This window comes from Caenorhabditis remanei, chromosome III (assembly GCF_010183535.1).
Source record: "Caenorhabditis remanei strain PX506 chromosome III, whole genome shotgun sequence".
In the NCBI taxonomy this organism is placed as follows: Eukaryota; Metazoa; Nematoda; class Chromadorea; order Rhabditida; family Rhabditidae; genus Caenorhabditis; species Caenorhabditis remanei.
The window spans coordinates 12915776-13033727 of NC_071330.1; the positions used below are offsets into that span (position 1 = coordinate 12915776).

At 38.6% G+C, this 117952-nt stretch overlaps 17 protein-coding genes across 17 annotated transcripts; 10 read left to right on the forward strand and 7 right to left on the reverse strand.

The window, feature by feature from the left end:
• Window positions 1-9543: 9543 nt before the first annotated feature.
• GCK72_011109 (uncharacterized protein) lies at window positions 9544-12043 on the forward strand (the record flags this gene model as incomplete). The annotated part of the gene is made up of 5 exons (XM_053728224.1): window positions 9544-9650; window positions 9698-10263; window positions 10791-10865; window positions 11238-11380; window positions 11708-12043. The coding sequence occupies 5 exons, from the start codon at window positions 9544-9546 to the stop codon at window positions 12041-12043; spliced, it is 1227 nt and encodes a 408-aa protein (XP_053587801.1).
• A 13422-nt stretch (window positions 12044-25465) lies between these two features.
• Window positions 25466-33077, forward strand: GCK72_011110 (uncharacterized protein; the record flags this gene model as incomplete). The annotated part of the gene is made up of 5 exons (XM_053728225.1): window positions 25466-26090; window positions 29225-29447; window positions 30334-30589; window positions 31544-31930; window positions 32784-33077. The coding sequence occupies 5 exons, from the start codon at window positions 25466-25468 to the stop codon at window positions 33075-33077; spliced, it is 1785 nt and encodes a 594-aa protein (XP_053587802.1).
• On the reverse strand, window positions 32915-35679 carry GCK72_011111 (uncharacterized protein; the record flags this gene model as incomplete). Its single annotated transcript, XM_053728226.1, has 4 exons — window positions 32915-33073; window positions 34764-34954; window positions 35004-35336; window positions 35661-35679. 4 exons carry the CDS (start codon window positions 35677-35679, stop codon window positions 32915-32917), a joined length of 702 nt encoding a protein of 233 aa, XP_053587803.1.
• Window positions 35680-37922: 2243 nt separating this feature from the next.
• On the reverse strand, window positions 37923-42297 carry GCK72_011112 (uncharacterized protein; the record flags this gene model as incomplete). The annotated part of the gene is made up of 5 exons (XM_053728227.1): window positions 37923-38188; window positions 38347-38653; window positions 39450-39597; window positions 41985-42205; window positions 42253-42297. The coding sequence occupies 5 exons, from the start codon at window positions 42295-42297 to the stop codon at window positions 37923-37925; spliced, it is 987 nt and encodes a 328-aa protein (XP_053587804.1).
• A 6232-nt stretch (window positions 42298-48529) lies between these two features.
• GCK72_011113 (uncharacterized protein) lies at window positions 48530-48736 on the forward strand (the record flags this gene model as incomplete). Its single annotated transcript, XM_053728228.1, has 1 exon — window positions 48530-48736. The coding sequence occupies one exon, from the start codon at window positions 48530-48532 to the stop codon at window positions 48734-48736; it is 207 nt and encodes a 68-aa protein (XP_053587805.1).
• Window positions 48737-50499: 1763 nt separating this feature from the next.
• Window positions 50500-53263, forward strand: GCK72_011114 (uncharacterized protein; the record flags this gene model as incomplete). The annotated part of the gene is made up of 5 exons (XM_003097156.2): window positions 50500-50574; window positions 51080-51223; window positions 51328-51527; window positions 51700-52090; window positions 52859-53263. The coding sequence occupies 5 exons, from the start codon at window positions 50500-50502 to the stop codon at window positions 53261-53263; spliced, it is 1215 nt and encodes a 404-aa protein (XP_003097204.2).
• Window positions 53264-53600: 337 nt separating this feature from the next.
• GCK72_011115 (uncharacterized protein) lies at window positions 53601-54269 on the forward strand (the record flags this gene model as incomplete). The annotated part of the gene is made up of 2 exons (XM_003097184.1): window positions 53601-53749; window positions 54146-54269. The coding sequence occupies 2 exons, from the start codon at window positions 53601-53603 to the stop codon at window positions 54267-54269; spliced, it is 273 nt and encodes a 90-aa protein (XP_003097232.1).
• Window positions 54270-54618: 349 nt separating this feature from the next.
• Window positions 54619-57992, forward strand: GCK72_011116 (uncharacterized protein; the record flags this gene model as incomplete). The annotated part of the gene is made up of 7 exons (XM_053728229.1): window positions 54619-54741; window positions 54826-54938; window positions 55008-55278; window positions 56047-57111; window positions 57206-57386; window positions 57453-57893; window positions 57949-57992. The coding sequence occupies 7 exons, from the start codon at window positions 54619-54621 to the stop codon at window positions 57990-57992; spliced, it is 2238 nt and encodes a 745-aa protein (XP_053587806.1).
• A 1390-nt stretch (window positions 57993-59382) lies between these two features.
• GCK72_011117 (uncharacterized protein) lies at window positions 59383-76614 on the forward strand (the record flags this gene model as incomplete). The annotated part of the gene is made up of 19 exons (XM_053728230.1): window positions 59383-59508; window positions 60670-60858; window positions 62478-62780; window positions 63863-64128; window positions 65278-65745; window positions 66786-67203; window positions 68307-68708; window positions 69536-69698; window positions 69902-70071; window positions 70621-70731; window positions 70783-70971; window positions 71469-71636; window positions 72433-72793; window positions 73741-73982; window positions 74255-74378; window positions 75008-75195; window positions 75605-75723; window positions 76386-76490; window positions 76542-76614. The coding sequence occupies 19 exons, from the start codon at window positions 59383-59385 to the stop codon at window positions 76612-76614; spliced, it is 4185 nt and encodes a 1394-aa protein (XP_053587807.1).
• Window positions 76615-77218: 604 nt separating this feature from the next.
• GCK72_011118 (uncharacterized protein) lies at window positions 77219-80139 on the forward strand (the record flags this gene model as incomplete). The annotated part of the gene is made up of 4 exons (XM_003097199.2): window positions 77219-77314; window positions 77611-77871; window positions 78646-79368; window positions 79891-80139. The coding sequence occupies 4 exons, from the start codon at window positions 77219-77221 to the stop codon at window positions 80137-80139; spliced, it is 1329 nt and encodes a 442-aa protein (XP_003097247.2).
• Window positions 80140-81425: 1286 nt separating this feature from the next.
• GCK72_011119 (uncharacterized protein) lies at window positions 81426-81809 on the reverse strand (the record flags this gene model as incomplete). The annotated part of the gene is made up of 2 exons (XM_053728231.1): window positions 81426-81608; window positions 81756-81809. The coding sequence occupies 2 exons, from the start codon at window positions 81807-81809 to the stop codon at window positions 81426-81428; spliced, it is 237 nt and encodes a 78-aa protein (XP_053587808.1).
• Window positions 81810-87010: 5201 nt separating this feature from the next.
• GCK72_011120 (uncharacterized protein) lies at window positions 87011-88751 on the forward strand (the record flags this gene model as incomplete). Its single annotated transcript, XM_053728232.1, has 2 exons — window positions 87011-87810; window positions 88580-88751. 2 exons carry the CDS (start codon window positions 87011-87013, stop codon window positions 88749-88751), a joined length of 972 nt encoding a protein of 323 aa, XP_053587809.1.
• A 4405-nt stretch (window positions 88752-93156) lies between these two features.
• GCK72_011121 (uncharacterized protein) lies at window positions 93157-94171 on the reverse strand (the record flags this gene model as incomplete). The annotated part of the gene is made up of 2 exons (XM_053728233.1): window positions 93157-93319; window positions 93372-94171. The coding sequence occupies 2 exons, from the start codon at window positions 94169-94171 to the stop codon at window positions 93157-93159; spliced, it is 963 nt and encodes a 320-aa protein (XP_053587810.1).
• A 5078-nt stretch (window positions 94172-99249) lies between these two features.
• On the reverse strand, window positions 99250-105886 carry GCK72_011122 (uncharacterized protein; the record flags this gene model as incomplete). The annotated part of the gene is made up of 6 exons (XM_053728234.1): window positions 99250-99355; window positions 103354-103733; window positions 104122-104208; window positions 104298-104408; window positions 105657-105737; window positions 105851-105886. The coding sequence occupies 6 exons, from the start codon at window positions 105884-105886 to the stop codon at window positions 99250-99252; spliced, it is 801 nt and encodes a 266-aa protein (XP_053587811.1).
• Window positions 105887-109646: 3760 nt separating this feature from the next.
• On the forward strand, window positions 109647-109971 carry GCK72_011123 (uncharacterized protein; the record flags this gene model as incomplete). The annotated part of the gene is made up of 2 exons (XM_053728235.1): window positions 109647-109718; window positions 109834-109971. The coding sequence occupies 2 exons, from the start codon at window positions 109647-109649 to the stop codon at window positions 109969-109971; spliced, it is 210 nt and encodes a 69-aa protein (XP_053587812.1).
• Window positions 109972-110845: 874 nt separating this feature from the next.
• Window positions 110846-111122, reverse strand: GCK72_011124 (uncharacterized protein; the record flags this gene model as incomplete). The annotated part of the gene is made up of 2 exons (XM_003095036.2): window positions 110846-110904; window positions 110963-111122. The coding sequence occupies 2 exons, from the start codon at window positions 111120-111122 to the stop codon at window positions 110846-110848; spliced, it is 219 nt and encodes a 72-aa protein (XP_003095084.2).
• Window positions 111123-112173: 1051 nt separating this feature from the next.
• GCK72_011125 (uncharacterized protein) lies at window positions 112174-115999 on the reverse strand (the record flags this gene model as incomplete). The annotated part of the gene is made up of 5 exons (XM_053728236.1): window positions 112174-112339; window positions 113268-113402; window positions 113929-114005; window positions 114606-114686; window positions 115802-115999. 5 exons carry the CDS (start codon window positions 115997-115999, stop codon window positions 112174-112176), a joined length of 657 nt encoding a protein of 218 aa, XP_053587813.1.
• Window positions 116000-117952: the final 1953 nt, after the last annotated feature.

Here is a 117952-nt window from a genome sequence, read left to right on the forward strand (position 1 = left end):
GAATTTATATGAAAACTGTAAGTATTTCATGGAAAGACCCACAGAAACCTTGTTTTTGAGTACAAAATTGGAAAAAAATTTCAGAAAAAAAAAATCGAAAATCACTATTTTTGTTACTTAATTTTTAGAAAATTCGGTAGAAATTTCCAAAATTTTTCGAACGGTTTTTTGAAAACAATCTGAAATTTTGCGAAAAGTCTGGATTGAAAAACTTTTCCTCGTAAAATTTTTCCGAAAACGACCGAACATTTTTATCGCACAGCCCCCTGGTCCCGACTTGAGAATAGCTGTAATGGCAGATCCATATCCAGGATCCCTACTAGTTGTGAACTTATTTTATGCATTCCCCCACCTTCTTTGCATCAGACTTTGACGGAATGTGGCTGAAGGCTTACCGATCTGTGGTAACTGTGGCTCCAATAAATTTGGTCTAAGCATTGGTCACAGAAGTCTTCGAGGTGTGTTGATATGATGCATATCTCAAATCTCACAGGAAATATCTGGAATCGAATCTCAATCGTTCGATCTGTGGAGTTTTTTGTATAGTTTTTACTGTCATGGCTACAGTAATCTCTTGAAAAGCTTGATGAAAAACGTCATTGATTCTCGAAACTATTCGAGTTCTCACTGCTAAAAACTTATTTGTTCATAGTTTTCTGAAGAAATATGGATTCTACCTACTCGATGGCCCTGAAAACCTCGAAAAGAGTTGTGTCCCAAAATCTGCTGATTCATCACAGAATTCCACTCTCTCTCTCTTCACTTAATGTTTCTTCTTCTTCTCATTCGAGAGGACTCTCGTTTCGAATCGTTGATTGCTCTCTCTTGGAGCAGTCTTCTTCTTCTTCTTCCAACCCACTCATCGTCTTGTCTTCTGTTCTTTTTCTTCTTCGCTTCATTTTGGATTCGAAATGAAATCGAAATGGAAGAAGTAGAAGAAAGACTTGAAGTTGTTCCCCCTCCTCTGGAGATGAGCAATGAGCACATGCACTCATGGAAACTCTCTTTTCTGAAAAAGAAGGAACATTTCGGAGGACGACGAATGAAATTGGAGATTTTCACATTTCTCTCTCATCAGAATGACTGAGAAATGAGAGCAATTCTTCTTTCGAGACATTTCCCCCTCTTTTTTGAGAGATTTGGTTTAAATTGGGTTTTTAGGTGCCCAATTGGTCATATTTGGCCGCATAGTCACGTTTTTTGAAACGCTGGCGTGCCGATTGGCGCGTGTTTCAGCCCTCTGAGCATTTCTAGAAGTCAAAATCGACCCCCAGACGCGCCCTTGTCACGCCAGAATTCTTAGGAACGACTCTGACTCAGTCTTTAGCTTCCAGATCCCGAAAACGCGTTTCCGACGCCCCAGGTTACTGTAGCTAAATCGGTTTAACATTCAAATTTTGAAAAACGCGCCAATGGCGCCCCAGTATCCACCTCTCTCAATAATTTTTTCTCGAGAACTTGAGCTTATACATGAAAACTGTAAGCATTCCGGAAATTTCGATGTTCGTGAGTCATGATTTACCAATTTTCGGACATCTGGTCATCCGGACATTCATGAGGCACAGACAGGCATATTTTAATCCGAAAAACTGCAATTTTGGCGGATTTTGACGGATTTTGGTCCGATTTCGTCCAGATTTTCCACTGAAAACGTATCTTTTTCACTCGGAATTACCTGTGGCCGTGTTTTTTACCAGTTTCCACTTATTTTATCATCTGATTCGGAAAATTCGCTCAGGTTATCAGTCAGCAATGGAAACTTCTCATCTTTCACAGTTTTCTAGCTATTCCGAGACAGTAATTCGGAATATATCCAAGTTTTGAAATTTCCCTGACGGTGACCTCATTCCATACGATTTCCAGACGAATTTAATCAAATTTGAACGGATACATCTCATTTCGTCTTGTTTTGATTAAAAATGTCTGAGAGCTGATGTCCTCTTTTGCTTTTGCTCTTTTTGTGTATTCTCTTGTTATGTCTCTCTCTCTATCTCCAACTCTCTCTCTGCCCTCCCTAGATGGGTGGTTTGAAAGTGGTATGTTGGTGATGGAGACAGCACATTGAGGGTAAACAATCAGAAATGACTTTTGTGCTCTAGAGAGAGAGAGTCTCTACTTCCCTATTTTCTACACAAAGTTGACTTTTTTGGGAGTTTTTAGGCCTGGAAACTGAGTTTTTTGGTCATTTTTCAGCCAATTGGGTCTCTTGAAGGTTCTGAAACATGCTGACAGTTTAGAGACTGAAAATGCTGAAATTCCCTAGTCTCGTTTTTAGAAAATTAGGGGAAGGAGGATTGCGTGATCTGAGTGAATAAATTCTATTCGAAGAGTCGCTTCGAAAATTCCAAAGTCAGAATAATTGAGGAATGAGAGTTCAGAGAGAAATCAAAACACAAACATATTATGTGTTTTTTTCTGTTATACTCTGGAGGATTCTGGAGGATTCTGACGGTTCTCTCACTATTTTCATAACGAAATTTGGAGTTTCAGCATTTTCTTGCTGATTTTTTGAAGTTTTCTCACCGATTTTCCTTTCTCCAAGAATCGGATTACGGTAGCTAGAGAATCTGTGCAGTTTATCGTCGGATGTGATGAATACACACCATGTGCTATTGTGTAGACATCTGGACACACAGATCTAGAGATTCTGTCCATGCCAAATCTGGATTACGGTACTTGTGCAATTTGACGTAAAATGTGATATTCACCTGAATTTACGACAAAATGCACAAACCTACTGTAATCCAGTCTTCCTGGATATCCGGATATACAGATCTCTGCACTCGGTAGCTACTGAATTACGGTAATTGTACCGTATTCCAGCTAGAAACGGAGAGAAAACTCGAAAAGTTTATTTTTTGACAGTTTCCATATGCAATCGTCGAATTTTCGGTATTTTTCTGAACTCGGACATCCGGATACACAGACAAATGCTTTGCATATAGCTTGCAAGGTACGGTACCATCAGTACTAGTTTTCAACAAAATCCGCTTGGATATCCAAAATCCGTTCGAAATTCAGTTGAATTCTCGAAAAATTGGATTTTCTGAGCATTTTTAAGGCTGAAATCAACAATTTTCGAACTTTTCCGATCTGATTGGCTTCAATTTTGGCTCACTGACGAGCTCCAGAGCAGAGTTGCATGGAGTTCCGAATTCCGCCTTCCGACTTCCGTCATTCCATCACTGTGGAATTTAGGAATCGCAGAAATACATCGAAAACTGGTCTAAACGGACAGAAAATAGGCGTTTCTTCAGCCAAAATCTAATTTTTCACTGATTTTCGCGAATTTTATGATCTTTTCTCTTGGATTTTATGAAGTAAAGACTTGCGATTTCCGGATGAGAAATTTTCACTTCCAAGCAATTCTGCTCCATAATTTTTCTCAAAATTGGGTGTTTGAGTCTGAAAATAGCCCTTGGGAAATGCCAGAGACCTCCTCCTCCAATTTCAGAAGAAATGTTTGCAACCATCAAAATGTGTTGCAACCTCTCCACAATTAATTCATGATCCAAGTGACCTTAGGTCTCTTCGTTTTTTTTTCTTCTCTTCATCCATCGTGTCTCCACACACATACCCACTGTGCCACCATCAACACAACCATCGCTCTTCTTCACCGACTTCTCCTCTATCGTTTCTTCTTTCTGCCCCGTCTTCTCCTGCTGACCACGTGACGACTGGCCGCCGTCCCCCTTCTCTTCTCTCAACTACTCACTTAGATTGTGCTTACTTGATAAAAAGAGAAAAAGAAGAAGAAAAAGTTATTGGGGCGACAACACACACAAACATATGGAGGGATATCATCACTGATTAGAGATAGCATCGCCGACGACGTCTTCTTCTCTAGGCTCCGCCCACTTTACTTCTTTTTTTTTGAAGAGAATGCACTCATGTTCGTCCCCTATGTTGCCACCAACTTGGTTTTCGGTCGTGTCGCGCATTGCATTTTGTTATCAGTGTGTCAAAAAGCAGCAGCTGATAACTCTCTGAAGGGAAAGAGTGAGAGAGACCACTCCTCCCAATGGACACCTTTATTTATGTTCTGCTAGTGATTATTTGCACTTTTAGATTTTGGGGAAAAAATAAGATTGGGGGGAGGAGTTTGTTGGCAATTCCACTGAGCAATTCGGATACAAATGCTCCAAAAAATGATTGAAAAATGCCATTTTTATAGCGGTTTTTGACAATTTTTAGAGATTTCTGTGCTTTTTCGAGGTCTCTTGTCAATTTACGAAGCTTAGTGTCGATTTACGAGGTTTGCTTGTTGATTTATCGGCTTCCGTGTCGATTTACGAAAGTTTGTGTCGATTTTTACTTTAGACACGAAAATCACTGAAAATGACTTTTTTTTTTGAAAATTTCAGAAATCCGATTTTTTTTTCAATTTTCTAGGTTTTCCGAGCCGAGAAACTCGATTTTTGGTGATTTTAAAGGATTTAAACCGATTTTGAGCATAATTTTGTGCTCAAAATCCAATAATTTCCTGCCAACACACACTCTGCTTGCTCTATGCATTCATTGTTGACAGAGTTGAGAGTCTCACTGAAAATAGAAAAACGAACGAAAAGAAAAGAGAGTCTCTACTCTGGAATTACTGGAAAAAACAACACACTTTTGAGAGGAGGCTCCGCCCCCTTCCATCTCAAGTACACTTTTTTTGTCGTTTTTCCTCTCTTTTCTGACTCCTCGTTGTTTATCATTCTGAAGTCGTCGTTTATTTTGTGTTTCTGAGAACGAGTAGAGAGCATTTAAATGCAGTCAGTGTGACATTTTCTGTCTGTGTGTTCGGATGTCCATTGGACTCACAGGCACACAGATGGACATTGGAAGGATCTTCCGAAAAGATGTCTCGTTTAACGACTAGACACTCGATAGCTTGTCTGGCGACCTACAGTAACCTTGGTTACTGTAGCCAATCGTCATTTTCTGTCTGTTGTGAACTTTCGGACTCACGTACACACAGATAGACGTCGCAAGAATTTTTGGTCAGGAGCCGATTTCCGAAGTCCTTTGTCGATTTACGGATTTACGAGACTTTGTGTCGATTTACGAGAGGTTCTGTGCCGATTTACGAGAGGTTCTGTGTCGTTTTACGGAGCTTACTGTCGGTTTACGAACTCTCATGTAAATCTACGCGCTTCTGTGTCGGTTTCCGATGATTTCTGTGAATGTACGGAATCTTGCGTAGATTTACGAGGTTTACTGCTGATTTACCAAGCTTTGTCTCGTTTCACGAGTTCTCATGTCGATTTACGGTTTTCGTGTCGATTTACGAGGTCCCTTGTTGATTCACGATCTTCCCGAGGATACGGTCAGGTTTTGGACAGTTCAGAAAATACAAATTGGCACAGTAACCCGGGTTACTGTAGTCCATGTGACAACCGGACTCACTGTCTCTTTTATAGCTATCGGTTGTGTCCCGTGACCTACAGGGTTACTGTACCAAGTTGTACTTTTTGAACTATCCAAAACCGTACCCTCTTCAATCATATTTCTTGTACCCAAAAACATTTTTCGTAACTATCATCATATCATCAACATCACTCTATTCTCTTTTTTGCCTTCGCCTTCTTCGTCCTGATCAAAAATCAAACGGTCATTCACTTATAAAGTCACTTCTTCTTCCCATCATCTCTTTATGGTTTCCCGTTGGTTTCGGAACGTCCACTCCGATTAAATGTAGATCAAAAATGGAATGAACGGGAGAGGAGGGTCTGAAAGAGTAAATCGACACCCCCCGTTCTGTTTTCGCCTTTTTCCTCATTTCCTTCTTCACCCCCTCTTCCAGAATAAGGGGGTCTGGTGGTAACTGGAGATCCTGTTTTTGTTCCTTTTTGGTTTCCAGTGGTCCCTGAAATACTGAAAACATTCGGATATTGTTTGTGGATTTACGAGGTGAAAAGTCTATTTACGGAAATCTGGGAAGATTTACGGAAGTCTTTAGTCGATTTACGGAGTTCTTGGGTTGGTCTACGGAGGATTTGTGTTGATTTACGGCGGTTAGGGTTGATTTACGAAAACCTCGTGTAGATTTACGAGGTCTACTATCTCTTCACTGAAGAACTTGTCGATTTACGAAGTTGGTGTCAATTTACGGAGCTTGATGTCGATTTACGGGGCTTGCTGTGAATTTAGGGATCTTGTGTCGATTTACGGAGATTGGTGTAGATATACACGTATTGGGTCGATTTACGACGCTTTCTGTGAATGTACAGAAGTCTTGTGTAGATTTACGGTGCTTACCGTCGATATACGAAGTCCCTTGCCGATTTACGGGGTTTTGTGTCGATTTACGAAATGCGTTATGTCGATTTACGAGAGCCTGGTGTGAGTTTACGAGGGCTTGTGTCGATTTACGGAGTCCTTCGTCCCGATTGATTATTTTGTAGTATTCTGAATGTTTTTCTCTCTGCTCTCCCTCTCCGTCCTTCTCGATGCGCGAACATTTGTTCGAAAAAAAAACCATTTCCAACACGTCATCATATCGAAACATGTGACCTCTCTTCCCATGAAGCACATATGTTCCCCATATGACCCTTCCTCTCGCTCTTTTTGTGATGGTCACTCTCTCCATACATCACGAGCAAATCGGAATGGTCAACGGTCTGCTTATGACATGACTGTATGCTTTGGTCCGTCCGTCGTCCGGTTGTATGGTCTAGACCGTCCGTCTCGAATGACTCATGGCCTTTTATATAAATGAAACCGAATAACACGAGGTTTTGGCCACGCCCTCTTTTTGGCACATTTGTCGATTGGAGAAAGGTCGCTTATTCCGTTCTTTTTGATTTTTGAAAATGATTTGTTCTCGAAAGAGAGAGAAATAGTGTACATTTTGTGTCCTTCTCTCTCTTCTCTTCACTGACACCCCCTATCATCATTTAGTTCTTCATTTGACATGGTGTCTTCGACACGAACCCATTCCGATGGCACGTTTTGATTGATAAACTAGATGTGTTTCTCATTGATTAATTGAGATTTACGAGGTAGTAGGGTATTACTGTGGATTTACAATGTCTAGTGTCGATTTACGGAGCTAACTGTTGATTTACAAATTTTTTGTTGATTAACGACGCTTACTGTAAATGTACGAAATTTTGTGTAGATTTACTCGGTCTATTGTCGATTTACGGAACCCTTGTGTAGATTTACGAACTACGATGCCGATTTATGAAGTTTCGTGTCGATATACGCTTTTGTGTCGATTTACGACACTTATTGTGAATGTAGGGAATCTTATGTGGATTTACAAGGGTTACTGTCGGATTTACGGGTTTCCGTGTCGATTTACGAGGTACTCTGTTGATTTACGAGCTTCGGTGTCGATTTACGAAATTTCGTGCCGATTCACAATTTCTCATGTCGATTTACCAAGCTTCCGTGTCGTTTTACGAAACTTCGTGTCAATTTACGAAGCTTGATCTCGTTTTACGATTTTTCATGTCGATTTACGGTTTACCGTGTCGATTTACGAGCTTCCGTATCGGTTTACGATCAGTTCAGCTATAATTTCAGCGAAGTTTGCACTCTCGCTATCTCTCTTCCGCAAATCCGGATGTATACATATATATCTGAAAGTGTATAAACACATTTATATCAGTCTTCTCTCTTTCAGAGAAAGAGAGAAACCAGGTGCAAGTAGTTTGATGTGATCACTTCACTGGTTTTTGGATATTAGTTCCGCTTTATCCCATCGACCGACTCTTGCTCTCTTTTAACAAGATTAGATCTCCTCGACATTCTAACAGAAGAAATATGTATAGAAAATTGACATTTTCTGAATATAAATATTCTGAAAAAGAAGATAAATCCATCCTCTGGTTTCAGAGAGTGTTTTTAATCTTTCGCGTCTTCTTCGATTCCCCTCTTCCTTCCAGCATCATCCCCCCGTTTTGGACGGTGTGTGTGTGTCACTATTGTTATTGGATTATATGTACGTATAGATAATAGCAGAGAGAGAAAGAGAAAAAAGAGTGAAAAATGAGGAAACCAAGAAGAGGCTCCGCTTCTCTACCTCAGAGCATGTTTTGCTCTGTTTCTCTGTGTGTCTGAAATATTCATATTAAGTTTCAGAACTTATTGAGCGTTTTTGTCTTTGGAGGTGTTTTGGTGTAGATTTACGAGAGGTTAGTGTGAGTTTACCGACTGTTTGTAGATTTACGATGAGTAAATGTCGATTTACGAGGTTTCCCAGTTGTTTCATAGAAAACTAGTGTAGATTTACGGAAGTTTGTGTTGATTTACGACAAGTCGGGCTGAGTTTCACAGTATGGTTAGGGATGGATTTACGAAGTTTAGGGTAGATTTACGAGATGTCATTGTGAGATTACGGCCTTTGGTAAATTTGAAAGGTTTCGTGTAGATTTACAAAATCGTGTGAATGTCGATTTTCGAGGATTTAGAGCGGATTTACGAGGCGTGAATTCACAGGATTTTAACAATGGATTTACTGTATTTGGTGTAGATTTACGCAACCTAGTTTTGGCTTATCGTAGTCTTGTGTCGATTTACGACACTTTCAGGATTTACGAACTCAGATTTTCATCAGAATTTTGTAGGATTAAGAAGTATGTGTATATATTTTAAGCCGATGAGTTTTGTTCCGGATTATTACTATATATTGAGATAGAGGTAGAGAAATATTCCAATCAAAGTAATTGATAGGGCGAGTATACTTGAGAGGTTTCGGATTTATCTGGAATTATATGACAGATTGTTGGACGTTTTTGGCTTTTGGTTTATGAGATGTTTGAGCACAATTTTGGAGCACAGATACCTCTTATAGACCGGCACCCCTAGAATAACTAGACTATATATATATATATCATTGCTACTCGCCCTTTTGATGGACGTTTTGTTTCCGCTGACTCTGAACATTTTCCGTATTGATAAGAAACGTTCCTGGAAAGCGAGAAGCGTCTTATATGTTTTTAGACAGGTTTATGATTCATTTCATATTGTTTTATTTAAACACTTTTATTTGATATATTGTGGCATTGTATGCCGTTTTTTGGAATGAAAAACGGTCGAATTTCTGCTGAAACAACCCTAAATAGCCCGAGTGCTCTTCTAATAGAGGTTCTGACCACATTCCTTATCAAAAGACCGCTTTAGGAAAAAGTGAAATTCCAGAATTTTCAGCACGTGTCTCACGAATTTTCATTTGGTTAGCACATACCATGTGACCACTGATTACTACTCTCAAAGTATTCTTTTTTCGCAATTTCCGCCTGAAAACCACTTCTTCTTTTCCGTGTCACCAGGTTTCATATTCCTTGAAATTTCACCATTTTTGATGTTTTTTGGCTGAAAATTTAGTTTTTCAAAAAAAAATTCTGATTTTTTTCTAAATATTCAAATCTCAGCCAGAACAAGTCCCTGAATACGGTAGATTTGATTTCTGTGCATTTTGTCGTGAGATATGATGCATTACTCTGAAACTACCGTATCCTGGATGTTTAGACTTACAGACACTCTCCTCCCCTGGGATATGGTATCTGTGCATTTTGTCGTAGGATACAGTACACCAGATCTTACGACAAAATGCACAGATACCGTATTCTCCAGAATGCAAATTGTCGTGAGATAAAGTTTACACCATCCTACAGTAACCTCTTCAACTTGTACTACCGTATCTTCCTTATTCTACCGTAACCTCTTTTCTCTTTCTTTCTCTCACCACTCTCTCTAATTTTAGTGTCTCAATTCTACTCCGATCAACTGACATCATTGAAAGAACGGGTCGTTCACCATCACCATCACCACCACCACGGTCGCCGCTATCGATGGCTACAGTATCCACGTCCACCTCATCCACAGCCAATCTGATATTCCCTCCAATCCCGGCACCCGACCCGTTCTCTCAATATCAGAGATCTCCGACACCGTCGGCTCTTCTCGTATTCCTTGCGGCCACGCCCACATCTGAAGATGATGCTCCGGGAGGAGCAATAAGTCCCCGTCGGAAATGGTCGAGTCAAAAAGAGGATCGCGGGACGAGAAGTGCTCCGTGTAGTGCTCGTCGCGTCGAGAAATCGATCTCTTTAGACGGAGACCAAGCGATCGATCGATTCTTTTTAAGTCATCGAACGAGTCTGTCGACTATCGAACAGGAACCAGAGTGTTGCTCAGGCTCTGCAGTGGAGCAAGACCATCCATCACCACTTCCGTCGAAAGGATTGATTCGAAAGTTTCGGAAACGAATTCTGAGTATTGATAAGGCGTATTCGGCGCCCGCGTGCTCATCGTCGTGTAATGGATCATGTACGGTTGAGGCTGAAATAAACTGAAAATTTATTTAAAAAATGCTAACTAGGAACGGCCATGGAGTCAGTGAGGAGTTATGTGCCGTGGCCTATATCATTGGAAAGCTGAGAAACCGCTGATTCCGAATATATATTCAGTTTTTGCCCTCGAAGTCTGATATGCGAGAAAAATGAAGTCAAAGTTCGGAAAAATTCTCTACTTTTCAAAACTTTGACCCCATTTTTCTTGAATACCGGATATCGAGGGCAAAAACTAAATATATATTTGGAATCAGCGTTTTCGCAGCTTTCCAATGATATAGGGCACGTGTCATAACTACAAAGTGACTCCATGGCCTTAGTTAAAAGCAAAAAAAGAGAATTTTGTGTTAAAAAAATACTTTAAAATCGAGATTTTTGGGTTAAAAATCGTGTTTCCAATCGGAATATTTGGTTTTTCAAGTCGAAAATTGAGCTTTTTAGCTTTAAAAATTGCGCTAACGTCACGCCAGACTCAATATTTCCACTCAAAAATTGATTTTGCAGGCTCAAACAATTCGGGTTCATCATCATCATCAAGTGCAAATACTGGTTCACATAATGCTCATAGTCTTGTTCAGGGTGAGTTTGAGCGGTTTTCTTTGAAAATAATCGACGATTTAGAAAAAAACCGTTCTCCTTGTGATAAGCTAAGCTTTTAGGTCAATAGAGTGAATTTTTTGAGCTTTTTTTGAGCATTTTGACCTTTTTTGAGCACTTTTCAGGCATTTTTTGAGGATTTTTTAGGCATTTTGAGCGTTTTTTGAGCACTTTTTAAGGAATTTTTTGAGTTTTTTTGAGCATTTTTTGAGCATCTTTTGAATATTTTGAGCACTTTTTTGAGCATTTTTGAGCATTTTAAGCATTTGTTTCAAAGGATTTTGAACATTTTGAGCATTTTTAAAACGAGTTTGAGCATTTTGAGAAATTTTGAACCACCGCTGTTTCTTTCAGCATCGAACTCGTACTCGCCACGTGCTCGTCCGCTATTCGTCGACACACAAATGGCGAATCATCTACAGGATTCAAATATGAAACGACGTAGTCCAGTGTCACAGGTCGTCGATTTTGTCAGAGGACGGAATCGCACTTATTCGGTGAGCATTTTGTGTTACAAAGGGGGCGGAGCTTCAGGACATCGGGATGGAGGGAGCGGCGAACAGATAGATAGGGAAGGAGAACATTTGGACATCGGGACAGACGACAGTCTGAATGTCCAGCGGTCCACAAAAGCCGAATAGGACTTAAGAACGCGGCGCCAAAGACGCGCCAGACTAGCAGCCTTCGAATCATTCGGGTTTAAAATCAAAAAACTCATTTATCAGGAAGTTTTCTTGAAATGTTTTTCAAAATTTTGGATTTTTTCGAACATTTTTCTGAAAAAACCTAATATCCACACAATTTCATCTCCAAACATTTTGCAGCTCCAACTCTCGTCGAGCCCCCTGTGCTCTCCGCAATCAGTGGCCGCCCGTGCGAGTGCCTCATGTGATTCCCAACAGTCGGGACTTCCGAGTCCGGGACGTCGTCAAACGATGAGTGGGCGTGTCCATCGTGCATCGTTCACTGCCGGCGGAACACTCAAATCATTCGATTCGGGTCTCGATTTGTCATCGCCGACTATCAATCATACGGCACTTCTCATCAAGGAGGTTAGTTTAGAGTTTTTCGTTGAATTTCAGCCAAGAAATACGTGTAAAAATCAAAGACCGGATATCAGAGAGTACTCGTCAAGAGAGTTAAGAAGCGGAAGAGCTTAATGAAGAAATATTCAAGAAAATGGATCAAAATGGGCAAAAAGGAGCTATTTTCACTCTCGAAACTGCATTTTTTGCCTTTTTTTGCTACAGTATGCTCTATCCCTTCATCCGATTTCTTTTGTCGATTTACGGAATCTTTCATGTCGATTTACGAGCTCTTTTGTCGATTTACGAAGTCTTGTGTCGATTCACGAGGTCTTGTGTCGATTTACGAGGTCTTGTGTAGATTTACGAGATATTGTGTCGATTTACGAGATATTGTGTTGATTTACGAAGTCTTGTGTCGATTTACGAAGTCTTGTGTCGATTTACCAGGTCTTTTGTTGATTTACGAGGCTCTGTGCCGAATTACGAGGTCTTGTGTCGATTTACGGAACCTTTCGAAAATTGCGATTTTCTGTCAAAAGTTTCAGTTTTGCAACTGATTATTTATCATTTTCGGTGGTTTTTCGAAACTTTTTTTGGCGGTAGGTTACTGTAGCTTCTGTGCAAACTACATGCTATCCTCTAGGAGTTTCACTTTTTTAAGCCGATTTTGTCACCACCCTCTGATCGTATTACTGTTACAATGAAGTGGTCAAGGACACCGTTTTGACCACTAACCGATTGACTTCAGAAAATACTGAAATCCTGACATATTCTATTTGAAAATAGCTGGGAAATGCATTCTTCTTCGATATATTTCCATCCCTCTTCCTGTCAGAAACAGCCGGATTTTTCTAATTTCCTTTCCCCTTTTTTGTCTGCAATTTCAGATTTCTTCTGTATACTTTAACTTTTCACCCCGACAACACGAACAGAAGGAATCGCGCGACTAAAGAATCGGAAATCCTATTTCGAAGTGTGTGTTGTTTTAGTCTTTTTAGTGATTGGCCATGTCACCAAATTGGACGGAATTCGATTTCTGACTATAGGCACACAGAGGGAAGACGAGAAATTGATTTGTTATGTCAAAACAAGGCATTTTTAGGCGAAATATTGAGTTTTTTCGAGATTTTTAGTGAAAAATTGGCGAAAAAACATGATATTTTGGTAGTAGGCGAGCGTTTTGAACATTCTGGACATCCGGAGAGACAGATATACAGATAGAAAGATAAACGAATAAAACAATATGGTAAAACCTTGTTTTTGACTAAAATTTGACGTTTTCCTGTGAAAAAGGCGTTTGACACTGTGCTAAGAATTGGATTCGCTACTCTGTGAAATTTGTCTGAAATTGCTCGAAAATCGACAGAAATGACCACTAGACCGACTCCGTATCACCTTAACCATATGTATGCCTGAGTCGCTACTCACTCAATATGACATCAGACTAAAAGAATGTCAAAACCTTGTTTTTGACTGAAATTCTGCACTTTTTCTGCTAAAATTTGATTTGGCACAATGCCAATAATTGGATTTTTTTGAATTGTTGGCCAAAAATGAGGATAGAAGAGCTCTATTTGGCTCTATTTGGCTGAAAATCTGAAATTCTAGCTGAAAATGACAAAAATTGCGTCAAGACCCGTCAAAACCGGTTAGAATGTGTACCTCGAGTCGCTACTCTGTGAAATTTGTCTGAAATTGCTCAAAAATCGACAGAAATGACCACTAGACCGACTCCGTATCACCTTAACCATATGTATTCCTGAGTCGCTACTCATTCAATATGACATCAGTCCAAAAAATATGGCAGAACCTTGTTTTTGACTGAAATTCTGCACTTTTTCTGCTAAAATTTGATTTGGCACAGTGCCAAGAATCGGATTTTTTCGAAATTTTCACCGAAAATGAGTCTGAAAATCTGAAATTCCAGCTGAAAATCGAAGGACTTTCTCCGTATCACCGTAACCATACCTGAGTCGCTACTCACTCAGTATGACATCACTTTTCTCCCGGGAGAAGCTTAACTCGCCTTTCATCTTCTTCTTTCCACGACGGCGGCTCGGCGGTCACGTTCTCTCTCTCGTTGTGTCTGCGTCTCTCTCTCTCTCTGTCGCTTTCTTTCATTTCCAACTTGTTTTTCTGACGACCAAGTTTTCGAAAGAGAAGAGTGACCGCCTCTCTCTTTCTCTGCGTCTCTCTCTCTCATCCGGCGGCCGGTGGTCAGAAGAGGATGAGAAGAAGCAGAAGCACGACGTCTTCTTCTTTTTCCACTCCTTCTGCTGCAACATTTCGACGGCTACAACTACTTTGGGATTAATTCGCTTCCTCTCTCTCTTTTTTCCATTTTTTGATGATGTCCTTTTCCTTTTTTCTGCGTCCTCTTGTTTATATTCAGAGAGATTTCTTTTGCAAAAAATAGGGATATGTCTGCGTCTCTCTTGTTATCCATCTCCCAATTTGGAGAAGAGATTTAGACTAGAATAGAGTTTGATATGTGGATTTACGAGGTCTTCTGTAGATTTACGAAGACTTGCGAAGATTTACGAATTTTTACTGTTGATTTACGAAGGCTTGTGTTAATTTACGAAACCGTTTGTGTCGATTTACGAGGTCGTGTGTCGATTTACGAGGTCGTGTGCAGATTTACGAAAGTTCACTGTAGATTTACGAGGTTTTATGTTGATTTACGGAACTTTTTGTGTCGATTCCAGAAGATTTACTGTAGATTTACGAGGTCTTCTGTAGATTTACGAATCCTTGTGTCGATTTACGAAGACTTGCGAAGATTTACGAAGTTTTGTATCGATTTACGAAACTTTACGAGTCGATTTACATAAAATTTAGTGTACATTTACGAGTTCTTGTGTTGATTTACGAAGTATTGTGTTGATTTACAAAACCCTTCGTGTCGATTTACGAAGTCTATTGTAGATTTACGAAGTTTTTTGTTAATTTGCAAAACCTTTCGAGTCGATTTGCGAAAAATTACGGTAGATTCATGAAGTCTTGGAACTTACCCCATTTTCATGAAAATCTGATTTCTCCAGACCATTTTTCCACTGAAATTTCTAGAAATGATGCTTTTTGACCTTTTTTTTTTCGAAAATCGCGATTTTATCGCTGAAATGTCACTTTTTAGAAGTTCTCATAAAGTTGGACCCCCGAAATTGTCTGAAAATGGTTTTTTAAACTTTTTTGGAAATATCCGTTTCCTCTCCAAAGCAAAATACAAAAAGTGATATCTGATGTATCTTCTTCTTTTAAACGATTGATAATTTCCAATGAGAAGAGAGAAAGTGTTATTTTGATCAAATCGAACAACTTTCTCCCCACTTTTCCTGTATAGAACTGTATGAAGATGAAGAAGAAAAAGGATGAAGTTTTTCGTTTTCTCTCCTAATGATCGAAACTGTTTCAATCGTTTTTATTCAGTTTAGACTTAAGGGGTCAAGTAGTAAAAGCAGACTCGGCCGTTTCGAAACATTTTTTGAAAAAAATTGAATTTTTTTTTGACTTTTTTTCGGAAAAAGTATAGTTTTTGACTAAAACTTTAAAATTGAATCAAAATGTGAATATTTATGATAATTTTAGCATTTTCACTCTATTTTTCAAAAAATTTCAAAAATTTTTAGTAAAAATGGGTACCCACTTTTGAATCCAGGCCGACCGGGCCGGGCCGGCCTCGAGAAATTTCGGCCCGGCCCGATTTTTGAAAAGTCTGAGTGAAAGTCTTTTGATGAGAGATGATGACGTGGCATCACTCTTTTCAAACACACACAAACAACATTTCTAAATGGATGAGAAGACTAGGAGAGAGGGGACCATGATGACTTATTCATGTCTAGCAGCCTAAGAGCGACAAAGTTGTCGAGAGGAGGTGTTGGCAGGGAAATGAGTCAGGAGAAGGAAGGTGTCCAGACTGTCTGGAAGTGTCCAAATTCCGTTTTTCTTTGAGGATTTCAGGCGACGAATCCCCGAAAATGAGATATCTGGCGTGTCTTTGACGCGTTTTTTGATAGCTTCTTACCAAAAAATACTACTGAAATCGCGAACATTTTCAGCATTACCTTCTCTGTCTGGCGTGCCTTTGACGCGTTTTTAATAGCTTTCTACCAAAAAATACTGAAATTCTGAACATTTTCAGCATTACCTTCTCTGACTGGCGTGCTTTTGACGCGTTTCGGTAGATTTTTTACTGAAAATCTTGAAATTTGCAAGTTTTAAGTATAATTAGGCGTAAATTCCGCTAAAATCCAAAAATCCACGAGTTTTGGCATATCTGGCGTACCTTTGACGCTTTTCGGTTGATTTTTTCTCCAAAAATCTGAAATTTGTTCTTTCTGGCGTACCCTTGGCGCGTTTTTAGCCATTTTCGAATCAAAATTGACCACAATCGATGTTTTCTCCACAAAATCCATACTCTGGCGTACCGTTAGCGCGTTTTCGGTCGATTTCTTCCAAATCTCTCGAATTTGTTATTTCTAGTCAATTCATTTTCTGAGCCTACTGAACCTGACAGACTCTGTTTGCCCGGCTAGTATAGAACCCAATCTATCTGCTACATCTGAGTCCATTACCTTCCAGAAAACTGGATTTTCGGTCGCCTAGTCTCGGCTTTCAGACCTGAACCTACACTAATGTTTTCGACTTTGTCAAAAACCCCGCTAAAAGTGAGCCCCCTTTTTTCCGAAATGTCACATGAGACAAGGGTCAAATTGCACACCGACACCGCCACACATACGCGGAAACACTATGTTTTGGTTTCAGTTGTGAACGTACACGTCATCATTCCGTGGGGTGAGTGTGAATTTGGAATGAAAAAGTGTATGGAAGGATGGGGAGAGATGGAAATAGAAATGGAGAGGAAGGTCACAGATTGGCATAGAAGAGAGCCATGAGCTAGAACTAGGCTGAAAATCGTCTTTCTATGAGGAGAATTCAATGAACGTCTGAAAACAAGCTATGGTCTGATTCGGATCAAATCTTGAACTCCTATGCTAAAAGCCGCTCAGATCTCCGGTTGAGATCCTGAACCGATTCAGATTACGGTCAAGGCTAGATCTGAAACTGGGCTATAATTTGATTTTTCCGGATTCTAGATCGCATGTGATCGCTTAATGGATCCTCAGAGCTAAACCAGACTCTATCCGAGGTCAACGCAATCAATCATTACTCCTCTTCTCCTCCTCTTCCTGAAAACAACAACTGGCCTCTGCTAGGGCTGTGTGTGAGTTTTCAGTTGTTTCATAACCTTTCTCTCTCCATCTCTGCGTCTCTTTGGCTCTTCGTCTCTCACTTGCTCCAAGAGCACACATCTCCCCACCGCCACCGCCTCCCTGGGTGCATCATCTTCTTCTTCTTCTTGTCGTGTCCTTCACATCCAGATGAAGAAGAAGAATGCTGTAAGGAGGACCACGTGGCCTTCCCCTCGCTCGAGTTTTTTTGTTTTGTTTTTCGCTCTCTCTCTATCCAGTAGATTGCATCCTTCCCTTCTTCTCTTCCACCCCACGGCTGTTCTGATTTCTCTTTTTTGCCGTTTTCCCAGCAGATTCTCCCGTGGGAAAACACAGTATCATCTCTCTTCTCCTTCTCCTTCTCTCCACTTTTCGCTTTTCGACGACCTATCAACAGCTCTCACGTTTTTGATGACTTTTTGACTCTTTTGAGTTTTCTGGAATGTTTGATGTCGATTTACGGTGGTTGGGGTGTGTAGATTTACGTGGGGTATCAGATGATTGGAGTGTGTTGATTTACGAAGGGTTTGGTGGATTTACGCTGATTGAACGTCGATTTACGAGGTCTTTTGTAGGTTTACGCCACCTTACTTGCTGGTTGGGGTCGATTTACGCGGCTGTGTGTAGATTTACGAAAGTTTTTGTGCCGATTTACGGAAATTTGTGTCGATTTACGGGACAGTGCGTAGATTTACGAAGATTGAATGTCGATTTACGAAGTTCTGTGTAGACTTACAAGGGTTGTGTAGATTTACGAAAACTGAATGTCGATTTACGGTGATCAAATGCTGATTTATGAGGCCTTTTGTAGATTTGCGAAGTATTGCGTAGATTTACAGAAGTTTTTGTGCCGATTTAAAGCGCTTTCCGTAGATTTACGTTGGCCGAATGTCAATTTACGAAGTCCAGTGTAGATTTACGCAGCTTTGGGTGGATTTACGGAACCTTTTGTAGATTTTCGGAATATCGTGATTTACCGGTGTAGAATTACGCTGTTTCTTGGCGATTGGTGTTGATTTACGAGGTTCCTGTGCTTACTGCGATCTAGTGTCGATTTACGAAATATCGTGTTCATTTACGGCCCTTTAAATTCGCAATGTAGAATTACGATGTTTCGTGTCGATTTACAAGGTTTTGAGTGTAGATTTACGCAACGACAGTAACCGGTGTGTGTGTGTCGATTTACGCACTTAAATTCTGAGTTCTCCGTAAATCGAACCTACATTAGTGTAGATTTACGGTGATTGACTTTTGATCTCTTCTTCTTCCTCCAATCTTTTTTCTAATCTCTTTTCTGCCAGCACACCAACCTACTTTCTATTTAACAAAGTGCCCATCTCCCTTCTCCTCCTCTACTCTTCTCTCCTTCTTCTATTTTAATGCTCCATTCCCTCTGCTTCTTGATCTCCTCTTTTTGATTCCTTCTCTTTTTTTGAATATTTTCGAAAAAAAAATGCTGAAGAAAGAGCGCCCGAGAATAATGATGCAATTTCATTCTTCTCGTTTTTCTCGTTTTTCGTCGTTCCCCCTCTGTCGATTTGTTCCAGCTGCATTTTCTCCAAATTATGTGTGTAAAAGCATATGCAACGAGAAAAAAACGCAATTTTCAGACTGAAAACATATGTTATATACATGTGTATTTCCGCCTTCTGCTTTTCACGTTTTTCGAGTAGGTAGAGCAGATTTTCAGATTTCTGTTGGGTAGATTTACGAGAGAGAGATGTGTGGATTTACGAGCTTTTTCTTTGTACTCAAATAGAATGGTACTGTAACACTCAGTGTGGGTTTACGAATAGTTTTGTCGATTCGATTTACGGCGAGAAATCGGAACTGCGTTCTGTGTCGATTTACGGAGATTTGTTCAGATTTACGCAGCTTTATGTCGATTTACGAGCGTACTGTAGATCTCAAAACAACTTTCTTTAAAAGTCACGGTTTCTATGTAAATTTACGCAGGAATATGTAAATTTACGAGCATAATGTCGATTTACGGGTGTACGTGTAGATTTACGAGCTTACTGTATGCTTACGAGACACTACGGAATAGATTTACGAGAATATTCTGTAGATTTACGAGCTCTCCATCCGATTTTTAATCTTTCTAGGCTAGAAACGGATTAATAATTTCGCTTTTCTTTTTTTTGCAAAAAGCTGACATTATTTATTATTTCGAAATCCCATATGACAACAACTCTAATTATGTTATTTGTGCACTGATTTGATTATATGCTCCCCCCCCCCCCCCCTCCCCAAGGCACAAAGTCACACAATTTCGAAATTTCTTTTTTTTTCGGTTTTTTGTTTCCATGAATCCGGAAGTGTCTGCGGACTCGCTCCCCCCGTCCCATAGCAACTGAAAGCACACATTTTATGGAAATTCGACGGAAATGGGGGTGGTGGGCGAATTGTTGGGAAATTTTGGAGGTTTTGAGCCGGAAATTCGGGGTTTTTTGAGTGAAATTGACCCTCAACGAGGCGTAAATTGAGTTTAAAAGTGTCGTAAATCGACATAAAGCTTCTCCGTAAATCTACACCAGGATCCCGTAAATCTACAGGAGGTTCTCGTAAATCTACATCAGGGTTCCGTAAATCGACACTCACATACAGTACTCCTCCGTGAATCGTCTCTCATGTTCCACCGTAAATCGACATAGATCTACAGTAACCCTCCGTAAATCCACCTTCAGGCTCCCGTAAATGGACCCGTATTTACAGTAACCCCTCCCCGTTTTTTTTCACTCTTTGAACTTGTCAAACTTTTGGCTCTATTCTTCTTTTTCTTACTTCGCTCCAATATTTGTATACCATCTCATAATCGTCATCCATCCACAACTCCCTAATAGGCACATATATATATATTTCTCTCTCTCGGTGCGTGTGAACTACTTTCGGTGTGTCTTTCATGCGATTCGAGAATTCTCATAGGGAGACAAAGTTAGTACACACAGAAAATGGTGGTGGTGTAACCAAACACAACTTACATCACTCTCTTTCAGTTTTCTCACGTATGTATCAGGTATTTTGGGAGAAGAGAGAGCTCGTAAATCGACATTATGACCGTCGTAAAACGGTTCGGGTCGATTTACGGAGTGATATGGTACCTCGTAAATCGACTGATGTAGATTTACACGGCTACAGTAACCCCGTGTAAATCCACACGTGCTGATTTGCGGCAATATACGGTTTTATTCATCTTTGATGGATCTAGAATACAGTAACCCTCCGTAAATCCACAACAGGCGATTTACGAAAGCTCTACTGCTACTGTAGCTACCGAGCTACAACCTTTGTGTAGATTTACGGAGGGTTACAGTACTCCTTTAGCCGACAGTTCGTAAAACTAAACCCGCGTAAATCTACATAGCCTTGTTGTCGATTTACGACTTTCGGTCTACAGTAACCGATAAAGCTCACCGTAAATCCACACACCCCTTGTGTAGATTTACGGAGCCTTATTCTTCTCAATTTCACATATAATACACAAAACGACCTTTCTGCTTCTTCATCTCTTCTTTTTCTCTCTTTTTTTCATCCCGGGCCCATTTCTGCTTCTCTGCGTCTCTCCCTCTCTCTCTCTCTTCTTCGTGTCGATTTTTATTATTTGTTCTCTTTCTCATACACACACACATACACCCTCTGGCCCCCCACCCCAACCAGCTTGTGCTTCTTCTTCTTTCTTTCTTTATTTTCTTTTCATCTGTTTATTGATCTGAACCCAACCCATTTTTGTGGTTCTTTTGATTGATAAAACTCGGAAAAAAGCGTCTGTCTGTGTGTCGGGATGTCCGAAAGTCAGAGGATTTTGGAGTTGGTCTTTGATCGGCTATGCTTCACTTTTGGTTTTCATGTCTGTCGGTGTGTCCGGATGTCCAAAATTTCGAATTTCAAAGATTTGATAGATTTTGAGTGTCCGGATGTCCAATTTTTCGATTTTTATGAGAATCCCGTTGTCCAGAGGTCTGTCTGTCTGTCCGGATGTCCCTTTCGAGAAAAACGCGTCAAAGGTACGCCAGACGCAACCCTAGTGACATCCGGATTCCCAGACACACAGACAGATATCACTCTATCTGTGCGTCCAATCTTCCGGATGTCTTCAAACCGAAAAACGCGTCAAAGACACGCCAGATTTCAATTTTAGCCGTTTTCCGGAACAAAAATCTCGAATTTCGTCAAGAAAATCTCCAGATGTCGCCCCCTGGAATTCAAATTTTCGATCATTTTTCTTTTTTTCTCGAAATTTCCCGAAAAAAAACCGATTCCGTCGCAATCTGTCACAAGTTCCTTTCTGTTTCTATAATTTTTATAAATATATTCACACACACACACGTAGAGAGACTTATGGACTCTTTTCGAGCGCTGTCGAAAAGGCGATTATTCAAATTTTTATTCCACTCAAAACTCTGTTTTATTTCAATTCCAAACGACGAAAATTTGGACTTTTCGCAGAATGTTGAAAGTGCGCTCTATTGAGAATAAGTTTTTTGTGGAGTGTCGGTGGAGCACGATTGCATATTAGTTTGGCGGCACAGTTGTTACAACTGCGCTCTACCGAAATGAACAATTTTCTTTGGTTTCGGTAGAGCGCGGTTGTACTCTATAAAATTCAGTCGAAATTTTTTCAAACGCGCTCTATCGGACTCCAGGAGACACTCCCCGAGAGCGCAATTATCAGTAGAGCGCGTTTGCTTCGATGACCTCTGCTCACTCTTTTTGCCACGTAATTTTCGAAACAAAAAACAAACAATTTTTTTTAAAATAGTTTTATTGGCGCCAAAACGTCTCCTCCTCGCTTTTTTTTTCAATTTTTTCGAAAATGTTCGTTTTGTTTCGAAACGCGCTGCGTTCTCTTTTTCTTCTTCGATTCTGAGTCATCTTTTGCCAAAAAACACTCATTTTCTCCATTTTCTTTCTTTCTTTTCCCCATTTTTTGTTCAGTTAACTGTTAAAATCACGTTTCGTATGTCGGAGATCAGTTTTCGGAGGGAAAAACTACGGAAAATGACGTATTTTTGGCGAAAATTGAGGGAAAATTACGGTTTTTTTTAAAAGAGTTTTAGCACAGTCTTCTCTGAGATTTTTCAGTAAAACCTACTTTTTTTGTTTCAAAATTTGAACGTCTGGAGCGCCGTTGACGCGTCTCAGTCTTCTGCCTGTCTGATATATTGTCCAGATTTTCGGATTCCTGAATTTCGGGGGAAATTCGAGATTTTTGTACCAAAAAAAACTACAAAAACCGCAAAAAATTGCAATCTGGCGTGTCTTAGACGCGTTTTGAAGACATTCGGACGAGCGGATGCACAGATAGAGTGTGTCTGGGAGTCCGGATTCCACTAGGTGTTGATCTGGCCCACCTTTGACGCGTTTTTGATAGAAATGGACATCCGGACAGACAGACAGACCGTCTATCTGTGCATTTGAGAGTCCGGATGTCTTTAAAAAATTTCGAGATCCATCTGGTGCACCTTTGACGCGTTTTTGATAAAATCGCGGATATCTGGATTCCCGGATACACAGATAGACTCTTATTTCATCTAAATTTTGAGGAATAGGCTAGGAATCAGGCTGGCGCTACTTTGACGCGTTTCTGAGGAAATTAGGACATCTGGATTTTTGAATACACAGATGGAGAATTTGGCGTAAAAATTGTTTGTTTTTTTCCAAATTTTTAAAGATAAAACTCAAATTTTCACTGAAATTCACTTTTTTTGCAAAAAAAGTTTCCAAATTTTTAAAAATTTCCTTCTGTTTCTGTATTTTGACAGCGTCGCTTTCTGAACTTTCTGACAGTCTGCGTCTCTTTCTCTCTTTCCCCAATAAGTACTTTTTTCATCTTTCCAATCACTCTTCTCTTATCTCCTCGAAACAGTCCTCTATTCCCTTCAGAATCACCAATCAACCCATGTGACTGTCCGTGTTTCCATCCCTTATTCAGTGATAACCTCTCTCTGTTTTCTCTGCGTCTCTCTCTCTCTCTCCGTTTAAAGATAGGAGATGGAGGAGATGGAGGAGGAGGACAGTGTCATTGACCAGCACTCACACACACTATCATCCATCCATCCATTCACAATCTCTTCTCTACTTTCCTCTCTTTTCCTCGTTGTGATTCTGATAAAATATGTGGAGAGACGAAATTGTGATATCCCCCCTTTTTTTCTAGTTATTATGTTGGTTTTGTTGGAATTTTTTTAGGCGAAAAATTGAGTTTTTAAAGGTTTTTTTTCTCATAGAATTGACATTCAAATGGTTATATTAAGGCTTTAGGCTTGAAAAAGCGAAAAATTCTCGGTGTTTCAAAATTTTCCGTCTGTGTATCCGAAAACGCGTCAAAAGAACGCCAGACTGATCCCTAAAGGCATTTGGACATTATTCCTCAAATTTCGATGAAATATGAGTCTTTCTGTGTAGCCGAAAATCCAGATGTCCGCAATTTCATCAAAAACGCGTCAAAGGCGCTCCAGATGGATCTCGAGATTTCCTAAAGACATCCGGACTCTCGGATGCACAGATAGACTCATCAAAAGTGTGTCCGGATGTCCATTTCTATCAAAAACGCGTCAAAGGTACGCCAGATCAACACCTAGTGGCATCCGGACTCCCAGACACACTCTATCTGTGCATCCGCTCGTCCGAATGTCTTCAAAACGCGTCTAAGACGCGCCAGATTGCAATTTTTTCACCATCCTACCGACATCTGGACTCTCGGATGCACAGCTAGACACAACAAAATGATACCTACAGATTTCCGACTATTTTTCATCTGAGAATTCAGAATTTTAGTCTGATTTAGGTTTTTTGATAGTTTTCTCTTTCTCATGATGTTTAGTTTTTCCCAGTGCTGAAATCTTGGAATACAGTAAGATGGTCGTCTTTTTAGCGTGTTTTCCACTGATTTTAGCCCTATTTTTCATCAGAAAACTTGCAATTTTCTGCTTTTCAACTGTAACATAATCTAGGTTTCATATTTTCTAGACCAGAAAATTTTAAAAACGATTTTGCTATTTACAAGTAAAGTTTTTCGAAAATTGCAATTTCTGTTCTGAAAAATCGCCCAGCCGCAAGTATGATTCTGACGTGTTTACAACTCGCAAATGTTTGTCATTTCCCTTCACTTTTCCTGATATAATCTTTAAAGAATTCCCCTAATTCTCTTTTCTTAACTTTTACCACGTTTCTCTCTCTAATTTCTTTCTGTGTTGATTAGTTCTCTCTGAAAGAACTGATAAAATGAATTCTGAATTCCAATCAGAGAGGGGGTTTCCGTTTTCACTTTGTCTCTCTCTTTCCACAATCATCACAATTTGTGTATCTTTTTCTCTAATCGACTCTCTCTCTCTCTCTTTTCCCCCCGCAAAAAAAACTGATAACGGTTCAATAGAAAAGAAAATGTTGGTCAACCAACTCACATGATTTTTGACCTTTTTTCACCCGCGGAAAATTGAGAAAATTGAGATTTTCTTGTTGAAATTCGAGATTTTTGTGCCGGAAAACGGCTAAAAATTGCATTCTGGCGTGTCTTAGACGCGTTTTTCGACGATCGGCTGCACAGATTGATATCTGTCTGTGTGTCTGGGAGTCCGGATGTCATTGGCCGTTGATCTGGCGTACCTTTGACACGTTTTGCTCAAACGGGGCATCCGGACAGACAGACAGTCTATCTGTGCATCTGAGAGTCTAGATGTCTTTAGGATATTTCTAGATCCATCTGGTGCGCCTTTGACGCGTTTTTGATGGAATTGCGGATATCTGGATTTTCGGAGACACAGATAGACTCGTATTTCATTGAAATTTTGAGTTTAGGGATCAGTCTAGCGCTCCTTTGACGCGTTTCCGAGGAAATGTGGACATCTGGATGTTTGGATACACAGACGGAACATTTCTGTCGGTTTTTTTTTTTCAAATATCACTGAAATTCACTTTTTTTTTTGCAAAAAAAATTCCAAGTTTTTTACTGAAAAACCTCTGTGTGTCTGTTTTTCCAGAAATGGTAAGATTTTTTTCTAAAATTTGGAAAAAAAACTCAATTTCTCCTTTTTTTTTAGTTTCAAAAACTGAAATTTCGAAGTTTCTAACAAAAACTGTCTCCGATCTTCTCTCTGCGTCTCTCTCTCTCTCTGCGTCTCTCTCTTCCATATCTCAACTTATGAATTCAGAAACCTCCTCCTCTAGTTGATGTCGCATCAAATATTTGTCGCAGCACACGGTACAACTTGAATCACTTCTTCTTCTTCTACCTCTCTCACCACGTCTTCTACGGATTCTGTGATCTACCTCCTCTCGCTCTCGTGGCACTTCTTCTCTAGTCCTGGAGCGTTTTCGTATCCAGATGGTCGCCAAACGGAATTCACCATCACCTGGAATTTCGACTGGCGGATCATCTTCTTCATCAAATAATAATAATAATAATGGAAATTCACATCATCATCCACCAATCGGCGATCTCGTCATCTCTGTCGACGAGGAGCCGACGACAGCTCCGCCCACTTCGAAGCCCCCAAAGAAGAGTGGATTCTTCAAATCGGCGAAGACAAAAGCCACTGGGACACTCCGTCGAACTCTATTCGGACGGAGCACAAAGCGTCGGGCGAAAGACGCGGAGACGATTAATGAAGTTGACGGTGAAGAGGAGGAGGACGAAGACTTCACCCAAGATAATTATGATACGGTGAAGTCACTGCCCGCCTCTGGACACTATGGAAAATCACGTGTCGGCAACACGTCGCATACGAAATTGCAAGATTTGGCTGATGAGATACGGTCACGTCATCTGAAAATGGGATCGGAGCCACCGGCGGCACCGAAACCCCCAGTTATCATATTCCGTGTCCCCAGGAAACACGCCAACTCGATGTCATCACTACGGATATCTCCGGGTGCTGGGAACGGAGTCATCAAAGCGCCACTCTCGGATCCGGTCTTTGATTTTTACACGTGGCATACTTCTGAATCTGGTTAGTTGATCTCTCATCTGAATCCCTTTTACAGGCGTCACTATTCTCATCGTTCGATTCGATGTCGATTGGCGGCACCACTGTGTCGGATATTAACGCCATTTTCTTTGGTATGCAGATGGTTTGGAATTGTGTGGAGCTGGAAATTGGCTAAAAAATTATGGAAAATGAGCGATTTTGAGCAAAAAAATAGAGCTGAAAATTACGGTTTTTGTCAGAGTTTTAGGAAATTTTAATGAATTTTGAAAGATTTTGAGCAAAAAATTAGGGAAAATAGACAATTTTTAGACCTGTTATTGATTTTGAGCCAAAAATCGAGAAGAAATGAGATTTCTCTGAAATTTGAAAATTAGAGCTGAAAATTACGGTTTTTATCAAGATTAGAGCTATTTTTGCTGAAATTTCATGGAATTTTGAGAGATTTTCAGCATGAAATTACAGAAAAAGATACTTTTTAGGTCAATTTTGATTTATTCTCAACCATTTTGAGCGAAATTTAAGCCAAACTAGCTGAAAATAGCTTTAACAATCATTGAAAATGAGCGATTTTGATAGAAAAATAGAGGAGAAATCGGATTTTTCCGAATTTCATCCATTTTTTATTCGAAAATTCGAAAATTAGAGATGAAAATTGCAATTTTTGTGAGAATTAGAGCTGTTTTACTGAAATTTTAGGAGTTTTTTGAGATTTTCAGTCAACTTTGTGATTGATTCTCAACGATTTTGAGCGAAATTTGAGAAAAAGCTCGCTGAAAATATTTTTTCTTAAAAAATGAGTGTTTTTAAGACAGAAATAGACAATTTTTAATATATTTATCACATAAATCCAAAAATAGCTGTCTTATCCGATGTTTTCGAGCAAAAACATCATTTTTATAGTGATTTTATTATAGGAAGCATAGAAATTCACCCTTGGTGGCCTAGAATACCAAATCTAGGCCACCCAAGTCTAGAGCTTCTAGAAAAGTATAATCATGACTAAGTAGGGTTACGGTATGCGTCTTTAAACTGGATTACTGTAGTTTTCGTGGTGGGACCCTTGATGGTCAATATTTAGGTTTCTAGGTACAAATTTCAGCGAAAATTCTTGGAATTTTTGAGGTTTTCTCTCAGAATTTTCAGACATTAAGAGACACTTTCTCTAGTGATCAACCAAAGGCCAACAGCCCATAGAACACATCGGCCAAACGCGATTAGCCTATTTGGTTTTTTGATATTATGGGTCCCTATGATGACCGTATGAAAAAACCGTACAGCTTTTTAGGCTCCGCCCCCTTTGACATATAGAAAAAAATCGGGGGAGTGAAAAAATTAATTTTTTCCCTTCAACTGATATCTGAAAAAAAAGTTCAGAAATGAGTTTTAAACGTGTCTTTGAACATTTTTTGTGTTGACAATTTTTGAAAAATCTTTTGGCATCAATCAGAAAAAATGGATTTTTGGAAAAAATGAACAGTTTTTTGCATACCCCCAACATTTTTTTCATTAGGTTGAAAAAGTTTTTTATTGCAGTTTGATTGTCTTTAGACCGTCCAACTTTGTGCCAATTTTTATCCCGAAATTCCGCGACCTTTTTTTTCTATAAGCAAAAGTGTGTGTTTTTTCACGAAATTTTCACGTACCCCCCCTCCATGGTGAAAAAAGTGAAAGTCTCAATATTTTAGGAAACTTCGTATATAACTTCACCTAACAGTAATTAAAAGGATCACCAAGTATGAAACCATATAATACATTTCTTCTGAAGTTATGAGACCTCAAAAACGCAATATCACTATTTTCAGATGGAGCAGTAAAAATCAGATATTTTTCAAACTTTCATCAATTTATTACTTCCAATATTATTTGATTTTGCATTTTACATAGGTTTTCATTAATTTTCTGAGAAAGAAAATTATCAGTCACGTTTTTCTCTGCTCGATGATTTTTGAACTTTTTAATATTTATGTATCCTTTCTACGGGAACTTTTTCTGGGCAGTGAAATTGTTCAAACTCAAGATTCCACATTATTGCAAAATGACATTACTATTAAAAATAACATAGCAATGATATAAGCATAAAATTCAATAGTTTACAGTCGGTGATTAATGTGAAAAAGTGTTGCAATGTCATTATGCTTCCTTGTTTTGCAACGTAGTTTTCTGATGTTTTTAGACTATATTTTTATTTCGGTTACTAGTATATTTTAATTCTGAACTTTTATAAAAATGTATTTAGACTTTGGCACTCCAGGCATCTCCACATTGATAGGATACAGAAATATCAAAAAGTTCAAAAATCATCAAGCAGAGAAAAACGTGACTGGTAATTTTCTTTCTTAGAAAATTAATGAAAACCTATGTAAAATGCAAAATCAAATAATATTGGAAGTAATAAATTGATGAAAGTTTGAAAAATATCTGATTTTTACTGCTCCATCTGAAAATAGTGATTTTGAGTTTTTGAGGTCTCATAACTTCAGAAGAGAAGCATTATATGTTTTCATACTCGGTGAACATATCAATTATTGTTAGTTAAACTCATATACAAAGTTTCTTGAAATTTTCAGACTTTCACTTTTTTCACCATGGAGGGGGGTACGTGAAAATTTCGTGAAAAAACACACATTTTTGCTTATAGAAAAAAAAGGTCGCGGAATTTCGCGATCAAAATTGGCACAAAGTTGGACGGTCTAAAGACAATCAAACTGCAATAAAAAACTTTTTTAACCTAATGAAAAAAATTTTGGGGGTATGCAAAAAACTGTTCATTTTTTCCAAAAATCCATTTTTCTGATTGATGCCAAAAGATTTTTCAAAAATTGTCAACACAAAAAATGTTCAAAGACACGTTTAAAACTCATTTCTGAACTTTTTTTTCAGATATCAGTTGAAGGGAAAAAATTAATTTTTTCACTCCCCCGATTTTTTTCTATATGTCAAAGGGGGCGGAGCCTAAAAAACTGTACGGTTTTTCATAAGGTCATCATAGGGACCCATAATATCAAAAAACCAAATAGGCTAATCGCGTTTGGCCGATGTGTTCTATGGGCAATTCGAGAAATACTGACATTGTCTCTTAATCAGTTTTCAGATACCCCCTCTTTCCCATCTCCCACCTCATCACCGCCCCTTTCTTCAATTATCTCTATTTTCAGACAACCACGACGCCGTGTACTCTCTATTCATGAAAGCTCACAAATGCTACGATTTGATTCCGACATCATCGAAATTGGTCGTATTCGACACTCATCTTCCCGTCCGAAAAGCATTCTACGCTCTCGTCTATAACGGAGTACGCGCCGCCCCTTTGTGGGATACCGACAATCAGAGATTCACCGGAATGCTCACAATCACCGATTTCATCAAGATTTTGTGCAAGTGAGTTGGTTAAATAATGCGGCAACGGCGCGCCAGAATCTTGAGAAAAACATCGAACAGATAGTTGTCTGAAAAACGCGTCAATGGTGCCCCAGGGTCATCCGGATTTACGGACACACAGATCGACTTTTTTCAATCCGGATGTAAATTCTTAAAACGCGCCTAAGACGCCCCAGACAGGTTCAAGACGCGCCTAAGACGCCCCAGCCAAGTCACAGACTCTTTCAGCTAAAAATCTTGAAAAACGCGCCAGAGGTGTTCCAGGGACATCCGGACTTACTGAAACAGAGATAGGCTTTTTTCAATCCGGATGTGAACTCTTAAAACGCGCCTAAGACGCCCCAGCCTGAGGTTTTTGGTCAAAAACGCGCCAAACGCACCCCAGACTGTTCCAAATGGTCAATGTTCAGATATTTGAGTATATTTCTGAATTTCTTTACGACTCGACTGGCGCGCGTTTGACGCATTAAAAAAATTCTGGTCGTCCGGATGATATATACACAACGCGGCAACTGCGCGCCAGGGGCAAGAATCTTGAAAAAATCTGAAAATCCTACTAGGACATATATTTGCCTTGAAAACGCGCCAGAGTGCACCAGACATATGAAATAGTTGGACATCCGGACTTACGGAAACACAGATAGGCCCGGAATCGATGTCTAGTCTATGAAAAAGCGCCAAACGTACCCCAGACAGGCATAATCGCTCAGGAAAGCGGAACTCCTTTTTGGTCAAAAAAACGCGCCCAAGACGCCCCAGACAAGTCCGAAAACGCGCCTAACAAGCAAGTCTTTCTGAATTTCTTTTCGTCTGGCGCGCCTTTGACGCATTTCAAACATTCTGAACATGAGCGAATTCTTCTAAAATCCTCACGCTTTTTTTGCAGACACTACGACAAAGGAGACAACGCCGAACGTATCCGAGCTCTCGAAGATCAACAAATCAGTCATTGGAGAGATCAATTCGAGATGGACGGAACGCTCCGCCCATTCGTCTACATCGACCCGAATGAGTCATTGCATCGAGCCGTCGAGATTCTATGCGAATCGAAAGTGCACCGTTTGCCAGTTTTGGATAGAAAGACTGGAAATATCACGTATATACTCACACACAAACGAATTATGAAGTTCTTGTCGCTTTATGTAAGTTTTTGGGGGGGGGGGGGGCGAAAAATGGTTGGAAATGACCAAAAATCGTCTGAAAGTGACTGAAAATGGCTGAAATCGGCTGAAAATAAGCTGAAAATCACTCAAAACGGGGGAAATTTGGTTTTCTGAACGAGCAGACGCACAGACAGACTCTCTGGGGACATCCGGACATGCGGACAAACAGAAAGACGAATTGAAGCCGTCATTTGTGTGTCCAGATGTCCAAAACCTCCGTCGAACTTGTTGTCGGTCTGTGTGTCTCCGTGTCCGTATAAGTGTAAAAAGCGCCAGACTGTCTTTTTTTTCTGAGATTGCCCCAAATTTATCGGACATCCGGACAAACATTTGCCGCCGTAATCTGTGTGTCCGGATGTCCAAACTGTGATATTCGATGTTTTGAAAACGCGTCAAAGGTGCACCAGCTTTGCCATTTTGAAAAAAAATTGTTCAGAGAACAGTTTTTATAATCAAAGTTACGGATATCTGGACATCCGGACACGCAGACACACAGTTGGATACATAATCTCTGTGTCCGGATGTACCAAATTTGAAAACGCGTCTAAGGCGCACCAGAAGACATCCGGACATCCAGAATGTCTCAATCTGTGTGTCTGTCTGTCCCGGATGTCCATTTCGAGCAAGACGCGTCAAAGGTACACCAGATGGAACCCTTCGGACATCCGGAATCACAGACATATAGACAGATATCAGTCTATCTGTACATCCGATCTTCCGGATGTCTTCTAGCCCACGAAAAACGCGCCTAAGACACGCCAGAATTCAATTTTGAGCCGTTTTGGTCGTTTTTCGGCCCAAAAATCTCGGATTTCAACAAACAATCTCAAATTTTTCACCCTAAATTTCATTTATTTTCTGTAAAATCTCGAATTTCGAAAAACGCGCCCACGACACCCCAGCCTCTTCTCAATCCAATCCATATATTTGCAGATGCGTGACTTGCCCCGCCCATCATTCATGTCGTGTACTCCACGTGAACTCGGAATCGGTGCATGGGGAGACATTCTGTGTTGTCACATCGACACGCCCATCCACGACGCCTTGGAATTATTCTTGAAGAATCGAGTGTCCGCCCTTCCGTTGATCGACGAGAACGGCCGTGTCGTCGACATTTATGCAAAGTTCGATGTGATCAGTCTGGCCGCTGAGAATTCGTATGATAAGTTGGATTGTACCGTCCAAGAGGCACTCAAACACCGTTCCGAATGGTTCGAAGGAGTTCAGACTTGTATCGAGACGGATTCGTTGTTCCAAGTACTCGAGGCCATCGTCAAAGCGGAAGTTCATCGATTGATTGTCACGGATCAGGATAAGAAAGTACGTGGACAAACAGACACTACAGACAGACATTTAGGGAGCGATTAGGACATCCGGACACACAGACAGACTACAAAAAGCACAAATTTTGAGCCAAAAACGGTCTGTTGGTGTGTGTCTGATTGTCCAGAATCAGCCCAAAAAATATCTTTAAAAAGCGTCCGAGGCACGCCAGACAGACAAATAATCTGAAATTTGTCCATTTTGACATCAGTTTTCAGGACAAACAGACATACAGACAGATATTTAGAGAGAGAGAGAGATTAAGGACATCCGGACTTCCGGACAAACAGACATAAAAAGGCGTCAGAGGCACGACAGCTGACGTCTTTCTGTATCAGTGGATACCCGGATGTCCGGAAAAAGTATATTTTCGCGTCGAAGGCGCGCCAGATTAGTTTTTACTAACTGAAACGCGTCAGAGATGCGCCAATCACTCAAAATGGACTTCTGGACGAACAGACATTAGGACAGACAATAAAACGCGTCAACGGCGCGCCAGCCGACAAAAAGACATTCGGAAGACTTTCTGGACATCCGGATATATGGATACACAGATGGATATCAAATACCAGTTCATTTGTGCATCCGATCGTCCGGATGTCTTGAAACCGTCGAAAAACGCGTCTAAGACACGCCAGATTGCAATTTTTGGTCGTTTTCCGGCACAAAAATCTCGAATTTCCCAAGAAATTCAGGAATTCGGAAATGACGCGTCAACGGCACGCCAGACATTTTGGAAATCCTGATATATGGATACACAGACAGACGGACAGACTTAAAAATTTCAGATTTTTCCGATTTTCACATTGAAAAATCTCGAATTTCAACAAGAAAATCAAATTTTTTGCAGGTTGTCGGCGTCGTCTCCCTATCGGATATTCTGAAATATCTCGTCCTGGATCCATGTCAAAAACCACCATCAGCCACCACTACACCGGCCGCCGCCGCCGGTCCCCCATCTCGAAATGCGTCTGGAACATCTCAAGGAGGCATTTCGACGGATAGTCCACCGAATAGCATTCCAGAAGGCGTCGAAATTGATGAAGACGACGAAGAAGACGTGACGGATCCACCACCACCGACAACGTCTTCTGATGCTCCCACGTCATCTGCTTCGGCGACGGTGGCGACGTCAAAAGCCTAGATTACTGTAGATTCCATTGACTCCGCCCCTTATTATTATTATTTATAAGCTCCGCCCCCTTTTGTCTTCTTGTCGAGTGCCTAACACTTGACCATGTATAAGCCACGCCCCTTTATGTGCAAGCTCCGCCCACCCACTTCTCCTATTTTGTAGATTTGTAGATTTTCCCCTCTTCTCGACCAAATCTCGCAAATTTTCATGTACATAGATGAAAATTCCTTTTCTCTCCTCAATTTACCCATATTTCTGGCTCCGCCCACTTTTTTTGGCTCCGCCCACTTTTTGGTTTGAATTTTTTTCGTTTTTTTTTCTATTCACCCATCCATCCATCCACACACCCCAATCTAAAACGGATATTTTTCTATTTTTTAAAACGGGAAACCCCACGAATTTATTTTTTTTCTTGTTTTCTTTTTTTTGTTATTTTCCTCTTCTATTTCGCTCACACAAATTACTTGGCACCGTGCCAAGGCTCCCCGCCCCGCCCCTTTTTTGTCCGTTGTGTTCTTATTAATAGTTGTCATTCGTTTATAAGCCCCGCCCCTCCCCCACTCTCAGTTTCCACGCCCACTCTCCCAATTCTATAATATCATTTGAAACAATCCCTGTAACAAAAAAAAAGAAGACATACAAACCCGCCCGACGATTTTGCACTGAGAAAACACCAATAAATATATATGGGTTTCGCATTTTTTATTTTATTTTCACAGAAGAAAAGGATTTCAGAAATTTTCTCAATGGAGCGCACTTGCAGAGCTGGTCGTGTACTCCGCGTGGACAAGTGGAATCAGCATTATAGAGTACAGTAACCGGGCCTCACAATCAGTCAAAAAGCGTTATTTATTTTTGAAACTCTTATTTTTAACCACTATTCAGCGGATCTCACTTTTTTGAAAATTTACCTGAAATCAAAAAAAAACAAACAGTTTGTACCAACCACCAAAGTTTATTGGAAGAAAATAAAACAAAATTTAAAAAATAACAAGAGAATACTTTGCTCTCTCAAGACGATGCACAATACGAGAGCATTCAAAAATAATGTTCCGTTCTCCATCACCCTCAATTTACTGAAAATTTCTAACAGGACCCTGAGTGTCCCTGAATGTTCACGTTATGATTTCTATCTTTCCAGGTTTCAGTTTTGGTGAAAAGGTTCTTTAGCTTTTTTGTAGCCCACATCTTCACCTTTCCATAACATTTTGAATTTTATAAAAACCTTCAAAATGAACAAAGTTACATTGTCTCAAAGTGACCCGACCAAAAAAAATGAAACTGTTCGCTGGAAATGAGTTTGTTGCCACTAAAACATACAGTGTTGTTCTAGTTTTGGTATAGCCCATCTTTGGTAAAAACATCGCTGAGAATCTCGCGTTTCACTCAGGGTCATTCCCTTTTATGTAATCTCCAACAAGAAGTTCGGCTCAATAGGCAAAGAATGGTCCCAACCGCAAAGAATGGAGCCTTAAAATTGATACGAAAAAAGGTCCCAAGATTTTGCACTTAGTTAATTTCTTGTTTCTCTAGGCTTAGTAAACGCCCAGGAATACTTCAAAAAACAGTGCGGAGTTGCTAAACTTAATATTTATTCGGATCGAATATAAAACAAAAAAAGTTCGGATGGTTAAATAAACAGATGGTTAAAATAAACAGCACAAAATAACTTATCAATAATTTTTTTTTGAAGACTTCTTTCTTGGCGACTTTCTCGGACTGGAGCGAGATCGGGCCGGGGACACTGGGGAAGTGGGGGGTCGGTTGGAGAGGAAGATAGGGAGGAAGGAGATAGCAGCAGAGTGGTGATCTGTTCAATTTGTCCTTCGGTAGCGTGAATTGGAGCACTGGAGTAGAAGTGGTAGTGACGGGGTCTATCTCATCGCCTGCAATTTTAATAATAACTGTAACTTTCCTGTTAACTCAGGTTCTTACCAATATCCTGGTCGTAATCCTCAAATCCATTTTCATTAACAGGCCCTTCTACTTCTTCTACTTTTTCTTCATATTGATCCTCTTCCATTCCGTTTTCTTCACCATCATCCTCATTAGCATCATTATTTTCCCCATAATCATCTTCGTTTCTTTGGTCCATTTCTTCAATTTCATTCTCGTCTTTTTCGTTTTCGAAGTCATCTCCTTCGTCGTCCTCTCCATTTCCACCACCTTCCTGCATGTCGTCTTGCATGAAATCGTCGCCTTCTCCGTTTTCAGGATATTCTTCCTCTTCGTAAACCTTCTCTTCTTCATCTAACAAGACGTCGTCATCTTAAAAGGGACCATTCTTTGCCTATTGAGCCAAAAGTTCTTCAGCATGATTACGAGGAAGAGATAACCTTCTGAACCATCACTTCTCATCAGTAACTGAAAGTACCAAAATACTTTTCTTGATTTCGATAAACAATCAACGAATCACTGACACTTTGCCAAACTTGATTCGTTCTGTTTTTGGATTCGTTTTTGGATTCGTCAGCGGAACCGGATGTTCAGGGATATACTGATGACGATCTTGTTCTGTCATCTTGGTTAACTCCAATTTTGCCAAGGAAACCAGCGACGAAAAGAAGAAAAAGTAGTCTGCTATGTACTGACCACAATTCCAAAACGACATCCTGAGGAATTTTGAATTCTGATTTGAATCGTAGGCGTGTAGAAACAATGTGAACACCATCCAGTTTCCGTAGATCTTCGGTACTATTGTCTTTCATTGTTTTCAGTATGACATCAGGTGTCATGTCCATTCGTCCCAGAATTGAGAACTTAAAGGAGGACTGCATTTATAATTTTCAGACGTCTAAGCTTACCTTATCTCAATCCATTCAATAGACAATAAAAAAGGAATACAATTATTAATTCTCAAAAAATCAGAACACAAGGGGGTCGACCAGCCATTCCGATAGGCAGTCAAGGGGACAATGAATAATAAGGGACTGTCCTTCTCTTACGTTGAACACATACACGCGAGACGCCCGTTCGTTGCGAGACCCTTATTTACATAGCTGTCATCTCCTAGGAAGGTAGGGACCGCGACGCAGCTGCGATGCGATGCGGTCGAAATAGTGTGGATTATTGGAGTACCCATACAAAAACGAGGAATTGAGCAATAATCTTTTCCGAGAGGACTACATTTTCTTCAACTGTCGTCCATATTGTACCGGGCGGTCGAGGTGTTGTGATCCGAGAGGACTACACGACGGCGCTGAAAAACTCTTCCCGAAGGATTCTTTTGTGTCAGGAGAACGGGAATTATTGCGTTTAGAGCGATTTTTAGCATATGCTCCCATGATGAAAATTCCATAGAATTGTCTGAAGTATCGGAATCTGAAATAAACAATGTGGCATTTCAGTCTTCCTTTAAGAATTGCATCTGGCTCCTTTTGTGCCAGGAGAACGAGAATTATAGCGTTTAAATCGATTTGCTGACTAACTACTAGGTTGTCCCATAAGTTTTCGAACATATTTTTGTTTTTCTGCTATAGGACAGAGAGCAAGAATCAAACCAAATAGTGCATGTTTTCCATTATATAAGACGTCGGGTGTATTAACAGTAACATTCATTTCTTCTGGCTGCCTTCTCTCAATGAACGCGGCACCAATCTTTGTCCCCGACCGACTTCATATTCGTCATGTGATTTTATTTTTGTTTCTATCTAACTCCAAGATCACTGAGATTGAAGAACGTATGGTTGAAGTTTATAAGGGTAATGCCCCTCAACGGCAGACAATTAGCCGTTGGGTCCATCGTTTCAAAAATAATGATTTTTCTTTGACCGAAGAAGCACGTTCTGGAAGACCAGTGGAGTTCGACATTGACAAGTTACGGGAGGTAGTGGAAAGTGACCCATTTCAATCCATTTGTGAACTGGCAACAGTAATGGGCTCTACTCACTCTGCGGTAGAAAGAGGACTGGGAGCTCTTGGCAAGGTGAAAAAAATGGGAAGATGGATACCACACAAATTGTCTAACTTTGACCTTGAGCGCCGAGTGGACATGTCACTGCAACTTCTAACCCTCCATCCTAATTTCAACTGTCTGGATCATTTGGTTACGTCGGACGAGAAGTGGGTCTTATACGAAATTGATGCTGATAAACAGCCAGAGGATGTCGTCAAACAGGAGTTACACCCTAAGAAAATATTGCTCTCCGTCTGGTGGTCTGTTCATGAAGCGCTTTATTGGGAACCGCTTCCCGAGGGAAAAACTATCACCGCCGACTACTATTCTTCTCAATTACTAAAAGTGAATTCCAAACTAAAAACCTCCCCTCTACACGGTCACAGAGTCCATTACCTCCATGACAACGCAAGACCACACACCGCAAAGACGACCAAGTCTCTCCTGGCTACATTCCACTGGACAGTCCTTGCTCACCCTCCGTACAGCCCTGATCTCGCTCCTTCGGATTACCATCTGTTCAGCGACAGGAATCGATCCCTTGAAGGCCAGGACTTCAAAACAAAGTCAGAGGTCGAGAAATGGTTGAAGAAGTATTTTGACTCGAAGCAGCCTGAGTTTTGGCGGAAAGGTATTGAATCTCTACCTACTAAATGGCAAACATTTGTGGATAAAGGTGGTCGCTATGTTTGATTTTTGTAATATTCAGGCTTTGAATAAGTTTGATGAGAGACTAGCAGAACGGTTTAGGTGATCATTGGTATCTGCTAGTTGTTTACGATAATGACTACCGTACTGTTCTGCAAGTCTCGGGACGAGAAGAAGTGTGAGTTATTCCTTGTTTACGACCTTTTTCCATCAGATCCTGACTAGAAAATTGGAACTAAACACAACATGTACTCTGTAACCAAATGGTGATGGCGATGATAATTTTTTTCAATAAACGAGTTTTACAAGAGTTAAATACACAAGAGAAGTTTCAAAACAGCGTTCTCAATCTTATACATTTCTCGGTTTTTTGTGATGAAGATTGCCCAGAACCACTTCTTCTTGGAACGGATTTTGTGAATGAAATCAATAAGGACCATGATTTCAGTATCAATGTTCACAAAGGATACGTCGAAATTGGAGACTGTGAGATCCAATTGAATGCCGTCACTGTAGAAGAGAAGATCAAAGTTTTCCTTTTCCGGAGTCTGTTCTTTAAATACTTTTTTTGTGAAATCTGAAAGAAGTTGGTTGTAGATAATGAAACTTCATGAAAAGCTATACCGGATTTTAGAAACACGGAGTTCGCAGCGTATGGATCTCCCATTTCTCCTCAAATTGCTGTTACCGCGTTCACTATGTTGTCTCCCACGACAGGCATTACTCGTGGCTTACTGGTTTCCAAAAATCGCTTCGTCGCTTCCGTTGGATAGTATAAGTTTATAGAAGGCCCGTTCATAATCACTCGCATTTGAACGTTCTCCATGTCAATGAGCATTCTTGTGGAACTGGAAGTTTTGAAGTGATTCAGATGGCTTCGTTCCACTGAAGAGCAACGATCATAACATTTTGAATTCTGATTTGAATCGTAGACGTGTAGAAACAATGTGAACACCACCTGACTTCCGTAGATCTTCAGTACTATTGTTTTCCGTATGACCACAGTGATAAGTGGCATGTCCATTTGCTTCAGGGTTAAGAACTTAAAAGAGAATTTAAGTCATAAGTTTCAGGCATCTAAACTTACTTTATCCCAATCCATTCGTTAAAGAGGATTTACAAGAAGGGGGGAATACAATTGATTCTCAAAAAATCATAATACTAGGGGGACGACCGGCCATTCCGATAGGCAGTCAAGCGGGACAATGAATAATAAGCGACTGTCCTTCTCTTACGTTGAACACATACACGCGAGATGCGCGTTCGTTGCGAGACCCTTATTTACATAGCTCTCGTGATATCTACTAGGGAAGGTAGAGACCGCGACGCAGCAACGATGCGGTGCGGTCGATCGAGATATTGGGAATAATTGGAGTAGGCATACGAAGGTGGAGGTTCAACGCACTTTCGTTGCGAGACCTAGTTGAAAGAAACAGTTTGAAGTTGGTCAAATGCACCATGTTCTTGAGAACGTGTCCAAGAACGCGTTTTGTTTTTATAATTCAAAAAAAAAAAATTTTTGTACATTTACTAATACAACAATTAGTTTACATTAAAGAAAAGAAGCATTAAAATTAAATCAAATTATTTATTTTTGGTGGTGGCTGTTGTGCTCCCTCGTCAATGAAGATTTGCAACCTTCACTATCAGCAGCAGGCGCAAGAGCTTCTTTTCTTCAGTCGTGCTTTTCCAAAGCGATTGTGCTGAAAATAAACTTGGTAAGACAAGAAGTAAATGTACTTGACATTTTTCATCTCCTTATTGATCCAATCTCTACGTTTCCAGTTTGGAGATCGTTGGATGATGAGCAAATTTTCTGAGTAAAATCAAAAACTTACTCCTTCTCCGCGTGTGTAGAGTTGGATATAGCGAGCGGCATCATTTGGGGTTTCCATAACCCCGATCGGATCTCCCGGCTCCGAATTCAATAACCAATTGAATTGGGAAGATGCGGTGGTGATATATGTGGAAGGAGTCGGGCAGCATCTGAAAGGCGCGTTTTCAAAAATATAGTGCATTTTGATCAGTTTTTACCAGTTTTTAAAGTCGAAATTGAGATTTTTCATATCTAAAGGAGAAATTTCACGAAAATCGGAAATTTCTGAATGGAAAAGTTCCGAAACGATAATGAATCTGGCGCACCTGCGACGCTAAATTTTTTTTGGAAAATCACCAAAAATTTAGATCCCGATTTCAAATCAAAAATCATCAAAAAATTAAACTTCTCGAAAAGTTACTTACCCCATGGCGCACAACAGCAGAATGATCAAAAATAAATGAAAATAGACTAGGTTTCAATAAAAATCAGAGAAATACAGACACCTATTCCGGTAAGGCATCTCGAAGACTTGTGATTTGGTAGAAGAAGGAAAGAGAAGGGTGTCGAGGGGGCGGAGACTGACTGATTCTCTAACACCCTCTCCATTACATACACTATTTCTCTAGGTGTCTGCACAGGTGGTGGAGGATTATACAACAACTAGCGTCATGTCCTTGGCACCCCATGGTGCGTGACTGGCTTCTTGTACATGTACACAGGGGTGCGAGACGTAAGGTCCGACAACGAAAGGTTTTGATTTTACCGCGCTAGTCGCGTTGCGTGTGCGTCGCGTTTTTCATTGAAAGATACGATAACCACACGCTAAACTTGAATTTGGCACTCAGCCAAGTCTGTTTTTGGCATCGTGCCAATCGCTGTGAGACGGAACCCCTGTGCATGTATCAATGTTATTTGGTAAGTGCATTTAAAGTGAAAACTTCTGGATTCTCATTTTCTCAGCCAATTGGTCTCTATGAAGGTTTCGCTCCGGTGTCATTTTGATATCAAATTCATATTCAAGTGGAAACTACAATTAAGTTACAAAAAACTTTATTGAACTTAACAGAGGCAACAATACATTGAAAATAATTATAATTAACAAAAAACTTATTTATTCTTTTTTTCTTTGGCTCGCTGGTGTTCTCATCATCTTCGTCTAATCCTCCAACCAAGCAGTAGTCAACATACATGAGGAATGCATAGCATGTTGGACATCACGGAACTCTAAGTGGCTACTGTAACAAAACAGACGAGGAATTGTTCGCGATTGGCCACAGTCGAACTTGTCATCATAACTTCATGCGTACTAATAAGATCAATAAAAATATTATCCGTTTTATGACGCTTCAAATAGGGTTTGAGATGTGATATTATAACTCTCAATTTTCCGAAATGAAAATACTGTTCCAATAGCTTTGCGCAATCCTTGTCTTCTTTCTTGAAAATTGCTGACAGACTTGTACTGCTGAGACAGTTCGGATCGTGGAAATTGTTGAGCTTGTCCTTTAGATCTCGACAAGTGAAAAGGAGATTTACAAACGCATTCAATGGACTTCTTACGGCACAATGTTCCAAACGAAGGACAGGAAGATCTTGGAACAAATCGATACACTGGTTAGCTCGATTTAGCACACTTCGTGCAATGTTCGCAATCGACTTCTTGGGAAATTTTGGTTGATCCTGGTATTTCCGTGGCGATCAGTGCGGTTTTCAGCAACAAAAATACAAGAAGAGGGAATACAATTGATTCTCAAAAAATCAAAATACAAGGGGGACGACTAGCCATTCCGGTAGGCAGTCTAGGGAACAATGAATAATAAGGGACTGTCCTTCTCTTAAGTTGAACACATACACCGGAGACGCGCGTTCGTTGCGAGACCCTTATTTACATAGCTGTAGGTGATTGGAGTACCCATACAAAGGTGGAGGTTCAGCGCACTTTCGTTGCGAGACCTGTAGCAGAGCTGCGCGGAAGTAAATTTTTGCAGAAGGAATTCGAAAGAAGGAACTCGGAAAAAGAAGACGGAAGTTGGAGGAAGGAATTCCGCACAACTCTGACCTGTAGTAATACATTCTACAGGGACAGAGAGAATCTGCAATAATGATTAGCTAAAAACAAAGAGAACTCACACAGAACAGGACAAAACAAGCGAAAACATTTGTTGATTATTTCAAAATACAAAGAAAACACGTCCTTCTTCAGTTATAGCTAAACATTTTCTACATTCAAATCGGGAAATGACTATCTCCTGGACATTGTCAGATTTGGTCAAATTTGTACAAAACTATACATAATTCCGTGATTATTTTCTTAGGAATGGTCTCTATGAAGATTAATCTTCTGAGTCATTTTGATACCACATTCAGATTTAAGTGGAAAACTGAAATTGAGTTTTAGAACAGTTTATTGAGGGCTGATAACACAGACAAATGAATGAAACAGAAAATGATAGTACGTAATAATACAAGTTGCTTAAAAATGATAATAAAGTAGAAAAGTTAGAAAGAATGGTGTAATGAAGTGATAAAAGTAAGGAATAAAATATTAAATTACTTAAAAATGTTTTTGTCGTTTCTCGTAGCCAGTTTCGCAAACAACTGGCCAACATCTGTTGTATCGCTTCGTTCGCACATTTGAACGATTTCCAGCAGTGCTTGACTCATCATTCCTGCCTTTTCCGGGTTCTTTCTGGCCAATTGTTCAGCTTGATCTATGATTTGAGAAATATCTCGTTGAACCTGTTCAACGTCTTCAAATTCATTTGGGGTACGATTCTGAAAATATTATATTTTAGAGAAAAACATGAAATTAAGACACTTACGCTAGATTTGACAACGTGATCTGCATGATCCATTTCACGTTCCATTTGAGCGATCGGCTGAATCGAACTTGTTTGATGAATGACTAGTGGTGTCCTTTTTGCACACACACACGCGAGACGCGCGTTCGTTGTGAGACCCTTATTTACATAGGTGTCGTGACATCTCCTGGGAAGGTTGGGACCGCGACGCAGCAGCGATACGATGCGGTCGAGATATTGTGAATTATTGGAGTACCCATACGCCCGGCCTCCAGCAGAGGCCCTCTCAAAGTACTGTGCGCAGTGCATTGAGAGGGCCTCTCATGGAGGCCGTACATACGAGGTTCAGCGCGCTGTTGTTGCAAGACTTGTAGCAGAACTGTGCGGAAGTAAATTTTTGAAAAAATCCCGGGATTCGAAAGACAGAAGTTGAAGGAAGGAATGACGGAAGAAGCAAAAAGCAATAGACCAAAGGGGTTTGACACAAATTATACCTGAAATGCGAAGAAATCAACTCAAAAGCAGAATTTACTATGCGTTACATATGTATGCGTCAGTACAGAAAGATTTCGTAGAATTGTCTGAAGTATCATATCAACAAATCAAATCCATGATTTGACAGGGATGTTATCAGTTTCTCAGAGAAATCGCATGGGAACCGAGAGGAGAGAGAGTTCAATGATCGGAAATCAGGGATCAGAGGATAAAAACTCCTTAAAGGTACTGTATTCTTTGAAATTAAGCCGGGTTTTCCCACGTGGAGTACACATTCTGTCAAATAGAATGGGTGGTATTAGGACGTGATCGATGACATATTTACGAATAGTAGGAGGAGCCTGAAATTGTTGCTTACAGACAAATCCTACAATTTTACTGAATGTAGTCATCGCGACAATTTCAGACATGCTGGCCGGACTGGTAGAACAACGTCCTCTGTTCAAGATTGCGATGTTAGGAGAAAGGTGAATCAAAGCTAAAAATTATGAAGTTCTGACCGGAACCAAGATCTAATCGAGATAAGGTCATGACTCAAAAAAAATCGGGTTTTCAAAATGGGAATTTCGGAATTTTCTCAACGGCATATTATTCAGCGTGCTTAGTTTAGTCGATCTGTCTTAAAAAATTTTGAAATTTCGACTCGGAAAATGTTTTTTTTCACTTGTAAAATTTTTCAAAATTTTTGAAGAAATAATTTATTATTGTAATTGGAGAATCAGATAATCTTACAAGTCAAAAGTCATTATTAAAAGAATAGGATACAAAAGAAAATATTATATGTTTAAGCCATTTTGACGGTCACATTGATATCGTTTTTCTTTTTCTTACCACATTTAACCTTGCGGTACGTGCACTTTAAACATTGGATGACAAGATAAATGAAGAACAGTAAAACGAGGATTCCTACGATCGCGCTAATATACCAATATTTCATAACATAATGATAAACTGTGTCGTATATAAACCCTTGTCGGATTGTTCCACGCACAAATCTCCAAAACGTAATTATTCGCGTTTATTCCACAAAAAAGAGTGTGCTCCATTTTCCTCAGTACGCCAGTGCCGATATCATTTTTAAATCCCATCTCATTGATTAGTTTTTCTTTGTCCAATTCGAAAAAGTTCAGAACAAATTCGAGTTTTCCAGGAGTGAATGCAGCATCTTTGATTTTATCGTAGAATTCTTGACTACGTTCTTTTTTTTCTCCCTTGAGAAGCCTGAAATAAATAATGAGAAGAAAACACGGGTTTAGAAAAACTTACTCAAACGTGAGTTTTGAATCTGAATGCTCCAAATTTAAATATTCCTCCAGTTTTTTGAGTTCTTCCGTACGCTCAGATGCTCGGCTCCAATCGCAAATATAGTTCCACCCAGTGATTCCTATGGCGACTGCTGAAGTTATGATGGCAACAACAGCGAGTGCCAATTAGGCTCCGCGGCAGCTAGCATATTGACGAGTTGATTTAACAATTAATTCTCAAAAAATCAGAATACAAGGGGGACGACCAGCCATTCCGATAGGCAGTCTAGGGGATAATGAATAATAAGGGACTGTCCTTCTCTTACATTGAACACATACACGCGAGATGCGCGTTCGTTGCGAGACCCTTATTTACAAAGCTGTCATCTCCTAGGAAGGTAGAGACCGCGACGCACCAGCGATGCGATGCGGTCGAGATATACCGGAAGGTGAAAAAACATTTAAAAACAGTCATTTAAAGAAACGAGTTCGCGAAAATCAAAGAAAAATTAGTTTTTGGCTGATGAACAGCCTGTTTTCTGTCCTTTTAGACCATTTTTTTCCATATATTTCTGCGATATGTACTTTCCGTGAACTCCACAGTTATGGAAAGTCGGAAGTTGGAAATGAAAAACGTCTGAATTCAGAACAACACTGATAATTAGAATACCCCATACAAAGGTGGAGGTTCAGCGTGCGCCAAAAATGGGTTGACACGATATATACCTGAAATGCGAAGAAATCAACTCAAAAGCAGCTTTTATTATGCGTTACTTATGCATCAATCAGAAAAGTTTCATACAGTCCTCCACATAAATATAGGTTCACCCCCCAAAATGACCCGAAGTTGAAAAAATTGAGTTTTTCAAAAAAGGTGTATACGGCAATGATAAGGAACTAGAAAGTCTATTTTGATGGTGAAAGTTAAAAATCTAGAAGTTTCCAAGTTTTGAGAAATTTCGAAAAATTTCAATTTTAGGTATTTTCCATTCCACAAAATGATAGGTTCACTTGATGAAAATCTCAAAATTTTCGAAAAAGGACAACAAAAACCGGTATTTTTAGAATGGAACCGACCAAATAACTCTTCCTAAGTAATTTTTTATTGATGTGCCACTTGTGTCTGTTGAGGGGATCTCGCAGCGAGTAGAATATCGCTAGTGACTACCCATTTTCCAAAAATCACACATCGTGGTGAAAATTTTTGGGAAAAACATCCGATTTGTCAGAGATGTGATGTGAAACACTTTTTTAGAGCATTTTAAGTTATTTGGAGTCAATTTAGATTGTCGAAATTTATGGAATGTAAAAATTTTCCAATTTGAGGTTCGCATTGGTAAAATCGTCCGAGCTGTTTCTGACCTCACAAGAGTCTGGGCTCAATTTTTTTGAATTTTCTCAAAAAATTAATTGTCACAAGCATCAAACATGTTATTTTCATTCAATTTTCAGTTATCATTATGAGAGGGGGCCATTAAATTTCAAAATAAACTTCATTTCATTCGTTGGATATCGGTGACTTAGTCAGTAACTGGGTAAAGTAGCCATGACATATGCAAACATGATACTTTTATGTTCAAATCATGCATACTACGTCGTCAATGCAAAATGTGACACTTGTACACTTCTCAACCATCACAATCCTCCAGTAACAGATTAGCCAATAAGAGGTTGAATTGTCCAGAAGATCAATTTTTTTCGGTTTAGGAATTCAACGGTAATCGGCGTTTTCATGAGTTTGAAATGAATGAAAATAACATGTTTGATGCTTGTGACAATTAATTTTTTGAGAAAATCCAAAAAAATTAAGCCCAGACTCTTGTGAGGTCAGAAACAGCTCGGACGATTTTACCAATGCGAACCTCAAATTGGAGAATTTCTACATTCCATAAATTTCGACAATCTAAAATGACTCCAAATAACTTAAAATGCTCTAAAAAAGTGTTTCACATCACATCTCTGACAAATCGGATGTTTTTCCCAAAAATTTTCACCACGATGTTTGATTTTGGGAAAATGGGTAGTCACTAGCGATATTCTACTCGCTGCGAGATCCCCTCAACAGACACAAGTGGTACATCAGTAAAAAATTACTTAGGAAGAGTTATTTGGTCGGTTCCATTCTAAAAATACCGGTTTTTGTTGTCCTTTTTCGAAAATTTTGAGATTTTCATCAAGTGAACCTATCATTTTGTGGAATGGAAAATACCTAAAATTGAAATTTTTTGAAATTTCTCAAAACTTGGAAACTTCTAGATTTTTAACTTTCACCATCAAAATAGACTTTCTAGTTCCTTATCATTGCCGTATAGACCTTTTTTGAAAAACTTAATTTTTTCAACTTCGGGTCATTTTGGGGGGTGAACCTATATTTATGTGGAGGACTGTAGAATTGTTTGAAGTATCATAATCTTAAATCAAGGCTGCCAAAAAGGCCGTGGGCCGATTCTATATCTCAGTTCCCAGCCATGAAAAATTTTAGCTTCTTCAGGCGGCCTTGTAGAGGACCAAAAGATTAGTCGATGTACAAAAATTCAGCCCATTTGGTTAATCCGCGGCCTCGGCGGCCCTAAAAGACGAGGGCCGCGGCCGGCCGTGCGACAGCCTTGTCTTAAATCAAACAAATATGACATTTCAGTTCTATTTTAAAGGCACAGCCAATTGTTTTATAATATTTTTGCATTCTTTACGTTTTATTATGATTATAGCCGAATCCCCTCAAAATTGTATCGTGGCATCACTACACGTGTGGTCTGAAGCAGATTGCATGACACAGAGGAAAAGTTAAGAGAAAACAAACAAACCTACTCACTGAATTGACTATTTTCTAGAGACTCGCTGAACAACACGGTTTTCATTTTTGGTTGGCAACTCAATGACCAATGACGACAGTATTGTTTCAGCAAGTCTCTTCTTCTATAGTCTTGATTCAGTGGTTATTAGGAAGGGAACATACAAAAAAGGAGAAAAATATTGAGAGACTGACTGACAGATGGAAGAAAAGAGAGGCGGAGCTTGTGCATATTACAAAAAAGAGAGACTGGCAGATGGAAGAAGATCGAGTGTTTTTATACCCACCTCATTTCCATTTATATTGGGTTTTAGGGGGATTGATGAAGTACGAAAATGGAGAAAATGTGCAAGTTTTGATTTATGGGAGTGAAGTGTCAAGGGTTCGTTTTCAAGTGAGAAGAGAAGACAGAAGGTTCAAAAACTAGGGAGCAGAGATTATTATGGAAAGGGAATAGTTTTGCTCAGAGGGTCAAGTATCTTGGGTACCGTAATCACTTCTCTAGAATAAGATAGCCTCCGAGTAGGGCTGTTAAAACAGGCGTTTTACGGCGGCAATCGCCGGTTTTATTTCCGGCGTGGGCGACAATCGCCGGAAATGAAACCGGCGATTGCGGCAAATACAATTTTTAAAACCGGCCTTTAACGCTGGTTTTTATCATTTTTATTCATTTTCAGTATATTTTCTACTCAAAAAAGCGGCGTTTGACGCCGGTTGGGAAATGAACACCGGCGATGGAAGCAAGTTTTGGAAATGAACTTGCTTTTCATGCAATTAACGTAAAAATAAGCGGTGCCGGCTTGAAGGCGATTGCCGCAAGTAAATGCCCTACCGCCGAGTTAAATACATATGAATAGATAGTACAGTGTAGAAGCAGCTGTGAGAAAAATTATTTTATTTTGGAGCAGTTTTGACCAGATTTGAGAAAAAAACCCACCAATTTTCAGGCTTATTAACAGAACAATCGACTATTAGGAAACGAGACTTGCAGAACAGAGTATTGTCGCAACAAAAAAGTTCCGACATTTTTTCCCCCTCGGTGTTTGCGGACTCAAGCCAAAATTTGATAATTTTGGCTTGAGTCTGCAAACACCGACGAGGAAAAAATGTCGGAACTTTTTTATTTCGATAATAACGGTTATTAACTTTCGAGAGACGGAAGAGACAAGCCCCGCCCCTCCACGGAACAGGGAGCCTTGAGATAGCTCCACCTCTGGTACGTCCATCTATCCAAAGATAAGATCCCGAACTACAGTACCCCCATGGTTCTGGATAGGTCTGTGGTTTTTCAGATGAAAAAAAAACAAACTTGACAGCGCGCGGCAAAGTTGCAAAAGTGGGCGGAGCCTAATCTGCTAACTTTCTCAAAATTTATCTGATTCGGCTGAAAATTTATAACCAGGGGTTTTCAAATAAGCTGATTTCAGTGATAATGGTTTGAACAGGCTCCGATTTTTTTCAAAATTGAAAATCTTGCATTTAAAAACATTTATTACACCGAAAAACACGTTATTTTTCAAAATAAGGTTCAAATAGTAGTCGTCGTCTCTTTAGAAGACGTGACGTCATCTGAACTGATCATTGAAACAATGTGGACGGTCTGATGACGTCACTGGTCTTGATAAGAAGACGTTGGGGTGGCAAGAGTGCAGAAAGTGTTGTTGATGTAACCAGCATTCAGAATTCTTGTTCAGATGACGTCACGCCTTCTAGTCTAATCTTCAGGGGTACTCCTATTTAAACCATTTTAAAATTTATTTTTATAAAAATGAAATTCCTTCTAATTTTCCTCCTTACTACAACAGTACTCCTACCGTACTCCACAGGCCAGTGGTACGGTAGCGGTGGCATCGACAATCTTCCGTTGTATTTCGGACATCAATCTGGAAACTCATTGGGCAATAGCTATGTTGGAAATGGATTGGCGGGGGTCTACTTGTTTTGTAATGGAATTGGATGTCCTGGAAGGGGATAATTGGGTAATTATCTGGATGTCATTAAATTTTGATGTATATATGTGTTAATAAAGCATATTTTTAAAACTTTTTTTGAGGATTTTAAAAAGATTTTTCAGAAAAAGAATCGCATTGGAAACATGTTCGTAATTCTAAACTTATTTATATGTTATGAATGATTCGACTAATTTTCGAACTGTAAGTGTGTCTGTTTGTCCAGATGTCTAAATCAGAGTTGCATGGAATTCCGACTTCCGGATAAGGAATTTTACTTCCGACTTCTGTCATTACATAACTGTGAAATTTCGGAAAAGTAAATTTCACAAAAATACATGGAAAAATGGTCTAAAAGGACAGAAAATAGGCTTTTCTTCAGCCAAAAACTAATTTTACACTGATTTTCGCCAATTTTATGATTTTTCTCTTGGAGTTTTTGAAAATTTGAGACTTCCGACTTCCGGGCGTTTTTTTCACTTCCGACTTCCGGATAGGGAAAATCGCTTCCTACTTTCGAGTTCCGACTTCCAGATAAGAAAATGTAATTCCGACATCCGACTCCCGACTTCCGGATAAGAAAATTTCACTTCCATACAACTCTGGTCTAGATGAACAAAAATCAATTATATTCGTTTTACAAGTTAAAATTCGGAGTATTTTTTTGTTCATTCCGTCTAGCTACCCCACAAAATATAATACAACACTTAGTTTCAATCGCGTGAGTCACAATTCTTCTCTCCAACTCTCTCTCTTTTTCTCTTCTTTTCTAACAAAGCAACACATTTTCGAATTCAAAATAAATATAGAATGTGTCATACGAGAGCGTTGCTCTCAAACATTCCATCAGTCATGTTCTAAAGACAACCTACTGGATGGTTGTCAAACAATATTCGCCCTATTTTTTATGAATTCTGAGTACTTTAATTGAATTCTGTGTTCCTGGGAGTTGAGTTCGAATTTGATATAATGTTTGAAATGTAAGAACCGATTCACTGGAATGTTAACTTGAGAATACAGATGAGCCAAATCGATCGCAAACACCATCACGCACGCTTGCACACTTTCGCCTACTGTAATTCTCGGGCGCCGCGTAAACTAATTTCTGAAAGAGTCCAACCAACGCCCACGTGTCTTTTATATACCGACATAGCCCACCTTCTCACAGGAGTGCGCGACGCAAGGTCGTTTAAACGCGCTCCGTCGCTCAGTGGTTGGCACGGTGCCAAAAACGGACTTGGCTGAGTGCCTAGTTCAAGTTTAGCGTTTGTTTGTCGTATCTTTCGATGAAAAACGCGACGCACACGCAACGCGACTGGCGCGGTAAATTCAAAACGTTTCGTTGCGGACCTTACGTCTCGCACCCCTATGCCTTCTTTTCCCGTCCACAGTGAGGTGAGGAATCCTCACTGCACAGTCCCCCATTTGCCCCCAGTTGAACGCGTTGGGTGGAACGGTGTTGAGATTAAGCAGAGACTCAGAGAGAAAAAGAGAGAAAAAGAAGGGAGGAGGAAACGCGCTCCGTCGCACAGCAATTGGTACTGTGCCTTTTTCGTTTCGGACCTTACGCCTCGCACTCCTGTCGAAAACTGCCGAGATCGCAATCGTCCATTAACTTTTGTGTTTTTTCGAAAAAAATACTTCCTGGGACTGATTTTTGTAGGTTTCAAAAGCTTTTGAGGAATATACTTGAGAAAAAGATGAACATTTTTCAGAAAAAATTCAAAAATTCAAATCCCTGTAATTTTGCAAATAAGTTTTTTATTCCATTAATTCTCTGGTTTCAGCCATGATCTCGATCAAAATTCAATTGGTTGGAGGAAACGACGATCGTTCGTTCAATGTTATCCAAGTGGATAATAAGGTTCAATTTTGAAAATTTATTCTTATTGACATATAGTACCGCTCAATAGGATATGAACTTTGGCGGTTTTCAGTTGAAATTCTCCAACTTTGAGAGTGTGTTATGGTAATTCTGATTGTCACACCTAGTAGGTTTTTACTGGACCCTACAGATCGAAAGTAGAGTTCCATTTTTGTAGTTGACGACTTTTTTGTACGAGCATTTCCTAGTAAGTTACATGTCGTCAAAGTAATTTCTCCCTCAAATCGACCAATTTTAGTGCAAAATAGTGCTATTTTTGAGCTGCCTTCTTAAAATGACCATAACTTTTTAGGGAGTGTCCGTACAAAAAAGTTGTCAACTAAAAAAATGGAGCTTTATTCTTGGTCTGTTTATCCATAAAAAGTTATTTTGTGGGACAGTTAGTTTTACCATGACACACTCTCAAAGTTGGACAATTTCAACGGAAAACGGCCGAAGTTCATATCCTATTGAGCGGTACTGTACTTTATTTTTAGATTTTCAGATTCTATACGTTGACCTAAAGAAGAAAATTAAATCTGTGACATTTGTTCCAATCGACTTTCAAGAACTCCATTTCCGTGGTGAACATCTTCCCGTTGTTGAGCGTCCCATTCAAGACATCAAGTTTGGCGAAGAAATTGTTGTCGTAAGTTGAATTATTATTTATTAGAATTTACTATTTATTGTTAGGATGTATATTTGTCTTTGTGTGAAATTTGATCTTTTTATGGGGGAAAAAAACTACTTTAGAAACATTCTCTTCTGGAAACCTGGCGTATGTACTTGATGCTTTGTGACAGCGCCAATGACACCGAAAAAGAAAAGTCTGAACGGACCATGTGTGCGCAAAGTGCTATTGACAATTCAAAACGACTAGAGGATTCCGGATTTTTCTTAGCATACTTCAACTTTGTGACAGTTTGGATAGACACTATCGGTGAAATGATGAGGTTTGCTAATTTGTTCAAATCCTTTTATTAGCTCAGCCCAGTTTAAAAAAAGTATCTTTCTCTGAGTCTCTCAATTTCGCACACATTTTTTCACGGTTTCGGTAGAGCGTGGTTGTGAAAAGCGTGCTGTGCTAATAACAATATTGACTAGAGAACAATATTAACATTTCAGGCTTGTCGACCGAACGCAGGACGCTTTTGAACAAAGTGCTACAAGATTTTTCACCAAGAAGTTTCCCAATTCAACATTAAAATTTAACCCTAAACAAGGCGGTAGTCGAGCAGGAATTGTGGTGACTGTCACTTGGAATGGAGAAGAGACAACTTACTATATGAAGACTTATCATCGCGCCGGTTCTACAATTTCCCGGCAAAATGAATTGGATCTTCGCGAAATGTTCGCATATCGACTTCTCGAAGTGATTGGAGTTGGACCTGTTGTATTCTTTCCATTCTATGATGGACCAACAAACATTCACTACATTGCAACTGAGGAAGTCGAAGAATTCAAAGAGCTCGACAAAATTGATGATGTTGTTCTGCAAAAGAAACTCGTTGTTGAGGTAATACATTTTCAATTATTCTTTGAAGGTATATTGTGGTCATTCATGATATTTCCATATAATAATGTATGGATTTCGACGAGTTCATTTTCATACTTCAAGAATTGGCTTTAATTCGGTGCTCAACCTGCTGAAAGCGAGCGACGGAAAATTTGGTCAGTGAGAAAGTTCGGTGCTACTTCGCTTAAGAACAGCACGAATAAGAACTGTGTTGCATAAGAACTGTACCGTTTAAGAACTCTGTTCGCAATAGGGCGCATTTGTCGCGAAAATTCCAATTTTAACGTCGAAAAATAACTGAAAACCTGTTGAAATTTGAAATTTCAGTTGTTAATGCGAACGCGCTCCATTGCTAAACGAGTTTTTAAACGGTACAGTTCTTATGCAACACAGTTCTTATACGCGCAGTTCTTCTGCGAAGTAGCACCGAAAGTTCTAGAAATCTCACTTCGGTAAAGTGTGTTTTTTTTAAAGTATTCTGCTGTTTATGGCGTGGTTCTCGATTGTTCTTAGTGTTTCTATCAATATTTGCCGTATTTCTACCAAATTTATTGTAGAATACAATAAAAATGATCGAAAATACTGTCAACATTTCGAATTTCTAGGCCACCGTGCCAATTTCTTCGACCATTTCACTGACCAATCTTTTCCGCTCGCTTCGGGTTCGAGTAAAAAGATTATTTCGATATGAAAATGAACTCACAGACACATTATTCTTTGAAAAAATCAGAGTTGACCTCAGTACGCCTTTAAATAAAACCATTTCAGGTTTACTTGCTGTCACTTATTCTTGGCATCCGCGACTTGCATGAAGGGAACATTGGTTCAACAAGAGAGAAGGCCCTATCTATCATTGATTTTTACGTTGTGGATACTGACAACTTTCAACGACGCAGAATACTCGATGATTTGAAGAATAAGAGCAACGTTGGTGATCTAGGGAAAGTGAGGGAGATTCTTACTGAAATAGAGTATGAAGAGAGAATGAAAATTGCAAAGGATGCACTGCCCAATTGGAGTCGAATCAATAGCATAACAATCGATATCATTGGTGTTGAAATAAAGGAATTACAAGAGCTTGGAACAAAGTACAGAATTGGCACAGATGATGTCGAAAGTTATCTCGAAGATATCAAATTTAATTATGACTCGATTTGTTTAGCTTTTCAATAGTTTGTCTTCACAGTTTTTATTCACAATATTAACATTATATACCAGATTCTTTTTTTTTCTATCTGAAAAAACCCTGAAATTCTTTGAATAAAATTAATAAAGGCTGAAAAAATTCCAATAAAAAATTGTTTAATTTCAAATTCTGAACGTTCCCGCCAACTTCCGCAAACACCGTCACGTACTCTTGCACACTTTCGCCTACCGTAATTCTCGGGCGCCGCGTAAAAAAATTTCGAAATGGTCAGCGAATTTGGCTATTTTTTCGCAGTTTGTCCAGATTTTTCCAATTGTTTCATCTTTTTTTCTTTAAAAATCGATTTTCGAACTCTTCCAGCCAATGGTCGCACCATCCGCCACCCGCAACGTGCTCCAATCGTACGGAAAACGCGGAATCTACGTGTCGCTCGTCGCCGCCATCGCATCGACGGTCGCATTCAACGCGTTCTACGTGTGGCCACGTCACAACGCTTATGAGGAGTTCTTCGCGTTAGTTTTGGCAAAAAGTGAAGAGGAAATTGATGGGAAATTAATTTGTGCCAGAAAAACCGAGAAAATCAGTGAAAAATGCTGTTTTTGATAGATTTCTAGTCAAAAATTGCGATTTTTTGTGGGTTTTCAGTCAAAAACCCTTTAAAAATAGTATTTCACAGAGAAAAATGTAAAAACTCTTGATAAAGCCAGAAATTTTGATAAAATATGTGCTTCACAGCGTTTCCGTCGATTTTTGTTTTTGATGCCATTTTTCACCGAAAAATTAGTTTTTTCGCCGTTTTTTCATCAAATAATTGTAAAGAACTTGTGTTTCTCTATAAAAATCTGAAAAATTAGAAAAACTAGTGAAAAACCCCTTTTTTTCAACCGATTCTTATGAGATTTTTCCAGAAACTACGATCCATACACCCGTATGAAGGAGATCTGTGCCGCCAACAAGGGATACATGCACACGTGTCCGAAAGAGTTGGCAAAGTTGTACGAGGAGAAGGGAAAGACTGTCGCCGAGCACTGAAATACTGAAGAAACCATTAATTGTCTCATGAATTATAAATTAAAGCTTGTTTTTCGCTTATTTTTCTAATTTTTCGTTCAAATCTGGTCGAGTATACCCAGTTTTGCTATTTTTCTTTGTCTCTGTTTATTTCTTCAACTTGGATTACAGTAGAATTTAAAGGCGCACGCCTTTTCTTCCGTTCGTGGCGAGACCTTCAATCGCGACATGGATTTGTTTTTCGAATTTTCGTCCTAAAAACTTCGTTTTTTAACCAATTTCAGTTGTTTTAACCCAAAAACTTAAATTTTCTCCAATTTTTTAACCGATCCTATTGATTTTCAGCTAAAATTTCACATTTCTCGACTCGATGGACGATCCCATGATGATGAGGGCCCTGGCTGAGAGTCCGCCACCGGATAACAGCTTCTACGGCCTGCCACCACAAGAAGATCTCGAAGTGCAGAAGCTTTGGGTGGCAGAAGTGTCAACGGTACGAAAATTATTCTAAAAAATCTAATTTTCAGTGAAATTCTTCACTTTTTTCGCGAAATACTTGTCGAAAAGAGATTTTCAGATTCTGGAAGGCTACAAAGTGTACAAAACGGATGTGCATCTCATCAAAAAGTTTTTGGACACACGATACGATTTCGATGTGTACGATTACTATGCGTACGATCTGACGTTGGAGTGAGTGAATTTTTGACTGAATAACTGTCGAATATTCTTATTTTTCCGCTTAAAAAACTAATTTTTCAGCGCCATGGCTCACTTCCAAGCCGGTATCACGCAGACGAACATGGAAATGAATAAAAAGTTTATGCTGATTCTCCAAAAGCTCTATATGATGTTCGCCGAGGAGAATAAACTCACCTTTCATAGGGAATTCGTCAAGGAATGGCAATACTATCCGATCGATTATTGCCCGTATTTCGAGACGCTCCTTTACAAATACAGCGAAACACTTAATCTGAAGTTGAATGCGGTTTGTCGGGCACCGGAGGATATTGAGCACGATGTTATGGAGGAGGTATGGTGTTGGAAAATACAGTTTTGGCAGCCTTTAGAGCTCATTTAGAGAGAAAACGCTGAATTCTGGTGCTTTTTCACGGTGATTTTTTCGGAACCAGCTAGTAGGTAGCGAAAAAAAAAGTTCGGCCGCAGTGGAAAAAAGGGGGAAAAATGGGCGGAGTCTAGATGCAAACTTGGGCACGCGGTTTTTGCAACTGCGGCACGCGTTTGGTTCTACGTCTCTCTTCTCTCGCACGTGCAGGTAGAGCGCATTCGAAACATGGAATAATTTTTTACACTGCATTGAATATCAAGTAAAATGGCTGACTAATTAAACTGTGAAGCTCAGGAATTTATAAAGTGAAACTTATTGTTAAAAATTCTCCACTATTTTTTAAAGAGTTGTTACGCCTTTTTTTCCGGAAGTTATGCGTTTAATTTGAGAAAATTCAATCCAAAGTTGAGGGTCTAGAATTTTCAACGTGGCTTTGAGCGGCAAATTAAACTATGAAGCAGGTGAATTTATAGAATAAAAGTTATTGTTTAAAATTCTCCACAATTTTCTTAAGAGTTGTTACGCCTTTTTTCCTGGAAATTATGCGTTTAATTTGAGAAAATTCAAGCCAAAGTTGAGGGTCTAGAAATTTCAACGGTGCAATGGTTGCTCGCGGCCGCCAATGTGATGGCCTAGAAATCAAACCAAGTGGTTCCCAAAAAATCACCGTGCTTTTTTTTTAAAGCTTTCTCAGACATAATGAGACCTCCTAACTTCAATTTTATATTTCAGATCCGCTGGAACCTCCTCATTGCTCCAGTCAACACTCTGCTGGCATTATTCAAACGATGCGTCGATAATCCAAACGTCATCCAATTCACCATCTACTTGTGCACTCATCTCCCGGCTCTCTTCCACGATCGTCCACTCAAAATCTATCACAACGAATTGGAGACGAAACGGATCGAACCACTCCTCTGTGTCGTCTTCCGCCGATTTTTGTGTAGTTTGAGATGCCAAGAGAATACTGATAGTCAATGGGAGATACTTTATCAATTGATGATGGCATTCTGTGATGATGAGAAGAAGCCGTTGATGAGTTGTTGGCAACTTCTGGAAGTTGTGCTCAATGAGTTGTACACACCGAATCGTTTGCCAACGAAGTCAGTGGAGATGTTGAGTGCGATGGCTTCCAGAATTCTATCGCCGGAGAATAAGATGAAACTCACTTTCAAGTTTGCCACGTCCATGAGAGCTCCTCAGATGGACTGTCTCTATCTGACGCCTACAATTATCATAATGTTTCTGAACATAATGGATGAATATCACGAGAATAAGAAGTCGATTGAGGTCATTGATAACTGTAAATCTTGTCTCAAATCGATAGGAGAACGGATGACTGAGGAACATCTGGAATTCGATGATGATACGAAGAGTCGATTGATGGAAGAGCTGAGCAAACGTCCGTGGTATGTCGAATACGCAGTCAGCACTTGGTACTTTGCGTTGAATGTCGAGAAGCGGCGAGTTCCAACGGCGATATTCCAAGGAATCTGTTCGGAAGACAAATCTCCATCGACATCCACTCAAAAAATCCCGGAATTCATTGAAATCACTCAAAAGTCCATCTCGAAAGACGAACTTCCTTTCGAGTGTCTACGTTCTCTCATGAAATTAGGTCTATTCGATCCGGAATGTACTCTGGAGTTGCTCCATATATCTCCGGCGACCAGAATCCAACTGGATGTGAAGGACATTGCGTCAATGATGGAATTCGTTATGAAGGAGTACTTCAATGTGAAATTGGCACTCGTTAATTACGAATGTGCACGAGAGCTCATGATGTATATTTTGGAGGTGAGATTTCGAAGAGAAATTGATTCTTCAGCACGAAACTAGTATTTCTAGCTGAAATGCCATAGTTTTCTATGATTTAGATCACATTTTCCAGGCGTTCGACAAGCCGGCGACTCTCGATCACGAGGAGATCATCAAAACGATCATCGAAGAACTGCCAGTTCCAGTTATCCCACGAGAGTGGCCAAGACACTCGGCAAAAATGGAGAAGTCTCTCATCATCCAGCCACTCGAGAAGCCACGTCGCAATTCGGACGATCCATGGCCTCCACCACGTAAGTGTATGCGGCTGAATTGCTGAAAATGGGCGGAGTCAGTTTTGAATCAAATTCAATTTTCAGAGAAGTTCATTTCACTGGAGATGAGAGAACTACACGCTCAACAGAAGAGGGAACGTGATCGTCTATATCAAATATCAGTAATTCGAACTGAAAAAGCTGAAAGAATTCATCGAGAGCGATGGGCTCAGGATGATTCGATTGTCGGATGGACACTGGATGAATCCCCACCAAATGAGCCGGTTTTTTTGGAGGAGAAGAGAGTGGAATCATCTGAATCCACGTCGACATCCAAAAGTTCGGAAAAGAAAAAGGTGAAGAGAGTGAAGAAGGAAGAGGTTAAGGAGGCGGAGCCGTTGACGGAGCCGGAGCCACCGAGGCAATACAAATCGATTGCTGTGTCACCGGAGAGATTGGCGGATCCAGTGGATCCAGCGTCATTGGCTGAAAAGCTGGAAAAGGTTGAAGTCGATCGATTCGCGGTACTCAGGCGTTGCACACCGAGTGAGTTTTTGGAGGGTTTCAACCGAAATTCTCGTTATTCAATTGCTTTTTCCAGATACCATCTTCGGAGGAAGTGCCAAGAGAGGAGGACGTCACTGAGCCCATCTCCATCATCGAATTCTCCATTTTTATAATTTTTCACCCTGTTTTTTTTCTGTTCTTGTTACTGTGTTTATTTTATAACCAAAATGATTCAATTCGGGCATTCTTACCCATCAGATAATCAGCCCTCACTTCTTTTTTCTCCCCAATTTTTATAATTGAAACCTTTGTAATTTTTTACTGCACATGAATCACCACGTATTTTTTCCAATGACCCATGTCAAGACAGAATTTTCCATTTCTCTGAAAATCTCTGTATGTTCTATTCCTTTTTTGTAAACCTGCTATAAATTTATGATCCGGTCACCCCCGTTTTGTGTCGAGTACCCAGTTCTAGTAATCAGATTCTGTCGCATTTACTTCCCTTTACTCGAGAATTTCGTTCTTTCTCATTGAAAAGTTTGGTTTTTGAGCGGAAAAATTGAGCATTTGGCACAAATTTCAGATTTTTCGCTCGAAAATCAAATTTGTTATGAAAAAGTCTGAAAAAAGCACAAAAACCTGCCACGAGGCGTCTCTTTCGGGGGAAGAAATGCGCGTGAGATGTGTTGTTATTACACACGACACGCTGCGATGGAGAGAAGAGAGAGAGAGAAGAGAGGGAAAAGAAACGAAGAAGAAGATAAATATTATATCTTTCGTCCTCTTTTCCTTTCAAGTTTTTATCTTTTTAACCTGATTTTTATTTTTATCATAGTTTGATCGATTTTCTCGAAAATAATTATATTGAAATAGCGGAGAGATTTTCGAGAGACTGGTTTACGATTTCTGCTATTTGTAGTCGATTTTCGGGTCGTTTTATTGGAAAAATCACACTTTTCTGTGAGATAATGTGATTTTCACTAGATTTTTTCTATATTTTTATTGAAAATTCCGCTTTTTCAACCTGAAAACTCAGAAAACCCGGTTTTTTTTGTTGGAATATGCATTTTTGAGCTCAAAATCAAAAGTTTCGATAGTTTTGACCGGAAAAATATTGCGATTTCATTAAAAATCTCCTTTTTTCAAAATAAAATGTCCCAATCTCGATTATTAACAGAAGAAATGATTTTTTTCCTTCAAAAATTGTCAATTTTACTCTAAATTTCATTTTCATGCTCTATTTTCAGCATTTTTCAACACAAAATCATAAATTTTGATAGTTTTGACCGGACAAATATCAGGATTTCACTAAAAATCCCACTTTTTCATACTAAAATGCTCAGTTTTCGTTCAAAAATTGTCAATTTCACTCGGAAATTCAATTTTAAAGCGCAAAAAGCAATCCTCCTGCAAAATGCACATTTTATGAGCACAAATTCTCTCAATTCTACTCGTTTTTTAAATTAACTTCGATTTCCCCCGCTTATTTCCAGCTAATTTTCAGAATCACATGCTCTAGTGAGAAATGAGTTCATGGTTACGAAATATACAAGGACAATTGTCTGATTTGGCGAATGAAGTGTTGAATGAGGCGAATGATGTGTTGGCGGAGGCGACGGAAGAGGTTCCAGATCCTGATGGAGAGATTATTGTCAGTTCTTCTTTTTATTTGGCTGAAAATTGCTGAAAAATATACGAAACTTGTAGATCTCAGCGAGTTACATCACTACTGAAAACGCGCTGAAGGTGCGCCAGACAACTTAAAATCGGATATGACAGACCTAAAAATATACAGACAAGCCCAAGGCGCTCCAGACAGTCAGACACTGAAGAAAAAGCGTCAAAGGCGCGCCAGATTCCCTAAATTTCAATGCAGGTAGCGGAGAAGGATTTGGGTTTCTAGATCATCAAATTGAAAGCTTTTAGACTGAAATTCTGCGAAATTGGAGAAAAATTCGATTTACAGACATCAGGACTCTCCAAACACACAGACAGACACGTATTTGGACATCTGGACACACAGATAGACATTAGGACACCCGGAATGACTTTCGGACAGACAGAAACGTGTAATTTCGGATTCTGAGCATTTCGAAATATCAATTTTTCTGAAAAATCTGGAATTTCTTCGATTTTCCTTTTTTTTGTAGAAAAATGATACATTTCACGGCGAAATCTGTATTTTTCCAGGTTTTGGGCTGTTTTTGAGTTTCAAACACACAGATAGACACGTGTTTTGGACATCCGGACGCACAGATGGACAGAAATGATTGAGAAAATAAAAAACCAAATTTTGAGCAAAAATTTATAATTTTTCTAAAAATAAATACAAATTTTGCAAAAAATCTTAGAAAATGACAAAATCGAATGTCTTTTCCACTCAAAATATTCAAAAAGTTGAGTTTTTGTACTGAAAATCATCCAAAAAACGCTATTTATACAGTAGGGCAGACATCCGGACATCCGGAAACACATACAGACTGAAATCTGGACATCCGGATTTACAGACAATCCTTATAGTCTTTAAGGTCTAGAATTCCAATTTTTGTATTTCTAGGCCACCCGAAAAACTATAAAATCCCAATTCTCCGTCAGGTACACTAAAAAATCTGGAATTTTTTCAATTCTTAGAAAATTTTTGCAGAAAAATGATAATTTTCACCGGGAAATCTGAATTTTGGACTGTTTTTTGACTCTCAAACATACAGATAGTCATTTCATTTGGACATCTGGAATGACAGAGAGACAGACAGACGCTCTGAAAGATTTTGAAGTTTTTTCTTTATAAATTCCTTAAAATTCAATTCTTCAGGTAGCGAAGAAGAAATGTGCTGAAGCGGAGAAACAACTGGCAATCGAATCGGCACGAGTTGAATCTCTATCGAATGAGAAGAGCCATTTGGAGCAACAACTCTATGATGCACACGTTGAAATGGACACAATTGGGACGAAACTCAATGGAATGGTCAGGCAGAGAGATGAGGAGATCAAAAAGTTGAAGGTGAGAAGCGTTTCGATGGGAAAAATATGAAAATTTGAAAGATTTCGGCTAGAAAATGCTGAAAAGTTCCATGGTCAATTTACACAATTTTCAATTAAAAAATTGAGTTAAATTGCAAATTTCAGACTAAAAACACCGAAAATATGGTGATTCGTTCAGAATTTTTGTCGAAAAAGGGGGGACATCTGGATGGACAGACAAACAGACAGACAACACAGAAAAAAACCACAAATTTCGGTATAATTTGATCTAAAATCGGTTGAAATGGCCTAGAAACCCGAAATTCTGGATTTCTAGGCCACCTTTTCGCAAAAATTCCCGAGTTTTGAGCCCTATGTTGGTATATTTTGGTGCATTTTGAGATTGGTGGCCTAGAAATCCACAAATTTGGGTTTCTAGGCCACCAATCTCAAAATGCTCGAGAATAATAAAAAAAATTAATAAAAGTTGAAGGTGAGAAGAAGGGAAAACATTTTTGATGAGAAAATAGGGAAAATAAGATGAAAATTTGGAAGATTTCGGCTGAAAAATACTGGAAATCCTCCTGAGAAACTGTAATTTTTACAGGATTTGTCGCCTGAAATTTTATTTTCAGCCAAAAAACTCATTGATCATGTGTTTTTTTTAAACAAAATCCGATTAGGAGGCCTAGAAATAGCGTATTTGGGTTTCTAGGTCATCAAATTGATCGATTTTAGATTGAAATTCTGCACAAAGAGTAATTTGAGACAAAAGTAAATCTGAAATTCGAAAAAACGAGATTTCCAGACATCAGGACTCTCCAGACTCACAGGCAGACATGTATTTGGACATCTGGACACACAGATAGACATTAGGACATCCGGAATGACTTTTGGACAGACAGAAACCTGTAATTTCGTATTCTGAGCAAAAAATGATAAATTTCACCGGGAAATCTTTATTTTTCCATGTTTTGGGCTGTTTTTGAGTCTCCAGACACACAGATAGACACGTGTTGTGGACATCTGGACACACAGATGGACAATGATGATTGCGAAAATAAAAAACCAAATTTTGAGCAAAATTTTTTATTTTTTCTAAAAAATATCCATTTTGACAAAATCGAAGGTCTTTTCCACTGAAAATATTCAAAAAGTAGAGTTTTTGTACTGAAAATCATCCAAAAAAACGCTATTTATACAGTAACCCGGACATCTGGACACACTTATTGATTGAAATCTGGACATTCGGACTTACAGACATCTCGTATTTCTGGGCCACCCGAAAAACTATCGAATCCCAATTATCCGTCACTAAAAAATCTGAAATTTTTTCAATTTTTCGAAACATTTTGTAGAAAAATGATAAATTTATCTATAAATTAAATGATAAAAATGATAATTTAATGGATTTATCGGTCAGAAATTCCTTTCCTTTTTTGGTTATCACACATTTTGTGAAATTTCCAAATTTTCACTGATTTCCAGGTATTTATGGTAAAATCCATAATTTTTGGCTGAAAATTGAATTCAATCAAAATCAGGACGAGAATTTAGCGGAAATTGATGATTTTGGACTTAGTTTTAGTGTTTTAAGACTATTTTTCTTGGATTTTTAGTTGTTTATCGGTTAGAATTTTTCATTTCTGAAATTTGCAGAACCAAATGGAGCAAATGGCAGAGTCCGGTTGGCACGAGACATCACCTCCAGTCTCATTTCCATCAGCGACTGAAGCTGATCAAATAAGAGAACTCCGTCAACAGATAACTCATTGGAAATCAATGGCTGAAAGAGGAGGAGAAGACGGGGAGGAGACGACTATAAGTGTGAGAGAAATGGAGAAGAGAATCGAATCGTTGAGACAACAGAAAGAACACGAAATACAGACAATTGTTGAGAGTCATGCGGATGCGATGGTCGAGATGAGAGAGATGTATGAGGAGAAGTTGAGTGCTATGCAGGTGAGAATGGGGATTCTGAAGAGATTCTGGAGAGTTTCAGATGGGAGAATTGGGATTTTTTGAGTGAAAAATCGACGTTTTTGGAGATTTTTGGTCCAGGACAGTGAAAATTCCAGGAAAAAAGCTTTTTCTTTCAAAAGTGCAAAAGTATGATTTGAAAATGACAGATTTAGATTGAAAAATCATCTGAAAATTGATGAAAAATGGAAGTTTTTTTGTGAAAAACTGTAATTTCAGCCTAAAAATAGCGTATTTGGGTTTCTAGGTCATCAAATTGATAGCAGAATTGGAGTTTTTGAGTGAGAAATTGACTTTTTTTTGGAGATTTTTGATCCAGGAAATTGGAAATTAAACAGAAACCCACAAAAGTCTGGAAAACTTTAGCTGCTGAATGTTCCTGAATTTCCAGACTAAAAAACACCTAGACTCAAAAATCGTGATTTACCGCTAAAGGATAACCAGACACACAATTGAACATGCAAAATATCGGCTTTTGGGTGGAAACTTCGGTTTCTAGACTAGAAACGCTCGATTTTAGGCTAAAATATACGAAAAATGGACATCTGAACATGGAATTATCCATTTTTGGTTAAAATCCTGGATTTTTCGCTCAAAACCTTATTTTATTATTATTGGATTGTAAAATTTTCGACCTAGAATCTCTCAAAAAAAATTCAAGCAAAAAATTTCTGAATTTCTAGAAAACATGAGTTTTTCCTTTCGAAAATGAAGCGATATGATCTTTAAAAATCACATGATGAGTGAGATTTTTGGCTGAAAAAGCGTTTTCAGGAAGCAAAACCTGTAAAAATTACAGTTTTTCGTCGAACAAATGATTTTCCATCTATTGTGCATTATTTTCTTTTTGAGGAGGATATTTTCCATTGAAAATACTCAGAAAGTTGAGTTTTTGTACTGAAATCCATCCAAAAACGCTATTAGGTCGGACATCTAGACATCCGGACTGACAGACAAACCCACATAATCTTAGAGGCCTAGACTTCCATTTTTGCATTTCTAGGCCACCCGAAAAACTATCAACTTCTCCCAATTCACCGTAATTTTCAGTCTGAAAATTTCAGATTCTCCCTTACAACGCCTCGTCGTCGACATCGAATGCGGACACTCTCGACGCGGTTCTTCTGGAAAAAGATGAATTAATGGGAGTGAAGTCATCGACGAGAAGTACAAACGGAAGTGACGGAGAAGCCGCAGTTGTCGTTGATCTCGGAGCACACGACGATCTAGTGGATGAGAGAATCAGACAAATGGAGGCGGAGTTAGAGAGAGCGAGAGACGAGAAGGAGGAGATTCAGACGGCGTTGACGAGACAAGTGGAGACGTTACAGTGAGTAGTTGAATAAGGGAAAATGGTGAAAAACTGAGAAAAAACACTCTTTTTTTACTAGAAAAACAGCAAAAAATAAAGAAAATTTATCGAAAAATGCAAAAAATTGAGTTTTGGACATAGAAAAATCCACGAAAGTCGGCTAAAATTTTGTCAACAATGAGTCAGTGGCCTAGAAACCCGAATTTCTGGATTTTTAGGCCACCTTTTCGCAAAAATTCCCGAGTTTTGAGACCCATATTGCTATATTCTCGAGCATTCTGAGACTGGGGCCTAGAAATCCGCCAATTTGGGTTTCTAGGCCACCAATCTCAAAATACTGGAGAATATTGCAATATGGGAATTTTTGCGAAAAGCTGACCTAGAAATCCAAAATTTCGGGTTTCTAGGCCACGGACTGATTTCTAACCAGATTTTGAGTAGAGTGTCGAATGTTTCTAGACATCCGGACATCTGGACAGACAGACAGACAGAAAATAACACTAATCTGGACATTTGGACACACAGGCAGACATCTGGACATCTGGATAGACAGAAAGAAAATAGAAATTGAGGTTTCTAGACAGGATGAAATTTGCTGACATCCGGACATCCGAACAGACAGGCAGACATCCGGACTGACAATTCTACAGACAGACGCTTTGCGGACATCTGGATGTACAGACACCCAGACATACATCTGGATATCCGGACGAACAAACACACAGACGTTTCTATTCGATTTTAATAGTTTTTCGACCCGAAATTGTCAGAAATCACTCAAAATCGTTCGGACACACAGACAGACGAGAGTCAAAATCCAAAGAGAGTCAAAATACAAAGCTTTTCTGGGAAAATTCCGAAATTATACACTAAACACTCGGTTTTGGCGGCAAAATCGCAATTTTAAACTCAAAATTCATCAAAAAATGACAAAAATGGGAAATAGGATAAAATCTATTTGAAGGCATACTCACAGACAGACATCTCAGCAATCAAAAACTCCAAAATTCTAGATTTTTGGTTTAAAAAAACCGTTTTTTGACTGAGAATCTGTGAAAAAAAAGACATTTTTGATACTTTTTTGACTAGAAAAAGTAATTTCTGACATCTGGACACACAGACAGATCCATTTTTCCCATCGTTCCCATCAATCTATAATTTTTGCAGAGAACAAAACCAGGAGCTGGCGAGTGCTTATACCGAACTGAACACAGATTTCGAGGCATTCAAACAGCAGAATACGGTAACTGTCAACGCGAATACAGATCTGAATCGACGAATCGATTCGTTGAAAGCGAATTTGATTGAATACGAAGAGAGATACGAAATGTGTAAAAAGGAAAACGCGGATACTGTAGCCCAGTTGGAGAAGTTATCAGGAGATTTCGTTAGATTAAGAGCAGGAGTTGCAAATGTTAGTCAGAGGAGAGAAGATTGTGATGTTCTGGTGAATGAAGAAGTGGAGAAGTTGAGACATGCATTGGATGAATCGAGAGGAGAAAGGGAACGACTTCGAGAGGATGTACAGAAATTCCAAGTGGCTGTTGGAGAGATTGATGTCGAATTGGAGAAGTTGAGAGGGGCTAATAGGCAGTTGTTGGCTGAGAATAATGCGTTGACCGAGAACTTGTCTAGGTTGGTTTGAATGTGGGAAATCGCTGAAAATTGAAGAAAAATGACTGAAAAATCAGGGATGTGCCTATGGAGGCGCTTTGGCCGCTGAAAGAATTCAAAGTGGGCGAAAATGCTACGAGAGAGAGTGTACAAAATCGAGAGAGTGTGTCTGCGTCTCTACAAATCGCACACTCTCTCTCGCCGCATTTTCGAATTTTGGCTAGAAATCCGAGGCGCTCAACGCCACCCGGGTACATACCTGTGAAAAATCGGATGAAAATCTCTAGATAACTGAAAAATTTGGAGAAAATAGCCAAAAAATAGTCGTATGTCGCTGAAAATCCGATCAAAATAGCTTAAAATAGTCTAAAATCGCTAAAATTTGAAGACAAATGACTGAAATTCCACAAAAACTTTAAAAATTCCATAAAAATCGGCTAAAAATACTTGATTTTCACCGATTTTGTTATGGAAAAAGAAAAAAAGTGATTTCAGTCAGAAACCGATAAAAAACGCTGAAAATGTGCAATTTTCGAATTTCATGTTGTCTGTTTGTGTGTCATGGTGTCCCGATGTCCAAATGTCATAGACGGGACATCCGGACATCGGGACGCACAGACAATCTCAAAATTCAGAAGCAGGTATGTGCCCGGGTGGCGTTGAGCGCCTCGCATTTTCAGCCGAAATTTGAAAATGCGACGAGAAAGAGTGTGCGAAATGGAGAGACGCAGACACACTCTCTCGATTTTACACACTCTCTCTCGTCGCATTTTCGCCCACTTTGAAATCTTTCAGCGCCCAAAGCGCCTCCATAGGCACATCCCTGTTCAGAAGAGCTATTTTTCTAATCGAAATTGTCAGAAATTCCTCAAAATCATTTCATCTGGACACACAGACAGAGATAATTTTTTAAAGGTGTAGATTGCATCAGTTTTGAGTATTTTTCTCGGTTTTTTAATGAAATTATGGTTAAAAACAGCGAAATTTAACTCAAAATGATTGAATTCTGTCAAAACTGTATACCCGAATGTCCACTAATCGATTCCCCGAAGTATTTGCAGATACGACATGACAATGAAGGAAATCATATCGTCGTCGGAAGAAGACATTGGGAAATTCCGTGAGCAATTCAAAGAGATTCAAGATAATCACAGTCAGCAACGAGAGGTAATGACGGCTGAAAACAACGCGTTGAGAGAGGAAACCGAGGCAATTAAACGGCAAAGAGACATCTTGATGGAAGAGAGTGCCCTTCTAAAAGAGGTAAACGAGAAGTTGAAGCATAAAACGACGGCGGAGGAGGAGAAGAACAAATTGCTCCAAGAGAAATCAGATCTCCTTCAACAGTGTTTGGAGAAGGAAAAAGCGGAACGACATCAGGAGAATCTGGAGAACGAAGAGGCCAGAAGGCGGAGAGAGGAGGAGATTGTCCAGGCGGGAAGTGATGGGAATCTCGAGAGTGAGAATCAAGTGTTGAAGGTATTTACGGGGTGTCGATTTACGAGAGTTTACTGTAACTTATGTAGATTTGTGAGGTTATGGAGGAGATTTACGGGGTGTCGATTTACGAGACATTCAGGCATAGAAATCCGGACATCTGGATACACAGACGAATCAGCGAACATTGTTTTAAAACGCGTCAAAGGCGCGCTAGACACTAGAAAATGCGCAAAACCCGTGAAAAATGGTCAAAAACGCATGAATTTGGATCAAAACGCGTCTGAGGCGCCCCAGATTCCTTAAAAATAGCACCAATCTTGAACGCGCTGAAGGCACCCCAGACACCTCAAAAAAAAAACGATAATTTGGCTTAAAACGCGCCTCGGGCGCCCCAGATATATTTTTTCTTGAATTTTCTCAAAATTCAGAAATTCTAAGTTACTAATCTCGATTTTCATAATTTTTTGACCCGAAATTGACAGAAGTCACTCAAAATCGTTGGACACACAGACACACAGACAGAGAGTCAAAACCTAAGTTTTTGTAGGAAAATTCCAAAATTCTGGACTAAAAACTCGGTTTTGGTGAGAAAAATCGCAATTTTTAGCTCAAAAATTGTATTTTTATCAATAACTATGTCGAAAAATTGGAAATCGGCTGAAATCGATTTGAAGACATATGGACAGACAGACAGACTGACAACTTGAGGTTTTCAAAACGAAAAACCGGATTTTCGCGCTGAAACGTTGGTTTTCGGGCGAATTTTCTGTAAAAATTGCAATTTAAGTTTGAAAATCCGAAATTCTGGACTAAAAAAAATGGTTTTTGATCAGGTTATATTGAAAAATCGCAATTTTTAGCTGAAAATTGACGTTTTCAGCCAAAACTTGATTGGATGTGAACTAGATTTTGTGTGAATTTACGGAAGGGTTAGATACCCTAATTTATGATATATAAATGTAGATTTGCGAGCTGAACATCGAGCCATTTTAGCTGAAAACGAAGACGTTTGAATATCCGGAGTACAATTCTGGAAATTTCTGTTTATTCTGGATTTGAGAGAAAAAATTATGAAAAAATAGAGAAATTTCAGTCAGAAATCTATAAAAACGCTGAAAATGTTTAATTTTCTGAAATTTCAGCTTCAACTCAAAGAAGCTCTGAGTGCGAACACGGAGAAGACAGACGAATGCGAGAAATTGCATATCGAGAATCGGAATTTGGAGCGAGAAGTGGATCTCCGTCAGAGTTGTGTCGATGAAATGATTGCTCAGACGAATACATTACAAATGCAACAGGAGAATATGTCGACTGCGAACAAGGGATATCAATTACAGATTCTGGCAAACGAGAGACAAATTGTGCAATTGGAAGAGAAATTGGCAGAAGAGACGCAGAGAAATGAGGAGAATGAGAAGAAAGTGAAACGGTTGGAAGAGGTGATTGTCGGAGATTTTATGGAGAAAAGAGAGGAGAGCACTTCGGATGATGGGAAGATCAGGGATGAAGTTGGCACGTTGAAAAGATATTGTGCTGAGTTACAGGTGAGATTTTGGCTGAAAATTAAGTCATTTTGGACTATTTTGAGTCATTTTTTGGCTGAATGTTGAGCCATTTTGGCTCAAATTTGAACCAATTCGGCTGATATGGAGCTATTTTGACTGAAATTGATCCAATCTGGGCTATTTTGGCTGAAAATTGAGCTATTTTGACCCATTTTTGCAGGAAACTTAGTCATTTTGGACTATTTTGGCTGAAAATTAAGCCATTTTGAATCTTTTTCGCTGAAAATTGACCTATTTGACCTATTTCGAGCCATTTTGGCTAAAAATTGAACCTTTTTGGCTGAAAATTGAGTAATTTTGACTGAAAAGCCATTTTGGCTGGAAATGGAGCCATTTTGGTTGAAAATGGAGCCATTTTGAGCTATTTTCGCTGAAAATTGAGCCATTTTGAATCTTTTTCGCTGAAAATTGACCTATTTCGAGCCATATTGGCTAAAAATTGAACCTTTTTTGCTGAAAATTGAGTAATTTTGACTGAAAAGTGAGCCATTTTGGCTGAGAATGGAGCCAGTTTGGTTGAAAATGGAGCCATTTTGGATCATTCAGGAAGAAAATTGAGCCAATTTTGCTGAAAATTGTGGAATTTTGGGCCACTTTGGCTGAAAATTGAGTCATTTTGAGCCAAAACCATGTGAAGACATCTGGACACGCAGACACACTGACAAAGAGTCAAAAACCTGAGTTTTTGTAGGAAAATTCCGAAATTCTCAACTAAAGACTCAGTTTTGATCGCAAAATCGCAATTTTCCTTCAAAAATTTCGGATTTTGACAACAAAAAAACGACGAAAAATTGGAATTTTTGCAGTCAAAATTGTCTGAAACCGAAGAGGAGCTGAAAATAGTGAAAGAGCTGAAAGTGGAAGAGAGTAACGAGGCAGCACAAATGAGAAAAGCACTCGAGAAGGAGCTATTTGAAGCGGAGGAAGTGGACAGAGGACTGTTGGAGGGAATCGAGAAACGAGTGAAAGGTGAGAAATTTGGATGAAATTGATGGATTTTGGAAGATCTTGGGCTAATTTTAGTCGAAAAAATCGTGAAATTCATAGTTTGTGACCTACTTTACATCATTTTAGTCGAAAAAATGAAGAAAATCATTGTTTTTAACTGATTTTAGACCATTTTTAACATAAAAATCATAGTTTTTGCTTCAAAAATCCTCAAAAAGTTGCAGATATGGAAGAGCAATTGGAGGCGAAAGTGAAGGCGTTGGAGACGGCTGAAACTGAGAAATCGGAATTGGAGAAACGAGTTGAGGAGATGAGAGAACAGATTGAGGAGTTGGAATCACTTAGAACGGAGAGAAATCAATTGAATGAGAAAGTAGCTGAGTTGATTCAATCGGTAAGGAATTAATTGTCTGTCTGTGTGTCCAGAAGCAACGTCCGGATGTCCGAGTGTCTGTGTGTCCGTTCATCCGGATGTCCACTAAAAGATACGACGTCTTATACCTGAAACTCCTCTCGGAAATTTGATTTTAAGAGCTGAAAATTTTTTTTTTTAAACCTTTAATTCTGAAAATTTTACTGAAAATCGCGACGTCTCGTCGTCAGACTTTTCAAACTTTGACACGTGACAAGTCTGCTGGACGTGTCTGTCTGTGTTTCCAAGTGTTCCAATGTCCAGATGTCCGGTCATTTCTGACATACTTCAGCTAGAATCGATTGGTATCCGTCTGTATGTCCGGATGTCCTTTTCGAAAAGATTTTTAAAGGAATCCGAGGTGAAATTCGAGTTTTTCCAAGGATTTTGAGCATTTAGGTGTCTGTCTAGGCGTCCGAAATGTCGCGATGTTCGCCAGTTTGCCTGAAACTCTATGTCTAGATCCTTCCAAATTCAACATTTTTTCTGTCTGTCTGTGTATCCATATATCCCGATGTCTCACTTTTCCAGCAAACTCAACTGACCGACTCTCTTGCTCAATCTGACATTGTCGCCCTATTAGGTGTTGAAGAGCTTCGATCCACTCTAACAGCGCTGAAAATCGAGAATGAGGAGTTGAAAGTGAGAAATTTTGAAATTTTCAGCCAAAAATTCTGAATTTTCTGATTCCAGACTTCCAAAATAGAGGAATTGACGACGATGGAACAACTGCGTGCCCAGTATACAGTACTCCATGAAGAGACGAACGAATTGAAGGGAACTGCGAAGATGCAACAGGAAGAGTACTTGAAAGCTCTATCGGGGGTTGACGAGCTTCGGACGGAAATTCAGAAGCTGAAATTGGAGAATTTAGAGTTGAAAGTAAGGGAAACTGGAGGAATAATCTGAAAATTGTCTGTCTGTGTGACTAGAAGAATCGCCCGGATGTCCAGATGTAGCCCCAGTCTAGTTTGAATTCCTCCAAGTGTCTGTATGTGTGTCCAGAAGCGACCTCCGGATGTCCGGATGTCAATTTTCTCATATTTTTTGGGAGTTTTTCACCGAAATTTCAAGATTCTCTCAACTTTTCTGTCAATCCGAATGTCCTAAAATTGTTTAATAATGTTAATGACACATAACTGTCTGAAAACAGACTCACAAGGACATACGGACAAACCGATCAATCAGGACAGTTTCATGGTTATTTCCATTGTTTTGACTGGCTAAATAGTTCTGAACTTGGAAACTAGACATACGGTTGGACACAGAAATCTGTAAACTGAAACTTCTAGAAGCTCTGATAAGATTTTCCCCCGATTTTCAGCCAAAATCATCCCGAATCGCTTTTTACTACCCAATTCTATATATTTTTATTCCAGACCGCTCATTCCTCGACTGAAACTGACTCCACGACAGTCGAAGAACTGCGTGCTGCAATTACAGCTCTGCAAGTTGAAAATGAGCATTTGAAGGGAGTTGCGAAGACACAATACGATGAGAATCAATCGGAGATTCAGAAGCTGAAATCGGAGAATCAGGAGTTGAAGGTAAGGGAGGAAATGAGAGTTTTGATGCCGATAAGTGTGAAAAAATGGAATTTTTGAGTGAAAATTTGAAATTTTCAATCAGAAAACGATTCCAGACATCCGATTTCAGACATCTGGACATCTGGACGCATTTCATTTTCACCGATTTTGTGGCTGAAAAGCTGTCTGAAATTAGATAGAAACCTTTTAACCTGGATTTGAAATAGGAAAATTATGAAAAAATCAAAAAATTTCAGGCAGAAACCTACAAAAACGCTGAAAATGTGCAATTTTCGAACTTCATGATGTCTGTTTGTGTGTCCTGGTGTCCCGATGTCCAAATGTCATAGACGGGACATCCGGACATCTAGACACACAGACAACATAAAAATTCAGAGTGTTTCGACTCGAAATTGTCAGAAATTCCTCAAAATCATTTCATCTGGACACACAGACAGAGATAATTTTTTAAGATGTGTAGATTGTATCAGTTTTGAGTCTTTTTTCACGGTTTTTGAATGAAATTAGGGCTAAAAGCAGCGAATTTCAACTCAAAATGATTGAATTCTGGCGTTTTCTAATCTTTTTTATGAAAAGAACAGAAATTCCATTTATCTGAACTTCTGGGCACACAGACAGACCGTTTCTGAGTTTCTTGCTATAATCCGGACATTCGGACAGACAGATATACAAAAATTATCAAATTCCAAGATTTAGATCACTTTTATGAGGTTTTTGGCCTGAAATGGAAATTTTGATATGATTTCCCCCCGATTTTCAGCCAAGATCACCCAATTCTATATATTTTTAATTTCAGACCACCCAATCCTCGACTGAAACTGACTCCGTGACAATCGAAGAACTCCGTGCTGCAATTACAGCTCTGCAAGCTGAAAATGAGCATTTGAAGGGAGTTGCGAAGACTCAATACGATGAGAATGTGAAATATTATGAACAATTTCAAGCGATGGCTACTCATAATCAACAGATTCAGGATCAATTGAATCAAAATAATCAGGAGAATGAGAAGAGAGCGAAAGAATTACAGAGACTCAGAGAGCATTTAATGATTGTTGAGGAGAATTCGACGAGAGAAGCCGTCGAAGCGGAGCAAAGAGAGACTGAGTTGAGAGAGAGAATCAAGGGATTGGAGGCGAGAGGACATCAAGTCGAGGAAGGTTTGTTATGGGGGGAAATTATGGAAAATAGGCTGAAAATCAGTTAAAAACAGTAGAAATTAGAGGAAAATCGGCGAAAAATGGTAGAAATCGGACAAAAATCGCTTAAAAACCGTCTAAATTAGATATCATAAGACATCCGGACAGACAGACAACGCTACAGACAAATTTTTGTGTGAAACGGATATCTGGACTTCCGGATATACTGATAGAAGAGAAATTTGGGAAAATCCGGAGAAATAGGTCGAATTTGGACATCCGGACAGACAGACAGACAGATAGATGGGCGGAATTGGGACATCCGGACTCGCAAAGCTACATACCGATGAAAGAAGGATAATACGAAAAGTGACCTCCGGACATCTGGATATACAGACAGATAGACACATAATCTGGACATCCGGACAGACAGAAATAAGGATATTTGGACGTATGTGCGGACTGACAGACACACAGACAGACTAACGGACATCTGGATTGCTAGAAACATGGACAGCCATGAGATGTATTTTGAAATAGATGAAAAATCTGAAATTTTGAAAAAATTTCAACAAAAAAAATCTGATATCAGGACATCCGGACGCACAGACAGACAATTCTTTGGACATCCGGGCATTCGGGTACAGAAATACTTACAGCATGTCTGTAGATTATAGAATGTCTGTATCCAAATATCCGGATGTCCAAAAAAATGTCTGTCTGTGCGTCCGAATATCCTGATATCGTTTTTCAGCGGGTTTCGCTTGGATTTTCCCCAAAATTTTTATTAAAAAAACGATTTTTCTCACGAAAATCCCCTTTTTTCGGTCTATTTCACAACGAAGCTCATGTCTGTCCAAGTTTCTGTCAATATATTTCGGTCATTTTTCTTGTGGAAATGTTCGATTTTTCCCCCGAAAATCACTCCTTTTTACTCATTTTTCCTCCCAAAATTCTTCATTTTCCAGGCGCCACAGAGACGAATCAACAGTATCAAGTACAGATAGCCTCACTGACTTCCCAGCTGGAATCTCTTCAAAAAACGGCGAATCAATGGGAAGGAAAGTATAAGAATGAGCAGAAAACGAGAGAACAGACCCAAGAAGCACTGACAAGTCTCCAGAATGTTGTCAGAGAACTCTCCGTTGATCACGAGAGAGACGCAGCAACTGCGAGTCATCGAAATCTCGAATTACAGACGTTGATTGGGGTGAGTCTGAGGGAGAAATCGATGAATTTTGATGAGTAAAACGCTGAAAATCTTGAATTTTTGAGTCTAAAACTGGAAAAAGTAATGAAATTCGCTAATTTTCAGTCCAAAATCGTAATTTTCAGGTTAACAATCTCATTTTCAGTCAAAAATTCACATTTTTCAGTCTAAAATCTCAATTTTCAGTATAAAAAATCTCATTTTACAGTCCAAAAATCGCAATTTTCAATTCAAAAAACAAAATTTTCAAGTTAACAATCTCATTTTTTCAGTCCCTAAACGAGGAAATCGCTCAAATCCGTGAGGAAATGGACCGTCAATCGATTGGAAGACAGGCGGCTGAAGAAGAATCAGAGAGACGACAGTTACAGTTGGATTCTAAACAGAAAATTATTGGTAAGCTATTTGTCTGTCTGTGTATCTGTCCAGCCAGATCAGAAAAAACTTTTTTCCAAAAATTTTTGACCGAAAAACCAAAAATAAAAAAAAAATGTCTGAAAATGAGTTTTTCGGAGGTAAAAATATTGAATTGCTATGAAAACTGAAAGTATGACTCCCAGCAACTTGTTTTTGAGTACTAAATTAGAAAAAAATACTGGAAAAATCGAAAAAATCACTTTTTTGCTTTTTGATTTTTGAAAATTTCAGCAAAAAAATATCAAAATTTTTTCGAATTTTGTGCTCAAAAACAGGTATCTAATGGGGTCTTTCTTTGAAATACTTAGTTATCATACAAATTCAAGATTTTTGAATCCGAAAAACTCATTTTCAGACAGTTTTCTTGAAATTTTTTTTTGTTTTTCGGTTTTTGGGTCAAAAATTTTTGTACAGCCCTGATCTACAACTAAATTGAATCTTCATAAGCCCATCGTAAATCAACCCAAGGGTCCGTAAATCGACACTAGCTGTGTAAATCCACAGTTAGACCTTGTAAAATATACCCACTGCTCGTAAATTTACATTTTCGTAAAATTTTTTGGAAAAAAATGTTGCACAGCACTTGTCCAGATGTCCATTTCTTTCAGAAGACCTCGAAAATCAGATCGAAGAACTCCGTTCGAAGCCGAAGAAGCCGACTGAATCATATCGTATCGATGATTCGACTCTCCGTCAACTATTCCTCACTTATTTCATGTCGGATGCCACGAAACGGCCAGATATCGCCCTTCTTCTCGCGAATATCCTAGAGTACCCACCTGATGAAATGGATAAGGTGAGAATGAGCTAAAAATCCGGAGATTTTCAGACAAAAATGAGATTTTTGATCCGAATTCTGAGAAAAATCTTGAAATTTTAACCGAAATTCTGGTTTCCAATGGAAAAATGCGCTTTCTCACTGAAAAATTCTGAATTTTCAGCCAAAATAACAGATTTCAGGTCAAAATCAAGGTTTTTTGTTGAAAAATCTATTAATTTCAGCCGAGTATTTGGTCGTTTTTAGTCTGAAATTGCTTTTTTTTTCTCGAAATTTTAGAATTTTGACTTGAAATCGTCAGTTTTGTGTGAAACTTTGAAATTTTCAACGGGAAATGTTGTTTCTGAAAAAAAAATGACCAAGAAACTTAACTTTTTTTTTTTTTTAATTTTTTCCACAAAAAATCTAATTTCCTTTCTATTTTCAGTTCAAATCGGCAGTCCGTCAATCATTCGGACAGTCGACGTCTTCTCTCTTCTGGGGATCGTCACGGTCATCGCCTGGACCGTCGTCCACTTCTGGATCGATTGCTGATCAATTCATACGGTAAGAAATGGATGGATGGACATCCGGACACTTCAGATATACAGAAGAAATGAACATTCTGGAAATTTTGGTCTAAAATAACCGAAATACGAAAAAAGATTGACATGCGGACATCCGGACACACAGACATCTGGACATCCGGGTGTTGCATCTGGACACACAGACAGACATTTGGAATGATAGATTTACTGAAAAATATCAGAAATTCTCCAAAATTTCTGTCAAAAACCACCAAAAATACGAGAAAATTAAGATCCGGACATCCGGACACTCTCCGACACACAGAGAGACACTTGGGGGATTTTGACTAGGCAGAAGTTCCTCTGATGCTATAAGACGTGAAAATCAGAAAATATTGAAATTTTGCTCAAAAATCACCAAAAATACGAGAAATTTGACATCCGGACATCCGGAAACCTTCCGACACACAGACACACCTTCACAGACATCTGGACATCCGGACATTCCAGACAGACACACAGACAGACATTCGGACTAACATATATACAGAAGAAAAGAAAATTCTAGAAATTTGGGTGAAATATAACCCAAAAACGACAAAATTGACAAAAAGAGTAAAAATTCTGGAAAGTTCGGACTTCCGGACATCCGGACACTCTCCGACACACAGACAGACAATTCAATCCCATAAATCTTTTCAGATTCCTCGAAACAGAATCCGAATCGTCTCGAACTGCTCCACATCTTCCGTTGAGAACTCAAAATGAGCCACCGCCACGAATGTCGATGGACTCCAGCTCACAGAGGTTTTTTTTGATGATTTCTGAAGTATTTTCAGCCAAATTTCATATTTTCAGATCACCGAATCCACCCAACAATCAAGCGTCCGCCTCTTCATCGGCCGCCGCACTCGATTCGTTGCTTCGATAATCAATTTTTTTCATAAAAAGTAGATTTTTAACTCCCCGAAATATAAGAATTACTGGTGTACCTCCTCCTCTGAATTTACTATTCATATCCCCCCATATTGTCGCAACAAAAAAGTTCCGACATTTTTTCCCCCTCGGTGTTTGCAGACTCAAGCCAAAATTATCAAATTTTGGCTTGAGTCTGCAAACACCGAGGGGGAAAAAATGTCGGAACTTTTTTATTTCGATAATAGATGATTTATTGATTTTTATTAGGGTCCGTTCGGTTATTTTCTTGTAAATATTAAGCAAAAGTGCCTTTTTTTGTGGATTTATTATAAAAATGTCGAAAATTTTGGTAAAATTCGATGAAATCCCGACGTTTTCTTTAATTTGTGCCACGATTTTATTAAATAATTAATTTCAAAATTCCCTCTATCTTTCGGGGTACGGTAAGCAAAAGTCCGCAATACACCGAATGCGCACGACTCTACGCGCAAACACGCGACGCGGCCGCTCCGCACCCCTTTCGTCACATTGATTGACTTATTTTCATTCGTTTTCTTGTCTTTTTCGCCGCCGATTTTTATTGAATTTCGGAGAGAAAAAAGGAAAATAATTCTGTAATGTCGTCATCGTACGCTGAATTGACGCCCGTCGCAAGCTGCTCATCATCGACAAATTCGGAAATGGACGCTGCCGCCGCCACAGTTGTTTCAACGGTTAACCATTTTTCTAACGCTTTTCTCAAATTTCTTACCGGTTTTGTCGCGATTTTCTCGAGTTTTCCGTGCCAAAATGTTAAAAAATCGAGTTTTTAGGCCAAAAAATGAGAAAAATCGATGGCAAGACGGTGTCAGTTCAATGTTACCTCAAAACATGTAATTAAACCAAACAGAGTAATTAAACCAATTAAAACAACCTCAAACTTGGGAAAATTAAACCTACTCAGATGACTCATGCTGAGGTCTTCCCATTACCGCCGACACCCGTTTTTAATTAATTTTCGAATTTTCAGACTCAACAAAACATCGATGCATTCAATTTGCTCATCGAGGAGCTGGAATTCGAGCCAAGCAGAGAGAAGAAGAGAGAGGAAACAGAGTATTCGGATGTCGAGCAAGTTCCCGATACGTATGATGAGGATATCGTAGAAGAAGAGGAAGAGATTGATATCAAGTATCCATATGAGAGAAAAGATGTATTTGAAGGACTCAAAGAGAGAATCGAGCAGAGACTTCAGGATTCTGGTGATGAAGAGTTGGAGAAGAAGACTAGAGTGAGTTTCGGAGCGATTCGAGTGGGGGGAAATCTGATTTTCCCCGATTTTCAGACAAAATTTGCAGTTTTTAGCGTCAGTTTTGGTTTTTTTACTTGAAACTCTGAACATTCGTGCTCGAATTTCATAGTTTTCGGTGAAAAAATCATATTTTTCACAGATTTCGGCTAAAATCCGCTTTAGTAATTTGCAGCTGAAACCCGAAATTCAAATTTGCAGCTGAAACCAGAAATTTTCCGATTTTCAGGGGTTTTTGATCGATTTTGTGGAGTTTCCGTGCACTTTTTGATGTTTTCCCTGATTTTCAGACAATTTTTCCAGTTTTTAGAGTCAGTTTTTGTTTCGTGGCGCCCAGTGACAGTTTTCATGGAAATTGTAGCATTTAATCGGGAAAACAGCCGAGTATCCGCTTGAAATCATGTATTTTATGCGAAATTCTGAATTTTCGAGCTAGAATTTTATAGTTTTCTGTGAAAAACATGGTTTTTTCAGTGAAAAAAACTTTATTTTTCACTAAAATTGCAGCTAGGGACGCGAAATTTTCCGATTTTGGGGTTTTTATCGATTTCTAGCTAAAAACCCTCTTCTGACTCTATTTTTCGCTCAATTTCAGCTCAAATTTAATAGTTTTCAGGGAAAAATATGCTTTTTCCATTGAAAAAAGCATGTTTTTCACTGAAATTTCAGCTAGGCACAACCCAAAAATTTCCAATTTTCTGCGGTTTTTCAACCGATTTCCAGCTAAAAACCCTCTTCTATTTTCATTTTTTCCAGGAATTGACTCAACTGCTTCATCTGAAACAAGAGGAATGGAAAGAAGAAGAGAAACAAGAACGTCTTGAATCAATTCGATCTCTTCGTGACTTCTCATCGTCCATTTTCACATGTGTAATGTGTTCGAAAGCATTCGCGGATTCAGATCAACTCCAGACACACATCAAGCAATCACACGATTTGAATGGCACGAATTTCAAGTGTAAACAGTGTGGAATGTCGTATAAACGGAAGAAGAATCTGGAACTTCACATGAAACTTCATTCGAGAGAATTCGAGTGTAAACAGTGTTCGCTGGTGTTCCAGACGGAAGAGAAGCTGGAAATTCACGAAGATCGATTCCATAGTGAGACGGAGCCACTGAAAAAGTGTCCACATTGTGAGACACATTTCCACGAGAAAAACTTCAAACCTCACGTCTACTACTGTCAGAATAAGGAGAAAATCGCCGAGAAACGGAAACAATTGAAGGCACAAAGTGTTCCGACGAGTCCCGCGCTCTCCACTATCAGCACAACTTCATTCATGAGCTATCAACCCGGTCCGTCGTCATTCAGAAGTCCTCTCGCCAGTCCGATAGTCTCATATCGTGATAAGTCGTGTGCAGTCTGTGGAGAGACGTTCGCAAGCAGACAGTCCATGTTGAGACATGTCGGAAGAAAGCATCCAGACGTCAAGAATGATCCCAATGTGACGGCTGTGCGATATGTGTCCACTGAATCGGTAAGAATATGGAAAATTTGCTAAAATCTATTCTTTGACTGGAAAATGCTATGATTTGAGTGAAAATCTCTGGAAATTTTGCCAAAAATCGATTTTTTTTTAACGAAACGTACCCAAAACTTCAAGATTTTGACTGAAAAATGCTATATTTTGTGTGAAAATCTGGAAATTTCGCCAAAAATTCGATTTTTTGACGAAAAGTACTCAAATTTCCAGGTTTTTTACTGGAAATCTCTGAAATTTGTGATTCAGAGCTAGACAGCACTGTAGCTGCTGAAAATGTCAGTAATATCGAGTATAGACACTATGAGACATGCTGATGCTGGAAATTTCAGTCGATTTCAGCAAAATTGAAATTTGTGAAACTAAAAATCCCGATTTCCAGAATTTTCGGAATCAGCATGTATGAAAGCTTCTATACTCAAAACTATAGACATTTTCAGTCGCTCAACGCTCTATATTGTCTGAATTTTTGTCATTTTCAGTCAAAAATCTTCCCAATTCTTATTCAAATAATTTCAGCCGACCCACCAATACGCATGTGTCGAGTGCGGAAAGCGATTGACAACCCGAGCGGCTCTCACCCAACACCGTGCCCGTGCACACGCCGCCGACTCGAGGAAACAAGAATGTTCGCATTGTCAGAAGTCGTTCGTCCTCCCATCCGAATTGAAGAAACACATCCAACGAGTGCATCTGAATACGCAGAAGTCGACGACGACGTCACTCGCCAGATTGGACGATTTACCCGAGATTGAGGATATCTTCTAAATTCTTTTTTTTTGACAGAATTTTGTATATTTTTGAGAAGCTTTTCCCATATTTCCATTACTTTCCCTCATCTCGGTTTCCTACTGTAATTTCTTGTATACTTATCCTACGGGTTCCCCCTTCACTGTCTCAGTTTTTGCCGCTAGTTTTTGAATTGAGAATAAATTTAGAATTGTATGATATTGGTTTTTGAGGGGTTTTAGCGAATTTCAGGTGACTTACAGAGTGGCTTCTGGGGGAGTTTACAGGGCCGCTGTGAAATTTACGAGAGGGTACTGTAGTTGGTGTGGATTTACGGGATTACTGTAAGCTGGTATCCGTGTGTATTTACGACGCTTCAACTGGATTTACGGAAGTTTTGGTGTCGATTTACGGATTTACCTTTTCAATCGGGCCCCACGACGAAAACTACCGTAATCTGGGTTACTGTAGTTTTCGTGGTGGGACCCGATTGAAAGGGAATGTAGGCATGATTATACTTTTCTGAAAGCTCCCGACGAGCTGAATTCAACTATTATGTTTTCAGATGGTTAGGAATTCCTATTTTCGAAATTCCATACTGTTTTTTTTGAATTTTTTGAATTTCCCGCTCACTTTAAACATAAGCATTTGATTTGGCAACGGAACGCCACTTGAGTAAACGGCAATTGTCAATAGGAGAAGGATTTCATCTGATAGTGGGAATTGCTTCGAGTCAGTGATTTCCGCTATCTAAATTTAGTGATTTTCTTGTTTTTTTTCAACTAATTGATCAATTAAAGCAATTAGTTCCCCCATGCAACACAACGATGCTCCGATATTCCGCTGGATACTGTAGATCTACATTTGATCTACAGTATCCAGCGGAATATCGGAGCCTCGTTTAGCTCACCAACATCACCACAATAACGATATAACAAGTTCATATACAAATAGGCGGGACAAACACACAAAGTGGGCGGGGCTAGTTGGCGGGGCGACACGAGATTCTGGAAAGAAATTCGGGACGAATCGAGAGAGAAATGGCGAGAGAAAAGAAATGATAAAAAGTGAGATTTTTCGGAAAAAAATGGTGAAAAACGGGGTTTTTTGGTAGAAATATTTGAGATAAACCAGTTGAGAAATTGAGTATTTCAGATGATAACAATGGAAGTCACAGGTAATTAATTATAGATAAACGGAATGTATAATTAAACATAATTGGATATAATTGAAGGGGATTAGATAGAGATTTTTGAAGTATAAAAAGGAGGAAAATTTGAGTTTTTCGAGTAGTTTTCGGACTGAATGAGAAGTATTGAATACAATTACCACTTGTTCGAATGAACACTTTTTACGTGTCCTTTGAGGTCCGAAGCGTAATAGAACTTCTTTTGGCAATGTGGGCATTCGTGTTTCTTAGCTCCATGAATTTTCCTTTTGTGATCCTTGAGTGATTTGACAGAACGGAAGACTGTGTTGCACTCATCACACACGACGCCGGAGATGTTCTGAAAAAGAAAAGAGAGTTTGACGAATCAAATCACGGAATTTTGGCATTTTCATGACTTAAAATGATTCGAAATGCAGAAAAATTGCTGAGTTTGGCATAAGTAACCCTCAAAACTTTTAAACCGGATTGTTCTTCACCTACTTACCTCAGCAATTTTCTTATTGTGCTGTATGTCAATATGAGTTCTTAATTTGTCCATTCTTGAGAAATCTTTCTGACACTGATCACACTTAAATACTCCGTATCTCTTCATGTCTCTCATCTTTCGTTTGCATTCTTTCATTGAATTTTCTTAATTTTTCGGAAGGGGAACGACAATTTCCGTGATGAAGGTGGCATCCGTGAACATTCATGATTCTTCAGATTTTCATAATTTTGGAAACTTTTCAAGCAATTGAAGCAGACCATGATCAATTCCAAGTACTTCTTCGTATCCTCACTAGTCCATCGGTGCTGCAAAAAGAGAGAATTAGGTCAGATTTAAGGCTAATGAATGAAATGAAAAACGGGAGAGGTTGTATTTTTAGGAAAAACACACCTTCAACAAATTTTGACTGAAACTCTTATTTCTGCAGCAGGAGTATGAAAATCTACAACAATTTCAATTTTCAGTTTAAGAAAAACAGTTTTTCCCATTCATTTTGCTCAAAGAACAAGTACACATGACACTTTTTGGGCGGCTTATAAGTTTAATAATGACCGTTTCTTATGGAATCCACTTCTAAGCCACCGGTTTTCTAGGCCATCAGATTTCTCGGCCATCAAATTTCCCGGCCATCAGATTTCTCGGCCATCAAATTTCCCGGCCGCCGGAATTTCTAGGCCACCGGATTTCTCGGCCATCAGATTTCTAGGCCATCGGATTTCTCGGCCATCAGATTTCTAGGCCACCGGTTTTCTAGGCCATCGGTTTTCTAGACCACCGGATTTCTAGGCCACCGGTTTTCTAGGCCACCGGTTTTCTAGGCCACCGGTTTTCTAGACCATCGGATTTCTAGGCCACCGGTTTTCTAGGCCACCGGATTTCTCGGCCATCAGATTTCTAGGCCACCGGATTTCTCGGCCATCAGATTTCTAGACCACCGGATTTCTAGGCCATCGGCTTTCTAGGCCATCGGATTTCTAGACCACCGGATTTCTAGGCCATCGGCTTTCTAGGCCATCGGATTTCTCGGCCATCAGATTTCTAGACCACCGGATTTCTAGGCCATCGGCTTTCTAGACCACCGGATTTCTAGGCCACCGGTTTTCTAGGCCACCGGTTTTCTCGGCCACCGGATTTCTAAGCCACCGGATTTCTCGGCCACCGGATTTCTAGGCCACCGGATTTCTAGGCCACCGGTTTTCTCGGCCACCGGATTTCTAGGCCACTGGTTTTCTAGACCATCGGATTTCTAGGCCACCGGTTTTCTAGGCCACCGGATTTATAGGCCACCGGTTTTCTAGACCATCGGATTTCTAGGCCACCGGTTTTCTAGGCCACCGGATTTATAGGTCACCGGTTTTCTAGGCCACCGGATTTATAGGCCACCGGATTTCTCGGCCACCGGATTTCTAGGCCACCGGTTTTCTCGGCCATCGGTTTTCTAGGTCACCGGATTTCTAATTCTATTTACATTGATTTCGCGGGTAAAATTTGTTAAAAATACCACTTTTTCATCAAATTTGATCTATTTTTCTTGAAATTTCAATTCCACCATAGATTATTGAGGGACAAAGATCAAAATTTTACCCGCGAAATCAATGTAAATATAATTGAAACCGTGCCCTGATATTGCAGAAAAAATGTTAATGATGAGTGGGCGTTTCTGATCTACCAGTACCGCGACTCTTGCGCGTCGGTAAAAAATGTCGGAACTTTTTTATTCCGATAATAAAATATCTCATAATTATAGAAAAAGATCGGGAAAAGTATCGAGATCAGGGCTGCGCGAAAAAACTTTTCCCAAAAATTTTCGAAATTTTTTTTTTCGTAAATTTCGTACCGAAATATCGAAAAAACTATATTTTTTCGAAAACTTCGGACCGAAAAAAATCGAAAAACCTTTTTTTTTTCGAAAAATTTTACCGAAAAAAACCGAAAAATTCGAAAAAAAAATTTTCAGGAAAACTGTCTGAAAAAATGAGTTTTTCGAATCTTGAAATTCTATGAAAACTGTAAATGTTTCAAGGAAAGACTCCGAAAACATGTTTTTGAGTTCAAAATTTCAGGAAAAAAAAACGAAAAAAGAGTTAGCGCGCCAGCGCGACCTGCGTCCGGCGGGGCGCACTTGCATCCTTCCTTGTAAACTTTATGGCGGCAGTTTGAATATGAGTTTCTCTCATTTGAGGGAAATCATACTAGATTGTAGGTTTGCCGTAGTTTTAGCGATGAGATTTGTCTGTGAAGATATGTGTATGCATCTAAGGTCGTGAGTATCCGAAGGATGGTCGCGACACTCCGGGGGCGGAGGGAACCGAACATTTTCTTGATGGAAAATGGATTGGTTGTCGGCTGATACTCACATAGCTGAATGCCCAAATCTCGAGCTTCCTTGCTGGTAGGTGTTATTCGATATTTTTTGATGCTTAGTAGTTGGAGTTAGACTGCTGGTACTTTGACGACTGCTTGAGTTGAAGTTTTCATCTTCTGCTTGTACTTCCTCCGTAGTTTAATGTCCAGAAGATGAGTTGTAAAGCAGTTGGCATTCTTTGGAGCTTCAGTCGGAATCACTTGTCTACTTCCTCCTATTAGGTGATTTTGACGATGACATCTTGGCTCCTGAATCCTGGAATCGTAGACTTCTTGCTGTTGAATCCGGTTAATCCTTAACTATCCATGAGATCGAGCTGGGGAACTGATGTTCCTGGCTTCCTCTCGTTGACTAACTGATCCTTAAACTGAAGATCGAGCTGGTGACAATGAGAGTCTGGCGCGCCTTTGGCGCATTTTTAGTTTCTCGAAAAATTTGGAGCGATTTGGAGCACTTTTGACGCGTTTTATCTCCAAAAAGAGGTAAAAAAATTACGCCAACGGCACGCCAGACTCAGTTTTTTCTTCCAAAAATCCAATTTTTCGACTTTATTCTAGCAAAACTTGCAGAATTTTCGTGTTTTTCTGCAAAAAAGCACCCCGGAACTCACCAGATTCGTACTTTGACAATTTTAAACGGAGAATTTCCCTTTTATATTAATGAAAGCGTCAAAGGCGCGCCAGACTCTAGTTTTTTGTTGTGAAAATTTGCTCAAAAAATCCATTTTTCAGGTAAAAATGTCGAAAATACGTTTCTTTTGATGAAAATTTCTTGGGAAAAGCGCCAGCCACATCTTCCGTGTTTTCTTTCGTTACTGAATACGCCAAAGGCACGCCAGACGATTGGTTTTTCAAGTGAAAACATTCCAAATCACTCAAATTTTAAGATTTTTCTACCAAAAACGCGCCACAGGCACGCTAGACACAAACGAGAGAGCTCCTCACAATTAAATCGGAACCCCCTATCCTTGCTCCCCTATCATTGATCAATTATCGAAAAACGCGCTGAAGGCACGCCAGACTCTATTTTTTTGTGAAAATTGGCTCAAAAAGTCTATTTTTAGCCCTAAAAACCCCCATATGTTGCAGATGTCCAACACTTCAACAAGTGACTTGTGGTCTGTGTGGAGCCACCGGACGTCGTGCTCACACGACATCTCATCATCGCAAATCACTTGCTTTTCGTGTCAATTGAGTCTAATAATTGTTCATAATTTGTACATTTTAATGTATTTCCACTCATATTGAATTGAAATTATATTTTATCCGCACCCCACCACTCAGCACCCACATTGATATTTTTATTTGCACTTTTTCTGTCAAATTTTGTACTTTTTTCTTGTTAAACGCGCTCTAGCGAACTATCGATGGAGCGTGTTTTCTCATTTTCTTCTCACCAAAATTCACTCGTTTTATCTGTTTTTTTCTGAATTTTTCCCAAAAATTCAATTTTCCCACGGTTTTATCTTCACTTTCGATCTCATCGTTTCTGTTGTCATTTTTGTTATTTTCTTGTTCAAAATCGCTTTGGCGAATCGTTCCTTGTTGAAATTGTTGTTTTGTTATTTGAAAAATATATAAAAATCCAAAAAAATTTTATTCGTAAATTCACACGAGCTCTTGTAAATCCACAGAAACTCGTGTCAGAGTTAAAATTACAATTTATTTTGGAAATTAAAAAAAAATTTCGACAAAATTTTCAAATTAAATTTTTTTTCAGATGTTGAAAAAAAGTTTAGTTTTCGTCTAAAAATTTAAAATTCAATCAAAATGTAAATATGTATGATAATTAAAAGTTTTTTACCTCACATTTTCAAACAATTCAGTTAAAAATTCATATTATAACAACACGCTGCTTACAACCGCGCTCTAACGAAACCAAATAAAATAGTGTGCAAAATCGAGAGACTCAGAGAAAAAGAGACATTTTTCAAAGGAACTTCGGTAGAGCGCAGTTGGTAACAACTGTGTCGATCTGATACCCATTTTTGACTTGTTGACAAGTATGCCGTGTACTCCTCTCGGAGGAGCTGCTGAGACTGTGGGAAGTTATTGATTTTTCTCCGTTGAATACGTCCTCATTGATTCTTTTCTGTTCGAATGTCTTTCCCTCTATTCCATCTTCCAAATGTTGCATTATCAGAAGTCTTCAATGCTACAAGTCCTAGTGACATGTAAGTGATAATCAATAGGTTTTCCAAAATTTTCATTGTCAAAATCAATAAAAATGCAGTAAAAACTAACATTTTTGTAAATTTTCACTCACTAGGGAATGTTCCAGACGTTACTCGGCTTTTCGAGTTGGCTCATATTCTTGAAAGTACTTCTGAACACGTTGATTCCGAATATGTAATTGAATTTTGTAGAACGCTTCACTGAATCAAAGTATATGTGCGTTTTAAATCATTTCAAGGGCGAAAATTGCCTTTTTCAAGACAAATACATTTTAGATCCAATTTTTCCAATTCTTTCAGTACAATAAGTCAGTTTTCCTGAAATGTTTGCAATAAATTTAATCAGAACGGTTTATCTGTCAAAAATGAAAGTGATAAAATTGATTTTCTGAAAAAAAACTGAAAAAATTGGAACATTTGGGTCAAAATGCAGTTTTTGCTTTGGAAATGACTTAAAGAATTTCAGAAGTATCAGAATCTGAAATAAAAAATATGACTTCAGTCCTCCTTTAAATATCTCGGTTAAGTGAAGCGTTGTTCAAAAATTGATTACATATTCGGAATCAGCGTGTTCAAAAGTACTTAATAGGATATGAAAAAGTTTGAAAGGCCGAGCTATGTCTAAAACATTCTCTAGTCAAATGTGACGTTTTGGCACCGTTCACGTTGGTTTTGCAGCAATTTCTTTCGATTCCGCGGATGTTTAGGTTTAGAATGCGACTGTCACTGTGCTCCAAAAAAGCCCAACTCATCGTCAAACACACGTTCATAAAATGGAAACAAAGGAGAAGTTTGGAGTTGATTCTCCATGGCGCCGAACCATCCACTGTTAATTATTCTTATTTTCCACTTCTGTCGATTCACGATTGGCCTGCTATCGTGAACTCGACTCATATCGAAACTGTGCAAATTGGGGTGTTTACAGTTCCAATGGACACATCAAGTAAGGCAACTTACTGGGTGCATAAGTTGGAAGCCATCAGAAGTGTTTTGAATTATGTCATGGAAATTTTCAATTCTGAAATCCAATGTTTTGATATCGAAGATGACGTAACGTCATCTGAACTAAACTGGATTTTCAATTGGATGACTGGTAGAACAACGATATTCAAGGCAATTTACGTGAATATCACTCAGGCAACAACCGAAGATCTCAACTTGTTTTTCCAAAATGTCAAGGTTTCTGATTGTTTGGAATTGCGAGGTTCACGGAACAGTGACAACTGTTATCCACCGTATCCCTTCTTCCAATCTGTCAGGCATTTTATCAATATCATTAATGGATTTTGGCTCGAAAAGCGACATTTGGATTCTTTGAACTGCACTGTCATTTATATGTCCAAAACACGATTCTCTTCTGAAGATATGAATATTTACTTGAAAAAATGGAAAGAAGGACAGGCGTTTTCACGTTTGAAATGTTCATTGATCGACATAACCGATGCAAATACGGAGAAGTTGTTGGAAGGGATGGACGTGACGGAAGTACAAACAGTCAGAAAGTATAAAACACTGTGAGTTAGGAACAATAAAAAAGGATTGAAATGTGGCCAATACTGAATGGGTAACGATATATTTTTAGGCAATTTTTTGGCTGAAGGTGTGGGGCTGGATGCTTATGAGAGGCACTTTTTGTTACCTAAGCTTTCTCTTAAGCTTAAGTTTCTTAGCAATTCGGGAAAAAATTGATAATAACCGTTTTTGTCAATTTTTTCCGAATTTCTAAGAAACCTAAGCCTAAGAGAATGGTGGAAAGTGGTCCTCCATAAGAATCACACAGATTGTGTAAGCTTCCTTTCTCTTTCAGCACACTGTTTCGGAATCCTCAAAAAAACATTTTGAGTGCCACGGGTACCCAAAGAGTTGGCGCCAGAAATCGGTATCCAAAGAACAGTAGTACCCAATGATCACTTGGTACCCAAAGAGAAGGTACCCAAAAATATCGGTACCAATTCAGTATTGGCCTTGAAACGTCATATCTGTTTTATGGCAGATTCCGATACTTCGATAAATGCCGTGTAGTTCACTCGGAAACATTAGTTGGAAAAAGCGAAGAAATTTATTAGAAATCTAGTTCTAGAGGACTACACGGCCGCGCGGAAAAACTCTTCCACGATGGCTAGTTTTGAGTCAGGAGATCGTGGCGTTTAGAGAGCATTTTCGGCATATGAGTCAATAAAAAAAGTTTCTTAGAATTGTCTGAAATATCGGAATCTGAAATAAAAAAGTATAACTCTTCAGTCCTCCTTTAAAATGCTGTCACTTCAATGTTACCGTTTACAGAAGAGAAACATATATCAAACTTCACGGTGGATTCGATATAACAAGACATGATGGAGTAGTTGCCACAGTGAATATTCGAAGACGGCGGGGTGCGAATGAGTTCACTTGGGTGGTTTGGCCTGATTTGATTCATGGTGAGAGTATTCTAGATGAACAAATCGACTACCTTTGATATCGAAACACTATTTGTGATTCGAAAGAAAATTGATGGGGGAGTCAGTTTCGAAGGTCAAGTTCAGGTTTCGTGATCTATTCAATTTTTCTTTTTCATACGTTAATTTTTCTCTTTTTTTGTGGTTTTTAAAGATTTGACCGTTCAAAAATGTATCGAGTAATATATTGCCCCATTTAATAAACTGAAGATTATCTTGTAAAATGTTACAAAAAAGTTGTGAACTACAAAAATGAAGCTCTATTTTTGATCTACACATTCCATACACAATTGACATTTTTAGACAATCACCACTGAGCGCTTTCTCCAAGTTTGCCGATTTTATATGCAAAATCCAAGTGTTGCAATCTTACTGTAGAAACCGGGGAAAAATAAGAAAATGAGAAGGACAATATTGAAAAGTAAACCAATATTGGTCTTTCAAAAGTAACTCTGAGAAGTTATGAGACTGAAAATTGCCGGTATACCAATTATCAACATAACAACTTTCTACCGTAGTCTATTCTTCAAAAAGTACAACAAACTGTTGCCAAAAATGTTGAGGATGTCATAAAATCTGAGAATTTTACTAAATATATAAGAAACAAGAGGAATATTTCATTTAAAAAGGAAGAAAAAAAACTTTGTCGTCTGTGGGGGTCGAACCATAGAGTATCGAGCTGTTCAATCTAATGTCTAACTCTCTCCCAGTTGCGCCAAATGAGGCGGCCGGCGCCGCTTCCCTGTTGTCCTATAGAAAGTTGCTTCATTTCTAATTGTAATCGCCTAATTAGGATGTCAGTTTTCCAGTAAAAGATGACGTTTCATGATCTTTCAAGTATCAGAATATCATTACTTTATTTTAGACGAATGAGGAAAAAAACTTTTTTTTAGCTGTCCGCCCACCTTTAAATTTTTAAACGAAACAGGAAGAAAGTTTAATTTTAGAATTTGTCGAAAATTTTATTTTTATTTTTCACACTAATGGGGTTATTCAGGTCATGTAAAAATGTATTTTAATACATTTTTTCCTTATTCACGACCGGTGAAAAATGTATTTTAATACATATTTTTCTCCCATTTTTCTACATTTCTCCCCAATTTTTTGACAGTTTTTCTACATACGCATGTCGAAAAATGCAAAAAAGGGGAAAAACGCTGTTAGACCAACGGTAAACTGAGATTTGTAAAAAATAGTTTCTCGGCTCTCGTGAATAAGAAAAAAATGTATTAAAATACATTTTTACATGACCTGAATAACCCCATAATCATTCTTATATATAAAAGACAATTGGGCGTTGTCTGAGGCACTGTCCGCAACGGTTTTGGAAAGAGAAGAGAACTGAGGCGCTGTCCGCAACGGTTTTGGAAAGAGAAGAGAAATGAGCCAGCGGGCAAAACCGAACTGGCGTGCTTTGGACAACGACCGCCGCTTTAGACCACTCAACCATGCGAGCACATTCGAAAGTCAATGACCACGCGAATGAAGAGAGACCAGCCGGCTCAACCGCCGAAGGCGGGGGAGACAGGCTGGTTTATAATAATTTGAACTCTGACACGAGTTTCTGTGAATTTACAAGAGCTCGTGTGGATTTACGAAGCTTTTTTTTTTGGATTTTTATATATTTTTCAAATAACAAAACAACAATTTCAACAAGGAACGATTCGCCGAAGCGATTTTGAACAAGAAAATAACAAAAATGACAACAGAAACGATGAGATTGAAAGTGAAGATGAATCTTAGGGTACATCGAGGAGCTATAATCATGGGGTACATCCATGGGGTTATCATAGGGTACATCTAGTCAGAATTTTCATAAAATTTCAGAAGTTTCACAGTTTTCATCAATTTCTGATAAAAACTTTACAGATGTAGTTTGAGGAACATATTACTGCTGTTTTCAAAGGGATGACATAATAAGATTTAGCATTTAAGAAGATGCTTGAATCAATAATAGAAACTCCAACATGATCATCTTGCAAATGGTTATTAGAGTAATTTATATGTATATCACCCTTCTCAAAAGAGCAGTAATATGTTCCTCAAACTACATCTGTAAAGTTTTTATCAGAAATTGATGAAAACTGTGAAACTTCTAAAATTTTATGAAAATTCTGACTAGATGTACCCTACGATAACCCTATAGATGTACCCCATGATTATAGCTCCTCGATGTACCCTAAGATTCACTGTACCCTTTGATTCAATGTACCCTATGATCACGATGTACCCTTTTTCGATGTACCCTTGGATTATGAGCCCGGTGAACGCGCAATCAAACAAAACAAACAAATTTCGTTCGTCGTAGGGCACGTTCGCATTGCCTACAGTAATTCTTATGAGAAAAGTCACATTTTTACCAAGTCGGCACATAAAAGTTTGAATATCTCGATTTACCAAAATTTTTTCTCAAAATGCACATCCATTTCTTGTAGAGGAAAAGTTTTTGTATAATTGTGTGAGTTTTCATACTCTAATATTGTCGCGACAATATTGCGTATTCGTGATGCCGACTCGAGTTTTATGCAAAACCAGTCCACCGGCGGCGCCGAAGAAAATGAGTTTTTCCAGTGTTTGTTCAGCTGGATTTTCGATGTTGGAAATATGTTTCTGAAGAGAAACAAATCATAAAATGAAGCAAATATAGTGAAATCCTCTGATTTTGTAAATTTATCAAATTTTCGAAAATTCACGAAATCAGATTTTTTGCTGATCGCCGATTATCAAGAGATATTGCTTTTCGATTTTTATGATTTTCTTCAAAGTATTCTGATTTCTCGAATCACTATACAAGAGAGTATGCGAATGAGAGATACGCAGACGGTGGGTGGAATTTTGAAAGCTGTGCGCGTTTCTCGTTTTTTGCGAGCTTGTTCCTCGTGCAGGGTACTGTGAAGAGTAGATGTATGAAAAAGCCACAGTACCCCGCGACGAGAATTTTTCAGTAAAAAATTTGAATGTTCGCAAAGGTGCGCGTTTGCATACCCCTCAATTTTCAGTTGATTTTTTAGCGTTATTTTTAGAAGGGCAATATTTCTTCAGAATCGAATATTTTTAAGTAAATTGACCCAATAAGTTATGAAGACAACCTTAAATTATCGATTTTTCACAATCTTTTCAGTTTTTATTGTTTTTCCAATGAGGAGATAGGTTTTTCCCGAGACATGGTGGAATCACGTGTGAGTTCTCTTGTTTCGCTCTGTTTAAATTAGAAATATTTGTGTTTTGAGATGAAATATAGTCGAAATACACATATGCAAAGAAGAAACTCTGAAAATTGAAAGAATTTTCAAACTAAATCCACTTTTTAACAGAAAAAAAGGAGTAAAAGTGAATTTGTGGTCTCTTTCACGTACCTCTACATCGACTGTGAAGATGTCACTGAATTCGTCGAATATTCAGTAATTCGTACGTTTATGTATTAACAGTCGAAGTTATTTGATGTTTTGGAGCCTACAGCGATGTACTGTTTATCGAAATTTGTCAAGAAATTTACTCTTTCGTTGTTTTTTCTTATTTTTCTCTTCTTCAATGCTTGATTATAACAATCGTAAGCTAAATCCGATTTGTAATTACAGAATGAACAAAAAAATCAGAAAGAATGGTGACAACAAACTTCAGTAGTCACTTGTATCTAGTCGGATGATACGTGTGTTAGGTTAATGAAAATTCTGTAATTACAAATCGGATTTAGCTTACGATTGTTATAATCAAGCATTGAAGAAGAGAAAAATAAGAAAAAACAACGAAAGAGTAAATTTCTTGACAAATTTCGATAAACAGCACATCGCTGTAGGCTCCAAAACATCAAATAACTTCGACTGTTAATACATAAACGTACGAATTACTGAATATTCGACGAATTCAGTGACATCTTCACAGTCGATGTAGAGGTACGTGAAAGAGACCACAAATTCACTTTTACTCCTTTTTTTCTGTTAAAAAGTGGATTTAGTTTGAAAATTCTTTCAATTTTCAGAGTTTCTTCTTTGCATATGTGTATTTCGACTATATTTCATCTCAAAACACAAATATTTCTAATTTAAACAGAGCGAAACAAGAGAACTCACACGTGATTCCACCATGTCTCGGGAAAAACCTATCTCCTCATTGGAAAAACAATAAAAACTGAAAAGATTGTGAAAAATCGATAATTTAAGGTTGTCTTCATAACTTATTGGGTCAATTTACTTAAAAATATTCGATTCTGAAGAAATATTGCCCTTCTAAAAATAACGCTAAAAAATCAACTGAAAATTGAGGGGTATGCAAACGCGCACCTTTGCGAACATTCAAATTTTTTTCTGAAAAATTCTCGTCGCGGGGTACTGTGATAAAAGAAAGAATTTGACCTTCGAAACTGACTCGCCATCCATTTTTTTCGAATCACAAATAGTGTTTCGATATCAATGGTAGTCGATTCGTTCATCCAATAATACTCTCTCCATGAATTTCATGAATCCAATCGGGCCAAACCACCCAAGTGAACTCATTCGCAGTCGGCCATCTTCGAATATTCACTGTGGCAAATACTCCATCGTGCCTTGTTATATCGAATCCACCGCGAATCGTTATATAGTTTCCTCTTCTGTAAACGGTAACATTGAATTGACAGATTTTAGCTGGTTCTAATAACTCACTGTGTTTTATACTTTCTTACTGTTTCCAATGGTACTTCCGTCACGTCCATTCCTTCTAACAACTTCTCTACATTTACATCCGTTGTTTCGATAAAACAAAGTTTCAAACGTGAAAATGTCTTTCCTTCTTTCCATTTTCTCAAGTAAATATTCATATCTTCAGAAGAGAATCGTGTTTTGGACAGATAAATGATAGTGCAGTTAAAAGAATCCAAATGTCGCTTCTCGAGCCAAAATCCATTAGTGATATTGATAAAACGCCTGACAGATTGGAAGAATCGATACGGTGGATAACAGTTGTTCGATGAACCGCGCAATTCCAAACCATCAGAAACCTTGACATTTTGGAAAAACAAGTTGAGATCTTCTGTTGTTGCCTGAGTGATATTCACGTAAATAGTTTTGAATATCGTTGTTCTACTAGTCATCCAATTGAAAATCCACTGAAGTTCAGATGACGTTACGTCATCTTCGATATCAAAACCTTGGATTTCAGAATTGAAAACTTCCATGACATAATTCAAAACACTTCTGATGGCTTCCAACTTATGCACCCAGTAAGTGGCCTTACTTGATGTGTCCATTGGAACTGTAAACACCCCAATTTGCACAGTTTCGATATGAGTCGAGTTCACGATAGCAGGCCAATCGTGAATCGACAGAAGTGGAAATTCAGAATAATTAACAGTGGATGGTTGAGCCCCATGGAGAATCAACCCCAAACTTCTCCTTTGTTTCCATTTTATGAAAGTGTGTTTGACGATGAGTTGGGCTTTTTTGGAGCACAGTGACAGTCGCATTCTGCAATAATAATTCGATGGTAGAAATGAGGAAGGGGAGTCGGAAATTCCTAAACTTCCGCGGAATCGAAAGAAATTGCTGCAAAACCAACGTGAACGGTGCCAAAACGTCACATTCGACTAGAGAATGTTTCAGACATAGCTCGGCCTTTCAAACTTTTTCATATCCTATTAAGTACTTTTGAACACGCTGATTCCGAATATGTAATCAATTTTTGAACAACGCTTCACTTAACCGGGATATTTGAAGGTGGACTATTATCGAAATAAAAAAGTTCCGACATTTTTTCCTCGTCGGTGTTTGCGGACTCAAGCCAAAATTATCAAATTTTGGCTTGAGTCCGCAAACACCGAGGGGGAAAAAATGTCGGAACTTTTTTGTTGCGACAATAAAGTCATATTTTTTTATTTCAGATTCTGATACTTCATAAAATTCTGAACAACTTTAATCATTGGAGCATGTGCTAAAAATCGCTCTAAACGCTCTAAATTCCCGTTTTCTCGGCTCAAAAGGAGCCTTCGTGAAAGAGTTTTCGCGAATTTCTGGCAAATACTCATTGACTACGGTACTCATTGCCTACGGTTACTCATTGACTACGCTGTCTCATTGCCTACTCATACTCATTGCCTACGGTCAGCTCATTGACTACGCTTGGCTCATTGCCTATATACTCATTGCCTACGCTTGACTCTTTGACTACGCTTGGCTCTTTGCCTACTCTTGCTCATTGCCTACGCTCGGCTCATTGACTCCTTTTTTTTTACTTTGTAGCAGAGATTCTGGAACTGGTAATTGGTGAATACCTACACGAGCCCAAGGAACGTTTCATGAAAGTTTGCAATAACAATAAGGAGTACGCAATTTAGAAACTGATACCAATATCCTGAAGGTCAACTCTCAATGCAGATGTTTGATGGCGTAGGTTTCTGTATAAGTTAATTCATTGTGGACTCAACTTCCATTTAGGGAGCTGCGTGATTCAGGCAATGTTTTTGGATAAGATAATACACAGAGCTGTAAAGCCTAGAATTATTATTATTTCTGGCTATGATTGTTCAATCGCTTCCTATTCACAACAACTTTAACTAGATCATTTGTCTAAAATCAAGACACAATCTGGAAAAATCTGAATTAAGTAGTTAAATTCAACTTCAATGAGTTCTGACAAGAGAAGGTCCCCGAGTGTATCCCCCGGATTCGGCTTTTCTTTTTAAATTAAAAGTTCTAAATAGAGTTGGACAGAACTTTGTAAGCTCAAACCTATACGATCTGAATGGGTAATTATAGAGTTTACATACGAAACTATATGGTTTATGTATAGTTTAAATAAGAAATAATTTAGGTATTGGCTATTTGACAAATATGGGAAAGTAGATAATGATTGTAGTATATGAGTCATCCAGAGAATTGCTGCCGGATAGAGGTACCCTCTTACTGCAAGAAGAAAAGAAGAGAGAGAGCTTCTTTGTTTTCAGTATGAGACATTGGACTTGATCTACCCTACGATAATCCCACTGAAGTACCCATTACCAGAGCTCCGAAAATTACCCACTGGTTCAACTTATTCTATGATCAGGACCCTTTTTCGACAACTTTAGATGGTACTTCACAATCTTGGGAAACACATGCTCTTATGTCCCAACAACAAATCTCAAATTAACCATAAACCTATATATAAAGTGTAGGTATTCACCAATTACCAGTTCCAGAATCTCTGCTACAAAGTAAAAAAAAAGGAGTCAATGAGCCGAGCGTAGGCAATGAGCGAGAGTAGGCAAAGAGCCAAACGTAGTCAAAGAGCCAAGCGTAGGCAATGAGTATATATAGGCAATGTGCCAAGCGTAGTCAATGAGCTGACCGTAGGCAATGAGTATGAGTAGGCAATGAGACAGCGTAGTCAATGAGTAACCGTAGGCAATGAGTACCGTAGTCAATGAGTATTTGCCCGAATTTCTTCCTCCGTGGTCCTCTCGGACAAAGTTATTTCTCAATTCCTCGTTTTCGTAGTTTTTTTTCTTTTTCTGCGACATAAATTGAAAAAAACACGAAATTTTGTTGAAAAAACGAGGAATTGAGAAATAATTTTGTCCGAGAGAACTACACGGTGAGAAAAATTCGCGTGGGAAAACTCTTCCACGAAGGCTCCTTTTGAGTCGGGTTTTAGAGCATTTAGAGCGATTTTTAAAATATGCTCCAATGATGAAAGTTGTTCAGAATTTTCTGAAGTATCAGAATCTGAAATAAAAATATGTGACTTCAAAAATTCTTTAAGTCATTTCCAAAGCAAAAACTGCATTTTTCAAGAGACTCAAAATCAATTTTTGACCCAAATGTTCCAATTTTTCTATGTAATTACATGTAAATGAGAATAGAAAAAACACATTAGCAATATTTTCTGAATAAAAAGTTTTCAGAAAACCAATTGTATCACTTTCATTTTTGAAAGATAAACCGTTCTGATTAAATTTTTTGCAAACATTTCAGGAAAACTGACTTATTGTACTGAAAGAATTGGAAAAATTGGATCTAAACTGTATTTTTCTTGAAAAAGGCAATTTTCGCCCTTGAAATGATTTAAAACGCATATACTTTGATTCAGTGAAGCGTTCTACAAAATTCAATTACATATTCGGAATCAACGTGTTCAGAAGTACTTTCAAGAATATGAGCCAACTCGAAAAGCCGAGTAACGTCTGGAACATTCCCTAGTGAGTGAAAATTTACAAAAATGTTAGTTTTTACTGCATTTTTATTGATTTTGACAATGAAAATTTTGGAAAACCTATTGATTATCACTTACATGTCACTAGGACTTGTAGCATTGAAGACTTCTGATAATGCAACATTTGGAAGATGGAATAGAGGGAAAGACATTCGAACAGAAAAGAATCAATGAGGACGTATTCAACGGAGAAAAATCAATAACTTCCCACAGTCTCAGCAGCTCCTCCGAGAGGAGTACACGGCATACTTGTCAACAAGTCAAAAATGGGTATCAGATCGACACAGTTGTTACCAACTGCGCTCTACCGAAGTTCCTTTGAAAAATGTCTCTTTTTCTCTGAGTCTCTCGATTTTGCACACTATTTTATTTGGTTTCGTTAGAGCGCGGTTGTAAGCAGCGTGTTGTTATAATATGAATTTTTAACTGAATTGTTTGAAAATGTGAGGTAAAAAACTTTTAATTATCATACATATTTACATTTTGATTGAATTTTAAATTTTTAGACGAAAACTAAACTTTTTTTCAAAATTTTCTTTTCAACATCTGAAAAAAAATTAATTTGAAAATTTTGTCGAAATTTTTTTTTACTTTCCAAAATAAATTGTAATTTTAACTCTGACACGAGTTTCTGTGGATTTACAATAGCTCGTGTGAATTTACGGGAGGATTATTTTTTTTGGATTTTATATGTTTTCAAAACAAGAACAAAACAACAATTTCAACTAGGAACGATTCGCCGAAGCGATTTTCAACAAGAAAATAACAAAAATGACAACAGAAATGATGAGATCGAAAGTGAAGATAGAGTACTAGTATTTCCACACGAGGGGGCATTGCCAAAAGTTCAACTTCTGGACCACGGTTGGGCATTCTTCACGTGAACTTGTGTTGCGTGTGACCATTAAGAATGGACTCATTATTTCTCATTATTTCTTTACGTTTTATTGGCACGACACGCGTCTTACAACCTCGCTCTTCCGAACACCCCTTGAGAAATATCTCATTTCTTCCGAATCTCTTAATTTCTCACGCAATTTTCTTTGATTTCGGTAGAGCAGGATTGTATCGCGTATCGTGCTAATAAATCATCACTACATTATGATTGAAGATTATATAATTGAAGGATGCTCCTATCCTATATGATCGAAGAAGAGGATATAATGAACTGATCAATGTTTGTCATACTTCAATCAATAAACTGTTTAGATAATAAAATATCATGATTTAGTAAAACCTTTAAAATTGCCCGCTTTCGCCCCGCCCATAACCCGAGCGCCCTGGAAGTAGTGATTACCTTGAAACAGGACACTCTGGAGCTTGCTCTCGCCCCGCCCATAACCTCAGCGCCCTGGAAGTAGTGATTACCTTAAAACAGGACACCCTGGAGCTTGCTCTCGCCCCGCCCATAACCTCAGCGCCCTGGAAGTAGTGATTACCTTAAAACAGGACACTCTGGAGCTTGCTCTCGCCCCGCCCATAACCTCAGCGCCCTGGAAGTAGTGATTACCTTAAAACAGGACACCCTGGAGCTTGCTCTCGCCCCGCCCATAACCTCAGCGCCCTGGAAGTAGTGATTACCTTAAAACAGGACACCCTGGAGCTTGCTCTCGCCCCGCCCATAACCCGAGCGCCCTGGAAGTAGTGATTACCTTAAAACAGGACACCCTGGAGCTTGCTCTCGCCCCGCCCATAACCTCAGCGCCCTGGAAGTAGTGATTAACTTGATATTCCGAGTTCGCAACAGACTAGTAGCTATTTCTTAATTCGACAATAGAGAAATCAAAACAAGAGCAACCCTCGTTTTCATCGCGTGAAATGCACAAAAATGCGCTCATAAAGTTTGAGTGTTAAAAACGAAATTGACGTGAAGTTATGTTGAGCAAAAAATATTCTTTCTAAACGTGGCCACTTGGAGAAGTGGTTAGCGTGGATGGATTTGAATCGAAAGGTTCTTGGATCGATTCCCTCCGAGTGCAAATGTGTTTTGTATTCGAGGTGGGAGTCATCCAGTCCACCCCTATGCCCCCTGAAAATGGCCCCCCAAAAAATGCCCCCTAGTGTGGGGATACGGGCGCCCGTGAAGATAAAATCGTGGTAAAATTGAATTTTTTGGGAAAAAATTCAGAAAAAAAGGGATAAAACGAGTGAATTTTGGTGGGAAGAAAATGAGAAAACACGCTCCATCGATGAGCGCGTTTAACAAGAAAAAAGTACAAAATTTGACAGAAAAAGTGCAAATAAAAATTTCAAATTTCAATGCTGAGTGGTGGGGTGCGGATAAAATATAATTTCAATTCAATATGAGTGGGTGGAAATACATTGAAATGTACAAATTATGAACAATTATTAGACTCAATTGACACGGAAAGCGAGTGATTTGCGGTGGTGAGATGTCGTGTGAGCACGGCGTCCGGTGGCTCCGCACAGACCACAAGTCACTTGTTGAAGTGTTGGACATCTGCAACATATGGGGGTTTTTAGGGCTAAAAACAGAATTTTGAAGCCAATTTTCACAAAAAAAACTAGAGTCTGGCGCGTCTTCGACGCTTCCATTTTTGAAGATGAGCCTTTTCCTGGTGCGCCTTTAGAGCGTTTTTCTTTATGGAAAATCTTGACATTTTAGTGATTTCGACCATTTTCACTAAAAACCGATTGTCTGGCGTGCCTTTGGCGTGTTCAATAACGAAAGAAAACACGGAAGATGTGGCTGGCGCGCCGTCGGCGTTTTTTCCGAGAAATTTTTATTTAAAAAAAAACGTATTTTTGACAATATTTCGACATTTTTACTTAAAAAATATACTTTCAATTAATTTTCACAAACAAACTTGAGTCTGGCGCGCCTTTGACGCTTTCATCAAGATAAAATTGTGAAAATGCGAATGTGATGGGTCCAGGGGAGTTTTTTTAAACATAAAAACACAAAATTAAGGAGCTGGAGAAAAATGCGAATTTTTGGGATAAAAAACTAAGTCTGGTGTGTTGTCGGCGCAAGTTTTTAATAATGAAAACGCGTCAAAGGTGGGCCAGACTTTGATTTCTAAAATTTTTAGATGAATTTCAAAAAAGCGCCAGACTCTCATTCTTCCCTTTTTTGGCTGAAAAAATAGCGTCAACGGCGCGCCAGATCTCTTTTTTATTATCTTTTCCTGATTTTGACTAAAAACGGCCCCATTAACCTCAATTTTCGTAATTTTTAAAGGGTTTTTGACTGAAATTGACTGAAAAACGTACGTGACATCATCATTAGTGATATCTGCAACATAGGGGGGTTTTTAGGGCTAAAAATAGAATTTTAAAGCCAATTTTCACAAAAAAACTAGAGTCTGGCGTGCCTTCAGCGCGTTTTTCGATAATTGATCAAAGATAGTGGAGCAAGGATAGGGGGTTCCGCTTTAATTGTGAGGAGCTCTCTCGTTCGTGTCTGGCGTGCCTTGAGTGCGTTTTTAGCAGAAAAATCATAAAATTTGAGTGATTTGGAACGTTTTCACTTGAAAAACCGATCGTCTGGCGTGCCTTTGGCGTGTTCAGTACTGAAAGAAAATGCGGAAGACGTGGCTGGCGTGTCGTTGGCGCTTATTAAAAGAAACTTATTTTCGACATTTTTACTTGAAAAAAGGACTTTTTGAGTCAATTTCGCAGAAAATTAGAATCTGGCGCGCCTTTGTCGCTTTTATTTCTATAAAAGGGAAATGCTCCGTTTAAAATTGTCAAAATACAAATCTGGTGGGGTGCTTTTTTGCAGAAAAACACAAAAATTCTGCAAGTTTTGCTGGAATAAAGTGGAAAAATTTGATTTTTGGAAGAAACATCTGGGGGGTACTCGCTTTTAGAACTCGGACAAAGATAGAACTGCGACAAAATAAAACTGTCACAATATAGAACAGACAAAAATAGAACTGAACAAAATGGAATTGCGACGAAATGGAACTGTTACAAAATAGAACTGACTAAAATAGAACTGAACGAAATAGAACTGCTTCAAAATAGAACTGCTTCAAAATAGAACTGCTACAAAATAGAACTCCAGCTCGAATGGAGCGCGTTTGCATTTTTTTGATTTTTTTTGGATTTTTTTGGTTTTTTCAGTCTTTTTTGGATTTTTAAAAATGTAATTTGCATAATTTGTATTGTTTTTATTGTTTTTCTACAAGATTTATCAATTTTCAGCAGAACAATGCCGAAAAATCGGAGGTAATAATAATAGAGTTTTGGAAGTTGTTGAAAACTCTGCCGTTTGTACATGAATCAGATATTCCCGACTATTTTACTCTGATTCTGAATCATTGTATGCCGTTAACTGTTCCAGCAGAAATGAAAAGTAAGCCTTTTCCGAAGTGCAGTATTAATATACTATCAATATTCAGGTTTCATAGACTACCTTCTCAACAACTATATTGGAGGTGTCGGATTCAAATCAACGAGATTTCCGCCAAAATTATGGTCCTGCACAGTTCAAACGGCGTATCCATCGGACTACCAATACGGTGGAAACCTGGCATCGACTTCTTCAATCTGTTGCGACGATACACAACGGATTTACAACAATTAAAATGTCGGATCTAGTGACAAAAATGCAAAAAGAGGAGCGACACACCACGATGGACTACAACGAATTAAAAATTAATCCGTATTTTCAAGTAGGTTTTCAAATTTAGAATAAATTTAAGTGATAGTTTTTCATTCCAGGTGAATAAGTCTCGAAAGAATTCAAACATCATGAAGGATGGAAAGTTGAAAAAAGTTGTCGAAAACATCCCGGAAATTCCAAGACCTCCACTCTAGGGATTGCATATTTAAAAGCAATTTTTTATGCGAAAAAATAATTTCCTATTCGTTTGTTATTCTGATAGATTTTAAAAATAGATTTTAATGATAGATTTCTATCCGGATTAATCAATTTCTAACTTTTCCTGAGGATTTTTGACGGTTTTTCATAATTTTATATACGGTTTTTCAAGATTTTCTGACGGTTATTAATGATTTTTATGGGTTTTCATGACTTTTAAACGGTAATCAATGATTTTTATGGGCTTTTCACGATTTTTATAAAATTTTCACGATTTTTGACGATTTTTCATAAATACATCTGTTTTTTTCTCTATTAATGAATTTTTAAAGTCGATATTTCCCTCGAAAACTGGTTAAAATTTTCAAATAATGCAAAAATTCAAAAAAAAATGCAAACGCGCTCCATTCGAGCTGGAGTTCTATTTTGTAGCAGTTCTATTTTGAAGCAGTTCTATTTCGTTCAGTTCTATTTTAGTCAGTTCTATTTTGTAACAGTTCCATTTCGTCGCAATTCCATTTTGTTCAGTTCTATTTTTGTCTGTTCTATATTGTCACAGGGTCAAATTTTGTCCATATGAATTCAAATAATTTTCCCGCGAAACCGGAAGCTCAGTGAAGCGCGTTTGCACATGACTTGGCAGATTGCCAAGCGAGTCGCCGATCAGCATAATGCCGCCTGCATGCGGGACCTTTTAACGTGGGCACAGTAAGACGAACGATAGGGAGTCAAATTTTTCGAATGAAGCTGACTTCTCTTTCATTTTTCTCGCTATTTTCGAGAAAACTTCGCACAAAAATATCGAATTCATTAAAATAGAGAAAAATACAAATTTTTAATACACAAAAAAAAACTTTGTTGGATAATTTTTTTGAATTTCGCGCTAATTTTACGCTAATTTTTTTGGAGCGCAGTTGCTTCATATGGACATTCTGTGACCCTGTGTATTGTGACAGTTTTATTTTGTCGCAGTTCTATCTTTCCGAGTTCTAAAAGCGAGTACCCCCAACATCTGAGTTTGGCGTGCCGTTGGCGTGATTTTTTAACCTCTTTTTGGAGATAAAACGCGTCAAAAGTGCTCCAGCTTCAACTCTATCCAGTTCTTGAAGTGAGCTCGAAGAGCGCGTTCGCTCCAAATTTTTCGAGAAACTAAATTTAAAAAAAAACGCCGACGGCGCGGCAGACTCTCATTGTTACGTTTGTGGGCTGAAAAAGTCGCGTCAACGACGCGCCAGACCTCAATTTTCATAATTTTTCCGATTTTTTAATAAATTTTAATAATTTTTTTACTAAACATTACTGATTTTGGACTGCAATTTCCAAATTTTTGACTGAAAATGGCCCCATTTTCTTCAATTCTCCACTTCTCCGTCTTCAACACTCTCATTGTTACGTTTTCGGGATGAAAAGTCGCGTTTACATCATGAAAATAGCGTCAAAGGCGCGCCAGAACTAAATTTTTTTCATTTTCTTGGATTTTTGACTAAATTTTTATGATTTTCGACTTCTTCCTCTCCAAAAACAATTAAAACAAAAATAAGGAAGCTGGGACGTCTTTACTAGAATAAAGCTGGAGAAAAATGCGAATTTTTTCTCGATTTTGACTGAAAATAACTGAATTTTCCAGATTTTTGGTCCCATTTTCTTCAATTTCCCATCCAAAAACGTACGTGACATCATCATTAGTGATACTGCGATGAGTAGACCACGGTCCGATGTCGTCTTTCGATGGAATCGGCAGATTCCGCGCCTCCGCCCGTTTCTTCGCAGTTCCATAACAGAAACAACAGCAATTGTTGCGTGGAGACGGTGGAGTCGTCGACGACGTCTTCCGATCTCTATGATTCAAAACGACGACTGGCGGTGGAGGAGGCGGAGTCAGTGGAGAGGTCTCGACACGAATTGGGACGCCGTTTAGTGGTGGGAAGACGAATGGTTGAAGACGTGGATTTAGAAGATGAAGATGAGGACGACGTGGAGTTGTTTGAAGACGTGGATATTCTGATGGCGGTGGGCTGAGCATTGATTGCGGCTCGCGGCCATCCAAAAACTGAAAAATGAGGAAAAATTGACGAAATTTAAAAGAAAACGCTCGATTTTAGATATTTTTCTGCGAAAATTCAACTTTTTAGAAAAAACAGCGTCTCAGGCGCGCCAGACTGTTCGTATTCTCAAAAAGCGCCAAAAGTACGCCAGCCATATGCATTTTCACCGAACAACCGTGACACTTTGCACAAAATCAAGTAAACTGTGACTCTCATTCGACGTTCTGATTTTTTGGCGAGAAAACGCGTCCTAGGCGCGCCAGATTGTACGTCTACACTAAAAAGCGCTAAAGGTACGCCAGCCAAATACTTTTTTTTTCGAAAAACTGTGACTTTTGCTCGTTTTTCCGGTTTTTTTCGCAAATAAGCACGTCCTAGGCGCGCCAGCCTTACCATCCGAATCTCCTTCGCATTCTCTCTGCCTCTCTTTACGATTGCTTGTGGTGGTCGGTTCGGTTGTGGGCCATGGCCTCCATTTCTCTGAAAAAAGATAATTTGAGGGAAAGGGGGCGGAGCTTCCATTTTCGGTGATTTATAAGTGAAAAAATCGGCGATTTTCGGTCAATTACCTGTCCAATAATTCCGAATCGATTCTCTTCGATATATGGATTCGCGAATTCATTCATTAGTGTCTCACCGAGGAGATAATTGATATTTGTGGTCGAATTGTGAGTGGCGTTCTGGAATTGAGATTTTTATGGAAAAATTATGGAATTTCCCGCTTATTTCCTCAAAAATAGGAATTTTTTGCTCAGAAAAAGGGGCGGGGCCTAAAATTGCAAGAAAAATACCAAAATTTCAGGTAAAAATGGACAATTTGTGGATTTTTCGCGATCTGAACTAAGAATTTTCTTTAAAATTTCAATCGAAAAACGATTTACCGTGAAGCTCCGCCTCCGCCAAAAGTATACGAAAAATAAGCAAAAACATAGCAAAACAGGATGTGTGGCGTGCCTTTGGCGCATTTTGATAAAACAAGCAGGCTGGCGCACCTAAGGCGCGTTTTCTCGTGCAAAAATACCCAAAATTCGGGGGGTATTTGAGTTTAGAACTCGGAAGAATAGAACTGCGACAAAATAAAACTGTGAAAATATAGAACTGACTAAAATAGAACTGAACAAAGTGGAACTACGAAAAAATGGAACTGCTTCAAAACAGAACTCAACAAAATAGAACTGAACACAATGGAACTGCTACAAAATAGAACTGTTACAAAATAGAACTCTAGTTCGAAGGGAGCGCGTTTGCATTTTTTTGCAAAAATTCAATTTATTTTTGACTTTTCTCAAATATATTCATTTTCTTCATCGACTAATTGTTAAAATTGAAAAAAAACGTCGTTTTAATTCTTCTAAAAAGTCACGAATGCAAACGCGCTCCCTTCGAACTAGAGTTCTATTTTGTAACAGTTCTATTTTGTAACAGTTCTATTTTGTAACAGTTCTATTTTGTAGCAGTTCCATTTCGTTCAGTTCTATTTTAGTCAGTTCTATTTTGTAGCAGTTCTAACTTTCACTGTTCCACTTTGTAACAGTTCTATTTTAGTCAGTTCTATATTTTCACAGTTTTATTTTGTCGCAGTTCTATTCTTCCGAGTTCTAAACTCAAATACCCCCCAAAAGTCACAGTTTTTCGATAAAAATGTATTTGGCTGGCGTGGCTATGACGCGTTTTACCAGGAAAATCAGAAATTCTGAGTATTTTGGACCGTTTTCTCTGTAAAAACTACTTGCCTGGCGTGCCTTTGACGCATTTTTACCAGAAAATTCTTAAAATTTGAGTGGATATGTCTGGCGTGCCGCTGGCGCCTTTTCCAAGATTTTTCATTTGAAAAAAAAACGTATTTTTGACAAAATTCCGGCATTTTTACCGAAAAAAATGAAATTTTTCTCAAAAAACTTTAAAACTCTAAATTTCTGATGAATTACCTGATCGAAAATCGCCGGATTATCCAAAAATTCTTCTCGAAGCATTTGTTGTAGAATCCTGATCAAATCGAATGTATCGTGCTGAAAATCGATCGTTTTTGACTGAAAATCGGGGTTTTTCAGTAAAAAATTCGCATTTTTGTTGCAAAAACTATTTCCTATTGTCTGGCGCGCCTTTGCCGCTTTCAACTCACCGAAGAGTCCGTGTTGGAAGAGGTGGAGGAGGCCATCGCTGGTGGAGAGCTCGTCGGCCGTTTTTAACTGAAAAATCGGGAATTTTTTTGAATTTTTAGAGATTTTTAGAGAAAAAAGCATGAGAAAATGATATTTTTGTGGAAACTCTGCAAATCTTTGCAAAAAAATGAGGAAAAAGGGAAAATCTTCGAGAATTTTATGGAAAAACGGAAGAAAATCGGTGATGCGCCTTTAAATGTTCACGGGGGTCTCGACACGAAAACCGTAATTTTTTTTGGTTTTCAGTGGAGAGGTACGGTATGCGTGGGAAAATTTGAAAAGAAGCGGAAATCCAATGAAATTTTGCAGAAAAATTGAGAAATTTCGGTAAAAATCTACCGAAATTGTGAAAAAAACGACGAAAACGAGAGAAAATGATTGAGAAACGACAAAAAATACTTTTAAAAAAACCAAAATTCAGTCATTTTCACTTGTTTTTCGGTTGAAAATTGAACTTTCAAAAGAAAAACTTGCAAAGCTTTGATTAAAATTTTGAAAAAAAAGACGGCGAATCGCTGAATCTAGTGAAAAAGGAAGAAATTTCTGAATAAATTTGAAAAATTTGAGAAAAAATCTTCTTTTTTCATTCTATCTGTGAGATTTTCCAGCCTGAAATTATGTACTCAGAAAAAGGGGCGGAGCCCAAAATGGAGGTTCCGCAGCTGAATAACAACTTTCTAGCGGATTTAAGTAGGAAAAATATCAAAATTTCAGCAAAAATTGATAATTTTTAGATTTTTCGCAGTCTACACGAAGAAAATTTGGAAATTTTTTTAAAAAATTTAAATCGAAATAGGATTTACCGTCGAGCTACCCCCTAGAACAAAAATGTCATATTTAAATGGAGACGGAGCCTCTTTCTGGCGTGCCTTCAACGCGTTTTTCAATACTTGGTCAAAGCTAGGGGAGCTTTCGCTTCAATTCTGAGGTAATCAAGAAAGCGGAGCTTTCTCGTTTGCGTCTGGCGTGCCTATGGCGCGTTTTTCGCTGAAAAATCATAAAAAATTGAGTGATTTGAATCGTTTTTGCAGAAAATATAAATAGTCGGTAGAACATCTCCATGAAGGCCAAAAATAAGTTGAACACGCCTTTAATTATGTAAAGAAACGAGAAAAAGGCAGAAAAACTAGGAGAAAAATGTCGAAAACGGTTGAAAAACCATAGAATTTAGTATGAAAAAGTAGAGAAACGCCCAGAAGAGAAAACGTAGAATCGAGAAAAATAAAACTCGAGAAATATGTAGGAAATATGTTTAAAAATTTTCGGAAACGGCAAAACCTATGAAAATGTAGAAAATATTGTAGAAATTGTGTTGAGAAGTGGTAAAAAATGGGACAGGCGTTTTCCCTGTGTGAATTCGCTACAAATAATAGCTTCAATAACGAAAATAATCGCCATTTTGACAAAGAAAATATTCTAAACAAAGAAAAACTAGAAAAAAATCGCTTTTCTTATCAAAAATCGACAAAGAAAAACGCTGAAATTTTTGAACACGAAGCTTGCTCGCAGAGTTTAGTGTTTTGTCCGCAAACACTCATGGGAAAGCGACTAAAAACGAATGCGGACTTTGAAAAGTACAGTACTCGTGGGAAAATTTTTATTAATTTCGATAAATGGCAGTGAGACCCCACAAATCGGGAGAAACGTGGTGCGGGAAATACAATTCGGGGAGAAAGGGGCGGAGTCGCGAAAAAAACTGCCGCAGTTGCAAGAAAGTTTTTTACTGTAATTTTGAGTGGAAAAATTGACATGAGAAAACTTTTTTGCAACTGCTGCGCAGTTTTTTCGCGAGTCCACCCCTTTCTCCCCGAATTGTAGCACCAATGCGGGCGATGTGAAGTACAGTACCCTGTTAATGAATGAGACATACTAACAAAGAAGTTTATTTCAGAGAACAACTTACCTAATAACAAATAACAAAAAGAAACAGAAAAAATTTTGCTAATTATTTACGATAATCACGTAAACATTGCTATAATTAATGTTCAAAATTAGTGATTTATCAGAATTCGGAATCTCATGACGATAACTGATTAGTCCGTAGTCGACATGGTCGATTCCGAGAGCTCTTTCAATTTCAGAGCGATTCGCGAAATCACGGATTGAAATGTTGGCACTTTCTAGATTGACAAACTTTGAGAGAATCTGAAAACAATGCGATTGATTTTAGAACGAAACAAGTGTCAACTCACATCTCGAAGGGTAACAATGTCTTGTGCTGAAACACGGCTCATGCGTACATGAAAGCTGGACAAAAGAGACAATCGCTTGATTTGTTGGAGAGAAAGCGGTGTACCGGCAGAATATTCTATCGATTTTGATTGTTTGAACTGATCCGTTTCGACAAGTTTAGCAAACGTATCATCACCAGGTACGAATTCACGCAGATAAATTTCTTCGAGTACTCCAGGTTTGAATAGCGAAACAAGTTTGATAATATGATCACTGTATCGTGTTGATAGATCAACACGTTTTGCATAGAATAGTGGGCAGACGTCTTCGGAAAGTGCATCGATCAGATTCGGAATGATGTCGATGGTCTCGAGACAATTTGTTGAAATACGAAAATGATTGATAGGAGATTTCGAGTTGGTCAGCACTGCTGACAGATCACTCAGTTCAATGTTCAAATCCCTGGGGTCGTCTTCATCGAATTCACTTTGAAAGCAGTAATCATTCTTTCCCTTCTCGTAATAAACACTATAATTGTCAAGATCAAATTTCACTTCTTGTTTAAAACTCCGAAATTCACACCCACTGCGAATTGAAATTTCCCCGAATTTTTGTTTGAACTTGTCCACAACTGGTTCGAACTTTCTCGAAACATTTCGGACATTGAATCTGCAAAACGGAAACTTTAATAAGTTTATTTGACAAAATGGAGTTTTCCAACCTGTTCCGAATATCCAGATTTCCAACAATCTCGCAGAGCATTTCCGTTGGCAAATCGGTGAGGATGAGAGGCTTCGGATCGGTACTGAAATTCCGATATTTGCTTTTAAACAAATTCATTTCTAAACTAACCTTCTATCATGATCGAAATCCAGATTTCCATGATAAAATCGATAGAACCAATACTCGAAATCCACGTATTCAATGACATCGTCTCCGACTCTTTCGCAGAAATTTTTGAATGCCTTTTCGACGTTTTTGGTACGGCGAAACTCGTAATAAATACACGCATGGAGAGCGGACGGATTGATTTTTAGAATTTCAGACATTTTCTGACGCGATTTTCTGGAAAAACATGCTTTGTATTAGAAAGTTGGACTTAAAAGAAAGTGAGCCTGGCAAAAAAAGTTGAAAAATCGAGCTTTCAACTACGTGGATTCTGCATTTTGACGTGGCGGTGCTTGCACACAATGCGCAAGATTTTACGACAATTACAGTAACCTGTTGATTTATTGAGACCCAGCAAATCGGGGAGAAATGTGGTGCGGGAAACACGAATCGGGGAACCACAAAATCGGGAAATAAAATTCGGGGAGAAAGAGGCAGAGTCGCGAGAAAACTGTGCGGCGGATAATTTCCTCATGTTAATTTTTCCTCTTAAAATTACTGTAAAACCACTTTTTTTGCAACTGAATCGTCTTTCCCGCTTTATTCCCATACATAAATTCCAAATTCCAAAGTCCAAAACTATAAACAGAATTCCCTGAAAGTCTCCGCCCACTTTTATTTTATGATGATTCGATTACGGGCGGCGCCTTTAAATTGTCGCCGCTCTCAGTGATTTTTTCATATTTTTTGAAAATTATGAAAATTTTCGATTTTCTCTCTATTCTCTTGGTTTTCGTCAGCGTTGGAGTGGCAGTGGTTTCAGCTGAGGTTAGTTCACTGCGTAGCGACTCGTAGCAAGTAGATACGGAGTTCTCATTAGAGCGCACTTGCACCTCTCAAAATAAAACCATTATCAATGAAGCGCACTTATCGATTTTTGCAGCCAGACTGCTCTTCCATCGACTGCTCGGCGCCAAACATGGACTGCCCAGAATCCGTTAGAGATCAAAAGTGTGGTGGAAGCGACATTGTCGAGAAAAGTACCACTCGTGGACACCGAAACTATCGAAGAATTTATTGATTGATTTTTCTTTGAATGAATCTTGAAGTTACCTTTTCGCTTACTCCTTTTCGCTTACTTCAGCCATTTCATTCATATCTTCTCTCCTCATGTCAATTAATTCTCGTTCCCCCCCCATTTTTCCCCATACCTTCGGACTTATTAGCTTGCTTTCCTCCTATTTCGCCCTCCTACCAGGTCTATAGCCTCGTGAGGGGCATGATCTGGTCTCCTGTTTAATTTTCTTGATTTATACCCAGTCAATAAATATATATATATATAAGTTTTATGATCTAAATATTTTAACGTTACAAAGTTTGAAGAGGTGGTATGGTGGTTGGTGATCTGTAGTTCTTTAAACTTTTATATGAGTGTATAGAGCAAGTTCTGATCTAGTTGACAACTTTTAGTAAGCTCCGCCCACTTTTGAGATATGCGCCTTTAAAGATGGTAAGTCCGTTTAGCACGCTCTTTTTCACTTCCGGTGTCAAAGGCGCATATCTTAAAAGTGGGCGGAGCTAACAAAAAATGGTCAACTGCAAAAATGAAGCCCTTAACTTGTTCTATAAAATGAAATACATTTTAAAATGGAGAGACATTACACAATTTTATGACACTCCGTTAAACTGTTGAGATTTTTACATTTTTAAATAAAATGATATTTAAGAGTGCGCCCCTTTAATGCTACGTATGTCAAAAGTGGGCGGAGCTATCGAAAAGTGATGAACTTTAAAAATGTAGCTTGAGACTTCATCTATACAATGAAATAAAATTCAGATCTAAAAACCTAGGTATGACGTCACCACCGTGCGTTCTGAAAATTGACCATCTTTTCAAAAAAAATTTATGAAAAATTTTATTCGATAATAAAAAACACAAATTTCACATAAACTTTCTATGTTATTCCACCCGAATTTCTCAACTGAAATACTCGATCGTCTTCGTTTCGTTTTCCTGAAAAAGAATCAGTTAACTACAGTAACCCCTCCTCCCTCTCGAAAAAACAACTTACGAAATTCCAATTTTCTGAAATCTTTAATACAAATGATAGTGACAATTGGTTCCAACGATGGATAGAATGCTACAGTAACCCCGACTAGATTGACAAGGGGACCCTCGTAGAGTTCGAACATTGGGAGAGTTAACACGATACCGCTCGGAGTGAATACCATGATGAGAGGGAGAATTGTCTGGAAACTTTGGAGAGGGTGTATCTCGGTGGTGAAGGGAGATGCGAGAAAATTGTTAAAAATGAAAATGTAGAAAATTTAATGCTGATTATTTTTGTAGTTGACCACTTTTTGATAGGTAATTACCCTGTGGAGATATAGCAAGTTAAAGGTGAAAGAGTGGAAAGAGAGACGCAGAGAAACGAGAGTCTGGCTTCTCTGCGTTTCTTTTTCTCTTTTGGTTGCTTTTTTGAATTTCGAGATTGTTTCTTTTTCAATGACCAAAAATACTGAAAAACAAAAATTTCTATTGGAAGAGACGCAGAGAAATGAGACACTCTAGCTTCTCTGCGCTCTCTTAATCTCACCCAACTTTCAAACCGCTATAACTTCGTGGCGTGCATATTTATCAAAAAGTTGTTAATTACAAAATTGTAGTAAAATTAATGCCCAATGTTTTTACAGTGGAAAATTTTCTGACAGCTATTCACCCTGCTGAGTTATAGCGGTTTGAACACAAGAAGAGACGCAGAGAAGTGAGACAGTCTCACTTATCTGCTTCTCGCTGGGTAGAGTTGGATTTACTTTTTCAAATGTTAGTTTGCAATCTCTGCGGTTTAAACAATCAAAAAGAGAATAGAGACGCAGAGAAGCTAAACTGCCTGGCTTCTCTCCGTCTCTCTTCCTACTCTTACACATTCAAACCGCTATATCTCCACAGGGTAATTAGCTATCAAAAAGTTGTCAACTACTAAAATTTTCAGAATAAAATTTGCTACATTTTTGTCGTTTACAACTTCTTGATATCTCTACTCCTTGCCGAGTTACAACGTCTCAAAGATATTGGAGAGACGCAGAGAAGTCAGACACTCTCGTTTCTCTGCGTCTCTCTCCTTCATACCTGTGCCACCAATGTTTTAAACAACTGCTTGTTAATCTCCAGCGTCTTTAAACTCATCAAAGTGCTCAAATGTTTCAAAGTGTGATATGTCGTCCAGGCACAATATGAAATGATGAAAAAGCAACCGTACTGCAAAAATACAAGATATGTAGATCAAAAAAAGTTGTGATCTACCACTATAACACCACAACCAATTGCAGCAGTGAGATCATAACCCATCCAGATTTTCTCTCCAGTTTCAGAGTCTTTAGAGAATAACATTATGCCGGAGAGAGGGATGGTGCTCGAGTTTTCAGAGTAGAAGGATTTGAGGTCGTTTCTGGAAAACAGAAAACAGGAAATACGCTCTATTGAAGAGGAGAGACGCAGAGAAACGAGTGTGTCTGACTTCTCTGCGTCTCTCCTACATCTTTGAGACGTTGTAACTCTGCAAGGAGTAGAGATATCAAAAAGTTGATAACTATGAAAATGTAGAGATTTTTATGCTGATTATTTTTGTAGTTGACAACTTTTTGATAGGTATTCACCCCGCTGAGTTAAAATTGTTTTTAAAATTGTATTTAAAAATATTTCTGTGAGAAATGAGAGACGCAGAGAAGCCAGACAGTCTAGCTTCTCTTGGTCTCTATTCTTTTCTTGATTGTTTTAATATTGCTAAACGAAAGAAAAATCCAACAAACTCTTCTAATTGATACCCGGAGAGACGCAGAGAGACGCAGAGAAACGAGAGTGTCTGCCTTTTCTGCGTCTCTTCTTGAGTTCAAACCGCTATAACTCAGTAGGGTAAATAGATATCAAAAAACATTCTTCTGTAAAAACATTAAGCATGAAATTTACTAAATTTTGTAATTAACAACTTTTTAATAGCTATGCACACTACGAAGTTATAATGGTTTGAAAGTTGGGTGAGAGTGAGAGCGCGCAGAGAAGCTAGAGTGCCTTGTTTCTCTGCGTCTCTCTAATAGGAATTCCTGTTTTGGAGTATTATTGGTCATTAAAAACAAAAAATTGAACAATTGAAAAAAAAGCAGGCGAAAGAGTGAAAGAGACGCAGAGAAACCAGACACCCTAGCTTCTCTGCGTCTCTCTTCCCACTCTTTTACCTTCAAAGCGCTGTATATCCACAGGGTAATTAGCTATCAAAAAGTTGTAAACTACAAAAATAATCAACATTAAATTCTCTACATTTTCATAGTTAACAACTTTTTGATAGCTCCGCCCACTTTTAAGATATAGTCGATAATTACCTTAACAACTCGGCCTTCTCCTCCGTACAACACGCAAACCAGAATGCCAATTGAAACCAGATGAAAGTGGAAATGACACCAGGAATAAATATTAATAGTAGTTTTAAATTTTCAAAGTATTTTAGGAGTGATTGTCTGGAAAAATAAGGATTGTGATCAGTCCGGTATGTGCTAGGCAAATATCATTTTCATTAAAAATCTTGTAAGTTGAACGGAGTGTCATACCATGGTGTAGTGTCTGAGCAATTTAAATTTTATTTCATTGTATAGATCAAGTCAAGGGCTACATTTTTGTAGTTTACCATTTTTTCTTAGCTCTGCCCACTTTGGAGATAGGTGGCATTACAGTCCTCAGTATCGAAGAATTTATTGATTGATGTTTTTTTGAATGAAGAAGTTTTATGATTTACATTTCTAAATGAAAGTATGGAACACGTTTTGATCTACATTTTTCAAGTTGACAACTTTTTTGTAGCTCCGCCCACTTTGGAGATAGGGCGCGGGGACTGGAGGTTGAGGATGCGCCGCTTTAATGCCACGTATCTCCAAAGGGGGCGGAGCTAGAAAAAAGTTGCCAACTACAAAAATGTAGCCCTTGACTTGTTCTATACCGCGGTGTATCTGTTTTTCTCTGAAAATGCTTAGTCTGGACAATGAATACCTGCACAAAACGAAATAACGATACAAGAATTGAGTAGCGAGGAGAGATAACGAGTGCAAACGAACTACAGTAGATACCTGAAAATAAGGTTTTTTTGAGGAGAAATCTGCAAATTTCGACTAAAACAGTCAAAAATAAAAATTTGGATTTCTAGGCCACCGTTTTGAAAGTTTCTAGGCCCCTGAATTTTTATGCGGGTTTTAGGCGGTTTTGAGCGATTTTGCAAGGATTTTCGACTCTGAAAACGTGAAAAATCGTTAAAAAAAATCCACCATTTTGAGGATTTTAAGGTCGTGTCAATTTTCTTTCCGCCATCCGTTTTATGAAAGTGACTAATTCCCAACAAACATCAGCACCATTAAATAATTTTCTGTTTGTCATACCTCACTGATTTGTTTTCCTCTATTATTTTATGTCATCAAATATGTAAGAGCACAAAGCATAAACACCTAGAGTACATTTTTTTGCATTTTCAGGCAGGTAGGGAGGTCTAGTTTGTGTTCTCATCATTATGATGGTAGTACCAGTCATTAGTCATTAGTCATCTCTGCTTTTGTTCAAAAAATTAATTGGCTTCTGATGTTAAAGTTCATTTTTACAGACAGGTCACAATTTTTCTAATAACTTTTTGTTTTCTTGAACTTTAGGACGGTCAGAACAAAAAAAAACTCACAAACCAGAATCTTGCCGATAAATGGAGCAGTTTTCAGGAAACTTGTCATGAATACCACGTAGATTGGTCCTTTCACGTGCATTAGCTGGAAAATGAGGAACTGTGAGATATGGGGGTATAACTTCGTTGCGTGCATAGCTATCAAAAAGATATGCATTACAAAATTATAGTAAATTTTATGCTGAATGTTTTCACAGTTGAAAGTTTTTTGATAGCTATTCACACCGCTGACAAGGGAACCTTTTAAGTGGTCCTTAATGCCAGCAAAAACGACCTATACAGGTCGAAAGAGGATGTTTCAAAACCTATAAATCAACTTTCAAAAGTTGCTTCCGTGACCTGTAAGTGTCTGAAATTGCCATCTGAAAATTGACCATTTTTACCATTGATTTGCTGCATTTCGCCCTCTCGCCTCCTCCAAATCCTATCACGTTTGTAATAAACTGCGGCGACTCTTTAAAAATGTGTTCGGATGGCGCAGGTGGTTAGCGTCTAGGTGGAGGAAAATTTTGGGCTGGTTCGACCCCTTTGCCATTTTTTTCTTTTTTTTGTTTGATATCTTTTTTTCCAGTTTTTTTAAATGTTTTTTTGGAAGCTATCATAGAAGTCTTTTTTGTACCACCATCAACGTGATTCCCTTCTGAATCCCTTTCAATTGATGATTATAAGAGTGATCTGCCGGTTGACAGATGGAGGTGCCGCCAAACTTTTATGATAGCTTCCAAAAAACATTGAAAAAAACTGGAAAAAAAGATATCAAACAAAAAAAAGAAAAAAATGGCAAAGGGGTCGAACCAGCCCAAAATTTTCCTCCACCTAGACGCTAACCACCTGCGCCATCCGAACACATTTTTAAAGTGTCGCCGCAGTTTATTACAAACGTGATAGGATTTGGAGGAGGCGAGAGGGCGAAATGCAGCAAATCAATGGTAAAAATGGTCAATTTTCAGATGGCAATTTCAGACACTTACAGGTCACGAAAGCAACTTTTGAAAGTTGATTTATAGGTTTTGAAACATCCTCTTTCGACCTGTATAGGTCGTTTTTGCTGGCATTAAGGACCACTTAAAGGTTCCCTTGTGAGTTATAGCGATTTGAACACAAGAAGAGACGCAGAGAAGTCAGACACTCTCGTTTCTCTGCGTCTCTCTGGGTACCTTTCGGCAGTACCATGAGTACCATATATTCCTCATAACTAACCGGTTGCACAAGAACATCAATCCATCCGTACAGTGAGGAACAAATTGCGAAACTCAACATCAAATACTTGTAACTTCCAATTATTTTCTCAGTTTTCGTCAGAATTTGGAATATTAAAAAGCCATTCGTTAGTTGGGAAAGAATGAAGGAAATGTATTGGAGGACATGGATAAATGGGAGGAGGTAATAGGTTTGCATTTGGATGGAAATATGAGATAAAGAAGAAGAACAACTTTACATATTCTTTTGTTCTCTTCTAATTTCCGTCAACTTCTGATAAAACTTCTGATAAAAAGAAAAGAAAATGTTGTCCCTGCTCTGCTCCGTCCATTCGACCGGAAACTATATATGTACGTGTGTCTATCAGTGGGAAATAGGAGAGGGGGCGATGAGTTTGCATATTTTGATTATGAAGGGGTAATCAAGAAAGTCTGGGAGAGTTCCGGGTTCAAAAAGTAGATTTATGGGGATTATATGGCACTCAGTACTATATGGTACGGGGGATATAGTGCATATCATACTTGTCAACCGGGCCGCTGCGTAATTCTCCTGAAACGCAATCTTCTGGGCGAAAAAAATACACTGAAAAAGTTACACTGACATAAATACACTGACCAAAATGAAGTTCCTGTTATTACTCGCTTGAAAATGAACAGTACGAATCCAAAAATATACCAATGTGTAGATCTCGACGAGTTCTATATTTCTGACCTAGTAGGGGCTGGGATAAAGTGCGAAAAAACGAAAAATAAAAATAACTAAAAAAAACCATTCTTGTCCAAACTACAGTAACCAAATTACACTGACAAACAGGATTGTATCTTGGTCAGTGTAGTTTGAACACTGTAAGGTTCTTTTGTAAGGTTTTTTGGTATAGCTATGGTACTGAATATATGGTGAATATGGTACCGGAATCGGGTGGTTATGGTGTACTATGGTACTATGGAGCTCATGGTATGATTTTTATGGTACCAGAATTATTGTACAGATGATATGGTAACTATTCAAGTTATGGTACTTATGGTACTTATAATATGGTTCATATATGGATACTATGGATTTCAGTATGTGATTTCCGATATCGTAGATACCATCACTTAGGTTCCATACCTCCAGTACCATAAGTGTCATAACTCTAGAACCATCAATACACATTACTTCAGGTACTAATAGTTTCATGAGTACGGTACTATAGATACCGTATCTTTGGTACCATCCACAAGAACCATACCTTGGGCACCATAAGCATTATGACTCCGGTACCACCTTAAAAAAATAGAAGAAATTAAAACCGCTAAAAATTAATAATAAACACCCGTCCATTATACAGTGCGTAACACAAGTATAAGGCCACCCATGAAATTGAGTTTATTGGCTCAGTGGATCATTTCTGGTTAAAACTAATAACGGATTCGGATTCCTCATCCAAAAATACCCCTAGGAAAATGTTTTTGTGACATGACCTCCAAAACTAGGATGGTGACGTGGCCAAATGTGAAAAATGCGCACTTTCAAGCGTAACATAAGTATAAGGCCACCCCCGGAGTTGAGCAAAAAGAGTCGAATAAAAGCAAAGTTGCACTCTAGAATTGTATTTTAGGATTGTACAAATTACATTCAAGTAGAAAACATCAAAACCATATAGTCCTGGCCCTACTGGTCTGCTGGGAACCTGGATTCAAGTCTCTCTCAATTTTTTCTCTTTCAGGCGCTAAATCGGGGTCTAAAAGCGGCGTAAGTGGGTAAATTCTTTGAGAAACCACATCTCCAAATGCTCATCCGTTGATTTCAAAAGTTTAGAAACATATCTTGTACGTTTCTGTGAAGAAATTTAAGGTTGGACTCTAGCCACAGTCTGCACTGCTGTCAACATTAGAGGGATTTGAGTCGCTAGCTCGTCGAGATCTTGATAATGAGAGCTGGAAATGTTCTGTAATAATGCAGATAGATACTCAGTATCAGCTGGATGCAAATACCGTTTAGTTCAAATGATGTAGTCAATTTTCCAAAACCCCATCTGAGTTACTAAAGCCAGGGCAGTACTGTTACTAATGATGTAGCTAGACTGCTCACGAAAAAACCTTTGCTGGCTCTTTTCCACTTTTAAAAAAATGTGTTACTAACATAATAAAACTTAAAAATGCATAATAC